The sequence below is a fragment of the Bactrocera tryoni genome, unplaced genomic scaffold, assembly GCF_016617805.1.
Source record: "Bactrocera tryoni isolate S06 unplaced genomic scaffold, CSIRO_BtryS06_freeze2 scaffold_11, whole genome shotgun sequence".
NCBI classification, from domain to species: domain Eukaryota; kingdom Metazoa; phylum Arthropoda; class Insecta; order Diptera; family Tephritidae; genus Bactrocera; species Bactrocera tryoni.
The window spans coordinates 12706518-12850696 of NW_024395824.1; the positions used below are offsets into that span (position 1 = coordinate 12706518).

At 39.5% G+C, this 144179-nt stretch overlaps 4 protein-coding genes, 1 long non-coding RNA gene and 1 pseudogene across 10 annotated transcripts; 2 read left to right on the plus strand and 4 right to left on the minus strand.

Moving 5' to 3' along the window:
* Window positions 1-3389: 3389 nt before the first annotated feature.
* On the minus strand, window positions 3390-88738 carry LOC120779457 (eukaryotic translation initiation factor 4 gamma 3). 6 transcript variants are annotated; one of them, XM_040111717.1, is made up of 17 exons: window positions 88592-88738; window positions 53593-53776; window positions 53368-53531; window positions 41327-41947; window positions 41170-41272; window positions 40997-41111; window positions 40621-40670; window positions 7441-8859; window positions 6042-7327; window positions 5762-5981; window positions 5538-5698; window positions 4996-5461; window positions 4706-4935; window positions 4500-4646; window positions 4217-4439; window positions 4049-4150; window positions 3390-3992 (listed from the first exon to the last, which is right to left on the minus strand). In XM_040111717.1, the coding sequence occupies exons 3-17, from the start codon at window positions 53446-53448 to the stop codon at window positions 3919-3921; spliced, it is 5298 nt and encodes a 1765-aa protein (XP_039967651.1). In that variant the 5' UTR covers window positions 53449-53531; window positions 53593-53776; window positions 88592-88738; the 3' UTR covers window positions 3390-3918. The 6 variants fall into 6 exon arrangements, with proteins under 6 accessions (XP_039967651.1, XP_039967654.1, XP_039967649.1 ...); XM_040111720.1 differs by lacking the exon at window positions 88592-88738 and adding an exon at window positions 56804-56905 and having other exon boundaries at window positions 53368-53528; XM_040111715.1 differs by lacking the exon at window positions 88592-88738 and adding an exon at window positions 56804-56905.
* Window positions 64697-96435, minus strand: LOC120779784 (the record flags this gene model as incomplete). The annotated part of the gene is made up of 4 exons (XM_040112159.1): window positions 96432-96435; window positions 93178-93825; window positions 90546-90711; window positions 64697-64766 (listed from the first exon to the last, which is right to left on the minus strand). Coding segments are annotated over exons 1-4 (888 nt in total), but the record flags the coding sequence as incomplete, so codon positions are not given.
* An 8654-nt stretch (window positions 96436-105089) lies between these two features.
* On the plus strand, window positions 105090-110841 carry LOC120779461. Its single transcript, XR_005705662.1, has 3 exons — window positions 105090-105130; window positions 105206-105314; window positions 110508-110841. It is a non-coding gene; the product is annotated as an uncharacterized LOC120779461 (long non-coding RNA).
* Window positions 110842-115789: 4948 nt separating this feature from the next.
* LOC120779460 lies at window positions 115790-116766 on the plus strand. Its single transcript, XM_040111723.1, has 4 exons — window positions 115790-115912; window positions 115971-116168; window positions 116255-116386; window positions 116447-116766. Exons 1-4 carry the CDS (start codon window positions 115898-115900, stop codon window positions 116570-116572), a joined length of 471 nt encoding a protein of 156 aa, XP_039967657.1. The 5' UTR covers window positions 115790-115897; the 3' UTR covers window positions 116573-116766.
* A 99-nt stretch (window positions 116767-116865) lies between these two features.
* Window positions 116866-120721, minus strand: LOC120779458 (annotated as a pseudogene).
* Window positions 118282-118986, minus strand: LOC120779459. The gene is made up of 2 exons (XM_040111722.1): window positions 118744-118986; window positions 118282-118686 (listed from the first exon to the last, which is right to left on the minus strand). Exons 1-2 carry the CDS (start codon window positions 118967-118969, stop codon window positions 118337-118339), a joined length of 576 nt encoding a protein of 191 aa, XP_039967656.1. The 5' UTR covers window positions 118970-118986; the 3' UTR covers window positions 118282-118336.
* Window positions 120722-144179: the final 23458 nt, after the last annotated feature.

Below are 144179 nucleotides of genomic sequence, written 5' to 3' on the forward strand. Positions count from 1 at the left end.
GGGAGCCACTGAACCTTTTCCATTGACTACCGGTAGATGGATTTCCGCACGCCTGTCCACCACACTACTTCACCATAGAGCGGAATTGGTCTAACAATAGCTGTGTAGCACCAGTGTATGAGAGAGGGAGAGAGTCCCAGGTTGTACCGAGTATCTGCCTACACGCATGTAGAGCACTGCTCGCTTTCTTCACTCTTTCCTCCACGTTGTGCTTCCACAGATGTTTGCTGTCCGAGACTACCCCAAGGTACTTGTCGCGATTCTTGAGAGAGAATTGTGTCCCATTTATCGAAGGGAACATCCATAGGGGAATTTCGTGTTTTCTTGTGAACACAAGCATATCCGTTTTCTCTGGGTTCAACCCCAGACCCGCTGCCCAGTTCTGAACTGTGCTGAGAGTGGTGGTCATAATACTGCTTATGTCTGTAGACACCTACCCGTTATTAAGATGCATATGCCACTATCCTAGGGGCTTTGCCTTCAAAATTCCTTAGCAGTTTATTCACCATTAATGCCAATAGAAGTGGAGATAGCACTTTGCCTTTGGGAGTACCTCTACAGACTTTCTTAATCATTTTAGCGTAGTTTCATTTTACTCTTATCTGTCTAGAGGTCAAAAGGCTTTTGATCCAGCATTGTACAGCGGGATCAACACCTAGTGACTGGATGCTATTCAGAATAGATTCCGTAAAGACGTTATTGAATGCTCCGGACATGTCCAGGAATGCTGCAAGAGCATTCTCGTTATATTCCAGAGCCTTTTCGATAATAAATACCAGTATATGGAATGCAGTCTCTACTGATCTCTCCCCTTCGTATATGCGAGCTACGCAATTGGACAAGCATCAGTTCTCAGAAGTAAGGAAGTTAAGTTTATAGGCCTAAGCTCTTTTGAGTAGGTTGGGTTGTTTCTACCTGCTTTCGGTATGAAAACTACCCTAGCCTCTTTCCATAAGTATGGTTCATACCTGTACTGCATGCATCCCCTAAAGATCGCTTTTAGCCAATGTACGGATAAACAGAGGGCATTCTGTAGCATTGCTGGAAACTGCACACTGACTAGGTCTTCCAATGAGTCCTGGCAGTTGTTCGTCCACTCTCTGTTACTCTTAGATGTACCCATGATCAGAGAACGACGGAATGTTTAGCACTCTCTAGTTTTCTACCAATGCACCCCTAGCTGTGTATAGGGTTATGTCTAGAACGTATCTGGCCTATGTAAGTACTTCCTCACCTCGATTAGCTACCCCTAGCCTACTTTGTAAAATATAATTGAGTAGTGACACACGTCGTTGATTGATGTTGGCACTACCCCAAACCATATTATGGGCATTAGCATCAGCGCACACCACCAAAGCCTGCTTCCTACTGCTGGATGTAGTCGCCAGCCTTTGGAGATCTGCCGTTGGCACTTCGCAATAGTGTGGCATATAGCAGGATGCAAGGAGTGAAGACTCATCCTTGACATCCTTCACTACCACAACCGTCAGATCACCTGTGGAAAGACTTAAATCAATATGGGAAAATAGGCTATAATGTTGTGTAGTTTTGTGACTTCAGCCGTACTTCCTGGACTAAAGCCCTCTCGTAGCCGCCCTTCTTTAAATTGATAAGAAACTCGGCAAAAGCGATCTTACTTTTGTGGAGGTTCACTTGGAGTACCCTTAACTCTTGGTTCTGGACCATTAGACCGACGATCAACTGGGTTCTTTATCTACCTCCTGTAGGACAGGTGAAATAGCCATGATCCCTTCTATGCGTATTTTTGTTGCAGTCCGCAGGGTGGTTGAGGCGAAGGAACAGGCTTTCAACGCCCCATGGCATTTTTCCAAACCTAGCGTACAGAATATCCTCTGCCGCCTTATTGGTCTGGAGGATTCATTTTCGTTGATAGATTTTGCCACGCTTAACACCCTTCAGTCGATAGTTGGCACGTCCGAATTCGGTTATTGCAGTAGCCGCAGAGCATGTTTCGAGTCAACCACCCGTGGAATGGTTACCTTCTCATTCTGACCGCTTCCCACACCCATGTTAGCGTCGGGTTGTCGTTACATTTTAGAATTTTTACTCCGTTAAGCTCCATCAAATAACGGCATGGGTGCGCTCGGGAATAGGGCTTCCAATAGCTTCATTTTCACTATTTTCCACCGTTCCTGTGACATTTGCCCCAGCGGCTTACTGCGGTCTATGAGCACGACGGTCAAATGCCATTTTGCTATCTCATTGGCTGCAACCGATGCATTGGACGTTGTTGGTTTATCCGCGTGCTTGATGTCTAGCTTCCCGGCTACGTCTTTGCACTTCCGTTTTTTAAAGGGCGCCTTCCGTCGATCGCTACCTCTTTGCGCTTATCATTCGCTGGATCCGTGGCATTGCACCAGTTTCTTGTGGTGAAGCGTGCTCGGCCCACTTCAACCACTCCTTGCTTGACTTCTTCCGGGGACCCCTATTGTTGTCAGAGTTGGAACCCTCGGTCGCCTACACAAGAGAGCAAACTCTTTTGGTGCGTTAGTGCTTACAGCGCTTTCTTGGTCAGAACCTTCATGGACTGTGGCACTTGTGCGCTGTAAAGCTTTTTTGGCAGTAGTACACAACCATCGCAATCTGCTCCCGTTGCAGTGAAGGCTCCTAAAGTCGCTGTGCCCGCTGGTGGTAGCAGCCTTGTCTCTCACCGAAGTTTGGACTGTTATCCCAGCCCGCTTCGTTCCCTCCTTGTCCTCCAGATTGAAAAATCGGGGGTCTCTACCCCTAACGTTGTATACCTACCGCCAGGTACCTCATTAGCAATGGCCGTTATATTACCCAGTCACCTAATTCTGAGGATGCATGTACAGCAGTCAACATGAAGGGATGATTGGGAAAATAAATCAGCGTTCGCTAAGATTTGCCTGCCTGCAATGTAATGACTGCCAGGAGTCGGTTTGTAGTTCCTCAGTGGCCAAATTTGTATACGTATCTTCTTAAGGTAGGGGTAAAGTGTGAATGACATTTTAGCTAGCAGTTAGTTTTGGTTGATACATATTTACGCAACAACTGTGACAGTGATGCTTTTTCGAACTGATTTCATCATGCATACATAGATTGCATTACCGAAAACGCCGCCAATCGCCGCTTGGTTGGTAAAGTTCGGATTGGTTGTCATCGGAGTCAACTTCAAGCCTAGGAAACATAAATAAGTGGGAGTTTAACCTGTTTTAGTACTTAGATCGAAGTTTTACATTGCGATTTCCCAGGTAGACGCTTTTACCTTACCGGAATTTAATTGTTTGGATCTGTACGTTTCAAGTATTATTTTAGAAAAGGTTGTCTTCAGTTATATACGAAACAAAAAACAATTCAAATTCATTTTTTCATAAAGTTTATGATTTATATATTTATTTAAAAACTTGTTTACATTACGCTTAGTTATTATATTTTACATCAATAATCTCTCAGAGATGTATCTTGAACGCCAGTATAAGATTTAAAGATGTTTTAGTCCTTAGCATGATTTGTTTGAAATATACGCTTGACAATTATCAAGAATATCATTTTCTTACAATTTAGTATATTATTGGTTCCTTAATTTGTATTGTTTTAAATATGCTTAAGATGTTCGCCAAATTATGTTCTCGAAAATAAAGAATTCAAAATAATTGTATAAGATTAGCTTATAACACTATTTCCATATTCATTTCTTTTTATTTTTTAATAGGTAAGACGTTAATTTATTTTCACCCAAACTTTTCAATTTTTTTTTTTTAACGGTGCAAAATATATGCATATCATTTATGGTTTGTTTAGACTATTTCACGCATTTACATATAGTAGTATGTTGTAATGGTTTTACAGTAGATAAATGCGTCCCAATTGTATACACATTAAACATACAACAGGTCTTTATCGAAAGGCTTCGGTACATGCGAATTTGTTGATTCGTTAATTATTTTCGTCGCTGGTCTCACTGCTAAGTATATGAGTAAAAAATGGATTAAGTCCTTTAACAGCAACACCTAAAGAATTAAAAATTAACTTGCTGGCTTATAAAAATACTTCTAAAGGACTATACCTTTGCCAGCTGATTGATCTTTCGAGTCTCGCCATTTAATAAATGAATCTTGAGGTATTACATCAGCATCGTATAGTTCCCCAAAAAGGTCACTGAGCAAACCTACAAAAACATAATATTATGTGGTGAAGAATTGAAAAAACGTTGCTGAAAACAGGCGTCTCCTACCTCTGGGATGTTCCAACCGTGCTACTAATAGCTGCATGGCGTACAAGCATTCCAATTCAAATTCTTCTTTTGAGTCAATATAGCGTTGTAAAACAGGAATGCAAACCTTTTGGAAGCAGTTCACTTCTAACTTGTAACTATTTTCCCGGTATGAAATCGCGAAATCACATAACTTAGTTGCTAAACTTCTGATAAACTGTTTACCAATATCAAAAATGTTTCCCTAAAAAATATGTATTGTTTATGATTTTTTATGAATCAAGCGCTTAACAACATTACTTACGTTAATGTAATCTATTATGCAATCTGCCGGGGCTTCCTCTTTTAGTAAATGTTCGACGCTCTCTGCAACTGCTGCTATATGGTCGTCTTTAGACCCGTTTATTACTATTGTAGGTTGTAGTTTATCGTTCTCAATGTATTCGAATTTCTGTATTAAATATGAACCAAGTTGTTGAATTATAAAATGGTAAAAATGAAAGTACCCACATTTGTTTGTATAAAACTGTGGACGTCACTCTCAGGCATGAAATCTGTCCATTTGCTATTTGACTTCTTCCACATTGTTCGCGTAAAGCTAGGACCGATTTGACTCAAGCAGTATGCTAGATATGTTTGTAAAAACTTTTTTCCAAGGCGTGAGTCGTCACTTGAGACTTCCTTTAATTGTTTGCTCCACAAATCAGATATTGACATAAGCTTTCTGCTGATTAATGGCCCTATAAAATGAAAAACATCTTTGTTAAATATGTAGGCGGTGTTAACTTATGCGTGATTACCTGTGAATTGAATGATATACTCCCAGAGGTTAGGAATATCAACCGATAAGTCACTAGCTATTTCGCAGAAGTGCTTGTAAGCTAATTTAAAATGTTTAACAGATATAAAATTACTGTGAATTAAATATACAACAACATTGCCCAAATATCGTCTTTGCAGTTTCCCTATATGTCGCAAATGTAAATAATCTGTCATAATGTAAGATATAAGAGCACAGCGTTGATTCTCTTTTACTCGCAGAATGCAGGATTCTACAGAGTTTTTTAGTGTCTTGCTACTCGATCCTATATCTACCATATCTGAAACAACCGATTTAATGACTAGAATATCTTCGTCGTTGAGCTTTTCAAACACAGCCACCGGTGGCTCAATTAGTTTCCCACTACTACTATCCGTTTGTAGATTTGAATGGGAATACGAATCAATTCCGCGTTGAGGATATAAAGATGACCCCGCACCTGTTAACTAAAACAAAAAATAGAGATATTAATACGTATACAAATATACCACGATTTTGAGAATTTCTGTTTATCGGTTATACCTTGGTTGTCCTGTTGGATGACATTTGCTGTTGCAAGTATTTGTTGTGGCTTGATGTCTTCGGTACTGATGACGTAATCAAGGCTGAACGTGTTTGTTGAGCACCTCGTGATGATGAATTCTCTCGCGACGTTTGAGAGGAACCAGATCGTGGTAGCATTCCTACACACAAAAGATATACATACTTTATATATATATATATATTCCTTATAATTCAGATAATACCATAACGGTCACGTTCTATAGATCCTTTGTTATATGAACCTTTATTACGAGGTCCACTTCGATCTCTATCATTACTTCTATTAGTATCATTAAGTGTAGATAAGGCTGCAAAAGAATTCGTAGGTGTCGATGATGCTGTTGAAGATTGCCTTGAGCCATTTGACCAAACAAACAAACCCACACCGCCCATTTTTTTGTTATCAAAATTATTGGCGGTGGACTGCAAGCAACATTATTAAATATAAATTTCACTAAAGTTTCATAGAAGAAGCATACTAACCAAACCCTCCAGTTTCAAAGGATCCAAAACACGACTACCTCCTTTGCTGGTTTGAACGTGCCATGTACTGTCATCGCCATTAGAATTAAAATGCAGGCCGCTCGCACTATTATTGCCACTGTTCCCTCCAATTGGCTGCTGACGTCTCATGCTACTTGTATCTCCTCGTTGACTATGACTGCCTCCGTACCCTGACCGTGCATCGTTGAATCTACCCCCACCTCCGCGTTCATCTCGTTTGCCACCAGAACCTAACGAAGATCCACTAGAACCGCCGCTTCCCCCTCCTGACATCGTTCCAGCATAGTTTAGATATTGTGAAGATAATTGCTCCGTTTTCATTTCTTTCTCTACCTGTCCCATTGTTTTAGGAGCTTCGTTTCTTTTAGATTGCCATTTATCTCGACGCAAATCAATTACATCTTGCAACATAAAACGTACACGGGAGCTAACTTTTGCCCCTTCTTTGTCAGTTTTCGATGCTATCGCTTGCATGCGGTTCATGGTCTTTTCTAACGAATAACAACGCGTTGATTCTTTTGTGTTTATTGGTGTTTGCTCGAATTTTTCTCCAACCGTGGTTAAAAGCTTACACAAACATTCAAGCTGATCTTCCGAATTCGGATTTAACAGAGCGTCAATGCAAGAATTGATAATCTTTCCAGTAAGCATAGAGATTTTAAAAAGTTCTCCGATAAAACGTACTGTGCCACCTGAGCGGCGGCGAATTTTTCGTTCCTCTTCTTCTAGCTGCGCCTCCAATTCTGCTTTTTCAATTAAATCCGTGCATTCTGCTATTTTTTCAATAATCGGCTGCAATTTTTTCTCTTTTGCTATACTTTTCGTAACATTATATGTAAATTCGCGTTCAGTTTTGTCAAGTAATGCTGCGCGGAATTGGGCAAGGTTAGTCTTCGTACCACTTTCCATTCGTTCGTCTCGTCTCTTTACCTCCGAAATCAAACGATGACATAAACGAGCATACGAGACTGAAAAGTTTGGTTCATCTATCGCTTTTTCAAAAACAAGAACCATTACATCTTCCATTTTGTCAGGAGTATCGATTTTCAGTTTAATTATTTCTTCAACTAAAGCATCAAATTTCTCAGGTGTAAGCTTATTTAATATTCCACGGATGCGACGTATGAGTTCTTCTTTTTCGCGTTTTGATTTAGCTTCTGGATCACCCACGACATCACATTTAACCAATATTCGAGGACGCCAGGCATTGTCAGTTTCATTTAATTTAACGTCCTGGTTGAGCGAAAGGTTCACAAGTATCATTCCTATTAATAGAAATTAGAGTTATGTATATTATGTAATACTTCCATAATATTAATACAAAATATTACTATTATCAGTACAAATATTTCAAAATTGTTGTAAAAATTGTCATTACCATTATTGGCTTTTAAGCTCCCACGTCCATGCACTCCTGACATAGATGCTTGCTTATTTCCATAGCCATCGGCTCCGGATACATTTCCAGTAACACCTCGATTAGTGCTTATGGAACTGCCCATACAATGAACACGTTGTTTTGATTGGCGAATAAAAGATGGCATCAAATTAGGCGTAGGTAATATAGATACATTCTTAACTTCAGGTTGACGACGAGATGCTATTGCCTCACGTAATTTTAGAAGTTGTACTTTGTCGTATTGCTTTTTCCCTGATGGATTGTTGGGTGACCACTGACCCTCATTATAGCTAATCAGAAATTCCTGTATTACAGACTGACCAGCAACACTAGAAGCGTTGTTATTTTCTGAACAGGTAATATCACTAGTAGACTCCTCCTCGTTTGCATTCATATTTTTTCCGATGCTAACGTTACAATTTTTAAAGTCATTGGTAGAATGCTGTATTTCCGCTGTTTCGGATGTAAACTTTTGAACATGTGTTGTTAACTCCCCAACCCCACTAGATACGGAATTTTCAATAAGTTGTTGATGATCAGTCTCGTCACACTCATTTGTCCTCTCAAAATGTCTTGATCTTGAACTCTGAGGCTGTACAATTTGAGTTTGAACTCTGTCTTGGTTTTCTTCATGTTCATTGAACGGTGATGTATTCACTTTGGTGTTGTAGTCCACTTTAGAGGTGTCTTCCCAATCACTAGTATTCTGCACTTCACAAGATGATCTCGATGATGATTTCGTCTCAATTTCAACATGATCACTTTCGGAAGATTGTTCCGTGCCACTATCAATATTAGAAATACTTTTATTTCCTTTTATTACATCCTGTGTAAGTTGCATATTTCGCCCTAGTATATCGGTCCCCTGGAGGTGTGTATCATCGATATTCGTTGTAATTTCAGGTAAGCAGCTATCGGCGGAGTTCAAAACGCTTAAAGTTGTTGCAGATTTTTCTAAGTCCCCATCCTTATTAGATTCAAAAGTTTGAAGTTGTTGTTGCAATTCTAAAGACACTGAATCTCTATTAGTACCCAAAGCTACTGCAGAACTTGGAACACTATTTGATGTGTCAACTGTAGTACTCAATGTTTGGCTGGAAATATGTTGCGGTTGTGAATGATTTCCATCTGCAACAATCCTTTCGATACTACCTCTATGAATTACGTCCGCAATAACATTTACATCTGCTGATATTTCCTTCTCTTGATTTACTTTTGTTACCGACAAAGGAGGATGTGACTGTTGTTGATCGGTTTGTAAAAAGCACAGTTGCTGTCGAACACAGTCGGATTTTGCAGAGACAACTTCTTCTATGTGTGATGCTGTATGGGGCTGCTGATAATGTACTTGTTGTTGCAATGATCTACTTGTTGGTAATGTATCACTCGATTCGTTTTCTGAAACATAAAAAACACGATATTTTTATTTTGTGTTATGGGATTTAACGAGACGATTTGAACTCAGGATGATTCTCTGTCTTTCGTGCAAGAAATAACTTGAGTAAAAATATTAAACAATTAAAATACGTATTATTAAACCACAAATTACGAGATGAAACTGTGACTTAAAAAGTGTGCCAAACCCACCCTATTATATGATGTAATGGGATATAGTCATGCTTCTGAGTTAGGAATTACAGTCGAAGGGCTATACCTACTTCCAACTCTTGCGTCTCGCCGCGCACACTGGAAGCGTGAGAAACCCTTGTGTAAGATGCGGTAGCCAACCCGTGTGGAGCCGGTGGTCATGGATAAAAGAGAGTAAGTTTCAGCGTAGCAACACCGACATGTTCGACTTAAGGGTATTGCTAAAATCTAATTGCAACTTCTGTTCACCAGAGGTAGGGCTGCGAGTAAGCGTCGGTCTTAAAACAAGCGGCTCGCTAAATTGGGAAGATGCCGCTGCCCACATGCTGGATGTCCTCGTAAAAGTAAATACTGACATCACTGACGTCGCAGAAATGCAATGAACGGAGCAAGGACGGAGACGACTAAGTCCTCGTTACATTTAATACACCGGTCATAAAAAGAAAGGAGCGCAAATCTGGTGTGGGTGCATCCGGTGGATGAGCACCTAGCCACAATCCGCATGAAAGCAAAATTCTTCTTGCAGGTGTAACACATGCAATGGATGGAGCCATCTTAAGACCTACTCAGGCTTTAAGACACATAAGGAGTGGACCACGAGTTACGTGGCCCATATTGCCCACGCAATACTGCGACACTAGCCGCTACGGCTGTGCAATCTGCACGCAGTTCGCGCGCTGCGCCGCCACTCCCCCCGAGTGGCCAACAGAGGACCTCCACGGTCCCCAGGAGCTCAAACAGGCAACATAGCTCCCACTCTGACTTGTCCCCCCAAGCTTCATCCCGCTCCAATCCTCGTGCGACAGTCTGTTTTGTGTGTCAGACCGTCATACGTCGGAACGTCACATCAGTCAAGTGTAATTCCTACACTGGCTGGTGTCACTTCCCGGCTTGTTCCGGCCTGCGCACCACACCACACCATTACCATTGCTAGCGGTGGTCTGATAAATAGCATAAACTGCGACCTATGTTAACTCTCGCATCAGACCCTCTGCCCATAATTATTTCGATCGAGAAACCTCCCGATTTCGTTTCTGTGGACAACCATACCTTTATTAACTTCAATAAAGCTAACTGGGTCGGCTTCACAGAATTTACTGAAAGCACCTTTAACGCTGTACCCATTCTTACGGACGTATGCGTTGGCGAACGTCGATTCCGCAAGGTGATCGCAGCAGCTACCGCTCGCTTCATCCCGGCTGGAAGAATAGCGGAAATCTGCCCCAAAGGAGCCGTTTTAGCTAATGAGCGCGACACCTTACGCCATGCCGATCCCGGGGATCCTTGAATAAGGGATCTCAATTTGAAGATTCGGCGTATGGTAAATCAACATAAGCGGACGAAATGGACAGAGCACCTGAAGTCCTGCAACTCTTCACCGGTGAGAGTAAGCTTTGGGCTACTGTCAAAGCTTCGTCTCATCCGAAGGACACGACGACCGAGTTGAGGTACAATTCAATGGACATGCCAATTCGGACCCGAAGCAGTGCGCGAGCCATTTTAGACAGCAGTTTACACTGCACCCTTCGGTAGACAAAGCCAAGAGATGTGTTAACCGACGGCTGCGCAAAATGCCAAACGACTGCGCGCCACTTACTTTCACCGATGAGGAGGTTCAGGGTGTCATCAACAAAGCTACATCTTCCAAATCCATTGGCCCTGATGGAATCAACATGCTAATGCTAAAGCATCTAGGCTCGACGGGAGTAGGCTATCTCACCAAGGTCCTCAATCTGTCGCTGACCACTCTTCAAATACCCGATGTGTGGAAAGTCGGAAGAGTGATTCCCCTACTGAAACCTGGGAAACCCGCCAGCAAAAGGGAATCTTATCGTCCGATAACTCTCCTCTCCCCAGTAGTGAAGACACTTGAGGCCTTGCTGCTCCCGACCTTCACTCACCACCTGAGCCTAGCCAGCCACCAGCATGGATTCCTAAAAGTGCACACCACCACCACAGCACTTAGCGTCATAAACTCTCAGATAGTTCGTGGCCTCCACCAGAAACCATCCTGCGAGAGAACGATCCTCGAAGCGTTGGACTTGTCAAAAGCTTTTGACACAGTCAACCACACAACGCTATTGTAGGACATACAGAAAACCACGCTTCATCCAGGGTTAAAGAGGTGGACCATGAACTACCCGAACGGTCGTCAATCATCCCTACTATTTCGAGGTGAAACATCTAAACTGAGAAGAATTAAACAGGGGGTTCAGCAGGGTGGTGTCCTCTCCCCGCTACTGTTTAATTTTTACATCTCGAAACTCCCGCAGCCATCAGATGGAATTTCCATAACCTCGTACGCAGATGATTGCACGATATTGACGTCGGGCAATGGAATCGATGGCATGTGTTCGAAAGTAAACAGCTACCTCTCCGACCTTTCTCATTTCCTCATTGAACGGAACCTCACACTTTCGCCCACCAAAACCACAGCGACCATTTTTACGAACTGGACGAAGGAGTATAGACTTGAACTTAATATTGCAGTAGATGGCTTGAAAATTCCGACTGTAAATAACCCTAAGATTTTAGGTGTAACCTTCGATAGTCGATGCTCCTTCAGTCCCCATACGACCGCGATTATTGCCAAGGTACAGAACCGCAACAAAATCCTCAAGTCGCTAGCCGGCAGCACATGGGGAAAAGACAAAGAAACGTTGTTGGCAATATACAAGGCAATCGGCCGGCCGGTCCTCAACTACGCAACACCTATATGGTCGCCTGGTTGCAGTGGTACGCAGATGAGGAAACTGCAGACCTGCCAGAACACTGCACTCCGGACCACGACGGGATGCCTCCTGATGTCTCCTATCGAACACCTACACAGTGAGAGTAAAACCCAAAGTGATAATCTAGTGGCTGATGTTCAGAGCATTCTGAAGTTATGGAGGGAACACTTATCCAGTCTGCTGAACGGCAGTGAAAGTGTAACATGTGGATATAGCGAACCCGATTCCCAATTGATGACGATAGAATAATAGATGTTCCATTGCCCGACTATGATGAGGTTCGAATAGCAATTATCCGCCTGAATAACTACAAAGCGGCAGATGCCGATGGATTACCGGCCGAGCTATTCAAATACGGCGGCAAAGAACTGGCAAGATGCATGCATCAACCTCGGCCAGATGATTGCAACCTAACTGCCTCTAACGCCACAAAGCTAATACGGCTGTGTAAGCTGACATTGACCAACACCAAAAGCTCAGTCAGGATCAGGAAGTACCTCTGGACCGTATGATACCAAGCGAGGTTTCAGACAAAGAAACTCCTTATCGTGTGATCAATCTATTGCTAGAGAAAATAATACAAGGTGCACAGAAAAATAGAGAAGATACAATCTTCTGTATGATATTGAAATCATTGGCCTTAAGATCCACGCTGTTAGTTCTGCTTTCTCCAGATTGGATAATAATGCGAAGCGTATGTATCTGGTTGTGAACAAGGACAAGACGAAATACCTCGGGTCATCAAACAAACAGTCATCGCATTGGCTCACACGTTACTGTTGCTAGTTATAAAGTAGACAATTTCGCCTAGCTTGGAACCAGCATCATCAACAACAATAATACCAGTCTTGAAATCCAACGCAAAATCCTTCTTGCCAACAGGGGGTATTTTGGACTGAGTAAGCAATTGAAAAGTAAAGTCCTCTCTCAACGAACAACGTTCAAACATATGATGAGTCAGCCTTAGCACTCTTCGAGAGAAATGTGTTACGGAAGATTTATGGTACTTGCGCATTGGCAACGGCGAATGTAATTTGCTAAAGATCTATTAAAGGGGTATTCTACTCTAGAATTTTGAAAAAATCAATTTATATTTTTATTTTTATATATATTTAAAGTTTAGACCCTTACGAACATATCCTCCAAAGGATTTTTAAAAATTAAAATAATTTTAAGAGCTACAGTTACTTTAGTGACGCAGTACCTAGCCCGGTTCGGCCGTGTCGAATTTTTTAAACGCGTTTTTCTCGAGACTACTTTTTTCCACACAGGTACCGGCATTATCTCAAGTTCTATACAACCGATTTACTTGAAATTTGGTGTGAACCCTCTTTATATAATCCTTTATCGTTCCTATAAGCATCGTGTCAAAATTTTTGTTTTTGATATTTTAAAAAAATTCAGGAATTTCAAAAAAAAAAAGCGTAAAAAATGATTATTTTCAGGCAGTCGCCATTTAAAAAAAAAAAATCGTGTTCCCTGAGGTAGGGACTATAACAGCATCCTTACTGATTAAGAATTTCTTTTGGTCTCAGACCACCAGGAGAGTCAGGATCAATGTCACCAGGATGCGACATTTTTTTACACCTGTCTCTCCCACTTTAAAAATTACTTGAAATTCATGCTTCTAGAGTAGAATACCCCCTTAATATTTACAGATTTCATCTATTTCAATTAAACATAAACAAAATATTATATCGCAGCTTGTATCAAGTAAACTAAAAAACTAGTTCCACAAAAAAATAAAAGTATTTTATGCAATACGAGACCGCTCTATACTTTTAATATATGTGACCTGGTCTACGGAAAGGGGGCTTAGGTGTCAAAATTAATGAGATAACGAGAAACTGACGAAACGAGTTGTTTATTTTTAACAGCGGTTTCCCAGAAAACTAGTTTTCGCACGTTAGCTCCCTTTTCGTAGACCAGGTCACATATAATGGTTCCAAAGTTTCACAGAATATTAAAATAATTAAAGTTTCGTTGAAAATCGATTTTTTTAATACAGCATCATATCTCCGAGGCTATGAGATCCCGGCAACGTTTTATTGGTATACCTTTCCAAGCCTCTTTCCCTACTTGCCATAAATCTCTCGAATTGGTTGGTTTCTCTTCAGCTACTTTCTTTACATCTGTCCACAAGTTTTCAATAGAGTTGAGGTCAGGAGACTGAGCAGGTTACCACATAACCTCAACTCCGTTGGCTCTAAACCATTTTTTCGCGCACTTGCTAGTATGTTTAGGGTCATTATCCTGTTGATATACCCTTATCAATGGCATATTTCCTGAGGCATGTGTCAACATTACCTCATCTAATATTTTGACATATGCACTTTGGTCCATGATGCCTTCAATTAAGTGAATTGGACCAACACCACAATGTGAAAAACGGCCGCATACCATGATATGGCATCGTTATGGTTTTTGTGGTAAGCCGGGGATTATATTCTGAGTTATGGGGACGTCGGACAAAGTTCCTAGAGCCCGTACTACCAAATAACTAAAATTTGGATTTGTCTAACCTCAATATGTTTCACCATTCAGACGCGGGTCAGAAGCCATGCTCTTTTGCAAATTGTATGCGGGAAATGTCTAACACTCCTATTATTTTGTGGAAAGCAATAAGAAATGTGTCCGAGAACTAGCAAAGCAGAAGTAGAATAGCAATACTCACAATAAAGATTTGTTTTGTATTTTAAGGCTAGTATCCCGTTATGTGTATCGCTATTGTTTTGCGTCATTTACATGTGATTAAAAAAAGTTATGCAGCCAAACATATTTTTCATATAGGCACTCCCTATTATTTTGTGGACAACTGTACATAGATTTCAATGTCTACGGTTGCTCTTGTACAGAAAATATCAGTCAATCTGTGAGTTATATTATTGAATTTCAAAGCGAATCTTTAAATGTCAGTACCGACCAAGGACGAATTTGTGAACGTTCTTGCATTTCGATCAGAAAAAGAATTTCAGTTGAACAGGTTTTGGTGTGGGATTCAAAATTTGTCCGACAAACATGTGTCTATTATAGAAGTGTGTGTGTCAGTGTGTGTTGTAGGAAGTTTCAGAAATCGAGGTGGCGAAAGCTAAGGAACAAAACAAAAAATTTTTTTCGTGATACCTCACACACGGCACACAGAATGTTTTGATAAGTAACGTTTCGTATAGGAAAAATAAGAGATAAATGGGTAAAAAAAAGGAAGTGCATAAAGCTAAAAAGACTGTAAAGTAAACGACTTAAATAAATATTGAGTGTATCGGCCATTAAGACTGAAGCATTCACGTAGACGTGTCATTTAAGAATTTGGATTTTAGAACTTGGTGCAACGACACAACAAACAAACACAACCAGGAAAATATATGCAATGGCTGTAAAATATGTCAGACCAAAACCCATGTTTAATTTCGTGCAATGACAAATAAAAAAAATTCCAATCCTGTGCCAGCTGTCATTTTACACAAAGACATATTTCACAGTTAAATTGTCGAGGAAGGCAAATTTTTAAAAGCTTTTATAACTTCTAGAAGATCGCAGAAGATGTGCCAATAGTCATGCTAAATAGTGGCTCACAATAATTTGACCGAATATTGGTAGTCGAAAAGATCTTTTCTTTTATGTTTTCAATAGATGTCGTTGCAGTCGTATATCTCCAGTGCTACCAATCACATTGTATCATACCATATAGTGTTGGAAAGGTAAGATTTTAAGCTTCATTTAACAAAAACCAAAGCAAAATAATTAAATTCGGAGAAGGTGAAAAAAAGTTACAGTTAAAAATGAGTGAAAATAATGAAGAAATTCGTTATATTTTGAAAATTTGTATAAAAAAAAGGGAAGAATGAAACTTAAACCACCAATGAAATTTGTGAAGTTTACGGTTGCGATTCTTTGCTAAAACGAAATGAAACCGAACCATTTCTGAAGCGAATGGTAACAGGAGACGAAAAGGGGATCAAATACGACAATAATGTGTGAAAAAGATCATGGTCCAAGCGTGATAAAACTCAATGCAATGCCAGGATTTAGGCCTCGAAAGGTTATGCTGAGTGTTTGGTGGGTTTAGAAAGGAATCATCCACTATGAGCTGTTCCAGCCTGGTCGAACGATTGATTTTACATTTTACTGTCAACAACTGGTGAGATTGAAGCAAGCAATCGAAAAAAAGAAAATGGCCAGAACTGATCAATAGGGCTTCATCTTCCATCAGGACAACACTAGACCACACGTCTTTGATGACTCGGCAAAAACTGCGAGAGCTTGGCTGGCAAGTTTTGATGCATCCACCACATAGCCCTGAACTTGCACCATTGAACTACCATTTCTTTCCGTTAATGCAGAACTCCCATAATCCTTTAATGGAGTAAAGTTGTCTTCAAGAGAAGTCTGTGAAAGTTACTTGTCCCAGGTTTTCGCCAAGAAACCAGAAAAGTTTTACACAGATGGAGTAGTGTCGCTAGCGGAAAATGGCAAAAAGTGGTCGGCTAAAATGGTACATATTTGGTTCGATAAAGTTAATTATAAATATAAAAATATTAAGTTGAAGTTTGATTAGAAATACGAAAAGACTTTTTCCACTACTCTACATATCACTATCTGCAATGGGATTAAAGGAGGGCTACTAATTTCCAAACATTTTGGACAAAAAATTCGCTGTAAGTAGATTGCACTACACAAACTTTCGATTAACGGCATTTTCCTAGTGTGACAAGCTGTTCACTAGTGTGAGTGTAAAATTTCATACCGATATCTCAATTATTACTCCAGTCATCTCCTGAACGCAATAACGGATGAACAGCCGACATCTGGAATCTAATTTGTCTCATCGTCCCGATCATTTTGTTTTACATAGCTCTGTACCCATCTCGATTAGTTTAAGGTGTTACAAGCAAACATTAAAAGAACAAACGTAGTATGCTATGTAATTATAAATTAATATAATTTAAAAAGGCTAAAATACACCTTAAGGTATTTCCCTTGTTTTGATCCCTGCAAATTGCAATAGTATGAACTGTTTGAATGGACCCAACTTGGCCTGGCCCTTCCTTACTTGTTTGAAACTATGTTCATTTTTAATTTTTTTATTTTGATGTGCTTTGAAAAGCATGTTTTTAAGTTATTAAGTTTTATAAAGAAAATACATACATACATACATACAAATATTAAGGTGGAGCTAATTAAAGCATAAAATACTCCATATTAATTCATGTCATCATTGTATTAAAATATCAATGAATCACGATTTAGCGTCTTATTAACTCAATTAGAGTCCAATAGTTCATAGGAATGACGCAATGTTGGCAAGAAAAGAATTCCACTTAATTACTTTACAATAAACAAAATAAAGTACACCAGTAAATTAAATCGTAATGTTTTATCTGCAGTATTAATAAATTTGAGCAACGGTGCATTTTAGAGGGTAGTCAGAATCTTAAAAAAAAAATTTTTTTTTCTTTCTTCATATTTTAGAAACATTCTCAAAATTTAAATCGGACAAATTCTTCGATCGATCTGGATCTGAATTGATCGAAGAATTTTTTAATCCAATTTTTTTTTTTATTATTTAATTTTTTTTATATATTTACTATATTTTTCACACTTCGATGAAGCTCTAGATTATATATTAATAAAACCGTTTTTGTCGGATTTATCTGTAAGGATTAGTGATGGTCACCGTAGAAAACTTGGGTTGGAATTGAATCCACACAAACAGAAACACCATTACTGTTAAAATTATTCATTCAAGTCGAAACCTTACTTAATGATGCTATGTTTTTACCTTTATATAATAATGTCTGACTACAGCAAACTACCATATTGATAAACTTGATAAATTTCATGCACGCAGCTATGCAACCAGATTCAAAGCTACTGAGCAAAACGATTGTAAATTAATGTCATTGAGTTCTGTATATTTCTGAATTTAGTGTTTCTTGCACAATTGCTCAAATTTTTCAAAAAATTTAGTGAACAGCTGGTTTTATCGGAAAACCAAAAAAAAGTTATAGAAAATAAAATTTCTGAAAAAAAGAACGCTCATGCCGTAAAAGGGCTTTGTTTCAGAGATATAAGCTATTTAATAAATAAAAGGAAAAACATAGGTTTTAATGATAGTTTTATATCCAAAACTTGACTCAACGACTTTGTATTAAATTTTTATTTATGTAAACCTAACACAGAATTGTATAAAATAATGCCCCTATTGCGGTTTTCAACCCGACTTGGTCGAATTGAAGTTAAGGCAACCCAACTTCAGATCAACCAAACTCTTTTTCGGTATGGCGAACTTCAACTAAGTTCAGTCGAAGTATGATTGGCGTTGCCAACCTAAGAAAGGGAAATTTGACAGATAGTGAAACAGCTAAAATTTTGTAAACGACATATTTAAACAATTGAATTCAGTTGTCGCTCGCGAAAAAGTGAGTAAGCATATATAATAAACAATAAATAAAAAATGGATATAAGTTTTGATTTATATTACAATGACGAAAATACTGGGGGCAAAATTGATGTGCTACGTATACGAAAAAGCCTTCGTGATCACTCAAATCCATTGGAGCTTCCAAATGCAAAGTAAGCCATAGTTTTTTCAGAATTGAGTTGCTTTTTAATAATATTTGTTGCAGATTCATAAGTTATTTGCGATTAAATAACGTCTGCGAGGAACGGCCATACCTCCTATATTAAAATTATGCGCAACTCTGTGTTTCCTTGCTGACGGTGGTTATCAAAAATGCAGTGGAAATGATTTTAAGATTGGGTTGGCGCAACCTACGATATCTTTAGTAATTAAAGAGGTTATAAATATAATTGAACAACGTACATATTTGTGCCCAATGGATTAAAATTCAAATGACTGAGGAGGAGCAAAACGCTTCAAAAGTTTCATTTTATTCAAAAAGTGCTTTCCCGGGAGTAGTTGGTTGCATCGACGAGACTCATGTTCGCATAATTTCACCAAGAAAAGAAGTGTAACATCTTTATCTTAACAGAAAGGGCTACTACAGTTTAAACGTGATTGTATGTATAAAATCTGATTTACATTAGAAACAAAATGGTATAATTTCTTAAAATTTTTAGCTTTGTGATTATAAAATGTCTATTCGGTATGTGGATGCTAGGTATGCAGGCGCAAATCATGACTCTTTTGTTTTCAATGTTAGCGATTTGAAAGTGCATTTACAGAACAAAATACAGAATAATACTTGGATCTTGGGTAAGACTTTATCGTATTCATTGCTAAATAAGTGGAGTAATGTAATTTCTGAGGCGACGCTGGCTATCCTCTGCACAAATTTTTAATGACGCCTTATCGCTTGGCGGAAGCTTCTTCACCCCAAGCACGCTACAATACAGTACACTCAAAGGCCCGGAATATTGTAGAGCGGACAATTGGTGTACTCAAGAGTAGATTTCGATGTCTTTTATCTGTACGAGGTTTACATTACACTCCCGAAGTGCAGTCTACGCAAATTTTGAATGCTTGTTACGCATTGCACAATATTTGCCAACACTTTCAAGTGGAATCTCCGAAGAAATACCATCTACTTCAAATACTACAATGACCAATGATGTTTTTGGACATAGAAAGAGAAGTTAAAGAGGATACGGCCTGAATAATTCGCAATAATATTATGACTTCCCTCTAAATAATTAAAATATTAAATTTCATTTATTATTTCTAATGTGCTATTTATTCAGGCATATATTTAAATTTTATTTAAATAAATTCATTAAATAACAATATCACTTCTAATTTTTAATGTAAACTTAAACTATGGTACAAAAATATAAAATATCACTTCATCTCCAGAATAATTAAAAATAAAATAAAAAAAAAATATTACTTTGTGTCTTAAATAACCAAAAAAAATTAAAATCTTTGCGAAGATTTTAATTTACCAATTTTGAGGCGCTGCACCTCAATTTGAATTTATTGTTTCCAAATTGTGGCTTTCCTCTTCCTACTTCTGGAAGCTTCTCCATTAACTCCACCAATTTTTCGAATTGCTTTTTTGGTTGCAACTTTATTTTTTCTAAAAATTTATAAAAATATTAATTAAAATTAATTTTAACATTAATTAAAATAGTTATTTTACCTGTCCTCCATTTTTCTTTTTAATATTTTTTTGTATTTGCACGAATGGTGAACTTCAACTGCTATTAAGCAGTTGAAGTTTATTTATATACTAGTCAAACCCACTTGTACAGAGTTGAAAACCGCAATACCAAAAAAAGTTGAAGTTCGATCATACTTCAACCGCAATTTTTTTGACGGATTGAGTTGAAGTTGGCAATACCGAATTTTTAAACTTCGACTGAAATGCATTTGGGTTGAAAACCGCAATAGGGGCATAAGGTTGTAAAAACTTGAATTAGGCACTATACAAACGAAATAAGGCAACACGAGATATTCAACATGCATGTTGTGTAGAAAAATATTGAAAACCATCCATGCAAATGTTGCTAACGAATTTATTATTACTCAATACCCACTTATTTTTTTAACATTGTTTTTAACTGTTTTTTATCATATAATTTCCCCAATCACCTTTTTCTTACACAAATATGAATGAGTGGACTAAAACCATCAAGATAGTTTCTACCACCGACATTTACGTATTTAAATGAGATGTGTGCGCACGTGGACAGTCAAAGCGTAGCTACATTATTTAGAAAAAATCATGAAATTTTGTCAGTATACATAAACATATTTGTATGCATATTCATATCTTTGTTACAACAAAATAAAATTTGTAGTTGTCATGTATGAATTTTGTGTCATCATGACACAATGAAGTTGTAGTGAATAAATACACAATGCAATATTACCGGCGTTAATATCCATATACACATACATCTATCCAATTATACGCAAGGAGATAAAAAGTGATGATATAATAGTTTACTTAGCCCATTAATACCGTTTTCACTATTAGTGCTCATCGCTTCTGCTAACAACTTCTCCAATTTATAAAATTATATTGCAGAAGGTATTTATCGCTAAAATACATATTGACTTGTATCACAATTATATATGTATGTAAACACCACATTCATTTATTTCCACAAAATAGTTCTAATTGTATCTATATGTACATCATTACCAATTTGCAAAAGAATGTCAAAAACACTATATTATTGAAACATTTTTGGGACAGCAACTAGGAGACACTAACTAAGCGCAACAGTAAAGCATTTGTTGAAGCAGAACAAGAAATTTTAATGCTGCATACAGCACAAAAAAAAATGTAGGATCACTCTCAATTATGCACTCAACTGTTCACTACACAGAGCAGAATACAGCATAGTCGATTAAAAGTTCGTGATACGACAAATTTTTTAATCATCGTTCAAAGTAGCATACGTATGTATTTGTGTATATATGGTTGCACACCTATACAAGTAGTTAGATATTTTGTAAGATAAAGAAAATTCTAAATCACCAACGTGACAACTAAATTATAAAACTTATGAAGAAAAAATTTCAAATTTTAAGCATTACTAAATCAAATATGAAAAATTAAATATTTTTTCGTTTCAGTATTTGCTTTAAAATTCTCTGGATATTTTTATTATGGCAATTATTCCGATTTCGAATATATTTCAGGAAATCATCTGCAAACCAGGTTTACATAAGACATTTTAGATACTATCAGCATCAAAAGAAAGCATACACCTAATACATTTCACCCTCAATTTCAGTATAAAAACATATTTTTCTTACAAAAAATTAACAGCATTCCAAAAAAATTCCATAAAAACAAAAACAACGTGAACAAAACCAAATATACTCAGAATTTCAGACGTAAAAGCCAAGTCTACTTCACTTGAGGTAAGAAAACTAGTGGTATATTTTAAGAAAGGGGGAAATCTTTACGGGTAATTGCTTCGATAATTGGAAAAGGTACAGTGAGAAAAAGAAATTATTGATAAGTGAAAAACGGTAGGTGCATTAGAAGATCGACCACGTTACCAAAACGGCTCAGTAATAAAGAATTACGATCAGTTTGATCCTACTGTTACTACCGTAAAAAAAAGGATTCATAACATCCGGACTTAACGTTAGAGCCAGAACGATCAGGTAAGCATTGCATGCAAATGGTCTTTGGTTATGTATTTTATTCTGATGAAAACAACTTCGAAGTTTTCTTAAAGAAAATTAAAGTTTAGAGAAACAAAAAAACATTTATGTGAAACCCAGTCTCATAAAGTTATAAGTTAAAACGATCCGAAAACATAGCGTTCAGAGTTGTATTTGCGTAAACTTATTTTAGTATGCAATCCAACAACAAATTTTTTAAACTAGTATAAAAATTTATGATTTTATGATTTTACGATGCTTTATGACACGTTGTGAGTATCCCAATTATATCCGCTGTAAAGCATGGTTGAAGTTCGGTGATGGTTTGGGGGGTGCGAGGCGACAAGTGGAGGGGGCAGGATGCTGTTTATTGATAGCACAATGAACAAAACTGATTATCTTAACATTTTTAAAGAAGCATACGGCAAGAATAGTAAAGGAATGATTGCTTTACCGTACTCCTAAACCACAATGACCTTAACCCTATAGAGCATCAGTGGAAACATTTGGACTGTTAAATAAGGAAAAGGGGTATTAAACCAGTTCTCTGAAGAACATTTTACAAGAGGAATATTTCAAAATTTCCCCGGAAGTAGTGTCAAATTTAGTAGGATCAATGCCAAGGAGGTTGGAAGCAGTTATAAGTAAAAAAAAAGGAAAACAATCAAAGGATTAGCTTAACATTTTTTTTTTAATTTTTCTTATATTGTACACTAGGGTGATTCAAAAAAAAATTTTTTTTTCGTTTGGTACTCGGAAAAAAAGGTTCCTAGACACCTCTAAGAAAGCCTCTCCAAGCATGAGTTCTTAATTGTAACGGGAAGGTCCTCCTACATATAGTTTTCTATTTTTTCTTATTATCAGATAGAAAAATGTATATCTCGCTTCAAACTACTTGAATAACTATCTTGTTCTTTAGATTTTGTAGGAAATTGAATGCTCTACAAAAAAGATCTGTGCTGATTTTTTCGTAAACCCAACCGTTTAAAGGATATTAACAGTTAAAGTTTAATTATTTTTGGGAAAATTTTTTATTTCTTATGAATTTTATAACTCAATGAAAAAAATTATTATTATTATTATTATTGTTTTGTAGGAAGTTTAGTGCTCTATAAAAATGGTCTTCTATGATTTTTCGATTAAGTTAAGCGTTTACGAGATATTCATCGTCAAACATCAATGCATATTAAGGTGGACAAAAAAATTTTTTTTCGTTTGATACTCTAAAAAAATAGGTTCCTAGACACCTCTAAGAAAGCCTCTTCAAAAACTTATGAGTTTCATCATTCATAACGATTTTTTTCATTGAGTTATAAAATTCATAAGAAATAAAAATTTTCCCAAAAATAATCAAACTTCAACCGTTAATATCTTTTAAACGGTTGTGTTTACGAAAAAATCGTGGAGACCTTTTTTGTAGAGCATTCAATTTTCTACAAAATCTAAGGAACAAGATATTTTTTCTAGTAGTTGGAAGCGAGATATAAATTTCTCTATCTGATAATAAGAAAAAATAGAAAACTGTATGAAAGTGTTCCATTGAGACAAGGCCACATCGATAGTGCCTTGCCAGATGCTCTGGCAGCTTGGTAGGAAGATTCTTATAGTCTGCACCAAGTGATTAAAACTTGTCTGTAGCGAATGACTTTACTGAAGAAAAAATTTATTCCAGAGAAGCGAGTATCTAATTTTTTGCCCAATAGTGACAAAGGGTTCTATAAGAGTGTCATTATAAAAGTACCTTAAAAACAAGAAAAAACGTTAATTTCGGTTGCACCGAAGCTAAATACCCTTCACAGGTGCATTTCTGTTAGTAACTATGTGTTCAGTTTGTATGGCAGCTATATGCTATAGTTAACCAATCTGAACAATTTTTTCGGAGATTACATTGTTGCTTTAGAAAATAATATACATATACCAAATTTCGTGAATATATCTTGTCAAATGTGAAAGTTGTGCATACAAGAACTTGATTCCGATCGTTCAGTTTGTATGGCAGCTATATGCTACAGTTAACCGATCTGAACAATTTCTTCGGAGATTATATTGTTGCCTTAGAAAATAACATATACCAAATTTCGTTAATAATGGGTTGTCAAAAAAGTCTTGCGGTATTCTTATTGAATTTTTTTTTTATTGAAATGAATTTTTGATGACTCATGCCCAGCTCTTGACCGATGCTACGGCTGCTACTATGCCGGTCTCTTTCGACCAATTCAGCGATTTTATCGCAATTTTCGACGACAGGCCTTCCGGAGCGTGGCGCATCTTCGACCACCTCTACACCAGAACGAAAACGTTGAAACCATCGTTGTGCGGTGGAAATAGAAACTGTATCGGGTCATAAACTGCACAAATTTTATTGGCGGCTAGAGATGCATTTTTGCCTTTATCGTAGTAGTACTGTAAAATATGCCGTATTTTCTCTTTATTTTGCTCCATGTTTGCGACGCCATAACTCACGAACGACTTAAAAGAAACGACAATCAATCAAACACGTGTTAGCGCGTGAAATGTTTCGAAAAAAGGATAGCATGACCCGATGCGACGAATAAAACTAGAAGTACGCGCTTTCAGCGCCAACTAGCGAAAATACCGCAAGACTTTTTTGACAACCCATTATATCTTATCAAATGTGAAAGTTGTGCATACAAGAACTTGATTCCGATCGTTCAGTTTGTATGGCAGCTATATGCTATAGTTAACCGATCTGAACAATTTCTTCGGAGATTACATTGTTGTCTTAGAAAATAATATATACCAAATTTCGTGAATATATCTTGTCAAATGTGAAAGTTTTCCATACAAGTGGTTCGCGTGGTTTTTGTATCAGTTTGTTGAAATATTGCATTCTTTTGAGGTGGTCATTCAAATAGCACAATTTTTGAAAGTGAAAATCAAACGTGACTTTTTATAACAAATTAAGGCTGTCTACAACAAAGTGAGTTAATTCAAGTGAAAATGGGCCGTGGTAAGCACTGTACTCCGGAAAAACGACGTGTTATGCAGAATATGGAGAAATCCGGGAAAACTGTTGCCGAAATTGCTGTTTAATTGAATTGTTCCCGGAAAATGGTTTATAATGACCTTGAACTCATTAAAGCTAATGAAATCTATTTGACCAAAAACAAAAAAAAAACTCCAACCACCGCGAAAGACAACAATTACTGAAGATAGAGCCATAGTCCGGAAAAGCAAGGCCTAACCGTTTGAAGTCTTCAAGACAAATAATGCAGGAAATCAATGAAGAATTAAATATATCGCGGAAGACTGTTGGAAGACGTTTAAATGATGCACAACTTTTTGGGCGCCTGAGTCGTAAAAAACCACTCCTGTCAAAACGGCACATCCGAAATCGGCTATGTTTTTTGGAAAAATGTACTATGGACGGATGAAACTAAAATTAATAGAATGGGCCCTAATGGAAAAAGTACTGTTAATCGTCCTAAAGGTCAATCGTTGAATCCCAGGTACACAAAAAAGACGATAAAACACGCAGGCGGAAATATTATGGTATGGGATGCCTTTTCCTGGCATGGCGTGGTCCCAATTATTCGCATTAACGGAAAAATGGATCGGTATCAATATTTAGACAAATTAGGGAACGAAATGAAACCATTTGTTTTTAATTGCATGCCCCTTCGCTGGACTTTAATGCAGGATAACGACCCTAAGCATACAGCGAAGGTCACAAAGGATTGGCTAATGAAAGAAAAAATAAATGTTTCGGATTGGCCAGCGCAAAGCCCTGACCTTAATCCAATAGAAAACCTGTGGAACGATGTTAAAATTAAAATTGCGCCTAAAAATTTCTCAAATTTTGAGCATTTATGGGAAGGTATTAAGGAAGCTTGGTACTCCATCCCAAAGGAGAGGTGCGAGAAGCTTGTAGAAAGTATGGTACGCAGATGTAATGTCAAGTTTTTCAATTAATATTAATTATTCGTGAGTTGCTATTTGTTATTTTTTACTTAAATGGATAATAAACAAGTAACGATATTTTTAGCCCTTTTTAGCCTTTTAAAGAACTTTGTCAATTGTATAAGCTCTTTTTGCTTCTTATGATTATGTGTGCCAATTGCGGTTGACTGTCCATGCATGCTCTAACTTGAGTAAAAATTTACATATCTCGATGAAACTTGGTATGTGGGTTGCTTAGTACAAAAATCGAGTTCGTAGATGGGCGTAATCGGACCACTGCCACGCGCACAAATCGCTAAATTAAAATATAAAGCTGTAATTTGGTACAGAGGATCGCAGTTACAAAGGGCACTTGTGGACAAAAGTTTTTGGAAAAGTGGGAATATCTGCTAAACCACTAAAGCTACAACAACCAAATTTGCTGAGTACAAATCTTATAAGATCTTCTACTGTTAAAATGGATTAAATTGGAGGATAACCCCGCTCACTTCCATATAACGGTACTGTTAAAAACTACTAAAAGCACGATAAATCAATAACTAAATACGCCAGAGACATCAATTTTACCACCACGATGGGTTGAGAAAACTTTATGTTACCCTGTAAAAATTGGACGATAGGCGTGGCGCCGCCCAATTTCAGGTGAAATCCCATTTACCGGGACCCAACCCACCCATTTCGCCAAAATTTAGTATATGACATTCTTCTTACATTTGTATGCCACATTGTTAAAATGGACGAAATCGAACAACAAACACGCCTACTTCCCATATAGCACAATGTTAAATTCCACTTGATTCGTTCAGTTTCCAGTACACAAATCAAAAAGCAATATATACAACGGGATAAAACTTTGCATGAATAATGTTTTTAGTGTGTGCCACCTTACGACCAAAAATTGTTTAAATCCAATAAAAACTGTTGATCGTTGTATAGTTGACTTGATGAAAATGGCGGTCAATGTGTGATATATATACTGGAATTAAGGGACAATCCTTCTCTGATAATGGTATGTCTGTATGTCAAAAATGGGTTGGATCGGACCATATAATTAATATAAAGATTTTCGAACTTTGAGGTGACTTTGTACCGCACATATGTGAGACAGGAAGTCGGAATCACTGCACTTGTTTTTTCGCCTTGGGAATCACGTGTAACTCGATATAGAGTTTTTTCTTTTCAAATAATCTAATTTAATAATAATAATATTTCAAATTTAATACGAGCCTGTTTTTTTATTAACGGTGAATTTTTGTGCCAAAAATGGATAAAATGTGGTGAAAACTTCCCATAGCCCCCATATACCTAATATCATAATCAGATCATCCGGTTGACTTACTCCTTAAACTCAGAATGGTAAAATTATGTTCGATAAAAATCATATACAAGCTCACACGTAAAACAACGGAACATGATGATAGAGCCATCATCAGAAAAAGGTAGGCTGATCCTTTCGTATCTTCTCGAGAAATCACGGCTGAAATAAATTAGGAATTTATGTTTGGCGTATCAAGTAGACTTATACGAAGGACTTTTAGTGACGTTCAATTGTTTGGACGAATAAGTGAAAAAAAACATTGCACAGCTGATCTTTGTCAATGAACATTGAGTAAACGTTGTAGAATTTTGGAAAAAGTACTTTGAAGCGTTAAAACAAAGGTGAATCGTATTGGATCCGATGACAAACCAGTTGTCCATCGTCCCCGGTGTAGGCCATATAACTCCAGAAACACCACAAAAACCGTTAACACGTTCGCGGCGTACGCAAAAAATTTTAGGTAGCTGCAAAAATATATAGGCAATTATTTTTTAAACTAGTTGTAATATCTGAAATCTAATTAGACATATATTATAAGAGTTTGTAAATACACGGAGAAAAGATAAAATAATATGAAAGTATCTAGTGAACCAATTGTTCATTATTTTGAAATGTGTATTAATTACAAAAACTTAAGATTGTATAAAACTAAATGAATAAAAATTGGCTTTAAAATTTGAATGCTATAGCATTCACGTCATTTTGCATCAGTATGAAAATGAATGCTATAGCATTCACGTCCGTTCTGGGTACGCCGTTGGACCAGAGATGGAGGCTGAGGAACTTTGGACTGGGATCGAAGGTGCATGGTACGCAAATCCACAAAGTAGGTGCCAGAAATTAGTGGAGAGTTTGTCCCGACAATGTCAACACTTTTGAAAATAAACTAAAGCAATAAGATTTAAAACATTTCTTATAAATATACAAAAAAAATAGTGTGCTACTGCTATGTTGAAACCGATTGAGTTTTTTTAAATAAAAATTGAAAAAATGTTTTTAAATTTTTGTACACAACTTACTAATTCCACAATTTATACTATGCTATTAAAAAAGGATTTTTATTACATTACATGCTCAAAGTGTGCTATTTATCTGTCCATGACTCTATATATTTAGGTCACATACCATCACCACCTTAATGAAACTCAGAATCATCCTTACAATATTGCCAAACATACGTAAAATCGGCTCAATAATTCCCATATGCCAAAGATAAAAGCTTCAAACTTCCGGTTGGTCTTATACTATATATATCAGTCCATATATAAGATATAGCAAAATTAACTGAACGAGTATTGTTGGTCATTTTAATTTAATTTACTTCTAAAATTGTTTGAAAATATGTTCGCGAGTATACCAACACCTCTTTTCGATCCCAATATGCTTTGTATAGTGATTTCTGACGGTTTGGAGTACACAAATGTGTGATTTTAAATTAAATTAACGCTTTAGCATTGGATATAGACCTTATTTTAAATCCCATTATCTTGATATAATTCATCCCGATCTTCTGGTTGAGGTTTTTCCACATCAGCTCTTCTTCTTCTTTACTGGCGTAGACACCGCTTACGCGTTTATAGCCGAGTTAACAACAGAACGGCAGTCCTTTCTCCTTGTTTGCTATGTGGCGCCAATTAAAGTTTTCAAGCGAGCCAGGTCATTCTCCGTCTGGTCTTTCCAACGGAGTGGAGGTCTTCCTCTTCCTTGGGATTGGATTTCGCGGCTGACATTATTGTTGATGTTGATGCTGGTTTGGCGCATGGTGAATATCTGGTCGGTTGTTGATTTTCCAGGTCTAAAGCCACATTGATAAGCTCCAATCAGTTTCATGACGGTGGGCTGTAGTCTTTCACACAATACGCTCGAAAGAACCTTATTTGCGATGTTGAGGAGACTTATCCCACGGTAGTTGGCGCTGATTGTGGGGTCTACTACCTTTTTGTGGATTGGGCAAAGCACACTTAAATTCCAATCGTTGGATATGCTTTCGTCCGACCACATCCTTCAAAGAAGCATGCTTCTTATCAGTTCTTTGTCGCCGTGTTTGAATACCTCGGCCAGCAATCCATAAGCCTCCGCCGCTTTGTTGTTCTTTAGGCGGGCAATAGCTATTCGGACTTCTTCATGGTCGGGCAATGGAACGTCTGCTCCGTCGTCATCGATTGAGGAATCGAATTCACCTTCCCCTGGCGTTATACTTTCACTGACATTCAGCAGGCTGGACAAGTGTTTTCGCCATAATTTAAGTAGGGGTTCTACAAGAGTATCCTTTGGTCGAGAAGCCTTTTATTAGTCGCCGCATCTTTTCGTAGAATTTACATTACCCCTGTGGGCAAGCTTGCTAAGCTCTTCATACTCACGCATTTCGGCCTATCTCTGTTTTTGTCTGCAACTGCGTCTCGCTTCCCTCTTCAACTCTCGGTATTTATCCCATCCCGAACGTGGACGAATGCAACGTTGCGAGGAAGGCAGTCTGCTTTCTCTCCACTGCAACATGGCCCTCCTCATCGTACCAGCTTATCTTTTGCGTTTTCCTAAAACCAATACTTTCGATTGCAGCTGTAGGTAAGCATCTTGAAAAGCCGTCCCACAGTTCCCTTATACCGAGTTGTTGACGAATGCTCTCAGAAAGCAGGAATACAAGTCCAGTAGAAAATCGGTCGCCTGTCTGTTTTGATTGTAGCTTCTCGATGTCGAACCCTGTTGACGTACATTTTTGGCTGCACTGAGGGGGGTGCATATCTTGGCTGCAACAAGATAATGGTCCGAGTCGAGGTTAGGACCTCGGAGCGCACGCACATTAAAACACTGGAGACGGGTCTTCCGTAAATCAACCCATTTGGGGATGTTTCTTCATGAAGGCTTCATTTACCGACCATTGTGCCACAGATACCTTCCTTGGCCACCCTGGCGTGGCGGGGACAGCACTCGTATGTGCGTTCCAAGCGCGCATAGACGGCGTCTTTGGTCACATCGTTTTATTGAACAGTTCGCTTTGTTGCGGATTGTGGCTAGACGTTCATTCCTCGGGGTGAATGACAGTACTCAACGACGGAGTCTTTCTCCCACCACGAATCCCACACCGAATTTGCGCTCTTTTATATGGCCACAGGGGGCCTATTCTGTAACTCGATTCGAAAAACAATTTACTCGAATTCGGATTTTTCATATTCTGTAATTCGATTTTCGGATTTTCAAGCCAATTTTCGAATAAAATATTCGTTAGCTTTTGAGTTGTAGAAAGCAAAAACGAAAATTGTACGTATTTACTCTGGCACAGGGTGGTACAACTGTCGTATAATTATAAAGTAGATCCGAATTTCGAATAGAATACATTTTCGAATCGAGATACAGAATAGGGCCCCTGTAGTAAATGCCACATAGCATTCTAACGTTTCTCGGACGGCGGTGATGTCAGCGTTCAAGGTTCCAGGTGCATGCCCTTAAATCGTTTAAATCGTTATTCGTAACGCGTTTGCCATGGTCGTTTCTCAACCGAGGCTGTTAGTAATTTTTCATTGCGGGCATTTTTTACGTGGCTGGTCCCAAACCCTGCGTGAAAAGGATGTTTCGCCTTCTCACTTTAGCTCGCCTTCAAACGAATTTTCTTTTGCTACCTAGAGATACTTGGTCTAGGACCGGAAGTTGTGAGCTGCTTGAGTCATATGTACAAGAATCGTTTTTGGCCCCTCCCAAGTGAATGGCAATCAGAGAACTTTTCTCACTTGCGTGAACTTCTACACATGACACCATCCGCATCAACTCAGTATATTAAATTTAGCCACTATTCTTCTGTTCAATATGCTATGAACCATATAAAATATACTAGGGAGATCGGCCGCGAGTTGCTGTGGTATACATTTTTATATACTATTATTCATATAAAAAACTATTTAATACAGTGAAAATTTTATTTACGAATAAAGGCGAAAACGTTTTTGACAGTAAAAGAATCCAAGGGATTGTACTTTAGGTTTAATTTTGAATATGTTCATACAAATAAATTTCATTGCAAAAAATAACGAATTGAACGCTGCTTTCTCAATGTCTGGTTAGCAGCCTTTCTGCCCAGTTAATAAGAGCTGTCCGCTTAATAAATTGTACTTAATAAACATTAACAATGTGCATGGTTAATAGAGATGTCCGCTTAATAGAGCGTCAATTTAATAGAGCTTTCGCTGTATTTTTAATTTATGAATTGTTTTTACTATCCTATCTTCTAAGTTGGTTTGGACTGGACACAGTGCGCTAAATTTTTAGTCTTATTCGATTTCAACCGCAAGTCGCAAAAGTGGATAAGTCTTCTAAAAAATCCTTAGAATAACAGTAACAATATGTTATGAATATAAATACAATGAGCGGTCTCTAAAAGAATTTTGGTGCCGTTAGCGGAAAACATGATTTTCTATGGCTGTAAGCAATCGCAAACCAGCGACCATGTCAGGAAGGTAGTTTCCAAGCACCCTAAAACTGATTTCAGTATTTTTGCCCCTTTCTTTCGATTTTAAAATAAAACTCCGTCCTGAATGGGTTAAAGCCCTCGAGTACCAAGAGGTGTTACCTTCGGAATAGCACATACATGTTCGCGTTATATCGTGTCAGACAGCATCTCATTGAGATTTTTGTCAGTGTTGCTACTCACCGAGCTAAACTATGAGATCGGTGTATAAAATCAAAAATTAAATTCAAAGCCGGTAAGGCAGAATTGGCTTAAGAGATGTTATCTAATACGTTGTAATCGTATTTATCTAAATACATATACATATATATTTCTTTATATATAAAAAGTAAGTGCCACGTTGTTTGTCCGAGATAAACTCCTAAACTTGTGAACCGATTTTATTTTTAACTAGAGGACCCGTCCACGCTTTACTGTGGCTGATACATAGATGGTACCACTAATACCATGTATATGATTAGTCAGCCCCTATCTTTAACAGATACGTATACAAATTTGGCAACTAAGGAACTATTAGTTAATAAGATATAGCATTTTAGGTAAAGCAACTTGTGTTAGTTTACAAAAAAGTGGATAAAAAAGTTGATAAATAATTGCTTTTTGGTGGAAAATACTGTTGAATTTGAGCTCTGCACCAAAAGTAATCAACCGTTGAAAAGATATTTGATAAGTTGGAAAGAGGTGAAATAAGCACCGAGGACAATGAAGGCAGTGGACGTCCTAAAAATTCGAAAGCTCTGAGAAAGTGGGTGTCGCGCAAGTTCATCACAAAGATTTGATTTGAAGAGTGTTATGTGCTCTTTAATGGTAATAAAACCGAATTTTTGTGTCGGTGTAACAAAGGAAAATGGTTCCACCATTTTACACTGAGTTCAATAAACAGCCTAGTGGACTGCCCATTATGAACAATCCTCAAGCATGCAAAGACCAAAAAGTCTGCTGACAAGGCTATTGAATCAGTTTGAGATCAGGGTTGCAGGTAGTATAATGTTCATCGAATGATTACTGAGCCAGATATTATCCATTGTTTGGTTGGTTGCAGTTCAATTCTACCATTCCCAATCAGGGGTGTTGTGGAATCCAAAACAGAATTGCTATAAGTAGTCAGAATTGCAAATCAATTTTTATTTTCATTGGTGTCACGGAATCTGTTTGGATTTTTGTCTTTTCGAACATACGCAAAACCAATATTCGAATACGCGGTTTAATAATGTGACCAAACTTGCAAATGAATACATTTGGAAAACATCCTATTTAAATTTTTAATGAGTTCCGATTTAAAGGAAGAATTTAGGAGATAACATTTATCGAATGAATAACGACGCATTTCTTTAAGGGGGGAGCCTGCTTTAGAAGCTTCAGAAAATCGATTTTGGTAAGATCTCTTAAAAATTATCTAATATGTCCCCAAAGTTATAGATGGAAATTCGAATTGTCGAAGCTAGAAGAGAAATAGTGACTGAGCGCCTAGCAGATATATGAGCGTTTGTGTAGAAAGCAAAAACTTTGACTTTGATTTTTACGATTTTTCTTAATTGGCGGGCAAAATAGAAAAAAAACTTGACGTCGTATGGAATTAGGGCCAAGTTTATTATCTTTGGCATAAAATTATCTTCTATTTAAACTAAAAAAAAGTTATGTTTGAACATATGTTTTAACATAATGTACAATTTTTTGGTCAAACCCTACTTTTTTTCACCACAAAACCCTCAAAAAAAAATCGATTTTTAGAGCCTATAAAGCAGGCTCCCCCCTGACATATCCGCATTTTTTTCTAAAAGTCAATAATTAACACATTTCGTGTTTTATTCTTATGTTTTCTCCTATAGAAATAAAGATAAATTAATTTGTTACAATAAAATAACTTTATTTCTTAACTTACATTTCAAATCTGTCAGCGACTATCTTCTTGCTTTGTTGCAGTTTCCGACAACTATCAGATTCCACAACACCTCTGTATATTTAGAAATTGTATTATTTTTGAGGATCAGTTTGAATTGTGCGCATATACTTCATCGTTTCCGTTTAAATATTGCACTGCTTTGTCCAATGCTTCGAAAATATTTGTGAATATATCAAATTATAATATACCTTCTTATCAACACTGCAGTTATTCCGCTATTTTTTATGTTAGATGGTAGGCACCTTGTCGCGGTGCAGGGGCTTAGGCGCAAGGCATACCCGGCGCCCCCCAATCCTGCGCGGTTGGTGCTGTTAAGCACGGACCACGCGGGATGTCGGATGCCGCATGCGTGCGCTAACCAAGAGCTACCACCTCCTTATCCAGGGTGTTATGCGACTCCCGTGCCCATTGGAACTTTGCAGCCAGGAGGTTAATGTGGCTGTATTCTAATGGAGCCTTCCCAACACCGGGCCGGATTGGGAAGTAACGGTGGCCTTACCGCGTCAAGGGGCTCTGGCGTGGCGGACCTTTCAGTTCCCCATAAAGAACACAGACCCGACAGCTCACCCTGTTTGAGCCAAGGGTCGAAAGAACAGGATGGATACCAACAACAACAAAACAAACATAAACAATGGACTTGATGACGGACAAGGGCGACGACAAAGGACAACGATAGCGGATAATAAGAAGGAGATCGAGGCAGTGGAAGGTAAGGGGGGTCGAGGGGCTAGGCGGAAGTTTAGCTTTCTCGACGCTCTTACGCCAGAGGAGCGTTCGCTATTCGAGGAGCACGCCAGGGAAGATGAGGACGACGTGCCCTCTTGCAGCGGAGCGCACCTGGTGGCAACGCCTGGTGCCGCTGCAGCGGAGACTAAGGACACCAAGTCCCCCACCGGCAGGTGTAGTGGGTCTGCCTCGAGCGAGTCGCATCAGGCAGAGCCTGACGCCGCAAGAGGGAGAAGGAGGAGAAGGCGCAGAAGAGGTGGGCAACGCCCCCTCCCAGAAGCCGGCAAACCCGGCGGGTGCGACGACCCTCACAGAAAAGGTATGAGTGGTTCTACCATGAAGTGGTACCTACGGCACCTCCGTGACGGGAAAACCCCTGAGGCAGCGTAGGCTCTAGCGAGGAGCAAGGGCCAAGGAAACGACGCGTCTCCGGCAATGGGCAACAACAGCAGCGTGCCAGTTCGCGCGCAAGGCAGCGGTATCAGCCATGGCCAGGTCAGCACAGCTCGGACCGTAAAGCGGGGCGGCAGCAGGGCACTGCCCGCGGGCACGCACGCCTAAGCCGGAAAAAGGAAGAGCGGCCAAATCACGCCGCAGGAGCCCCCCCGATCCAAAAGGGTGCGAGGCATGGATACAAAGGCAGCCGGGGGCCAACCATCTGGACCGGCTTCTCACCGGGTGGAGGAAGGGCGGCGCGGATATGCGGATGCTGTCAGAGGCGTCCGCATGGCTGTCCTGCCTGTCGAATACCCGGCGGAGTCGCTGAAACCGGATGAGCTCACCGTGCTTCAGGACATCCTGATAGACGAGGCGTCCGAAGGAGAGGACTACACGGCGTCCTTCCTGGGCATCGACTTCAGAGGAGGTATGATGCAGGTAGACTGCCTGGACGAGTCGTCCGCCGACTGGCTGAGGGAACACGCTCCAAAGCTGGGAGGCTGGACGGGCCCTGTCCTCTGCATGAAGAGGGTGGAAGATGTGCCTCCTCCCTCGGAGCGGGGACAGGACATACGAGCACGCCCTGAACCTGGTGAGGAACCAGAACCGGGGACTCAGTATCTCGTCCTGGTGTGTTGCAGGCAGCAAAAAGGAGAAGCTAGGTGACATTAAGGGATGGAGGTTACACCTGTACATCAACGATGAGTCATATAAGTATGTCCGGGCCGCGAACTTCCGCCTGTTCTACAGGTATGGCACGGTCGTCATGCGGCCCTACAAGCCTGTTTACACTGCGGGCAAGGAAGCTAAAACGCCTGCGACTCTACAGGACAAGGGCGTCGACAACCCGGCAGTGCCGGAGTCCGCCCCGGAGGAAACAAAAATGGAGGTGGACGAGTTGTCGGAGCAGCCCTGCGGGAGCAAGTCCGGACAGGCAGGGCCAGCAACGACCACTGACGTCCCAGCAGATGGCCGGAACACGGAGCTACCCTCAACGCAGGAGCTCCTAGACGGACTAGGAGGCCCAATGGAAAGCAGTGCGGGTGTCGGTTAGAGGATCTCTCTCTCCTCGAGCCCATTCTATGATGGCCGACGTCATGGAAATTGTCCAAGTGAACCTGCATCATGCGGCGGCAGCCTCAGCTGTCATTACAAGCAGGTTCACTGCGGAGAAACTGGGCGCACTGCTGATCCAAGAGCCTTGGGTCTATAAGGGAGGGATAAAGGGCCTCAAGACGGAGGCAAATAAGGTAATCTGGGACCTCTCTAGCGAGAGGCCTAGGACGTGTATAGTTGGCAGAAGCAATATTGATTTTTTTTGCATTTCAGAGTTTCTGACACAGGTTTTGGTGGCGGTACAGGCCAGGGATACTGAGGGCAAAGACCTCGTCCTGGCCTCAGCATACTTTCCGGGAGAAATAGCAACGGCACCCCCGGAGGCGGTGGAAAGGCTGGTAGAGCACTGCAAACGGCATAAGCTCCCCCTCATCATCGGCTGCGATGCAAACGCTCACCACACAGAATGGGCTAGCACCGACTGCAACGCGAGAGGTGAGTCCCATTAGAATATGTTGTAGGCAGTAATCTAGCGATTGAAAACGTAAGGTGTGAACCCACTTTCGTAACTATTAACAGGAGGGAAGTACTGGACCTCACCTTGAGTAATGAGCCTGCAAATGGATTGGTCTCGCAATGGAGAGTCTCCACGGAGCCCTTCTTGTCAGACCACAGGATTTTAAGGTTCACGCTAAAGGCAGAGGTCAGGAAACTCCCCCCCAGACGTAACCCTCGGAAGGCGAACTGGGATGCCTTCAGGGTTATATTAGGTGAGGAATTGGGCAGGGGGGAGCAGACCGATAACAGCGTGTCAGGCCCAGGCTTGCAGGTTAGGCTATCTAAGCTAAACGAGTCTATCATTAACGCTTATCATGGCAGCTGCCCCCTACAGGTGACCACAGACAGGCGAAACAGTCCCTGGTGGTCCAGGAAACTATCAGACCTCCGGAAAAAAGTACGCAGACTATTCAACAAAGCGAAGCGTATGGGGGTTTGGGAGGAATATAGGAGCTATCTCACTTTATACAATAAGGAGATCAGGTCTGCAAAGCAGGCTAGCTTCAGGAGATTCTGCGAGAACGTTACCTCAACGCCAGAGGCGGCCCGGCTGCATAAAGCTCTGGCTAGAGGCACCAACGACGCAGTAGTAGCAATCAAAAGAGGAGATGGGACATTCACGATCAGCGCAGAGGACAGAGCGACGGAGCTTCTGCGGGCGCACTTCCCGGAGACGGTTCGGGAAGACCAGTGTCTACCTGTGATCGAACACAGGCCATCCCGCGAGGATTGGAGTACCGCCAAACGGCTTTTTACGGCGGACTCGATCCGGTGGGCAATGGCCTCGTTTGAGAGATTCAAGTCTCCGGGAGTGGATGGTATTTTTCCAGCGCTGTTACAACAGGGGGAGCAGTATTTACTGCCTCACCTGATTCGGCTGCTGAGGGAAAGACTCGCATTGGCGTACATCCCTGAAGTATGGAGGACATCGAAGGTGATCTTCATACCCAAGGTGGGTAGGAAAGACTACTCATTGGCGAAATCCTTCAGGCCAATCAGTCTAACGTCTTTCCTACTAAAAACCATGGAGAAGATCGTGGACCATGAAATAAGGTCGACAGTGCTGAAGAGAGCACCCCTGCATGCGGCTCAGCACGCCTACAGAGCTGGTAGATCCACTAACACTGCTCTGTACCAGATAACCTCTGAAATAGAGAGTTCACTGGAGCATGGAGGTGATGCTTTGCGCGTTCTTGGACATCGAAGGTGCCTTTGACAACACGTCTCATTAAAGTGTAGCCAAGGCACTGGAGAAAAGGAATGTGGCAGCACCGGTGCGCAGATGGATTGAATCTGTATTGCGTACCAGAGTTGCTGAGACCACAGTAGGTGACAAAAGGATTCGTCTTGGCACAACAAGAGGCTGCCCACAGGGAGGTGTGTTATCACCCCTGCTATGGAGTCTAGTTGTAGACGACCTGTTAGTACTGCTAACGAACAATGGGATCCGCTGCCAAGGGTATGCGGACGACATTGTAATTATAGCAAGAGGCGAAGACACTCTCTGTGACCTAATACAAAGAAGTCTAAGCCTGGCGAAGATGTGGTGTAAAGAGGTTGAATTAAACATCAATCCCTCCAAGACGACCGTAGTCCCGTTTACGAGAGCAGGTCCTTACCCGGTCTCAGGAATCTTAGACTTGGGGGCAGAGAGATAGGAATGACCGGAAGTGTCAAATACCTAGGCTTAATGCTAGACTCTACGTTGCGGTGGAATCAGCATGTAAACCTGACCCTGGTCAAGGCAACAAAAGCTTTATTGGTGTGCAACCGGCTGGCGGGCAAGTCCTGGGGCTGTAAGCCAAGGATCCTCAGATGGTTGTACACCATGATAGTGCGACCAATAATCACATACGGGGCGGTGGCTTGGGCCTCAATAGCGTCGCAGACTTCGGTTAAGACTAAGCTATCGAAGCTGCAGCGGCTAGCCTGTGTCTGCATGACGGGTGCAATGCGCACCTGTCCAACGGTAGCACTGGAGGTTCTGACGGAGCTTACTCCGCTTCATTTGGTTATCGGTCAGGTGGCCAAGCACACAATTCTGCAAATAACGGCAGAGGGGTGGGGCAAAGGTAGGGTAATCTCGTCCCAGAGGATGGAAAAGATAAGTGGCGATGTACCATCAGCCCTCCTCCCGAGGGACAGCACTACCAAAACAGTTAACTTCAAGAAGTTTAAGGTCACCCTCGGCAGCAAAGGCGAGTGGAATGATTCCAATCTCGAACTGATGCTGAGGAATAGTACGCTAAGGTGGTACACCGACGGATCGAAAATGTCGGAGGGAATCGGTGCGGGGATCGTGGGCCCACGCACTAAGCTCTCCATACCCATGGGAGAGTTCCCAAGCATTTTCCAGGCAGAAGTTTTTGCCATAAGTCGGTGTATAGAAATAAACCTCCATCGCAACTATCGCAATGAGAGAATAGCCATTCTCAGCGATAGCCAAGCGGCGCTAAAAGCGATCGCTTCTTACGAAATCAAAGTGCAGAGAGAGGCTGAACAGCCTTGCAGAACGTAACCAGGTACACCTAATCAAACGCGTGGTATGAGACATGCCAAGTTGCTAATGGGAGGATACAATCTAAGCAGGTTCAAGGTTATAATAAACCTCCCCAGGAACAAGCTCAGGCTACTGGTCGCATGGTATACCGGCCACTGCAAGTTGAATAGGCACCTGTACAACATGGGACTATCCTCTTGCATTAACTGCCGGTTCTGCGACTTGGAGCCTGAAACCCCGGAACACCTGCTGATTGACTGCACAGCAGTCTGTAGACGCAGGACTAAGGCCCTCGAATCAATACTTCCGGATAGGGATCGCATAGCCTCACTAGCACCCGGTAGAATATTGGACTTCATCAATGTGCTGGGGCTAGGTGAGTCTATGTAAGGTAGGAGAGGGCACAATGGACCAAAGATCGCGGTGCATTCCTCATATTAATCAATCAATGTTAGATGTAGGGTTTGGTATGTAATGAATGCATTTGTGTCCTCCGCCCATAATCTAGCAAAGTAGCCCCACTACCTTGATGACGAAAATTTCAATGCCATTTTTTTTTTTTAATATTTAAAATATCTGATCAGTATTACCAATTTACTAAGTATGCATACATACGAAAATTAGTATCCCCGCATTGGCTTTGTTTTATTTTTTTATTATTATTATTATTTTTTTTTTTTTTGAATTAATAAAATATTTAAATGATTCTTACATGTGTTCAGCTTAGGATGTGAAATATAATTTTAATATTTATGAATTGTATTGACTTTTACATAAAGAAATAAAAAATATCCTATGTCCGTCCCCTGGTTCTTAGCTACCTCCCCATTAATGTTCAGCCAAATCTTTTCAGCCGTTCTTGAGTTATAATCATTTTAACAAAGGGCTGGGTAAGCGTTTTAACTAGTTGAACCTTTGATATAATTAAATTAATTTTACATTAATATTAGCTGTAAGAAATATAATATCTTCTAAAATTTCAAATCCCAAATCTGCTGCCAACATCAACATAGGTTGTATCAAATTGTAATAGATTTAAAATAATTCTATTAATCTTCACCTCGACTTAAAAAAAAAGTAAGAAAAAAATATATAGTATGTGAGATAGGGATTGGGATACATTTATTACTTTAAAGGGCTATACCAGTGTGAGACTTTCCAAAAATTTTTTTTTTTGCTTTTTCGTTAGCTTATATGTAGTATATTCAAAAATATCCTGTTAAATCGACAAGGTCTTATCTTGAATAGTTTTTGAATAGCAGCTTTCTAAACAGCGACCGCTCAGAGGTGCAAACATATTTACCCGTAAATGGCACTTTAAACGCGTATTTCTCGAAACATTTTTCAAAATTTGCTGACATCATAACTCAACGAGAAATTGACCGATCGACTTCAAATTAAAATGGGTATAGTTGAATACATTTGCTATACAATGGACTACGAACTTTTTGATTGGTTGAAAATTGTCAATTTGGCATTAAAGAAACGACTATTTTTTTCGTAAAAAAAACGATTTTTTTTTTCAAAACTACGCCATTTTCTTAATTTTTGATATTTTTTAAGGATCGTAGTTCATTGTATAGAAAATATTTTTAAGTGTAATAAACATTTTGAATTTTTTTGTTTCAGCTACTCATTCGACCGGAATCATGCCAGCAGTTGAGGCACTTTTTTGTCGGCACTTCCGCAGACAGCACATAACTCCGTTATTTTTCAATATTTTTAATATAGCTAAAAATATACTTTATTACGTCCATAGAACGTCGAAACTTTCAATCTAGTACTTTCTTTTAAAAAAATTCAAGAAAATCGCCTTATTTTTCATGCGTCACACTGGTATAGCCCCTTAACTCAAACAAATTTTTTCATTTACTCACCTGCAGTGTGCACGGAATTTCCATCCTTTGGATTTATGATAGGAAGAATTCTGAAAAAAAAAAATCATTTGTAAAATAATTTTTAAGATTGGTGTGTAAAAGAAATCCTTGTGTATCCCAAAAAAAAATTTAACCAATTTTAAATTTCTGGTTCAGGCTTAGTTAGCTTTTTCGAAAAGTCGATTTTTTTTTCAATGTACATACATATGTATATTCTCAAAAAATTCCAAGTTTGTCCGTCTTGCATTTCAGTAATTTAAAACACACAAAGTTTTATTTTAATGAAAATATATCTTCGAATTCCACATGAGTTTTTCTCGAAAGTGTTATTTCAGAGTTGGTATGCATAATTTTCATGTACTTGATAATAACTCACTTTTTACTTCGGGGCTTTTGCACCGAAGTCAGGATTTCTACGGAAGGGCCATCAGATATAGCAGACACAATTGGAGTCTGACTAAGAGATCCGTCCCGAGATATGTGTGACATGTCTGAAAAATTATACAGAGTACTGTTAGCTAAGTTCGTCTATGGTCTTAAAATACTTACCCATCATCTCATATGGTATACTACGCAGTTGTTCAGCCATAACAATCGGTTGTTGGACATATATGTTTTGTTCGGTATACTCAATATCTGCACTGGACGATGTCTGTGAAAAACATTTAAATGCAAACATGATTCAAAAAAAAGGAATAGACTCTACCTTTGATCCATCATAATCTTCAAAGATATCCTTATTGGTGTTGGGGTCAATTATTTTGATAGCATGGAGACGTCTACGAGTGGACTTTTGGCCAGCTTGTGTGGGTAATGTCGTTTGTACAACACCAACAATTGACTGAACGGCCACCTGCTGTCCGTTAGTGTTCGGAGCTACGCCTAATACCGTTGGATTAGTTCCAGTTGGGACTGCACTTGCAGATAGCACTGTTCCGGGCGCCAATGGCATTTGTGTTTGTGTTGCGCCTGGTGGTCCCGGCATCGGACCATTCGGACCTGTCATAGTGTTGCTAACACCAGTTGTAACACCAACGGCACCACGCTGTGTAGGAACAGGATAGTACGAGGGATATGGGTATGGATAATTTGGTTGTAATGGTTGTGGGTATTGTGCGTACGATGGCGCAGGAAATGCCTGACGCTGATATTGCGGGAATGGCTGTACAACAACGCTTTGATGCATAGTTTGTGGATACATAGCTGGAATCGGAACATGGCGAGTACCATTGCGAGGTGCTGGACTTGCGGAAGGTCCTCGATATAAACTACCTGCTGAATTTGTATGTACTTGGCTGGAGCTGTTGGTAACAGTCGGTTGAACAAACTATACAAATAAATTCGTTGTATTCGTAAGTAAGAATCAATATAAACATCAACTGAGTATCAATACATAGTATAAAAGAAAATTGATTTTTCTGTCCCTATGTATACTTAAATCTTTAAAACTACGCAACGGATTTTGATGCGGTTTTTTTAATAGGTAGAATGATTGAAGAGGACTAAATAGTGGAGAAACACTGTTATTTTAGAGCTTTCTTATGTGATGTAAATAATTACGTTTTTCCCGCTTCCATCGCAAACGCAGACTGAACCCTACAAAATTTATCAAAATAATGTACAAAGTATTGTATACATTGAAAAGGTCTACAGAAAATTCGGCGATGGTATAATATGTCTATCTCTTATGATTATCCCACAATAGCATTTTTTGTCATTTACTTTTCACGACAAATAATGACTAATTCTCAAAGCGATTTTAATCAATACAGTATTAATCCTTATCCAATTAAATACCTTAAATACATTATAGATTTAATAAATGTAGATCTTTATGACCCTTTACAGCATATGATTTAAGTGCATATATTCGAAGATATTACAGATTTAAAAATTGCGGGACGTAGCGTTTGCGGCGGTACTGGCTGGCCAATTTTCATCATGTGCAGTCCACTAGAATGACCATCGATTGAACTCCATTGTGAAATGTTTCTATTGTTTCACACCGACGCAAAAATTCGTTTTAATTACGATTGAAGAGCACTCAAACATTCTTGAGAATCAGCAATTAGTTGTTATTGTTGGATTATGAACTTACGAGGCACCCACTTTCCACAGGGCTTTCGCCTCTTTAGGGCGTCATTGTTCTCGGTGCTCATTTCGTGTCTTTCCAATTTAGCAAAAATCTTTCCAAATGTGGAATTTCGTAATGCAAAGCCAAAATTCAACACTATTTTTCCCCAAGAATATTAACACACGAAATGGTTTTGCTTTCTTTTTTTTAAACTAACACAAGTTGCTTCACAAAAATGCTATATCTCATTAACTAATAGTCATAATCTAACTAATAGAAATCATACAGATGGTAGTAGTAGTATTATCTATGTGTCAGCCACAGTAAAGCGTGGGCGGGTCCTTTAGTAAATTTAAATACATAATATAAACACAACAAAGATTATATTTGGGTAACTGCAGTTCATTTTTTGAAATTAAGATGATTATACTTTTAATTATATGTATTAATACTAGCCCAACCCATCTTATTTTTATAGAAACGATTCTTTTACATATGGCTCTGGCAGCTCACGACTTCCGGTCTTTAACCAAGTATCCTCTGGGTAGCCTAAGAACATCCGTTTGAAGGCGAGCTGAAGTGAGAAGGCGAATGTCCCCTACATAGGGTTGTGCGCTGGGTTTGGGACCCGCCACGTAAAAAAATAACCCCCAATGAAAAGATACAAGCCTCGGATGAGTGACCCCCATTTTGATAATAAGGGAACTCTGAGACGGCATTACAAACTTCTTTCGTACAGCTGCAACCGAAACCATTGGTTTTCGGAAAATGCAAGAGAACAGCTGATAGGACGAGAAGCGCCGTGTCGCAGCGGAGAGAAAACAAACTTCCTACCTCGCAACGTTACAATCAACCACAACAAGAGCGGGATAGGATAGATACCGAGAGTTGAAGAGAGAAGCGAGACGCATGTGCAGACAGAAAAAGAGAGAGACCGAAATGCGTGAGTATGAAGGGCTTAGCAAGCTGGCCCACAGGGGTAATGTTAAATTCTATGAAAAGATGCGGCGACTAATAAAAGGTTACTCAACCAAAGTATACTCTTGTAGAACCCCCAAAGGTGATCTAGATCATCACCGATGCCCAGAACATACTTAAAATATGGAGGGAACACTTCTCCATCCTGCTGAATGCCAGTGAACGTACAACGCCAGGAGAAGGCGAACCCGACCGTGAAGAAGTTCGAATAGCAATTACCCGCCTGAAGAACAACAAAGCGGCCGGGGCCTATGGAGCATACGAAATGATTGGTATTTAAGAGTGCTATGCCCAATGCATAAAAACACCATGCGCCAAATCTTGGAAAAGATCCGTGAAAGGAGAATCGACACACACCACCTCTTCGTCGATTTCAAAGCTGCTTCGACAGCACGAAAAGGAGCTGCCCTTATGCCGCGATGTCTGAATTTGGTATCGCCGCAAAACTAATACGGCTGTGTAAACTGACGATGAGTAACACCAACAGCTCCGTCAGGATCGGGAAGGACCTCTCCGAGCCCTTCGATACCAAACGAGGTTTCAGACAAGCCGACTCCCTATCGTGCGACTCCTTCAACCTGCTTTTGGAGAAAATAGTTCGAGCTGCAGAACTAAATAGAGAAGGTACCATCTTCTATAAGAGTGTACAGCTTCTGGCGTATGCCGATGATATTGATATCATCGGCCTCAACACCCGCGCCGTTAGTTCTGCTTTCTCCAGACTGGACAAGGAAGCACAGAAAATGGGTCTGGCAGTGTACGAGGGCAAAAAAAAATATCTCGTCATCAAACAAACAGTCGTCGAACTCGCAACTTGTCTCCCACGTCTAGCTTGGAACCACCATCAACACCAACAACAAAGTCAACTTCGAAATCCAACGCAGAATAACTCTTACCAACAGATGCTACATCGGAGTGAGTAGGCAATTGAGGAGTAAAGTCCTCTCTCGACGAACAAAAACCAAACTCTATAAGTCACTCATAATTCCCGTCCTGCTATATGGTGCAGAGGCTTGGACGATGACAACAACTGATGAGTCGAGGTTGCGAGTTTTCGAGAGAAAAATTCTACCAAAGATTTATGGTCCTTTGCGCGTTGACCACGGCGAATATCGCATTCGATGGAACGATTAGCTGCACGAGATATACGACGACATTGACATAGTTCAGCGAATTAAAAGACAGCGGCCACGCTGGCTAGGTCATGTTGTCCGTCTGGACGAAAACACTCCAGCTCTGAAAGTATTCGACGCTGTACCCGCCGGGGGAAGCAGAGCAAGAGGAAGACTTCCACTCCGTTGGAAGGACCAGGTGGAGAAGGACCTGGCTACGCTTGGAATATCGAAGTTAACTCGGCTATAATCGCGTAAGCAGTGTCTACGCCAATTAACAAGAAGATAACATAAAAGCATTGAAAATATTGGACACTAATTTACAATAAATTTAATAAACCGCCTATATATAAACGGAAAATAACATTACAAAAATAATACCTTGAAGGTATGAAATATATCGTCCAAAAAGTGTCGAAATTGGAACATAACATTTGAAGTCCGCTGTTACCGAATTGTAGACCTGTTGTTGTTGTTGTTTTAACGGCTCCTCAATCCCCGTTAGGATGGTAAGAGTTATCTATGTTGTCATCTACCGAGAGGCCCAGAAAACGTGATGTTTCGACGGGGTCGGACCAAAGGGAAAGGAGTGTTAGATGGGTAAGGTTGGCAGGGCATGCAAAGAGGTGGTCAGTGTCATGCGGACGAGTCTCCGTCCTGCATGCAGAACATACATTGGATATGTCGGGGTCTATTCTGGATAAGTAAGAGTTTAACCTGCTATCCAGAACGAAGCTGCGCTAGGGTCACTAGCGTTTCTCGCGGGAACTCGAGCTCTTCGTCTGCGATGGTTGGTGGTTTCACTGCAAGAGCGCCATTCAGGGGAAGGGAGTCGGTGAAGGTGTTGATGGCTCCACTGTGAACGGCGGTCAGTACCTGTCGGAAGTTAGTTGCGTCCGAAGTCCGGTCGGCGTACTGTACGACGTCGTACAATTCCCACGACAGCCGGTTCTACGCACCGGAATTGACTCGGATTTCATCCGACCAAGGGCTGTTTTTTCGGCGATCTAACCCCGTTTGGATCGGTGAGTATTAATTTGTGTTTGTCGTCATTAGAGCAATGCCTTGCAGCAGGGTTGCTCCGTATCCTCCTGACTCGCGCTGGCATTGAGTCCAACCCGGGCCCGGAGGAATTTTTCTGCTGCGTATGCGCAAAACGGCTCCATCCAAACTCCACCTCGGTCAGGTGTAACACATGCAATGGATGGAGCCATCTTAAGACCTGCTCAGGCCTTAAGACCCATAGGAGTGGACCACGCGTTACGTGGCCCCATGTTGCCTGCGCAATATTGCGACACAAGCCTCTACGACTGTGCAATCCGCACACAGTTCGCGCGCCGCGCCGCCACCCAATCCAAGTGGCCAACAAAGGACCTCCACGGTCCCTAGGAGCTCAATCAGGCAACATAACTCCCCCTTCTGACTTGTCCCCCCCCCAACCTTCATCCCGCTCCAATCCTCGTGCGAGAACCAACCAGCAGCTCTTGGTCCCTCGCACAGTCTGTTCCGTGTGTCAGGCCGTCATACGCCGGAATGTGACATCCGTCAAGTGCAATTCTTGTACTGGCTGGTGTCATTTTTCGACGACGTGTTCCGGCCCTGCGCACCACGTGAAGTGGAGTGACTCATACGTTGCCCCATGCTGCGGGAGTCTGCCCCGCAGCTCACAACAGTGGCGTCGCCAACCAACACCCCAGGGCGACAACCGCCCTGCGGGTACTACAGCTGCAACAACTTCCACCCACGTCACTCCCTCACCCCAGGATCACTCACGGACACCCGCGACAAACCCGGCTACTTCAATTCAACTGCAACGGACTCCAGAGCAAGATCGAGGAGATAGTTGCACTAATGAATCGGGAACGCCTATCGATAGCTGCGGTCCAAGAAACCAAGTTAAACAGCCGCTCAGATCTTCTGAGTTGTGCAGGTTTCAACGTTATACGTAAAGATCGCGAGCGAGATAATGGTGGTGGCCTAGCTTTCATATTGCACAACACCGTGCAGTATCGTCTAATCGATGTAGACATCGACCCCAGGGGATACTACCCTAGAATGTCAGGGTATAGCTATCCGGTCAGGCGATGTCGAGCTCGAAATATTTAATATATACATCCCTCCAGTTACATGTTGCCCAACAGGATATCACCCGAATATAAGTGCGCTACTTCGTGGTGAAAACCGTTTGGTACTAGGCGACTTTAACGCGCACCACGATCTTTGGCATTCCTGCCTGTCAAATGATCGTAGGGGGATGGAGCTGGCGGAACAGATTGACGATTCGACATTCTGCACAATGAATGACGAAGCCCCCACCAGAGTTATGGGCACTTGTAATAGCTCGCCGGACATTACCATTGCTAGCGGTGGTCTGATAAACAGCATAACCTGGCGACCTATGCTAACTCTCGCATCAGACCATCTGCCCATAATTATTTCGATCGAGAAGCCTCTGATTTTGTTTCTGTGGACAACCGCACCTACTTTAACTTTAACAAAGCTAATTGGGTCGGCTTCACAGAATTTACTGAAACACCTTCAACGCTCTACCCATTCCTACGGACGTATGCGTTGGCGAACGTCAATTCCGCAAGGTGATCGCAGCAGCTACCGCTCGCTTCATACCGGCTGGAAGAATAGCGGAAATCCGCCCAAATTTCCCAGCCGAAGCAGCCGTTTTTAGCTAATGAGCGCGACACCTTACGCCATGCCGATCCGGGGATCCCCGAATACGGGATCTCAATTTGGAGATTCGGCGTATGGTAAATCAACATAAGCGGACGAAATGGTTAGAACACCTGAAGTCCTGCAACCTCTCCACCGGAGTGAGTAAGCTTTGGGCTACTGTCAAAGCTCTGTCTAACCCGAAGAGACATGACGACCGAGTTGAAGTTCAATTCAATGGTCATGCCTCTTCGGACCCGAAGAAGTGCGCGAGCTATTTTAGCCGGCAGTTCACACTGCACCCTTCGGTAGACAAAGCTAAACGATGTGTTAACCGACGGCTGCGCAAAATGCCAAACGACGGCGCGCCACTTACTTTCACCGGTGAGGAGGTTCAGGGTGTCATCAAAAAAGCAAAATCCTCCAAATCCATTGGCCCTGATGGAATCAACATTCTAATGCTAAAGCATCTAGGCTCGACGGGAGTAGAATATCTCACCAAGGTACTTAATCTGTCGCTGACCACTCTTCAAATACCCGATGTGTGGAAAGTCGGAAGAGTGGTCCCACTAATGAAACCTTGGAAACACGCCAACAAAGGGGAATCTTATCGACCGATAACTCTCCTCTACCCAGTAGTGAAGACACTTGAGGTCTTGTTACTCCCGACCGTCACTCACCACCTGAGCCTAGCCAGCCACCAGCATGGATTCCGAAAAGTGCATAGCACCACCACAGCACTTAGCGTCATAAACGCCCAGATAGTTCGTGGCCTCAACCAGAAACCACCCTGCGAAAGAACGATCCTCGTAATACCAACAATAGATAAAATTGGGTCAATACCAACCGTAGTTTCCATTTACTGAATATAAAAATTTCAAGCTTCCCGCACCATCAGCTAATCCAAGATGTTATGCGACTGCCGTGCTCATTGGATGATTTGCAACCAGGAAGTTAGTTCGGTTGTAATCGAATGGAGCCTTCCCAACACCGGGCTGAATTGAAAAGTAACGATGGCCTTACCATCTCGTTCCTTTATACCAGGGTATACCCCACAGCTCATCGTGTTGAACCAAGTTGCGACCCAATGATGACAGTAAACAAATAAAACCACCAAAAGAGTAAGCCAAGACACAAGGAACGACAAAGAACGGAAAAACGGCTAAATTACGTCACAGAAGCCTACCAGGAAGGACTACACCGATATGCGGATGCTCTCAAAAGGCATCCGAATAGCTGTGCTGCCTCTTAATTACCCGGCGTAGACATTGGGGCCGGAGGAGCTTATTGTGCTCCAAGATCTTCTTATGGAAGAGTTGTTTAGAGGATCTGAGGATTTCATTTCCGTGGAAAAATCAAGTTCAGAGCCCCGTACTATCTCGCCGCTGTGATTTTCGACTTTGTCGCAATGGCTACTTTTGTAGTGTTCAATTCTGAGGAATATGTGTCTAAAGTCAAAGCGATGCCATAAAATGCCTCTGAGCTATAGAAATTTAATAATAAAAACTCACGATTGTCGTCTATTTTCAATGGAAAATTTTTGCATGCCATGCTCCAGTCCTTAATGTTAATATTAAGGGCTCAAATTTTCAGGGAATTTTGTTTTAGGGGATTTCCAAGGAAATTTCATTGAAAAAAATTAATAGTTCAAAAAAACAAAAAAACCTCCTATAACAAGGATATAAGGTCTGCAAAACAGGCAAGCTTTAGATAGTTCTGTGAAAACGACCTCTCTACACAAGAAGCAGCTAGAGTGCACAAGGCAAGACTGAGACTGTATTGGGATTAAAAGAAGCGGCGGGACGTATTCGACCAGACGGAAGAAAAAGCTACGGTACATCAGCGGGAGCGCTTCCCAGGAACAATTCGAGATGCCAACCTACCTGTAACACAAGCCATCTCGCGTAGCTCGGGTAGTCCCAAGGCAACTGTTTACTGCAAACTCAATCAAGTGAGCTATGGCTTCGGTACAGAAATTCAAATCTCAGGAGGTGGACGGAAGTTCTACTACCGCACCTTGTTCGGGTGATGAGGGATAGCCTCACACTGGCGTACATAACTGAAATATGGAGAACCGCGATATGATCTTTATACTCAAGGTAGGAAGGAAGAACTATTCTCTGGCAAAATTCTTCATTCTTCTTCTTACTTTCTGCATGTGAACCAGCATTCTTACAGAGCAGGCCTTCGGTTGTTCAATTCCCAAGACAGCCGGTTCTACGCACCGGAATTGTTTTGGATTTTATCCGGCAAAGGGCTGTTTTTTCGGCGATCTAACCCCGTTTGGATCGGTAAGTATTAATGTAAGTTTGTCGTCATTAGAACAATGCCTTGCAGCAGTGATGCTCCGTATCTTCCTGACTCGTGCTGGCATCGAGTCCAACCCGGGCCCGAAGGAATTTTTCTGCGGCGTTTGCGCTAAAACAGACACTACCTACACGCCACTGCCTCACCCACGGACACCCGCGATAAACCCGCATTCTTCAATTCAACTGCAACCGACTCCAGAGCAAGATCTAGGAGATAGGTTGCACTTACGAACCGGGAACGCGTACGATAGCTGCGGTCCAAGAAACCAAGCTAAACAGCCGCTCAAACCGCCGAGTTCTACCGGTTTAAACGTAACCAACGCGCACCAGGATCTTTGGCATTCCTGACAGTGAAACAATCGTAGGAAATGGAACTGGCAGAACAGATTGACGATTCGACATTCAGCACAATGAATGACCAAAACTCACCAAAGTTATGGGCACCTGTAACAGCTCGCCCCAAATTTCATTACACGCACAATAAGATAAGTGTTCCATGTCGTATATAAAAAATATTGCCATATCTACACATTTATCAAACGAATAAAACTTAATAAAAAATAGGATTATACCCAAAATACATAAATCATTACCTCTTTTCCGAAGTCCGCCAACGCAAAAAGGAGTTTTACTAAAAACAAAAAAAAAACGAATTTGACACACTCCGGTGTTGAATCGGCCAGGATTATTTGTTTGAAGCGCGGCCGAAGGCCGCCAACGCAAAAAGGTGTTTTACTCGAAAAACACTTGACACACCCCGGTGTAGGATCGTTGGATTTCAGTATATTTTTAAGATAGTATTTGTTTCCTTCGTTTGAGTTTTTTATTTAATTTTATTGTTTCCAATCGTTTGGCTATGGTAACACTTATTATTTGACAACACGAAACACTTATGTTATTGTGCATGTAGCGAAATTTGTGTTAAAAATAAATACTTATTTTAAGCAAATATCTAAATAATTAATATAAAATAAATATGTAGAAACATTGTAGTAAAGTATAAGTGTATAAAAAGTACATAATATGAAAGAAAAAGTTGCTATAAATTAAGAAATTGCAAAATAAAATTTTCGAAATTTTAAATGCCAATATCTCGAAAACTATAAGTTTGCGGCGGCTATAATTATATATATTCTTAATCTGGAGCATAAGCTCTATTCGACCATACAGCTTTTAATCATGAAAGCGTAGGATATATACTAAAGGCCCCCCTTTATTTCTGCGCACAACATAGAGAACAACTTTGTATCACTAGCGATCAGCTTATATCTGATTTGTTTATGAACGTTCGTATCAGCAGAAAATACCCGAAGTGATGCAAACTCATGCTTCAATGATTGAAATGATCGACAGAGTTTGGTTTGTATATCATCCCCTAAACACTGATTAAGTAGTGCACTTTTGTTCTATTTCAAATATATTATATATGTTTGTATATACATGTATGTATGTATATATGTACATATACAGCAAATGTATGTATGTAGGTTCTCGATTGAATTTCCATTGTTTACGCTTCGAAAATTTGTACAATGCGCACACTTTCAAAGCTGATACATTTTTTGCCACACTTGATTCAAATCAGTCCGGCAGAAAATTGTTGTTGTTTGTTCATTTCAATTCCAACAATCGTCGCAACGCTATGAACTGACATGATAAGATTGCAACCGAAGCCAGTCATACCGCTGACACGATCGTGATTGCCGAAGAACAGATTGTTCGTGTTGCATCAGGTCACTTCACGCTGGCGGCTATACGAATTGATTAATAATGTTGTCTATGTTGAACTGAACTGATTTGATTGTATTTTTGGCACGACTGTTTGTTCTGATTTTATCATACTCGTTGCAGCTCTCTGCTACGGACACATCTGTTGGCGAACGTCGATTCCGCAAGGTGATCGAAGCAGCTACCGCTCTCGCTTCATTCCGGCTGGAAGCATAGCGGTACTCTGCCCCAATGTCGGAGCCGAAGCAGCTGTTTCAGCTAATGAGCGCTACGCCTTACGCATTGCCGATCCCGGGGATCCCCGAATAAGGGATCACAATTTAGAGATTTGGCGATTGGTAAGCCAGCATAAGCGGACGAAATGGATATAGCACCTTAAGTCCTGCAACTTCTCCAACGGTGTGAGTAAGCTCTAGGCTTTTGTCAAGGCTTTGTCTAACCCGAAGAGACATGATGACCGTGTTAAAGTTCAATGCAATGGTCATGCCTGATCAGACCCGAAGAAGTGCACGAGCTATTTTAGCCGGCAATTTACGCTTCACCCATCGGTAGAAAACACCATGCGATATGTTAACCGACGGCTGCAAAAAATACCAATCGACTGCGCGCCACTTACTTTCACCGATGCCAATATCTCCAGAATGTCAACAAACCGAAATCTTCAGACGCTACTAAATTCCGAGAGGTACTGACCGCCATTCACAGTGGACCTATCAACACATTCACCGACTCTCTAGCAGTGAATGGCTTTCTTGTAGTCAAATCATCAGCCATTGCAGACGAGGAGCTCGAGTTGCCACGAGAAACGCGAGTGACCTTTGCGCAGTTTCGTTCTGGATAGTGTAGCAAGGTAAAGTCCTATTTGTCCAGAATAGACCCCGACATATCCAATATACATATATCCTGCATGCAATGAGTCTCTGCATGACACGGCCACCTCTTTGCATGCCCCGCCAACCCTACTCATTTAACACCCCTTTCCCTTTGGTCCGACCCCGCGGATACAGCACGTTTCCTGAGCCTCCCGCTAGATGACGTCGACGACAACCCACATAACCCTTATCATCCTAACGTGGACATCAGTCCGCTTCCGTTATAACAGCAACAGCAGGCATATCAACCAATACTGAATTGTGTCGGCCATGGCGCTGGAGAAAGAGAATGTGGCAGCACCGGTTTGCACACTAGAATAGCTGAACCCACAATAGGAGATACCAGGTCTAGAGACTAAAGGAGGCTGCCGACAGCTTGGTAGCCAAACACACACAGTACAAGGATAAGGCATAGGTAAGGTATCATCTGTGCAGAAGTCCATATCTTCCTCTAACTCCAATTCACCCATCATATTAATTTCCGAAAGAGGAGTCGGAATCATTTGTACTGTTTTGAGATAAAAATTCTAAATTGAGAAGAGTTAACATTGCGGTTCCCCAGGGTGGTGTCCTCTATCCGTTGTTGTTTAATTTCTACATTTCGAAACTATCTCAGCGACCAGAGCGAATTTCTACATCCTCCTACGCTAATGATTGTACACTCTCCGCCACTGAATTCACAGCAACCACATGCACAAACTGGAAGAAGAAGTACAGACTTTACCCTAATATTACAGTCGATGGCGTTAAATTTCCAACAAAGAAACGTTGTAGGCAACATACAATGAAATCGGCGGGATCTTCAAACTAAACTTCTCTCCAAGCCGCTTCTACTGTAGTATTTTCGTAAAACCATTCCTGCAGTCGCCTGCTTGAAGCGAAAATGCCTCGTGCTAATTATTCAAAGTTTTGAACTAAGCTAAGATAAAATAAGCTAACGTAATAATTACGATGCATAATTTATTCTGCTAACATGTATGCATACTTAACAGTTTGATTTTGAAACTTACCATGTTTTGTGAGGGTTGTGACTGCATGGCTCTTACAATGTGTGGCTGAACTGTTGATCCGAACAAAGCCGTTGTTTGCATAACGTGGACTAATAAACAGATTTAGTGGCGTCCCACTTTAAGGGGTTACAGATTATTTCAGTGTGGTGCAGCTACATAACCTTCTATTAATGATGTAAAGATTTATAAATTATAAATATAAAAATGTCTATACAATTTTCTCACCTAAATTACAAATCGATGATCGTTTAATAACTTCTTTAGAAACAGGCTAGTTTTTGGTGCACACAATTCCCAACCGTTACCTCGAGGTTTTTCGTTTATTTCGACTGGAAAAAGGTCTTGTAGTTTATATGGTAATATATTTCGTGCTGTACAGAACTGCTTTCGTTAATTTATGATGTATTACCTAGAATTATTAAGCAATAAGGACAAGATTCCGATTACTTTGGCGCCAAAGTCTTAAAAAAATATATCCCAAGAATAAAGTCTATGGCAAAACAAACATGGTCGGATTAGCTAGTATATGTATTTAAGGGAGGGAATTAGGTTTTTAAGAAAAAATTACTTCTCTTGCGAATTTATTTCTTAAATATAGATTGAGTTATTTTAGTTGGACCTTTTGTACATTATTGAGCATACCTTTGACAATCTAGAATAATTTTTGACACAATTCCGATTTCTTTGGCGCCGCGATTTGAAGGTACCGTTGGAAAGAAGAAGTCCTCCTGATTAAAAAATATATAAGGTTATAGGTACCGCAAACGCTTAGTTTAGGAGATATTCGACCTTAAAGTTCAAAAATTCGCAAAATTCGAACATTTCAAGAAGCTATTTCACCACGTTAATCACATTTTTCTCTTCAAATTAATTAAATTACACTATAATCTTTTAAATAAATCCACATTTTACACTTTTAGCAGGTTTTTTATATAAACAATCTTTATTTCAAAAATTACATTTTACACTCTTTTGAACCTCATTTGTTTACCAAAAATTACGAAGAAATGGAGCGCTGCCATGTGATGACAAGGCAATTCGCTAAAATTCCTCTTTTTCGCAAAAATTCCTCTATTCATGCATATGGATATTTTCTTTTTTAAATTTATTAAGCAAATAAGTAATATTATATACATGTATTAGTAATATTATATAATAATACTATATACATTTGTATAAGTAATATTATATAATAATATTACGTAATAAAGTGTAAGGTGTACAGTACAGTACAGTACGAAAACTCAAATTTTGTTCCAATATGAGTGCATGATAACCGTAAAATATAACCACTTTATATCCAAAACTCATATTTTAAATATAATAATATATATATCGTCACCTAATATACAAACCAATGTATCATAAAAAATAAATTGAAATCGCTGACAGATATAATAACCAAAATGTATCAATTTTATAACGAAAACTTAAATTTTGTTTGCATATTGGATATAAAGTGGTTATATTTTTCGGTTATCATGCACTCATATTGAAACAAAATTTGAGTTTTGGATATAAAGTAGTTATATATTTTGGTTATTATATCTGTCAGCGATTTCCATTCATTTTTTATGATACATTGGTTTGTATTTTAGGTGACGATATATATATTATTATATTTTAAATATGAGTTTCGGATATAAAGTGGTTATATTTTTTGGTTATTATATCTGTCAGCAAAAAGTTAATATGTTTTTTATTTTTAACGCAGAAAGAAGTACTACGCGAAAGTACTACAGTCACCCCGGGTATTCGCTCGGCCAGGGTTATTTTTTTAGTGCGCGGCCGAAGGCTGCCAACGCAGAAAGGAGTACTACGCGAAAGCACTTCAGTCACATAAATTACGTTTTACACATATACATAGGTAGAAAGTATTTTTTTATGTTTAATATAGAAAAAAGAATCACGCGATAAAACAAACAAAGAAAAATTGTTAAAAATCCTACATATATACTGTTTAAGATGTGGCAAGGCTCGTTTTCCTCATAATTGTAAACAATCTGACCTTTTCAACGATGAGTGTGCTAAGTGATTTACAAAATTTAGCTTAAAAATTGAAAAATTAATGTGAAATGTGAGCTTATTTCAAAGCTTAGAGTGTGTATTTAAATATACAAAGTAAAAAATGTGAAAAAATTTTGTGAAACATAGAGAAATATTATGTTTTCTTAGTGCAAATTTTTGAACTTTTAATCGTGAATATTTTAAAAAATATTAGTAATTTTTACATTATTCTTGGATATTCCTCCTCTGGAGGAGCTCCCCTATCCGTAGATACCCCATTTATACGGAAATTCGTTTTTTTTACCCCTCCGCCAAAGTAATCGGAATCGTGCCTAATTTTTTCATGTAAAGTTTGAAATGAAACGATCAAGTAGTTTTGAAATGACAGTGAACACGGACTTTACAAAAGAAGTTTGGAGAAAAAATTCTAAAATTTATAAACTAAAAAAATGAGGAAAAAAAACCCTAGCAAAATGGTCAATAATGTACAAAAGGTCCGAGTAAAATTACTCAATCCATATTTACGAAATAAATCCGCAATAATAGTCTTTTTTTATTATGAAAACCTTTCTTAACTCCGAAACCGGGGAATGATATTCTAAATCCCAGCCTTTCTACATAATATGGAGAACTTCTTCTAACATTACATACCCATTTTAACCTCGAACTCGGCAAATTCTATCCCTGAGCCATTATAATGTATCAACTTTTTATTGTTATTCTCTACTCTACAGAAGCATTTTGATTTTGTAGTAAATAACTAACAACCGTCAACACAACAAAATTACTACCTCTAGTCACGTGTACAAAATTGCATGGCCGGACACTTGCATTTAATGTAGAAACACTTTTATACCTTATATTAGCAAGTATGTATATTTTCGGTACAGTAGAGTTAACGTCATTTTGAGCTTGGAATTTGCGGTTTATTTGAAATTTCTTTTCTCAATACGCATTGAATAAATCTTATAAGAATTGACTTTTGTATATGTGCCCAAAATAAAAAGAATAACCTTTATATGTACGCCTTGTTGAAATATTGAAATCGAACACAATGATTAAATTTTACACATGTTACACAAGCATTTTAGCAGTAAATCATTTATTTGTGAAGTTTATTATCACATGGGTGTAAACGTAGGTAGAAGATCTGCGATATACTTATGTATATACCCAGAGCTTTCATTATTAGCCAACAGATCAACTAGTCACTACATCAACTTTGTTCGCTTTCATGCAAATACACGTGGCAAAATAGCAGGTAACAGCAGTTTAATAACATATTTCATGTTTTTCATGTTTCGTGGAATATTTCACAATTTTAAGGAATTTCGCAAAAACTTCAAAACACATTTTCTTAACACTGATAGAAATATTCCTTACCTCATTATTTTGAATAACGAGCAACCTATTTTTAAGAATAATTTACCTCTAACAAGTGCGAAATTACACACATTGAACATTACTAAGCCTTAATTAGTAGCATCAATAAAGCCAACCCTCGCCACACATTTAGCATCAACGCGCAACGTCGCACACTTACTATTTTTTTGTCAATAGTCACATTTTCACCAATGGCGTTGCCACAGATTATTTTACGCAATATATATTCACATGGAACGACAACTTTATTGCCAATAGGCCATTAGAGACTGCACATCGCTTACCAGGTATCTCGAAAGACAATAAACGTCGTCTAGACAATTGAATTTATTGCCAATGGAGACTTAGGTATATCTGCATTAGTTTTCTATTTTTGTTTTGTGATTAAAGATTGAATAGTAACTTGCCATATATTGAGACTTTCCTTTAAAATGTCTCAAAAAGTGCCTAGAGACTGCTTACAGAGTTGCGCTATAAATTTTATTGAATACTACTACTGCAAGCATTTAACCGTTTCATATATCCATATTTAAAACCAGGGGGAAACTTTAGTATACCATCCCACGATTTCAGGGCTAAAAGTGGTATGGTTGGATAGTGCTGATCCTCCAGATTAAGAATATATATAATTATTGCCGCCGCAAACTTATAGTTTTCGAGATATTTGCATTTAAAGTTGAAAATTATTTTAATTTAATTTTGCAATTTCTCGACTAATGGTTAAGATAAGATAAGAGTATTATTGAGGTTCTGCACCGCGACCTTGGGTCTATTGTGCCCTCTCCTGTATCACATGACCTCCCAAAGCCCCAGCAGTCTGAAAAATTCCAGTAGTTTGCCGGGCACTAGTGAGGTGATGTGATCCCTGCTGATAAAGATGGAATCCAGGGCCTTAAGCCTTTTTCCACAGATTGCTGTGCAATCTAGGATAAGGTGTGCTGGTGTTTCCTGTTCCAGGTCGCAGAACCGGCAGTTAGCACAGGAGACCAAGCCCATGTTGGACAGGTGCTTCCTGAGCTTGCAGTGCCCTGTGTAGACTGCGACGAGGATTCGGAATTTCTCACGGGGGAGGTTAACTAATTCCTTAAACCTGGAGAGGTTATATCCTCCTAGGAGCAGCTTGGCGAGGCGCATACTTGCTGCCTGCCGCCAGTGCCGCTCTCTCTCCTCCGTGCGGAGCAGCTCCTTAAGAATGTGGGGTCCTGCTGCTACGAACGGCTCTGGTCCCCAAATCTTGGACGCTGCCGCCGTGCGGGCCAGCTCGTCAGCCTTCTCGTTCCCTTCTACTTCCTTATGCCCTGGTACCCAAATTAGGTGCGCCCGGTTGCACAGGGACAGGCGGTTTAGCCTTCCTATGCATTCTTCTACTAAAAGCGATTTGGTCTCGTACGATGAGATCGCTTTTAGTGCCGCTTGACTATCGCTGAGAATAGACTTATGGTTAGTTTTTCTTCCGTATTATGCACTTTTTATACACTTACAATTCACTACAATATTTCTAAATATTTGTTTTTTATTAATATTTTAGATATTTGCTTAAAATAAGCATTTTATATTTTACATAAATATTACTACACGCACAATAACAATAAGTGTTCCGTGTTGTCAAATAATAAGTGTTACCATATCACAAATGATTGAAAACAATAAAAATAAATAAAAAAAAAACTCAAATGCATGAAAAAAATTATCCTGGGCGACCAACACCTGGTTGTGTCAGGTTTTTACGATTTAAACTCCTTTTTGCGTTGGCGGCCTTCGGCCGCGCTTCAAAAAATTAACCCTGGCTGATCCAACACCGGGGTGTGCCAACACCAGGGTGTGTCAGAGTTTTCTTCGAGTAAAACTAATTTTTGCGTTGGCGGCCTTCGGCCGCGCTTCAAAAAAATAACCCTGGCCGATCCAACACCGGGGTGTGTCAGGTTTTTTTTCGAGTAAAACTCCTTTTTGCATTGGCGGCCTTTGGCCGCGCTTCAAAAAAATAACCCTGGCCGATCCAACACCGGGGTGTGCCAACACCAGGGTGTGTCAGGTTTTTTTTCGAGTGAAACTTCCTTTTTTGATTATTACTCATGATATAGCAAGAAAAAGGATAATGATTTATGTATTTGGCGTATAAACCTCTTTTTTATTCGTTTGATAAATGTGTAGACATGGCAATACTTATTATTTGACAACACGGAACACTTATTGTTATTGTGCAAGAATAATAGAATACAAGATTACGACACTAGTTTACAGTTAGTTTTTTTCGGTTTAGCTCTTGACAACTCTTACAAAAACAAATGCATTGTGCAACAATTTCGTGACGTCACACTTATGCGTTGAGACGAACAAGCATAGAAATGCATACAAATTGTAAACAGAAAAGTAAACACTTTTTGAAATTCCCAAAATAATATTAATTCATTCGTCTTTGCAGGAAAAATTTCAGTGGAATGTTTAGAATATCGATGCGAGAAAATATGTATATAATTAGTTTTAGGCACATCCACAATAAATAGAGTAGCATGTGTGGAAATTGTTCAAATGAAGAAAACCAGTGTAAGTGTACTGTTGTATTTATTTAAATTTCTAAGCATAATTATATTAATTTTTTAAAATGAAATGTGCAGTGGCTTGTTGTAATAATTATTATGCAATTAAAGGATCGAAAACGAGTTTTTTCAGTTTTCCGGGCGATTTAAAAGTTCCCAAAAAATGGGTGTTATTTTGCAAAAGAAATTATATATTTAATACTAAATTAATAATTTCACAATTCTTTTATCATAATTTCATACATCTGATACATCTGAACTTATAATATATGTATATATTTATATACAACACAAGAAACGTCTTCTCCATTTGAATCACAACTTAATAGACAATTTTATTATCAATAGGCCGATATATTTCTCTTTTAGAAATGATTCAAATCTTTTCACTCAACAATATTCAATCGCTTCACTAAAACTTTTCATTAAAATCGAAAGAATTAACAATATTTTGCGAATTTACAAAAGTGTTTACTTTTCTGTTTACAATTTGCAAGCCATTTGACAGTTTTTCACTCTTCTTCTTCTCAACACGTAACTATGACGTTTCATAATGGCGGTCGTCGTAATCTTGTATTCTATCATTCTTGTTATTGTGCGTGTAATAATATTTATGTTAAATATAAAATGCTTATTTTAAGCAAACATCTAAAATATTAATAAAAAATAAATATGTAAAAATATTGTAGTGAATTGTAAGTGTATAAAAAGTGCATAATACGGAAGAAAAACTAACCATAAGTCGAGAAATTGCAAAATTAAATTTGCAAAATTTTCAACTTTAAATGCAAATATCTCGAAAACTATAAGTTTGCGGCGGCAATAATTATATATATTCTTAATCTGGAGCATCAGCACTATCCAACCATACCACTTTTAACCCTGAAATCGTGGGATGGTATACTAAAGCCGACCAAAAACCAGGAATAAAGGCATGTTCAACTTATTCCAGTGTGAGAGCGCTTCAAAACTTTCGTTTTTTATAACATTTTCCATTATAGCCAGATTGAACCAAATAATAATTTTTGGGCATTTATCAACCCAATACCCAACATTTAGTACGAATAAAAATTACTATATAGTGGTTATTTATTATATGGAGAAACTATTTGAATCCTTTTAAAGTATATTAGAACAACTGACTTGATCTTTCAATACCCAATAAAAGAATTTAAGCTTGTTTGCTGTCAATCATTAAATGTTTTTAATCATTTTCTGTTGAAAATAATACTATGAAGCCTCAAATTACAAAACGTTTCATCAAATACCTTTAAATTTTACAAATTTATTTAATTTTCATTGTTTTACATTTTTTATAAGTGGTCTTCAACGATGCAACAAATCCCTCCGTTTACATATTTTTTTTGGTAAGATTTCAATCTGGCCATAGCTCATTTCCAATAAATGTCAAAACCTACTGAACTCGATTAGCTGTCAGGCTGGAGTTGGACATCTCTTTATCTCTGTTTAAAACGCTAATGCCCGACGTTATGTTTTGTTGCGTAAACGACAATTTACCAAAGTGATATTCAAAACAAAAATTATGACAACTTATGAGAAAAGAGTAATTAACAAAAATTAATAATTATTAAGGGATTGTATCTTATAGAACATGAAATTTAATTTTTTCTAAATTTTCTGCGGAATGAGGTAGAGGAGGAAGTACCGGATATTACCGTGAGTACCGTTCTTAAGAAAGTCGGGTTTGAGTAAACGGAATGTACCTCGAGTTTTATCCAGCCACGGACTGTCAACTCGTCACCAGTCGGAATTACTTTTTGCTGCTACAGCAACTACAACCTTTCGATTGAGCTGATTTCGCAATGGAGGGCATCCAAAGAGCCCTCTATGTCAGATCTTAAGGTTCGCATTGGAAGTTGAGGTCAAGAAACCCCTTTCAGTACATATCGCCAAAATTACCAACAGTAATTCTCTCAGAAAGATGGATAGAAGCCGTTCTTCGTACAATAATAATGATGTCCCTGTAATTGAGAGAAAGATAGGAATTGGTACCACAGGGGGTTGCCTACAAGGAGGAATACTGACCCCATTGTCGATGAATTTGGTAGCAAACAATGGAATACCGTGTCAAAGAAATGTTGATGATTTGGGCCTCCGATGAACTCCACTCTTCGGCGGATCATTAGTTGAATGTATACAAGGATTACATATGAAGCGGTGACATTGGGAGTAAGAGCGTTAATGATATCACTGAAGCTTCAACTAACTATCCAAGCTTCAGAGGCTGGTGTGTGGAAGTGCATCTGGAGCAATGCGTACGTGCGCGACAGCAGTGCTAGAAGACATAATAGAACTCACACCAGTCCACAGTGTGATCAATCAACATGCAAGACATATGTACCAAACAGTCAGAAGTTTCTGCAAAAAGCCGGTATGCAAACATCAACCTCCAACGCAACTATAGGAATGAGCATATTCATATATTTAGCGACAGTCAAAGCAATCTTTTCCCACGAGTAAAAAATTGCTAATGGTTAAGGGAACATACTATTTAGTTGTAACACAGTCTAAATCATTCAGATACCGGAACACAAAAATATAGCTGGGGAATGAAGTGACAGCAAAACTACCAAACCGCTGGTACAAAAACGATTATATTGATTTAAAGATCAACAGCGTAATTTTGCTGATAAACAAAAGCCAGGAACTAACAACTATTACTTTTAAAAATATTCATTACGTCGCACATAGGAGCATTTGGTCTCAAAAACCGGACAAAATTATTTAAAGTGATTTTATGAATGAAAATTAATAAAAATGCATGATTGAATATAGTAATACAATATATTAAAATAAAACAAGTAAGGAAGGGCTAATTTGAGTAGGAGGTAGTGCCGACCAGATTTAATTTATTTTTGGTCATCCCATTTTTTTTTAATAGTTCGTTTTCAGTTTTGATATTTTATATTGTGAAAAATTGTAATTGTAAACTTAGATGTGTACAAAACTATATATGCGTATTGAGCAATGGCAACAGTGTTCAAATGAAAACAAAGATGGCTGATTTCTACGGGCTCAACGTTTGACACATTTTGCTCGCAACGGACGGCGGACTTGCGCACAGCAAGTCGCTGATCCTGCTATAACAATATTTTCGTATCGTTTTCCAAGAGTGTGTAAGTATAATCAAGATTGCTTGCACCCATTGCTACCATTAATAAGTTTGATGTTAGCAACAAAATTGTGTCTCAGTGAACATCTCACATATATATTCCCTATTATATATATTGATATCACCCGTAAACCGCATGGTTTCGTTCGCGGGAGGTTCACTACCTCCAGTCTTTGTAAACTACATAGCGAAAGATCTAAATTACGGCCCTGCTGTTCATACCGTCTACACGGACGATAGCATGGACCATAGTACCCTTCTAAATAAACTAAGCAGATACGGCATTGTCGGTAACGCCATGAGATGGACATACTCGTACCTAATTGGAAGACAATTTAAAGTTAAAGTTGAGGGATATCTACCTACCAAGCATGATATGACCTCAGGAGTCTCCCAAATATCACACCTGGGTCCAACTCTCTTTAATATTTTTTTAAACGACAACTTTTAGATGATTTGAAGATCTTCAGTACGATAACTAGTGAACAAGACCACTTTGTTCTTCAGAGTGATATTGACAAAGTATCGAGCTGATGCAACCAAAAACAAACCATATTGGAACATCAAAAACTGTGTAGCCGTATCAAACTCACGGTCACAGTTTCGAACGCCAGCTAACTATAACTTAAACAACGGACAATAAGCGAAGTCGAGGTTGTAAAAGACCTTCAAACAGACAAACAGATCTTCAAAAAGCATATTGATAAGATTACTCTACAGGCTTTCAAGGTTTTAGGTTTTTAACCAGAACTAGCAAAGATTGCACGATTGCAATTCCCACGACAGCCGGTTCTACGCACCGGAATGGACTCAGATTTCATCCGACCAAGGGCTGTTTTTTCGGCGACCTAACCCCGTTTGGATCGGTGAGTGTTAATTTGTATTTGTCGTCATTGGAGCAATGCCTTGCAGCACGGTTGCTCCGGTGCTCCAAACTCCACCTCGGTCAGGTGTAATACATGCAATGGATGGAGCCATCTTAAGACCTGCTCAGGCCTTAAGACAGTTGTTGTTGTTGTTGTTGTTTTAACGGAGATTCAATCCCCGTTGGGATGGTAAATATCATTTGAGTTGTCGTCGAGGTCATCTAACGGTAGGCCCAAGAAACGTGCTGTTTCGACGGGGTCGGACCAAAGGGAGGAGGGTGTTAGATGGGTAGGGTTTGTGGGGCATGCAAAGAGGTGGTCAGTGTCATGCGGAGACTCGTTGCATGCAGGACATACATCGAGTATGTCAGGGTCTATTCTGGATAAGTAGGAGTTTAACCTGCTACAGTATCCAGAACGAAGTTGCGCAAGGGTCACACGCGTTTCTCGCGGCAGCTGGAGCTCTTCGTCTGCGATGAGTGGTGGTTTAACTCCAAGAACGCCATTCACGGGAAGGGAGTCGGTGAAGGTGTTGATGGCTCCACTGGGAATGGCGGTCAGTACCTGTCGAAAGTTAGTTGCGTCCGAAATCCGGTCGGCGTACTGTACGACGTCGTCGACGTAATCCAGGAATGACCTCTTGATGCTCCTAGGAGGCGGTTCCGCTCCAAGCAGATGGCTGCAGGGGTGATTTCTGCGAAAGCATCCCAGCAGGAACTGCCTGGAGAGGAGTTCGTTATGCTCCTTAACCGGGAGCATGCGCGTCTCACTATGGAGGTGTTCAATCGGAGACATCAAGAGACATCCTGTAGTGGTCCGGAGTGCAGTATTTTGGGAGGTCTGAAGTTTCCTCATCTGCGTGCCACTGCATCCAGGCGACCATATGGGCGCTGCGTAATTGAGGACCGGCCGGCCGATTGCCTTGTATGTTGCCAACAACGTTTCTTTGTCTTTTCCCCATGTGCTGCCGGCTAGCGACTTGAGGATTTTGTTGCGGCTCTGTACTTTGGCGATAATCGCGGTCGAATGCGGAGAGAAGGAGCATAGACTGTCGAAAAGTTACACCTAAAATCTTAGGATTATTGACAGTCGGAATTTTGACGCCGTCGACTGCAATGTTAAGCTCAAGTCTATACTCCTTCGTCCAGTTGGTAAAAATGGTCGCTGTGGATTTGGTGGGGAGAGTGTTAGATTTCGTGCAGTGAGGAAACGAGAAAGATCGGAGAGGCAGCTGTTTACCTTCGAACACATGCCATCGATTCCATTGCCCGACGCCAATATCGTGCAGTCATCAGCGTACGAGGTTATGGAAACTCCTCTGGTGGCTGTGGGAGTTTCGAGATGTAGAAATTAAACAGTAGTGGGGAGAGGACACCACCCTGCGGAACCCCCTGTTTAATTCTTCTCAGTTTAGATGTTTTACCTCGAAATAGTACGGATGACTGGCGACCGCTCAGGTAGTTCATGGTCCACCTCTTTAACCCTGGAGGGAGCGTAGTTGTTTCAATGTCCTGCAGTAGCGTTGTGTGATTGACCGTGTCAAAAGCTTTTGACAGGTCCAACGCTACGAGGATCGTTCTTTCGCAGAGTGGTTTCTGGTTGAGTCCACGAACTATCTGGGCGTTTATGACGCTAAGTGCTGTGGTGGTGCTGTGTACTTTTCGGAATCCATGCTGGTGGCTGGCTAGGCTCAGGTGGTGAGTGAGAGGTCGGGAGTAGCAAGGCCTCAAGTCATCTTCACTACTGGGGAGAGGAGAGTTGTCAGGCGATAAGATTCCCCTTTGTTGGCGGGTTTCCCAGGTTTCAGTAGTGAGACCACTCTTCCGACTTTCCACACATCGGGTATTTGAAGAAGTGGTCAGCGACAGATTAAGTACCTTGGTGAGATATTCTACCCCTCCACGTCGAGCCTAGATGCTTTAGCATTAGCATGTTGATTCCATCAGGGCCAATGGATTTGGAGGATTTTGCTTTTTGATGACACCCTGAACCTCCTCACCGGTGAAAGTAAGTGGCGCGCCAAATCGTTTTGGCATTTTGCGCAGCCGTCGGTTAACACATCGTTTAGCTTTGTCTACCGAAGGGTGCAGTGTGAACTGCTGCCGGCTAAACAAACTCGCGCACTTCTTCGGGTCGAAGAAGAGCGCATGACCATTGAATTGAACTTCAACTCGGTCGTCATGTCTCTTCGGGTTGAACGAGAGCTTTGACAGTAGCCCAAAACTTACTCACTCCAGTGGAGAGGTTGCAGGACTTCAGGTGTTCTAACCATTTCGTCGCTTATGTTGATTTACCATACGCCGAATCTCCAAGTGAGATCCCGTATTCGGGGATCCCCGGGATCGGCATGGCGTAAGGTGTCGCGCTCATTAGCTAAAACGGCTGCTTCGGCTGGGAAATTTGGGCGGATTTCCGCTATTCTTCCAGCCGGTGAAGCGAGCGGTAGCTGCTGCGATCACCTTGCCGGAATTGACGTTCGCCAACGCCATACGTCCGTAGGAATGGGTAGAGCGTTGAAGGTGCTCTCAGTAAATTCTGTGAAGCCGACCCAATTAGCTTTGTTTAAGTTAAAGTAGGTGCGGTTGTCCACAGAAACAAATCAGGAAGACTTCTCGATCGAAATAATTATGGGCAGATGGTCTGATGCGAGAGTTAGCATACGTCATGCCAGGTTATGCTGTTTATCAGACCACCGCTAGCAATGGTAATGTCCGGCGAGCTATTACAAGTGCCCACTTAACTCTGGTGGGGACTTCGTCATTCATTGTGCAGAATGTCGAATCGTCAATCTGTTCCGCCAGCTCCATCCCCCTACGATCATTTGACAGTACCAAACGGTTTTCACCACGAAGTAGCGCACTTATATTCGGGTGATATCCTGTTGGGCAACATGTAACTGGAGGGATGTATATCTTAAATATTTCGAGCTCGACATCGCCTGACCGGATAGCTATACCCTGACATTCTAGGGTATTATCCCTGGGGTCGATGTCTACATCGATTAGAACGATACTGCACGGTGTTGTGCAATAATGAAAGCTAGGCCACCACCATTATCTCGCTCGCGATCTTTACGTATAACGTTGAAACCTGCACAACTCAGAAGATCTGAGCGGCTGTTTAACTTGGTTTCTTGGACCGCAGCTATCGATAGACGTTCCCAAATCATAAGTGCAACTATCTCCAAGATCTTACTCTGGAGTCCGTTGCAGTTAAATTGAAGTAGCCGGGTTTGTCGCGGGTGTCCGTGGGTGATCCTGGGGGTGAGGGGTGACGTGTGGGTGGAATTTGTTGCAGCTGTGAGAAGTACCACGCCAGAGGGGTTGTGTCGCTGGGGTGTTGGTTAGCGAAACGCCACTGTTGGCGAGGATTGCGAGGCAGACTCCTGCAGCATGGGGCAACGTGTGAGTCACTCCACTCACGTGTGGTGCGCAGGCCGGAACACGTCGAAAAATGACACCAGCCAGTACAAGAATTGCACTTGACGGATGTCACATTCCGGCGTATGACGGCCTGACACACGGAACAGACTGTGCGAGGGACCAAGAGCTGCTGGTTGGTTCTCGCACGAGGATTGGAGCGGGATGAAGGTTGGGGGGGGGGACAAGTCAGAAGGGGAGTTATGTTGCCTGATTGAGCTCCTAGGGACCGTGGAGGTCCTTTGTTGGCCACTTGGGTTGGGTGGCGGCGCGGCGCGCGAACTGTGTGCGGATTGCACAGCCGTAGAGGCTTGTGTCGCAATATTGCGCAGGCAACATGGGGCCACGTAACGCGTGGTCCACTCCCTATGGGTCTTAAGGCCTGAGCAGGTCTTAAGATGGCTCCATCCATTGCATGTGTTACACCTGACCGAGGTGGAGTTTGGATGGAACCGTTTTGCGCATACGCAGCAGAAAAATTCCTCCGGGCCCGGGTTGGACTCAATGCCAGCGCGAGTCAGGAGGATAAGGAGCAACCCTGCTGCAAGGCATTGCTCTAATGACGACAAACACAAATTAATACTCACCGATCCAAACGGGGTTAGATCGCCGAAAAAACAGCCCTTGGTCGGATGAAATCCGAGTCAATTCCGGTGCGTAGAACCGGCTGTCGTGGGAATTAAGCCTTAAGACTCACAGGGAGTGGTTCACGAGTTACGTGGCCCTATGTTGCCTACGCAATACTGCCGACACTGGACCAACAAAAGACCCCCACGGTCCCCAGGAGCTCAAGCAGGCAACATAGCTCCCACTCTGACTTGTCCACAACACATCAGTGGCGTCGCCAACCAACACCCGATAGCTGTTGGTACGCAGATGAGGAAACTGCAGACCTGCCAGAATACTGCACTCCGGACCACGACGGGATGCCTCTTGAAGTCTCCTAACAAACATCTACACAGAGAGACGCTTATGCTCCCGGTTAAGGAGCATAATGAACTCCTCTCCAAGCAGTTCCTGCTGGGATGTTTTCGCAGAAAACCAATGTATGTCGTGCATGCAACGAGTCTCCGCATGACTCTAACCACCTCTTTGCATGCCCTACCAACCCCACTCATCTAACACCCCTTTCCCTTTGGTCCGACCCCGTCGAAACAGCACGTTTCCTCCCGTTAGATGACGTCGATGACAACATAGATAACCCTTACCAACCTAACGGGGACTGATAAACCGTTCAAACAACAACTACCTGCCGGCCGATTGTCTTGTATGTTGCCAACAACGTTACTTTGTCTTTTCCCCATGTGCTGCCGGCTAGCGACTTAATGATTTTGTTGCCATTGACCGCAATATTAAGATCAAGCCTCTACTCCTTCGTCCAGTTCGTAAATATGGTCGCTGTGGATTTGAAGGGGGAAAGTGTGAGGCTCCGTGTAGTGAGGAAACGAGAAAGGTTGGAGAGGTAGTTGCTTACACTCGAACACATGCCAAAGATCGTGGTGCGCGTTAAAGTCGCCTAGTACCAAACGGTTTTCACCAAGAAGTAGCGCGCCTATATTCGGGTGATATCCTGTAGGGCAACATGTAACTGGGGGAATGTATTTATTAAATATTTCGAGCTCAACAACGCCTGACCGGATAGCTATACCCTGGCATTCTAGAGTAGTATCCCTGCGGTCGATGTCCTCATTGATTAGACAATACTGCACGGTGTTGTGCAATATGAAGGCTAGGGTCCGCTCGCGATCTTTACGAATTACGTTGAAACCTGCATAACTCAGAAGATCCGAGCGGCTGTTTAGCTTGGTTTCTTGGACCGCAGCTATCGATACGCGCAACTATCACCTCGATCTTGCTTTGGAGTCCGTTGCAGTTGAATTGAAGTACTCGGGTTTGTCGCGGGTGTCCGTGTGTGATCCTGGGGGTGAGGGAGTGACGTGTAGGTGGTGTTTGTTGCAGCTGCAGAACCCGCAGAAGCGGTTGTCGCACTAGGATGTTGGTTGGCGACGCCACTGTTGTGTGTTGCGGGGGCAGATTCCTGCAGCATGGGGAAACGTACGATTCACTCCACTCTCGTGTGGTGCGCAGGCCAGAACACGTCGGGAAATGACACCAGCCAGTGCAGGAATTGCACTTAACTGATGTCACGTTCCGACGTATGACGGTCTGACACAAGTGGAGGTCCTCTGTTGGCCACTGGAGGTGAGCGGCGGCGCAACGCGCGAACTATATGCAGATTGCACAGCCGTAGAAGCTGGTGTCGCGATAGTGCGTAGGCAACATGGGGCCACGTAACTCGTGGTCCACTCCCTGTGAGTCTTAAGACCTGAGCAGGTCTTAAGATGGCTCCATCCATTGCATGAATTACACCTGACCGAGGTGGAGTTTGGATGGAGCCTTTTTGCGCATACGCAGCAGTAAAATTCCCCCGGGCCCGGGTTGGACTCGATGCCAGCACGAGGAAGCCAGGTCCTTCTCCACTTGGTCCTTCCAACGGAGTGGAAGTCTTCCTCTTCCTCTGCTTCCCTCAGCGGGTACTGCGTCGAATACTTTCAGAGCTGGAGTGTTTTGTCCATCCGGACAACATGACCTAGCCTGCGTAGGACTGTCTTTTAATTTGCTGAACTATGTCGATGTCGTCGTATATCTCGTGCAGCTCATCGTCCCATCGAATGCGATATTCGCCGTGGCCAACGCGCAAAGGATCATAAATCTTTCGCAGAACTTTTCTCTCGAAAAATCGCAACGTCGACTCATCAGTTGTTGACATCGTCCAAGCCTCTGCACCATATAGCAGGACGGGAATTATGAGTGACTTATAGAGTTTGGTTTTTGTTCGTCGAGAGAGGACTTTGCTTCTCAATTGCCTACTCAGTCCGAAGTAGCACCTGTTGGCAAGAGTTATTCTGCGTTGGATTTCGAAGCTGACATTGTTGGTGGTGTTAATGCTGGTTCCTAAATAGACGAAATTATCTACAACTTCAAAGTTATGACTGTCAACATTGACGTGAGAGCCAAGTCGCGAGTGCGACGACTGTTTGTTTGATGACGAGATATTTCGTTTTGCCCTCGTTCACTGCCAGACCCATTTTCTGTGCTTCCTTGTCCAGCCTGGAAAAAGCAGAACTAACGGCGCGGGTGTTGAGGCCGATGATATCAATATCATCGGCATACGCCAGAAGCTGTACACTCTTATAGAAGATGGTACCTTCTCTATTTAGTTCTGCAGCTCGAACTATTTTCTCCAAAAGCAAGTTGAAGGAGTCGCACGATAGGGAGTCGCCTTGTCTGAAACCTCGTTTGGTATCGAACGGCTCGGAGAGGTCCTTCCCGATCTTGACGGATCTGTTGGTGTTACTCAACGTCAGTTTACACAGCCGTATTAGTTTTGCGGCGATACCAAATTCAGGCATCGCGGCATAAAGGCAGCTCCTTTTCGTGCTGTCGAAAGCAGCTTTGAAATCGACGAAGAGGTGGTGTGTGTCGATTCTTCTTTCACGGGTCTTTTCCAAGATTTGGCGCATGGTGAATATCTGGTCGGTTGTTGATTTACCAGGCCTAAAGCCACACTGATAAGGTCCAACCTTATAAGCGATGTTGAGAAGGCGAATCCCACGGTAGTTGGCGCAGATTGTGGGGTCTCCTTTTGTATGGATTGGGCATAGCACACTTAAATTCCAATCGTTGGGCATGCTTTTGTCCGACCATATTTTACAAAGAAGATGATGCATGCTCCTTATCAGTTCTTCGCCGCCGTGTTTGAATAGCTCGGCCGGCAATCCGTCGGCCCATGCCGCTTTGTTGTTCTTCAGGCGGGCAATTGCTATTCGAACCTCTTCATGGTCGGGTAATGGAACGTCAGCTCCATCGACATCGATTGGGGAATCGGGTTCACCTTCTCCTGGTATTGTGCGTTCACTGCCAATCAGCAGGCTGGAGAAGTATTCTCTCCATAATCTAAGTATGCAGCCTGTTTTCTCTTCGCTGCGACACGGCACTCCTCGTCGTACCAGCTGTTCTTTTGCACTTTCCGAAAATCAATGGTTTCGGTTGCAGCTGTACGTAAGGAGTTTGAAATGCCGTCCCACAGTTCCCTTATACCGAGTTGTTGACGAGTGCTCTCAGAGAGCAGGAGTGCAAGCCGAGTAGAAAATCGTTCGGCTGTCTGTTGTGATTGCAGCTTCTCGACGTCGAACCTTCCTTGTTTGTTGGCGTGCGTGTTTTGCTGCACAGAGGCTGGTGCGAATCTTAGCTGCAACAAAATAGTGATCCGAGTCGATGTTAGGACCTCGCAGCGCACGCACATCTAAAACACTGGAGACGTGTCTTCCGTCTATCACAACATGATCGATCTGGTTGGTAGTTTTTCGATCCGGAGACAGCCAGGTAGCTTGATGACTCTTCTTATGCTGGACTCTAGTACTACATATAACCATATTTCGGGCCCCGGCGAAGTCGATCAGCCTCAACCCATTTGGGGATGTTTCCTGGTGGAGGCTGAGTTTACCGACCGTTGTGCCAAAAATACCGTCTTTGCCCACCCTGGTGTTAAAGTCGCCAAGCACGATTTTGACATCGTGGCGAGGGCAGCCCTCATAAGTGCGCTCCAAGCACTCATAAAAGGCATCTTTAGTCACATCGTCCTTCTCTTCCGTCGGGGCGTGGGCGCAAATCAGCGATATGTTGAAGAACCTCGCTTTGATGCGGATTGTGGCTAGACGTTCATTCTCCGGAGTGAATGATAGTACTCGGCGACGGAGTCTCTCTCCCACCACGAATCCCACACCAAACTTGCGCTCCTTTATATGGCCACTGTAGTAAATGCCACAAGGACCTACTAGTCACTGTCCTTGTCCCGTCCATCGCATTTCTTGGACGGCGGTGATGTCAGCCTTCACTCTAACTAGGACATCAACCAGCTGGGCAGCGGCAGGGGGCCGGACATTCCAGGTGCATGCCCCAATATCCTAGTCCTTATTTCGCTTGCCATGCTCGTTATCAAAAAGGGTCTTTCTCATCCGAGGCTGATTGCTAATTTTCATTGGAGTGTTTTTTTACGTGCCGGGTCCCAAACCCAGAGCACAACCCTATCCAGGGGATGTTTCGCTTTCTCACTTTAGCTCGCCTTCAAACGGATGTTCTTAGGCTACCTAGAGGGTACTTGGTCAAAGACCGGAAGTCGTGAGCTGTATATACGTAAAAGAATCGTTTCTGGCCACTCCCAATTGAATGGCGATTAGAGAACTTTCCTCACTTGCGTGAACTTCTACACATGACTCCATCCTCCAGCCCTTGGTCGGATCAAATCCGAGTCAATTGCGCTACATAGAACCAGCTGTCGTGGGAATTGAATCGGCCGGCCGGTCCTCAACTACGCAACACCAATATGGTCGCCTGGATGCAGTGGTACGCAGATGAGGAAAGTCCAGACCTGCGAAAATACTGCACTCCAGACCACGACGAAATGCCTTTTGATGTCTCCTATCGAACACCTTCACAGTGAGACGCTTATGCTCCCAGTTAAGAAGCATAATGAACTCCTCTCCAAGCAGTTCCTGCTGGGATGTTTTCGTTGAAATCACCCTTGCAGACATCTGCTTGGAGCGGAACTGCCTCCTTGGAGCATCAAAAGGTCTTTCCTTGACTACGTCGACGACGTTGTACAGTACGCCGACCGGACTTCGGACGAAACTGACTTTCGACAGGTACTGACCGCCATTCACAGTGGAGCCATTAACACCTTCACCGACTCCCTTCACGTGAATTGCGTTTGAGTTGCCGCGAGAAACGCGAGTGACCCTAGCGCAACTTCGTTCTGGATATTGTAGCAGGTTAAACTCCTACTTATCCAGAATAGACCGTGACATACCCAATGTATGTCCTGTATGCAACGAGTCTCCGCATGACACTAACCACCTCTTTGCATGCCCTACCAACCCCACTCATCTAACACCCTTTTCCCTTTGGTCCGACCCCGTCGAAACAGCACGTTTCGTTGGCCTCCCGTTAGATGACATCGACGACAACACAGATAACCCTTACCATCTTAACGGGGATTGATAACCGTTAAAACAACAACAACATTGCACAAATCCCAATTCATTACTACGTCTTTTTACATCTCTGGATCAGCCAGTTTTAGAACACAGCACAGTAATATGGTTTCCTTTCACAGACACTTCAATAAAACGTATCGAAACAAGGAAGCGTTAAGTTCGGGTGCAACCGAACATTTTATACTATTGGAACTTGCAAGAATCAAAGCCAGGGAAATACCTGAAGATGTAAAATATCAAACAGAGGTTCGGAATCTAAGCAATTTCATGTATACATATGCCCTACATAACTCATGGTTAATGTATGAGTGAGCCTATATTCGGCATAAGATTTTTTAGAAAAACGAAACCATTAGATTAGTATATAGGAGTTGGGGTAGAATCGACCCGATTTTAGCTTTTAACTATTATTATGCCACATACTAAAAAAATTTTCTCAGCGTTTTACTAAGGTACCTCACATTTAACCAGGAATCATGACAGAGAAATAGTACGCTTTGATAATGTAATAAAAAGACGTATATTTTCGATATAAACAGAAAACAAATTTTATTTTTTCATTAGCATCACATAAAGTGAGAAATAAGTGAGTTATTTACAAAAAATTAAAAAGCTTTATTCACTAGTTTTAAAAACAAAAAAATGATTAAGCTTCCCATTACGTGTTTTATCTGGAGATAGAAATAGCAGAGTAGGCCGGTTCTGCGAAAATTGAATACATTTAACAGAAATCTAATAAGTATTATAGCTTTTAAGCACTCACAACGTTAGTATTTTTTTGTGTGCACACAATTTTTCAAAATTTATGGTCATCGTCGGGGCAAGCTCTTCACTATTATCTGACATCTGTATCTTACGTCGTTCCAAAATGTTCAATCGAGTTTGCATCGGGACTTTGGGCTGGCCAGCTCAGGACGTCAATGCTTTCTGTAGTGAGTCAGTTCTTTACACTTTAAGCTGCGTGCTTTAAATCCAATTCACTAGCATCGATTCCAAATCGAATGGTTTCATGGTATTTTTAAGAATGTTTAGGTATGAAAATTGGTCCATTCTGCCATCTATGCTTATCAATGATCCAACGCTGTACCAGGAAAACGCTCCACAGACCATTACGCTACCTCCGCCGTGCTTAACAGTTTTTGTAGTCTATCTGGAGTTATACGCCTGACACCTTGGACGATGGAGAAATGGTTTTCCATCCGATCCTATACGGTTCGCTTTAGTTTCTTCGCTCTACAAAATCCTTTTCCAAAATTTTACGTCCTTTTCTAAATGTCTTTAGCAAAGTCCAGCCATGCTCTTATGTTTTTTTGGACAGGTGTTGTTTTTTCGACTCATTCGTCCAAACATCTGACATAATCCGGCATAATCTGATGATGACTATCAACAAGTACCGTTGTTTTCCCCCCAGGAGCTTTGCGGATTTTTTCATTTTTGAGCAAATTTGGCTCACTTTTAATAAAATTGATGGCGTTGTATACCATCTTCCTCGAACAACACATAATTTTAGCAATCTGAGTTGAATTTTTGCCTTTTTTGTGAAGATCAAATATTATTTATTGTTTTTCCAATGCACAGTTTTGCCCATTTTGAAAATGTTTTCATTTTTTTATAGTTATAGTTAAAACAGCGTGTTTTTTGCACGACTGCTACAAATAACTATAAGTCTGCTATTTCATTCTCCAATCAAATTTCGTTATTCGCCGAGTGAAATGAAACACAATAAAAAAGTAAGCAATCATAACTCCTATATTGGCCGATATATCCAGTATAAAGTCACCTGGAAAATCGAAAATCTTTATATTAGGTATATGGGGACTCAGAGAAAGTATTGATCCGATTCAACCCATTTTTGATACATAGAGATACTTGTGTCAGGAAAAGATTCTCTCTGAATTTCAACTGCATATCTCCCGCATCAACTATAGATACTGGGGTCTACGTATTCGGTACCTAGGGGCCTGAACAGTTTTGCTTGAATTTGGGCAAATCTTGGTGATAAAATGGCATACTTTAATGAAATTATTTTACTTCCTGATTTGTGTACTGGAAGGTGAAAAAATTAAATGAAATTTAAAATTGAGTTATATAAGAAGTAGGCTGTAGTGCTATTTTGTCCATTTTCGCACTGTGATATAGAAAAATGAGGAGCATGCCACGTAATAAGTTTAGTCGAAAACGGTCGGTATGATCTCGAGATATGTGATTTTGCCATTAAGTGGGCGGTGCCACGCCCATCGCTCAATTTTCACACCGGCTCCCACTTAGCCTTCTCATACCCTCTCGAAAGTAAAATTTACTGTCTCTGGTAAAATTAGTTATTGATTTATTGCGCTTTTAGTAGATCTGAACAGTACCGTTATATGGGAAGTGAGCGGGGTCATCTTCCGATTTCATCCATTTTCACACAGTCGGTAGGAGTTCTTATAATATTTGCGCTCAGCGAATCCGGTTGTTGTAGCTAAAGTAGTTCTTTTCACATGGTATTCTGAAAAATTTGTTGAATGTATGTTTGTATATTTGAATACATTTTTTAATCCTGAAGACCTCCTCTATCTATCCGTACCATCAAATCACCAAAAGAATCGTAATAGTGCCGAAATGATTTGTAGTCCTATATTTTTAACTTTTATATCCATTAACACTTCCAATAATTTGTTTCTAACTATTTATTTTATATTAAGTAAATAGTGTAAAAATAACTATTATTCTGTATTAAACTTTATTTGAAATCCATTTATTCATACAATAAGAAAATGATTGCAAACAAGCAAAAAATTAGTGTTACCATATTTTGTAATGGAATAAAAATAAGAAAAATAAGATAACAGAAAAATTCATTGTCGTTTAATGATTAATGTAAAGTGTTTCAGAATTTTGATTATCTAGATAATCAAAAAGGAGTTCAACGTGTTGGTCCGACCAGGGTTATTTTTGTGAAGCGCGGTCGAAGGCCGTTAACGCAAAAATGAGTTCAACGCGAAAGAACTGATCACGCCCGGTGTTGGTCCGACCAGGGTTATATTATTGGAGCTCGGCTGAAGTCCGACAATACAGAAAAGTATTTTATACTAATGTGTTATTTATTTCCTGTCATTGGGGTATTAGGCACGATTCCGATTACTTTGGCGGTCGGGTAGCGAATTTCGGTATAATTAGGGTATGTACGGATAGGGGAGCTCACGGTTTCAACGATTTTTCTTTGTTTGTATTTTCGCGTGATTAATTTTTTTTTCTATTAATTATAATAAAAAATGGAGGATGGGGTCATGTGTAGAAGTTTACGCAAGTGAGGAAAGTTCTCTGATCGCCATACACTTGGGAAGTGGCCAGAAACGATTCTTTTACATATGGCTCAAACAGCTCACGACTTCCGAACTTTGACCAAGTATCCTCTGGGTAGCCTAAGAACATCTGTTCGAAGGCGAGCTAAAGTGAGAAGGCGAAACATCCCCTACATAGGGTTGTGTGCTAGGTTTGGGACCTGCCACGTAAAAAAAAAAAACACCCAATGAAAAGAAGCAACCAACCTCGGATGAGTGACCCCACTTTTGATGACGACTATGGCAAACGAGATAAGGACTACGAATTGAGGGCATGCACCTGGAATGTCCGGTCCATTAATTGGGAAGGTGCCGCTGCCCAGCTGGTCTATGCCCTTGTTAGAGTGAAGGCTGACATCACCGCCGTCCAAGAAACGAGGACGGGACAAGGACTGAGACGAGTAGGTCCTTGCGGAATTTACTTCAGTGGCCATATAAAGAAGCGTAAATTCGGTGTGGGATTCGTGGTGGGAGAGAGACTCCGTCCCCGAGCACTGGAATTCACCGCGGAGGATGAACGTCTAATTACAACCCGCATTAAAACGAAGTTCCTCAACATATCGCTGATTTGCGCCCACGCCCCGAAGGAAGAGAAGGACGATGTGACCAAAGATGCCTTCAATGCACGCTTGGAGCGCACCTATGAGCGCTGCCCCCCCACGATGTCAAAATCGTGCTGGGCGACTTAAACGCCAGGGTGAGCAAAGAAGGTATCTTTGGCACGACGGTCGGTAAATTCATCTTCCACGAGGAAATATCCCCAAATGGGTTGAGGCTGATCGACTTCACCAGGGCCCGAAATATGGTTATCTGTAGTACTAGATTCCAGCATAAGAAGATTCATCAAGCCACCTGGCTGTCTCCGGATCGAAAAAACTACCAACCAGATCGATCATGTTGTGATAGACGGAAGACACGTCTCCAGTGTTTTAGATGTGCGTGCGCTCCGAAGTCCTAACATCGACTCGGACCACTATCTTGTTGCAGCCAAGATTCGTATCCGCCTCTGTGCAGCAAAACACTCACGCCAACAAACACAAGGAAGGTTCGAGGTCGAGAAGCTGTAATCACAACAGACAGCGGAACGATTTTCTACCCGGCTTGCACTCCTGCTCTCAGAGAGCATTCGTTAACAACTCGGTATAACTTCTTATGTACAGCTGGAACCGAAACCATTGGTTTTCGGAAAGTGCATAAGAACAGCTGGTACGTCGAGGAGTGCCGTGTCGCAGCGGAGAGAAAACAGGCTGCCTACCTCGCGGGATGGGATAGATACCGAGAGTTGAAGAGGGAAGCGAGACGCATTTGCAGACAGAAAAAGAAAGAGGCCGAAATACGTAAGTACGAAGAGCTTGATAAGCTGGCCGACAGGGGTAATGCTCGAAAATTCTACGAAAAAATGCGGCGGCTAGTGACCGATGCACAGAGCATACTTAAATTATGGAGAGAACACTTCTCCAGCCTGCTGAATGGCAGTGAACGCACAACGCCAGGAGAAGGTGAACCCGATTCCCCAATCGATGTCGATGGAGCTGACGGTCCATTGCCCGACCATGAAGAAGTTCGAATAGCAAATACCCAACTGATTGGACCTTATAACCGATCGGATATTCACCATGTGCCAAATTTCGGAAAAGACCCGTGAAAGAAGAATCGACACACACAACCTCTTCGTCGATTTCAAAGCTGCTTCGACAGCACGAAAAGGAGCTGCCCTTATGCCGCGATGTCTGAATTTGGTATCGCCGCAAAACTAATACGGCTGTGTAAACTGACGATGAGTAACACCAACAGCTCCGTCAGGATCGGGAAGGACCTCTCCGAGCCGTTCGATACCAAACGAGGTTTCAGACAAGGCGACTCCCTATCGTGCGACTTCTTCAACCTGTTGCTGGAGAAAATAATTCGAGCTGCAGAACTTAATCGAATAGGTACAATCTTTTATAAGAGTGTACAGCCGCTGGCGTAAGCCGATGATATTGATATCATCGGCCTCAACATCCGCACCGTTAGTTCTGCTTTCTCCAGACTGGACAAGGAAGCCAAGGAATTGGGTTTGGCAGTGAACGAGGGCAAGACGAAATATCTCCTATCATCAAACAAACAGTCGTCGCACTCGCGACTTGGCACTCACGTCAATGTTGACAGTCATAAGTTGTAGATAATTTCGTCTATTTAGGAACCAGCATTAACACCACCAACAATGTCAGCTTCGAAATCCAACGCAGAATAACTCTTGCCAACAGGTGCTACTTCGGACTGAGTAGGCAATTGAGAAGCAAAGTCCTCTCTCGACGAACAAAAACCAAACTCTATAAGTCACTCATAATTCCCGTCCTGCTGTATGGTGCAGAGGCTTGGACGATGACAACAACTGATGAGTTGTCGTTGCGAGTTTTCGAGAGAAAGGTTCTGTGAAAGATCTATGGTCCTTTGCGCATTGGCCACGGCGAAAATAGCATTCGATGGAATGATGAGCTGTATAAGATATACATATGTATGACGACATTGACATAGTTCAGCGAATTAAAAGACAGCGGCTAAGCTGGCTATGTCATATTGTCCGAATGGACGAAAACACTTCAGCTCTGAAAGTATTTGACGCCGCACCCGCCGGGGGAAGCAGAGGAAGAGGAAGACCTCCACTCAGTTGGAAGGACCAGGTGGAGAAGGATCTGGCTAGGCTTGGAATATCTAATTGGCGCAACGTAGCGAAAAGAAGAAACGACTGGCGCGCTTTTGTTAACTCGGCTATAATCGCGGAGGTGGTGTCTACGCCAATTAAGAAGAAAAAAAAATAAAATATACTTTCCAACATTTTTCAAGCTATAATTGAGTTGTGAACACTTTTTCCATATTCACATGTACATACATATATGATTAAAATGTGATTTATATTAAATAAACACAAATAAGTAAAACTCTATGATAATATTATTAAATTTATATCATATCGGGGTGACTGTAATACTTTTGCGTAGTACTCCTTTAAAAACCTATTATTATTTTATTACGTAATATTATTATTTAATATTTCTTGGTTGTTTATTATATTTAAATAAGAAAACATTATATTATATTATCAAATATTGAAATTATGTTTCAAATATTTATTAGAACTATTTTTGCTAACTAAAGAAAAAGGAATTATAACGAAAAAGAGAAATTTCAACGAATTGCTCAGGTTTATTTATTATCATATGGCATAAACATTATATATTTTTTAATCAGGAGGACTTTGGGTAAATTTTAGAATAGCATCTCCGGATTTCGGTATTAAAATCGGTATGTACGGATAGAGGAGGTCCTCCAGATTAAGAAAATATATACATAAACTTGCCGCTGACTTATGGGTTTTGAGATATTTGCATTCAAAATTCAAAAATTCACTATTTAAAATGCCTGTTTCTCCCATTTATAAATTTAACTTTTATATCCACTAATACTTCACTAATTTGTTTCTAACCATTTATTTTATATTAAATAATGCAAAAATTACTTTTATTCAACATTTAACTTTTGTTCAATTATTTTTGTTCACACAATAACAAAAGGGTTGCATTGTAACTAATAATCAGTGCTACCTTACGTTGATATTTTACGGAAGAACCAAAAGAAATAAAGAAAACAAATAATACCCCAATGACAGGAAATATATAACACAGTAGTTTTCCGCATATATTTCTTTTCTGCATTGGCGGCCTTCGGCCACGCTTCAAAAAAATAACCCTCGGTCGGACCAACACCTGGGCTTGTTCAGTTCTTTTGCGTTGAACTCCTTTTTGCATTGGCGGCCTTTGGCCGCGCTTCAAAAAAAAAAAAATAACCCTGAAAGGTTTTGCATTACCCATCACACGATAATGAATTTAGTTATGACGTCATAATCTTTCTTTTTCTTATTTTTATTCCATTACAACATATGGCAACACAAATTATTTGATTGTTTACAACCATTTTCTTATTTTATGAATAAATAAATTTCAAATAGTTGATTTTTGAACTTTAAATGCAAATATATCAAAAACTATAAGTCAGCGGTAACTATATACATATATATTTTTGATCCGGAGGACCTCCCCTATCCGTAAATACCCATTTTAACCCCGAAATCGGGGGAGGCCATTCTAAATCGCAGCGGTTTCTTGGCGTGTGAATACTCCTACATCTAAAAAAAAGGGGGGAAACATTTAGGCTAAAATGCGTTTGGCGGATAGAGGATAGGCTACATTTTAGAATAGCGTCTCCCTATTTCGGGGTTAAAATGGGTATGTAAAATAAACGTTGTCCTCTTGATTAAGAAATATACATCTAGATTTATGGTTTTTGGATCTATGCACTTAAGGTTCAAAAATGCAACTTAAAAATAAGCGTTTCTCCGATTTGCACAATTACGATTCTTGGCATGGACGGAAAGAGCAGAACCTCAAGATTAAAATATGTACACTGATATACCTTCCGCAGACTTATAGTTTTCGAGATATTTGTATTTAAAGTTCCACAATTTTATATGCAATTCACTCTCACAGTTGGTTTGATTACAAGACGTGACAATAGCAGTGTTGCCACCTATTATGTTTTGAAAATTTTGGAGAGAACGAAGCAATTTAATTGCAACCCTGCGAAGAATCCATAGTACTGTAACTTAAGTTAAGCTGTCATGTAATATCTGTATATAATATGACTCACTTCCGTTAAACTGATTGAAATAAACGCATGTAAAACAATAGGTTATGGGCCCAGCCCATAGATTTTTAAATTAAAGTTATATTTTATTGGCTGCATTGACTAAAAAGTTTCATACATCATCAACTGAGTTATATATGGTGATAGTAATATAAATGGCGAGCTCAACTGTTAGGATTGATCCGCTAAACGCAAATAACTACGATACATGGAAGTTGCACATGCGTGCAATTCTTGTGAAAGCTGACTTATGGAGCTGCGCATCTGGAGCTATACCTTGTCCAAACGACAATAACGCAGTGAAGTGGATACATTACGATCAGAAGGCCTGTGCGGATATAATGCTTTCAATTGCACCATCAGAATTGGGTCTGATAACTGAATGCGTAACTTCACACGAAATGGGGAAAAAGTTAAAGTCTACGTCCAGTCAAAGGGTTCTGCGCGAAAAGCCACCCTACTGAAACGTATTGCACTCGCCCGCATGAAGGAGGGAAATAAATGTTACTGTTGGGGATGATTTAATAACTATATTGCTTCTTTATAGTTTACCAGAATCGTTTAAGACGTTCCGATGTGCGCTAGAAACTCGAGATGAACTCCCCAAGCCAGATATTTTAAGAGTTAAAATACTGGAAGAAGAACAATCTAGGCAAGCAAAAGAAGCAGCAGCAGAGCATAACGTGTTAGTTGCTCAACGAAGAACAAACATCAGATACACAAATGATGTATCACAACAAAACAACACTAAAAATCACAACAAAAAGTTAACAAAAGAAAAGCAAGATAAACGAACTTGCTACAAGTGCGGCGAAGTTGGTCACATATCGCCAAATTGTCCATCAAAACAAAAGGTAAAAAACTACAACACAACTACAGTAACGAAAAAGGAGAACTTCGAAAAATCCATGTTATTCGAATCAGCATGTACAATAACAAACGCCGGCGAATATTGGTGCTTAGACAGCGGCTGTTCATCACATATGAGTGCGAAAAAGAGCGAATTCAACAACTTTAGAGAGATGAGCAAGACTCTCAGCTTATCAAACAACAACACGGCTAAAATCACGGGTATAGGTAACGTTAAAGTTATTATCAACGAAAATAACAGCGAAGAGCGAATTAATTTCGAAAATGTATTGTACGTTAAAGATTTAAGAACGAATTTGCTCTCCGTTTCGAAAATAACGAATAAGGGATATGAAGTAATTTTTCGGTGAAATGAAGCTGTCATTTCAAAGAATGGGGAGACTATTCTGACAGCGATAAGAATCGGTGATTTGCAATGTGTTAAAGGCTTTGAACAATCTGCGAGGTTTTCGCAAATGAAGCATAAATACATGGCACGTACGAATGGGCCATCTAAACGAAAAAGATTTAAAACGCGCAATTGGTATGGTACACGGTATAAATTTTCATACAAATGAAAAACTGCAAACTTGCGACATCTCTTTAAGCGAAAAGCAAACACGAGAAAGATTTTCAAAGCAGAGGGACCAACGTACAACCGAGTTACTAGAGATTGTACACAGCGACGTTTGCGGTCCAACGAAGGTTTGCTCACATTCAGGTGCAAAGTACTTGGTGACATTCACTGACGATTTTTCGAGATATTCCGAGGTTTATTTCATGAAAAATAAGTCAGAAGTTTTAGAAAAATTTAAAATATTTAAAAACAAGGCGGAAACGTATACAGGGAAGAAAGTTAAAACACTACAGACAGACAATGGGTTGGAGTATATGAGTAGCGAATTTCAAAACTATTTAAATGAATGTAGAATTAAGCGGCGTTTGACCGCTCCTTATACACCACAGCAAAATGGCATAGCTGAAAGAAAAAATAGAACTCTTCTAGAAATGTCTAGATGCATGTTAACACAAGCAAGATTAAAAACGATATTTTGGGCAGAGGCTGTAAACACAGCGAACTATATTCGAAGTAGGTGTCCTACAAAAGTCCTAGAAGATGAAGTGCCTATCAAGTAGTGGTCAGGTAAAACTCCCACAGTCATTCACTTCAGACCATTTGGTTTAAAATTTTACGTTTTAATAAAAGATAAGTCCAATGGCATATTTGATTCCAGGTCTGAAGAATGTATACTAGTAGGTTATTCCAATGAAGCTAAAACTTATCGATTGTGGTCTCCTCAAAAGAAGAGGATTGTGATGTGAAATTTTTAGATGAAACATTTGGTAGAAATGATAATAAATACTCTGAAGACGGATCTGTGGAGATAGATTTCGATATACGAAAAGACGAAAGTATAGTTGAATCTGAGGCGTCTTCAAGCGAAAATGAAAATGAAAACATAAATACTGAATCAATCGTTCCGAAAAGGGGCAAAGGTAGACCAAAGTTAATTCGAAGTGGAACCCGTGGGCGACCCAAAAAGTCATTTCAAGAAGTCTCAACGAAGAGAACTGATAATGAATCTGAATCTAGTGTAGATTTCGAAGAATGCGAATATGCAAATATATCACTAGTAAATGATCCAACTACTTTTCAAGAAGCTATAAACAGTGAAGAATGTAATATGTGGCTGCGTGCCGTTGAAAACGAATAAATGGGTCAAATTTCAAACAAAACATGGGACATAGTAGATCGACCCGTAGGACGAAAAGTTATTGGGAATCGTTTTGTGTTTCGTACAAAAGAAGGTAATGTTAAAAATGCACGCCTGGTAGCAAAAGGGTGCTCGCAACGTCCAGGGGATGATTTCAATATCCCTTATTCCCCAGTTACGAGATTGACATCGATCAGAATGATGGCTGGATTTGCAACCCAAAAGAATCTTCAAATACATCAAATGGATGTTATGACCGCTTATTTGAACGGTGACCTAGATGAAGCAGTATATATGGAAATACCTGAATACTTAGATGTAATCCTTAAAAAGGTAGTAACAGGATATCCGACAAACATAAAAAAGGCTAAAGCTGAAGAAATGCGACGTATTGCAGAAAATTGGCAGAAGTCAATATCGAAAAGCAAAGATCCGGTATGTAGACTACACAAATCTTTATATGGGCTACGACAGTCTGGTTTTCAATGGTATCAAAAATTAACGAATAAACTAAGACAAATAGGATTTAATGCATCTAAATGCGATCCATGTTTATTTATATTGAAACAAAAATCAAGGAAAAAGTAGACGATTTACTCATTGCTACGAATGATCATGAGTTAAAAGCAGTCAAGAAATCTCTTTCGGAAAGTTTTGAAATGAAAGATTTAGGACCAGTTAAAATATGTCTGGGTATTGAATTTAAACAAGATTTGAAGAATCATACATTATTTTTAAATCAACGAGATTACGCTATTATTATTTTAAAGCGTTTTAAAATGGAAGACTGTAAACCAGTCAAGACACCCCTCGATTACAATTGCAAACTTGAAAAACCAGTTAAGTCAGACAACAAAGAAATACAGAATATTCCATATCAAAGTTTAATTGGCGCTCTATTGTATTTGGCTGTAACAACACGACCTGATTTAGCATTCGCAGTTAATTTTCTAAGCCAATTCAATTCTAATTATAGTTTCGAGCATTGGAAAGCGGCCAAAAAAGTACTGAGATATTTAAAAGGAACTTTAAATTATGGCTTGCTTTATGAGCAGACAGATGAAGAATTGTATCCAGTCGTCGATGCTGATTGGGGTGGTAATTTAACCAATAGACGTTCATATTCCGGTTACGATTTTAAAGCAGAAGACAGTATCACTTTCAAGTACCGAATCCGAATACATGGTTTTGAGTGAAGCTACAAAAGAGGCTATGTACTTACGAGAAATGGTGAATGAGATCGGGCTTATGCGCGAAAGTATAACTATTTACAACGACAGGCAAAGTGCACAGAAGTTGGTTCAGAGTATATCATTTCATTCACGTACTAAGCACATAGATGTACGTCATCACTTCATACGCGAGAAGCATCAAAGCGGCGATATCAACTTGAATTATATGCCAACAGAAGATATGCCAGCTGATGTCCTTACCAAAGGATTGCCTATGGAAAAACACTACAAATGCATCGAAAATATGGGCATGACGAATAAATGTTCATAAATTATAATGCAATCAAAATACTTCTAGGGGAGGTGTTGGAGAAAACGAAGCAATTTAATTGCAACCCTGCGAAGAATCTATAGCACTGTAACTTAAGTTAAGCTGTCATGTAATATCTGTATATAATATGACTCACTTCCGTTAAACTGATTGAAATAAACGCATGTAAAACAATAGAAAAAATAATAGAAACATTTTTTGTTTAACATATATAGGGACAATCAAACAAAAGGATATTGATATTGATATCATCGGCCTCAACACCCGCGCCGTTAGTTCTGCTTTTTCCAGGCTGGACAAGGAAGCACAGAAAATGGGTCTGGCAGTGAACGAGGGCAAAACGAAATATCTCGTCATCAAACAAACAGTCGTCGCACTCGCGACTTGGCTCTCACGTCACTGTTGACAGTCATAACTTTGAAGTTGTAGATAATTTCGTCTATTTAGGAACCAGCATTAACACCACCAACAATGTCAGCCCGGAAATCCAACGCAGGATTGCTCTTACCAACAGGTGCTACTTCGGACTGAGTAGGCAATTGAAAAGTAAAGTCCTCTCTCGACGAACAAAAGCTAAACTCTATAAGTCGCTCATAATTCCCGTCTTGCTGTATGGTGCAGAGGCTTGGGCGATGACAATAACCGATGAGTCGACGTTACGAGTTTTCGAGAGAAAAATTCTGCGAAAGATTTATGGTCCTTTGCGCATTGGCCACGGCGAATATCGCATTCGATGGAACGATGAGCTGTACGAGATATACGACGACATTGACATAGTTCAGCGAATTAAAAGACAGCGGCTACGCTGGCTAGGTCATGTTGTCCGGATGGATGAAAACACTCCAGCTCTGCAAGTATTCGACGCAGTACCCGCCGGGGGAAGCAGAGGAAAACCTCCACTCCGTTGGAAGGACCAAGTGGAGAAGGACCTGACTTCGCTTGGAATATCCAATTGGCGCTACCTAGCGAAAAGAAGAAACGACTGGCGCGCTGTTGTTAACTCGGTTATAATCGCGTAAGCGGTGTCCACGCCAATTAAGAAGAAGTTTAGTATCGCGCCGGTTAAGTATCGTTTATGGAGAAAAACACCCCCCTAATGGAAAGAGGAAGGATCGAACTTTTTAAAAAACCCTCCTCTCGACCCCCTAGAGCCCCTATAGACCTGTAGGGAGCCCTTTGAAAATGACCAAAAATCATATCATTCCATTTTTTTCTTACAAACTGAAGCCAACATTTTCGTTTGGACAAGATATCAAAATAAAGAAAACCAAAATGTTTCAGTGCAATGTATATACATATTTAATTGCATCTATTAATGCTATAAAGGGATCTTTTTCTTGTTTTTGAATAGATCGGCGCCACATATATTCGACGATGACGTCGGCGAAGTTGGCGGTGTGATTATAGTTATCTTTGGAAAAGAAACGTTTCACTACGCGCCATTGCGACTCAATCCGCTGCATATGAGAACCAAAAATTTGGTAATGCGTCATATGCCCGCCAGCAGTCCGTCCGAACTATGCTTCCTTCAGCCATGTGCTTCTGGATCAAAGGAATTAAAATGTCCGCCGATTTAGCATCGCGCCGGTTAATTTTGGTTCACTGTACCTAAACGAGAGAACCAAATTTAAAATTTTAAACACGCATGTATGCTTAAATTATCGAACTTTACTGTAAAACATATTTTATAAAAATCGGTTCACAAATTTTTCCACAAATTCACTTTGAAAAATGCTATTTGTTGGAAAAATCTAAATATATGCTAGTGTATTTTCATCTGTTGTGCATTGTACCAAACCAATTATGGATACTTTTTCACGCACATATATTACTTATGAATTATAAAAACCACTAGTAATGTTTTTAATTACTTTGGATGGTTAATTTCTTTGTAAATCTTTTAATAAAATACACCTGGGGAAACTTTAGTATACCATCCCACGATTTCAGGGTTAAAAGTGGTATGGTTGGATAGTGCTGATGCTCCAGATTAAAAATATATATAATTATTGCCGCCGCAAACTTATAATTTTCGAGATATTTGCATTTAAAGTTGAAAATTTTGCAAATTTAATTTTGCAATTTCTCGACTTATGGTTGGTTTTTCTTCCGTATTATGTCAAATAATAAGTGTTACCATATCACAAATGATTGAAGACAATAAAAATAAAAAAAAAAACTCAAATGCAAGAAAAAAATTATCCTGGGCGACCAACACCTTGGTGTGTCAGGTTTTTACGATTGAAACTCCTTTTTGCGTTGGCGTCCTTTGGCCGCGCTTCAATAAAATAACCCTGGCCGATCCAACACCGGGGTGTATCAAGTTTTTTTTTAAGTAAATTTCCTTTTCGCATTGGGGGCCTTTGGCCGCGCTTCAAAAAAATAACCCTGGCCGATCCAACACCGGGGTGTATCAAGTTTTTTTTAAGTAAAACTCCTTTTTGCGTTGGCGGCCTTTGGCCGCGCTTCAAAAAAATAACCCTAGCCGATCCAACACCGGGGTGTATCAAGTTTTTTTTTAAGTAAAACTCCTTGTCGCGTTGGACGGCCTTCGGCCGCGCTTCAAAAAAATAACCCTGGCCGATCCAACACCGAGATGTATCAGGTTTTTTTTAAGTAAAACTCCTTGTCTCGTTGGACGGCCTTCGGCCGCGCTTCAAAAAAATAACCCTGGCCGATCCAACACCGGGGTGTATCAAGTTTTTTTTTAAGTAAATTTCCTTTTCGCATTGGGGGCCTTTGGCCGCGCTTCAAAAAAATAACCCTGGCCGATCCAACACCGGGTGTGCCAACACCAGGGTGTGTCAAATTTTTTTTCGAGTAAAACTTTCTTTTACCCTGGCCGATCCAACACCAGGGTGTGTCATGGTTTTTTTTCGAGTAAAACTCCTTTTTGCGTTGGCGGCCTTTGGCCGCGCTTCAAAAAAAATAACCATGGCAACCCTTTTCTTATTGTGCAAATGCAGAGAATTGTAACTAAAATAAAATAATTAAAATAAAGCTTTATTTACAACAAATATTAAAAAAATTAATATGCAGAAACGTTAGAGTGAAGTGCTAGTACGTGAAAAGTGCATAATATAAGTGAAAAAGTTACTCACAATATACAAATTTTTTCAACTTTAAATGCAAATATCTTTAAAACTATAAGTCAGCGGCAACTATATATTTATATATTTTCGTGATCTGGAGAACGTCACCTTTCCAGTGATACCCATTTTATTCCCGAAATCCGGGGATGCTATTCTAAATCCCAGCCATTATTTTTTTAGGAACGCGGACCACACGGTTTAAGTTTCGCCCCGCGCTTAAAAAAAAAATTACCATGGCAACCCTTTTCTTATTGTGCAAATGCAGAGAATTGTAACTAAAATAAAATAATTAAAATAAAGCTTTATTTACAACAAATATTAAAAAAATTAATATGCAGAAACGTTAGAGTGAAGTGCTAGTACGTGAAAAGTGCATAATATAAGTGAAAAAGTTACTCACAATATACAAATTATCAATGTAAAAGCTGTCAATTTTTCAACTTTAAATGCAAATATCTTTAAAACTATAAGTCAGCGGCAACTTTATATACATACATATATATATTTTCGTGATCTGGAGAACGTCACCTTTCCAGTGATACCCATTTTATCCCCGAAATCCGGGGATGCTATTCTAAATTTCACCCAATTAAAATTTTTGTTAAACATTGTTTACCTAATTATATCAGAAAACACTTACATACACTTAAGTACTCACAGAAAATATGCATATCTAAATAGCAATAGCAAAACTGATTTCTAATTTTTATGTACAAAGCACTTATATTGTTAATAATGTCAGTAACAAGGTCTTTTTTAGAATAATCTGTAATAAAAATCACTTTTAGTTTTAGATACGTGAATAATAGGAATATTAACAACTGACGCAAAAGACTTTACGGGACATCTCGGCAGGCAAAAATTTATTGTATACTAACTGTATTACGAGGCATCTCGACAGGATAACATTTATGTTATACTAACTGTATTGCCGTGCCTATTACTTATGGAAAGCAATATATGGAATACTAATTAGTATACCATATAATGAAAGCAGTAAGCTGTTACTTCAACAGTTTGACAGCGCAGCTTTCATTTCTATGAAAATTTCGAAGAGGCAGCATATCCCATTTACACATATGCCGACGGCATTTTCATTTCGGTAATATTAAATTTAGTAGAGCGAGTATTAAGACGGTTGCGTTATATTATAAAAACAAAGAATCTTCTCAAAAAAACATTTTTCCAAAAAAAAATATTTAGTTTAATATTCTTAATTTACAGAAAAATTATGCAAAATGGGTTGGCAATGATCGAAGTCTTAAATTTAATAAACTCATACAAGCATAAATCATAATATCATTGCTCATATTAAATTAATTATTTTAATTGGTATATACATTTTTCGCCACAAATATTATATATTTGTCCAAAAATAGGAATTCATATTTTTCCCAGAAATGCATTTAAAAAAAAAGGATCTTTCTCATTTTCTTATTTTTCCCAGAAATACATTTGTAATAAAATGATCTTTCTTCTTTTTTATTTTCCACATAAAACATTTCAACATTCCAACATTTAAACATTTCAAGATCTTGTTGTTGTTTTAATGGAGTTACTAATCCTCGTTAAGATGGTAAGGGTCATTTGTGTTGTCGTCGACGTCATCTAACGGGAGGCCCAAGAAACGAGATGTTTCGGCGGGGTCGGACCAGAGGGAGGAGAATGTTAGATGAGTAGGGTTCGTAGGGCATGCAAAGAGTGGGTCAGTATCATGCGGAGCCTCGTTGAACGCAGGACATACATTGGGTATGGATAAGTAGGAGTTTAACCTGCTACAATATCCAGAACGAAGTTGCACTAGGGTCACTCGCGTTTCTCGGTCAGTACCTGTCGAAAGCTAGTTGCGTCCGAAATCCGGTCGGCTTACTGTACGACGTCGTCGACGTAGTCAAGGAAAGACCTTTTGATGCTCCTGGGAGGCGGTTCCGCTCCAAGCAGATGGCTGCAGGGGTGATTTCTACAAAAGCATCCCAGCAGGAACTGCTTGGAAAGGAGTTAATTATGCTCCTTAACAGGGAGCATAAGCGTCTCGCTGTGGAGGTGTTCCATGGGAGACATCAAAAGGTATCCCGTCGTGGTCCGGAGTGCAGTGTTCTGGCAGGTCTGCAGTTTCCTCACCTGCGTGCCTTTGCATCCACCATATGGGTGCTGCGTAATTAAGGACCGGCCGACCGATTGCCTTGTATGTTGCCAACAACGTTTCTTTGTCTTTTCCCCATGTGCTGCCGGCTAGCGACTTGAGGATTTTGTTGCGGTTCTGTACCTTAGCGATAATCGCGGTCGTATGGGGAGAGAAGGAGCCTAGACTGTCGAAAGTTACACCTAAAATCTTAGGATTATTGACAGTCGGAATTTTGACGCCGTCGACTGCAATATTAAGCTCAAGTCTATACTCCTTCGTCCAGTTTGTAAATATGGTCGCTGTGGATTTGGTGGGGGAAAGTGTGAGGTTCCGTGCAGTGAGGAAACGAGAAAGGTCGGAGAGGTAGCTGTTTACCTTCGAACACATGCTATCGATTCCATTGCCCGACGCCAATATCGTGCAGTCATCAGCGTACGACGGATGACTGACGGATGACTGACGACCGTTCAGATAGTTCATGGTTCACCTCTTTAGCCCTGGAGGGAGCGTAGTTTTTTCGATGTCCTGCAGTAGCGTTGTGTGGTTGACTGTGTCAAAAGCTTTTGACAGGTCCAACGCTACGAGGATCGTTCTTTCGCAGCGTGGTTTCTGGTTGAGGCCACGAACTATCCGGGCGTTTATGACGCTAAGTGCTGTGGTGGTGTTGTGCACTTTTCGGAATCCATGGTGGTGGCTGGCTAGGCTCAGGTGGTGAGTGAAGGTCGGGAGTAGCAAGGCCTCAAGTGTCTTCACTACTGGGGAGAGGAGAGTTATCGGTCAATAAGATCCCCCTTTGTTGGCGGGTTTCCCAGGTTTCAGTAGTGGGACCACTCTTGCGACTTTCCACACATCGGGTATTTGAAGAGTGGTCAGCGACAGATTGAGGACAGTGTCGCAGTGTCGACACCAATTAACAAGAAGATAACATAAAAGCATTGAAAATATTGGACACTAATTTACAATAAATTTAATAAACCGCCTATATATAAACGGAAAATAACATTACAAAAATAATACCTTGAAGGTATGAAATATATCGTCCAAAAAGTGTCGAAATTGGAACATAACATTTAAAGTCCGCTGTTACCGAATTGTAGACCTGTTGTTGTTGTTGTTTTAACGGCTCCTCAATCCCCGTTAGGATGGTAAGAGTTATCTATGTTGTCATCTACCGAGAGGCCCAGAAAACGTGATGTTTCGACGGGGTCGGACCAAAGGGAAAGGAGTGTTAGATGGGTAAGGTTGGCAGGGCATGCAAAGAGGTGGTCAGTGTCATGCGGACGAGTCTCCGTCCTGCATGCAGAACATACATTGGATATGTCGGGGTCTATTCTGGATAAGTAAGAGTTTAACCTGCTATCCAGAACGAAGCTGCGCTAGGGTCACTAGCGTTTCTCGCAGGAACTCGAGCTCTTCGCCTGCGATGGTTGGTGGTTTCACTGCAAGAGCGCCATTCAGGGGGAGGGAGTCGGTGAAGGTGTTGATGGCTCCACTGTGAACGGCGGTCAGTACCTGTCGGAAGTTAGTTGCGTCCGAAGTCCGGTCGGCGTACTGTACGACGTCGTCGACGTAGTCAAGGAAAGACCTTTTGATGCTCCTGGAAGGCGGTTCCGCTCCAAGCAGATGGCTGCAGGGGTGATTTCTACGAAAGCATCCCAGCAGGAACTGCTTGGAAAGGAGTTCATTCTGCTCCTTAACTGGGAGCATAAGCGTCTCGTTGTGGAGGTGTTCAATGGGAGACATCAAAAAGCATCCCGTCGTGGTCCGGAGTGCAGTGTTCTGGCAGGTCTGCAGTTTCGTCATCTGCGTGCCACTGCATCCAGGCGACCATATAGGTGCTGCGTAATTAAGGACCGGCCGGTCTAGCGACTTGAGGATTTTTTTTGTGGCTCTGTACCTTGGCAATAATCGTGGTGGTATACGGACTGAAGGAGCATCGACTAGCGAAGGTTACACCTAAAATCTTAGAGTTATTTACAGTCGGAATTTTCACGCCATCGAATGCAATATTAAGTTCAAGTCAATACTCCTTCGTCCAGTTCGTAAAAATGGTCGCTGTGGATTTGGTGGGCGAAAGTGTGAGGTTCCGTTCAGTGAGGAAACGAGAAAGGTCGGAGAGGTAGCTGTTTACTTTCGAACACATGCCATCGATTCCATTGCCCGACGTCCATATCGTGTAATCATCTGCGTACGAGGTTATGGAAACCCTCTCTGGTGGCTGTGAGAGTTTCGAGATGTAGAAGTTAAACAGTAACGGGGAGAGGACACCACCCTGCGGAACCCCCTGTTTAATTCTTCTCAGTTTAGATGTTTCACCTCGAAATAGTACAAATGATTGACGACCTCTTCAGTACTGGAGGAAGCGTAGTTGGCTCGATGTCCTGCAGTAGTGTTGCGTGGTTGACAGTGTCAAAAGCTTTTGACGAGTCCAACGCTACGAGGATCTTTCTGTTGTTGTTGTTTTAACGGAAATTCAATCCCCGATGGGATGGTAAATGTCATTTGTGTTGTCGTCGATCTAACCCCGTTTGGATCGGTAAGTGTTAAACGAGGATCTCTCTCTCACAGGGTGGTTTTTGGTTGAGGCCACCAACTATCTGAGCGTTTATGACGCTAAGTGCTGTGGTGGTGCTGTTTCACTTTTCGGAAACCATGCTGGTGGCTGACTAGGCTCAGGTGGTGATTGAAAGTCGGGAGTAACAAGGCCTCAAGTGTCTTCACTACTGGGGAGAGGAGAGTTATAGGCCGATAAGATTCCCCTTTATTGGCGGATTTCGCAGGTTTCAGTAGTGGGACGACTCTTCCGACTTTCCACACATCGGGTATTTGAAGAGTGCTCAGCGACAGGTTGAGGACCTTGGTGAGATATTTTACTCCCGTCGAGCCTAGATGCTTTAACATTAGCATGTTGATTCCATCAGTGCCAATGGATTTGGAGGATTTCGCCTTGTTCATGACACCCTGAACATCCTCATCGGTGAAAGTAAGTGGCGCGCCTTCGCTTGGCATTTAGCGCAGCCGTTGGTTAACACATCATTTAGCTTTGTCTACCGAAGGGAGCAGTGTGAACTGTCGGCTAAAGTAGCTCGAGCACTTTTTCGGGTCCGAAGAGGCTTGACCATTGAATTGAATTTCAACTCGGTAGTCATGTCTCTTAGGGTTCGACAAAGCTTTGACAGTAGCCCAAAGCTTACTCACACCGGAGGAGAGGTTGCAGGACTTCAGCTGTTCTATCCATTTCGTCCGCTTATAATGGTTTACCATACGCCGAATCTCCAAATTGAGATCCCTTATTTGGAGATCCCCGGGATCGGCATGGCGTAAAGTGTCGCGCTCGTTAGCTAAAACGGCTGCTTCGGCTGGGAAATTTGGGCGGATTTCCGCTATTCTTCCAGCCGGGATGAAGCAAGCGGTAGCTGCTTCGATCACCTTGCGGAATTGACGTTCGCCAACGCATACGTCCGCAGGAATAGATAGAGCGTTGAAGGTGCTCTCTGTAAATTCTGTGAAGCCGACCCAATTAGCTTTGTTAAAGTTAATGAAGGTGCGGTTTTCCACAGAAACAAAATCAGGAGGCTTCTCGATCGAGATAATTATGGACAGATGATCTGATGCGAGAGTTAGCATAGGTCGCCAGGTTATGCTGTTTATCGGACCACCGCTATCAATGGTAATATCCGGCGAGATATTACAGGTGCCCATAACTCTGGTGGGGGCTTCGTCATTCATTGTGCAGAATGTCGAATCGTCAATCAGTTCCGCCAGCTCTACCCCCAACGATCATTTGACAAGCAGGAATGCCAAAGGTCGTGATGCGCGTTAAAGTCGCATAGTACCAAACGGTTTTCACCAAGAAGTAGCGCACCTATGTTCGGGTGATATCTTGTAGGGCAACATGTAACTGGTGGGATGTATAAAATATTTCGAGCTCGACATCGCCTGACCGGATAGCTATACCCTGACATTCTAGGGTAGTATCCGTGGGGTCGATGTCTTTATCGATTAGAAGATACTGCACGGTGTTGTGCAATATGAAGGCTAGGCCGCCACCATTATCTCGCTCGCGATCTTTACGTATCACGTTGAAACCGGCACAGCTCAGAAGATCTGAGCGGCTGTTTAGCTTGGTGTCTAGGACCGCAGCTATCGATACACGTTCCCGATTCATAAGTGCAACAATCTCCTCGATCTTGCTCTGGAGTCCGTCAAGGGGGGAGCTATGTTGCCGGATTGAGCTCCTAGGGAACGTGGAGGTCCTCTGTCGGTCACTCGGATTGAGTGGCGGCGCGGCGCGCAAACTATGTGCAGATTGCACAGCCGTGGAGGCTTGTGTCGCAGTATTGCGCAGGCAACATGGGGCCAAGTAACGCGTGGTCCATTGCATGTATTGCATCTGACCGAGGTGGAGTTTGGATGGAGCCGTTTCGCGCATACGCAGCAGAAAAATTCCTCCGGGCCCGGGTTGGACTCAATGCCAGCACGAGTCAGGAGGATACGGAGCAACACTGCTGCAAGGCATTGCTCCAATGACGACAAACACAAATTAGCACTCACCGATCCAAGCGGGGTTGGATTGCCGAAAAAACAGCCCTTGGTCGGATAAAATCCGAGTCAATTCCGGTGCGCAGAACCAGCTGTCGTGGGAATTGAACAATTCAAGAGCTCAAAACATGCGCTACAGCAGCTCGAACCTACCTACCCGACGGCATTTCGCAAATGATAAAATGAATTTTTCAAGAGCTCAAAACATGCGCTACATCAGCTCGAACCTACCTTCCCGACGCTTTTTTGCAAATGATTAACCAGGGAAAAAAACTATTTCCTGATAATTCCGAAATGATTTTACGTCTGTCGCAATTTAAACTTCGCCATTATCTCAAAAATTCGCCAAGTATACGGTTGAATATGTTTTTAATGATTCTTAATTAACTGTTCGTTCCCAAATTATTAAAAGGCTTTCCCGAAATTTCCCAAATTAATTCCCGATTGTTCCATACATTAATTTATGGAAATGATCAATTTATTCGCCAAGTATACGACGGTTCATCATAGATAACGCAACATATCCCATTGACACATATACCGACGGCATCTTCATTTCGGTAATACTAAATTTAGTATATCGAGTATTAAAACGGTTGTGTTATATTATAAAAATAAAGTACATTTTCAAAATAATTAATACATTTTTCCAAAAAATTAGCATTCAGCTTAATATTGTTAATTTGCAAAAAATTATACAAAATGGATTAAAGAATGAGCGAAGTCTTGAATTTAATAAACGTATACAAGCATAAATCAAAATATCATTGCTTATATTAAATTTGTTATACAAAATGGATTAAAGAATGAGCGAAGTCTTGAATTTAATAAACGTATACAAGCATAAATCAAAATATCATTGCTTATATTAAATTTGTTATAAAATTATTAAAATTATATATAAAATCGTTTTTTACGAGAAAAACATTTGTAAAAAAAAGCATATTTCTCCTTTTTTATTTTCCATATAAATTTTTTTCATCTATATACATATATAAAACTTTAAACAGTTCAAGAGCTTAAAATATGCGGTACATCAGCTTGAATCTACTTACCCGACGCCTTTTCGCAAATGATTATGTTATGATAATAAATGCCCACATACAGATTTGGCAATGGCAATAGCAATAGATATGACAGTTAGATGCCATAAATTTTTCGAGATGCCCCGTTACTATGAACAGAGAACGTGTATTATAGAGAAGTTTCATGGTGTGCCGATTGTTGAAACGTTCCTCTTTTTGTAGGGGCACTTGTTTCTGTTCGAGGATTTCACCACAAAAATATTATAAGCGGAATTCACCAATACTTAACATGAGGGGGTCGAAAATAGCAGAATTGAGCATTTTCAGTGTTAATTGAGAAAAGTAATGCTAATTTCAATGTACGCTTGCAGATTCGCATATTTACAATGCGCGAACGGCGATGAATATGATTTACATTTATTATGATATCAAAGCACATAAGTATATATGCATGTGCAATTTGACCCGTTTAATGATGAATTCCATTAAACCTATTGAAATGTTAAATAAAGTCATATTTGTGTTATTACCTAAGTATTTAATTAATATAGGATTGATAAGATTTATATTTATACATATGTATAAGTATTTATTAGCTTTGGGCATTAGAGGTTCTGATAACATTTTAAAAGACCATGCCGTCGCACAGATTCACATAAGCATGTAAAAAGATTTTAAAAAACCATACGCAAAATGCTCACATTCACATGTATGTATGTAATTTTGTGTGCACAAAAAACAAATTTGAAATAATCATTCGCATAATGTTTGTATGTAAGTTTGTCTTTGTATATAAATATATTCACCCATTGTTTCATACAAAATCTCCGTTGTCACCAATGGCCAAACTTCAAGTTTTGTCAAAAAGTCAATGAGTCGAAAGACTGACGCGACGACAAACCGTCACAGCATTGTGCTGTTGGTAGAAAATCCGAGCTGTGCCGAAGAAAAACAAACGGCCGCCAATTGTCACCGCTTCCCTTGCCGTTTTACAGCTCCGCCTACAAATCAGCGTACAAGTAAATAATATTTATTATGTATGTTTGTGCGTAAAAATATTTCAGAATTACAAAATACTTTTTACATTCCTTGAGAAATACAGTCGATCCCGGTTATGTGCCATTATCAAAGATACAGATATTTCACAAGTTTGTCCGTAGTACGACCTTTTTAATAATACACATTCTCTGCAGGAATAAAGGGATGTTAAACTTATTCCAGTGTGAGAGCGCCTCAAAATTAGCGTTTTTTAAAACATTTTCCATTATGGCCAGATTGAACAAAATTACAATTTTTGGGCATTTATCAACTCAATACCCAACATTTAGTACGAATAAAAATTACTAAATAGTGGTTATTTATTATATGGAGAAACTATTTAAATCTTTTTTTTCTTATAATAGAACTGACTTTTGTCCTTTCAATACCCAATAATAGGATTTAAGCTTGTTAGCTCTCAATCTTTAATTGTTTTTAATAATTTTCCATTGAAAATAAAACTATGATGCTTCAAATTACAAAACGTTTCATCAAATACCTTTAAATTTCACAAATTTATTTAATTTTCATTGTTTTACATTTTTTTAAGTGGTCTTGAACGATGCAAAAAAACCCCTCCGTTTACATATTTTTTTGGTAAGATTTCAATCTGGCCATAGCTCGTTTCCAATTGCTAAACGTCAAAACCGGAGGATGGAGTCATGTGTAGAAGTTCACGCAAGTGAGGAAAGTTCTCTGTTCGCCATTCACTTGGGGGTGGCCAGAAACGATTCTTTTACATATGACTCAAGCAGCTCACTACTTCCGGTCTTTGACCAAGTATCCTCTGGGTAGCCTAAGAACATCCGTTTAAAGGCGAACTAAAGTGAGAAGGCGAAATATCCCCTACATAGGGTTGTGCGCTGGGTTTGGGACCCGCCACGTAAAAAAACACCCCCAATGAACAGTAACAACCAACCTCGGATGAGAGACCCCCCTTTTGATGACGACCACGGCAAACGAAATAAGGACTACGATTTAAGGGCATGCACCTGGAATGTCCGGTCCCTTAATTGGGAAGGTGCCGCTGCCCAACTGGTTGATGTCCTCGTGAAAATAAAGGCTGACATCACCCGATGTACGGGACAAGGACAAAGACGAGTAAGTCCTTGTGGCATTTACTACAGTGGCCATATAAAGAAGCGCAAGTTTGGTGTGGGATTCGTGGTGGGAGAGAGACTCCGTCGCCGAGTACTATTATTCACTCCGGTGAATGAACGTCTAGCCACAATCCGCATCAAAGCGGGGTTCTTCAACATATCGCTGATTTGCGCCCACGCCTCGACGGAAGAGAAGGACGATGTGACCAAAGATGCCTTTCATGAGTGCTTGGAGCGCACTTATGAGAGCTGCCCCCGCCACGATGTCAAAATCGTGCTTGGCGATTTTAACGCCAGGGTGGGCAAAGAAGGTATCTTTGGTACTACGGTCGGTAAATTCAGCCTCCACGATGAAACATTCCCAAATGGGTTGAGGCTGATCGACTTCGCCGGGGCCCGAAATATGGTTATCTGTAGTACTAGATTCCAGCATAAGAAGATTAATCAAGCTACCTGGCTATCTCCGGATCGAAAAACTACCAACCAGATCGATCATGTTGTGATAGACGGAAGACACGTCTCCAGTGTTTTGATGTGCGTACGCTACGAGGTCCTAACATCGACTCGGACCACTATCTTGTTGCAGCTAAGATTCGCACCCGCCTCTGTGCAGCAAAAAACGCACGCCAACAAACACAAGGAAGGTTCGACGTCGAGAAGCTGCAATCACAACAGACAGCCGAACGATTCTCTACTCGGCTTGCACTCCTGCTCTCTGAGAGCACTTGTCAACAACTCGGTATAAGGGAACTGTGGGACGGCATTTCAAACTCCTTACGTACAGCTGCAACCGAAGACATTGGTTTTCGGAAAGTTCAAAAGAACAGCTGGTACGACGAGGAGTGCCGTGTCGCAGCGGAGAGAAAACAGACTGCCTACCTCGCAATGTTACGATCGACCACAACACGTGCGGGATGGGATAGATACCGAGAGTTGAAGAGGGAAGCGAGACGCATTTGTGGACAGAAAAAGAAGGAGGACGAAATGCGTGAGTACGAAGAGCTTGATAAGCTGGCCGACAGAAGGTTTCAAGACCGGAGCATACTCTTGTAGAACCCCCAAAGGTGATCTAGTCACCGATGCCCAGAGCATACTTAAATTATGGAGGGAACACTTCTCCAACCTGCTGAATGGCAGTGAATGCACAACACCAGGAGAAGGCGAACCCGATTCCCCAATCGATGACGATGGAGCAGACGTTCCATTACCCGACCATGAAGAAGTTCGAATAGCAATTGCCCGCCTGAAGAACAACAAAGCGGCAGGGGCCGACGGATTGCCGGCCGAGCTATTCAAACACGGCGGCGAAGAACTGATAAGGTGTATGCATCAGCTTCTTTGTAAAATATGGTCGGACGAAAGCATGCCCAACGATTGGAATTTAAGTGTGCTATGCCCAATCCATAAAAAAGGAGACCCCACAATCTGCGCCAACTACCGTGGGATTAGCCTCCTCAACATCGCTTATAAGGTTCTATTGAGCGTATTGTGTGAAAGATTAAAGCCCACCGTCAACAAGCTGATTGGACCATGTCAGTGTGGCTTTAGACCTGGAAAATCAACAACCGACCAGATATTCACCATGCGCCAAATCTTGGAAAAGACCCGTGAAAGAAGAATCGACACACACCACCTCTTCGTCGATTTCAAAGCTGCTTTCGACAGCACGAAAAGGAGCTGCTTTTATGCCGCGATGTCTGAATTTGGTATCCCCGCAAAACTAATACGGCTGTGTAAACTGACGTTGAGTAACACGAAAAGCTCCGTCAGAATCGGGAAGGACCTCTCCGAGCCGTTCGATACCAAACGAGGTTTCAGACAAGGTGATTCCCTATAGTGCGATTTCTTCAACCTCCTTCTGGAGAAAATAGTTCGAGCTGCAGAACTAAATAGAGAAGGTACCATCTTTTATAAGAGTGTACAGCTGCTGGCGTATGCCGATGATATTGATATCATCGGCCTCAACACCCGCGCCGTTAGTTCTGCTTTCTTCAGACTGGACAAGGAAGCAAAAGAAATGGGTCTGGCAGTGAACGAGGGCAAGACGAAATATCTCCTGGCATCAAACAAACAGTCGTCGCACTCGCGACTTGGCACTCACGTCACTGTTGACAGTCATAACTTTGAAGTTGTAGATAATTTCGTCTATCTTGGAACCAGCGTAAACACCACCAACAATGGCAGCCTAGAAATCCAACGCAGGATAACTCTTGCCAACAGGTGCTACTTCGGACTGAGTAGGCAATTGAGAAGCAAAGTCCTCTCTCGACAAACAAAAACCAAACTCTATAAGTCACTCATAATTCCCGTCCTGCTATATGGTGCAGAGGCTTGGACGATGTAAACTACTGATGAGTCGACGTTGCGAGTTTTTGAGAGAAAAGTTCTGCGAAAGATTTATGGTCCTTTGCGCGTTGGCCACGGTGAATATCGCATTCGATGGAACGATGAGCTGTATGAGATATATGACGACATTGATATAGTTCAGCGAATTAAAATACAGCGGCTACGCTGGCTAGGTCATGTTGTCCGAATGGATGAAAACACTCCAGCTCTGCAGGTATTCGACGCAGTGCCCGCCGGGGGAAGCAGAGGAAGAGGAAGACTTCCACCCCGTTGGAAGGACCAGGTGGAGAAAGACCTGGCTAAGCTTGGAATATTCAATTGGCGCCACGGAGCGAAAAGAAGAAACGACTGGCGCACCTCGGCTATAATCGCGTAAGCGGTGTCTATGCCAATTAAGAAGAAGAAGAAACGTCAAAACCTCCTGAACTCGATCAACTGTCAAAGTTTAGGTGGTTTTGACGTTTAACGGAGTTAAACATCTCTTTATCTCTGTTCTCTGCCTCAGTATATACAGTAAAAAACCTAAACCTTTGTTTACTTACATATACTCAACTCATATACACAACTCGTAGGGTGTTGTGTAACACTTTATTTTGCTACTTTCACGGTAATCACGGTGTTGTGTTAGCATTTAATAGCCCTGATAGACGACAGCGCTAATATGCATTAGCGGGCTCAATTTACATTTACTTGCGCATTGGACCCATGTTAATGCAAGTTTGGGCATGTGCGCATACCGATCCATGTTCGTGAATATGTTTGATTTTTTACGATCGGTGTGCAAACATGTGTGTCGTGTATGGCGCAGTGCGCACACAAAATCTCATTTCTGTCGTGTCGCCGAACAGTGAAGATCGCGGACGAACAATGGCAATTGTTAAGGCCTGCTTTAGAGACTTCAAAAAATCGATTTCTTTGAGGATTTTTTGGAAGGGAAAGAAATAATTGATTCATGCAAAATTTCTAGGCTATATAGTTATCTTTCATAAATTTTTTGGATACGAAATCTTTGATATTCTGCCTTTGGGAAGCAATTGCCTGATGCATCTAACATGTGCATTTTTCTATTCTTCTAGTTAAACTAAGAAAATTCAAAAAAAAGTGTAAAATTTTACAAATTTTTTTAAAATTGAAAAAAAGTGGTTTTGACCAAAAAAATTTTACTTTATGTTGATTAAAAATATGTTCAAACTTGACTTTTTTTTTTTACTTTAAATAGAAGCTAATTTTATGCCAAATATAAAACAGGCTCGACCTTAATAAAGATTTCGTATCAGAATTTATTGATTTTATAAAAAACTTATTGGCTATTTGGCAAACGAAAAGTGATAAGTATAAAAATAAAATTGAGAAAAATAAAAGTGGGAATAACTTATTAACGAAATACAAAGAAATAGATAAAAGTGCTACATTAAAAATAAATTCAAAGAAATATTCCACTTGCCTGTCGCACATGTTCACTGTGTGAAGAACAAACTCAAAATGGATTTGTATGTCGTGTATGGCGAAACGATTTCATACAGATCGTACGCACATGTGTGTCGTGTATGGCCCCTTTTAGAGGATGGATTCCCAGCAATATTGCTATTTAGCAATTGGTTTTTATATACATATATTTTAAGCCTTTCAAAGCTAGCAATGTACTTTTTATTTGGTGGTTTGACACGGCGGTTTTCATTTCCATAAAAAAATTTGAAGAGGCAGCATGTACATGCCAGTATCGGTCACATCATTGCAGCAAAGAAAAAGTAGGCATTGGCACAAGTTTTTTGTTAGGTTGCGTAAACTGCAAATTAGCAATTTAACATTCAAAATATAAATTTTAACAAAATATGGAAAATGTTAATTAAAGTAGATATGGGTAATATTTTACTGGTATTTGTTAGCATACGTAAATATCGTTGCTCATATTAAATTAATTATTTAATTGGTAAATAATAATTAATATGCAACAATAATTTATGTCTTAAAATCTGAAATCTTTTTTTCCAAGATATGCCTTTGTAGAAAAAAGAGAGCATTTCTTCTTTTTAACATTTTCCACAAACATTTTGTCATTCTCATAAAAATTTAGAACAGTTCTAAAGCTAAAAAAACCGAGATTCAAGCAGGGATAAAAGGATTTATTAAGGTGTGAGAGCGCATCAAATTTAGAGTTTTTATAACATTTTCCAGTAAGGCCAGATTGGACAAAATAATAACTTTTGAGCATTTAAATTAAAATAAAAGATTAAAAATTACTATGTAGAGGTCGTTTAATGTGTGGAGAAACTGTCAATAAATGTTTTTAACCAGTTTCCATTGAAAAATATTGCCATAATCTGGCCATCGCTCGTTTCCAATTGACTAACGTCAAAACCTCTTGAACTCGATAATCTGTCAAAGTTCAGGAGCTTTTGCGGTTAAGCAATAGCTCTCTCACTTCAAATTGGGAGCTGAGTTGGGCAATTCTTTACCTTTACGTTAAACACTCTGTTACTTTTGTTCATTGTAGTAACATACAAGTAACAAAAGAATCATATGGTCGTCAACAGCTGAGATCAGAAGATTGTAATAGTTGATTTTTCGGTACAGAGATTTATATAAAAGGTCATAGAAATAGTAAAGAGGTTGCAATATAGGCATGTTACCAATATGTTTTGGGTGTTCAGTTCTCGAGGAGACCTATTTTCACCAATATAATATATATAATTCTAAACAAAAGTATTTGTAATAATTTAAACAAAAATAGATATATTCTTCAAATGTTTTTAATAAAATAGGAAATAATAAAATCGAAATATATTTGAAAATTGCACAAAAACATACTTAAAGTAATAAATTGTATAGCATAACTCGGCAGCACACTCTTAGCCTTTTTTAAGCCATTAAGCCGTTTTCTTCTTCTTCTTGATTGGCGTAGACACCGCTTACGCGATTATAGGCGAGTTAACAACAGCGCCAGTCGTTTCTTCTTTTCGCTACGTGGCGGCAATTGGATCATCCAAACGAAGCCAGGTCCTTCTCCACTTGGCCCTTCCAACGGAGTGGAGGTCTTCCTCTTCCTCTGCTTCCCCCGGCGGATACTGCGTCGAATACTTTCAGAGCTGGAGTGTTTTCGTCCATCCGGGCAACATGACCATTTGGCCGTTTTAGTATTAGAATATTTACGAAACCCTAATGAAATGCCTGGTCTTTCGCACTGGGTCTCTCTCATTATATGGCATTCTTAATATAATTTCTGTCATTCTATAAGCTTTCGCCTGCGTATGTTTGGGCGAAAGTGATAGGATTTTTTACTTGTAGGTTTCTACAATGCTTTTGTTAAGAGAGTGGGAAATAAGTAACACATCAATGGTTTTATCACTCTAACCAATTGCAAATATGTCAGTCTTGTTCTTAGTTACCCTTATTTGTGTATATTTCTTCTTATTTCTGTGTTGACAGTATGGCATACATTTGTTATACTACATATAAGTACTTGAAAACTTACATTCCACTCATTATAATCGGTGCCTGCTCTAGTTTAATCGATGTTTTTGGAAGGCATATTTTGCCGGCCCTAAAGTGTCAGTTGATATTTGTTTACATTCCATATACATATACAGCTGTCACTTGATATTCTCATATTAGGGGTATTCTCTAGCTCTTGCAAAACCTTGTCCGGTGCAGAAATTGCAGAATTTTCCTCTTGGTGCAACGTCACAACAACAAACACACGCAGAAAATGTTTATTTTCGTGCCGTCATATATCACTAGATTCTGCAATGGGTGCTCTCTTAGCCTTGTATATTTGTGTTTTCGTCCATGTAAAATCTGTCAAACGAAAACACAGTTTTTGCTGAAAACTACTTGAAAACTTACATTCCACTCATTATAATCGGTGCCTGCTCTAGTTGAATCGATGTTTTTGGAAGGCATATTTTGCCGGCCCTAAAGTGTCAGTTGATATTTGTTTACATTCCATATACAAATACAGCTGTCACTTGATATTCTCATAATAGGGGTATTCTCTAGCTCTTGCAAAACCTTGTCCGGTGCAGAAATTGCAGAATTTTCCTCTTGGTGCAACGGCACAACAACAAACACACGCAGAAAATGTTTATTTTCGTGCCGTCATATATCACTAGATTCTGCAATGGGTGCTCTCTTAGCCTTGTATATTTGTGTTTTCGTCCATGTAAAATCTGTCAAACGAAAACACAGTTTTTGCTGAAAACTACTAGAAAACTTACATTCTACTCATTATAATCGGTGCCTGCTCTAGTTTAATCGATGTTTTTGGAAGGCATATTTTGCCGGCCTTAAAGTGTCAGTTGATGTTTGTTTACATTCCATATACAAATATAGCTGTCACTTAATATTCTCATATTAGGGGTATTCTCTAGCTCTTGCAAAACCTTGTCCGGTGCAGAAATTGCAGAATTTTGTTTGCTAACAGAGACATTCTTGCAGGGATTCCTACCTTGTTTGCTATATTTTAGTTGACAGAATGACATACAGTGATTACTAAATCTGTTTAATGTGGCCATACACGACACACATGTGCGTTCGATCTGTATAAAATCGTTTCGCCATACACGACATACAAATCCATATTGCGTTCGTTCTTGAAACAGTGAATATGTGAGACAAGCAAACGGAAAATTGTTCGCCCGCGATCTTCCTATTCGGCGACACGAGAGTAACGAGATTTTGTGTGCACACAGCGCCATACACGACATACATGTGTGCACACCGATCGTAAAAAATCAAACATCCATCCACACCATCGAACATGGATTAGTATGCGCACAAGCCCATACATGAGTAATAGCCCTGACAGACGACAGCGCTAATATTCATTAGCGGGCTTAATTTACATTTACTTGCGCATTTGACCCATGTTAATGCAAGTTTGTAATGCACAAGAATTTCACGCATTTAGCTGAATTTACTAAATTTGAGTTGGCAACACTGCTCAAAAATCGGCCATTTTTTTGCTTTTTTTTGACAGATATCGTTTGAAGTCTGCCGGCTCCTTTGCGTATACAGCATCAGAGGTAAGCAGTTTTATATTGCTAATTAAATTATGTGCAGCTATGTGTATTAACAAAAACAAATTTGAATATTTTTAGATGGCAGAAAATATACAACTGTAAGAACACCGTGGTAACATGCACCAAGTTTTAAGATGATCTGATGCAAATACGGCTTTGTATTGACGTTCTGTTCGTTCGGCATGAGGTAAGTCTTCAATTACATAACGATAATTTGGCAGGACTTTGGTGATAATGAACGGTCCTCTGAATCGTGGTTCTAATTTACGTGATGTACCGGAACTTATTGGTTCGTTTGTAGTCAATACGAGATCACCTTCGCTGTACGTCTTCGGTTGATTCTAGTTGTTGTAGGTCGGTGTCGTTTATCAGGTCATCATCATCGTCTTGAAGTGCCTGCATAAGTTGATTCTGCAGGATGTCTCGTGGCACGTACCCATAAAGTAGCCGGAATGGTGTACAACCTGTGGTTTTATTCGGGATGGTATTAATGCTCCATTGTATTTGACGTAATTTGTCGTCCTGTCGTCTTACGTCATCAGTAGAAGGTAATAATAGGACGACGCGGTTAGCTCGTTCAGCGTGTCCGTTAGCGCGTAGCGTTGAGAATATATTTGACGATGTTTTCATTGCAAAACTTTTGGAACGCTTTTGAAGTGAAGGCCGTTCCTCCTTCCGACCGATACGTTCAGGCATTCTCAGATAGCTCGTGATCTCTAGCAATACCGCGATTACATGGTTTGTTGCGGTACTCTTGACTGCTCGTAGGATTGTGAGTTTGGTAAATGAATCTACAATTACCAATACATGCTCGTTGCGTTTTGAACTTTTTGGGAACGGACCCAAATGATCAATGTGTACTGTCGTAAACGGTATTGGTTTAACGTTGTCGTAGTGATAACGACCCTCACGTCGTCCACCAGGAGTTTTATTTAAAGCACAACCCACACATGAGTTGATATAGCTCTTTACGTAATTGCGCATTCCAGGAAACCAGAAGAGATTGAGAATTCGTTTTATTGTTTTGTCAACGCCCATATGACCGGCCTTATCGTGGCATTCGTGGAGTATTCGGAACATTAACTGCTTCGGAACAACCCATAGTAGTCTGTTGTCGTATTTTCGATATAAGCGTTCCAGTTCAACAACGTAGTCGGGATATTCGGGTTTCACCTCATTCTGTATTTCCATAACGCTGTTTCTTATTGTCTCGTCTTGTAGCTGAACACTAAACAACCAATCTGCATTGTCGATAATTATCTTGGAGATTTTGAGATCAGCGGTATATACTTCGTGTGCCTCTTCGTCCGTGCACCTTACGAATGCATCGACATGGGCCATACGAGCTCCTGGTCGATGTTGAATTTCAATGTCGAATTCTTGGATTGTCAACCACCATGCGTGGTATGAGCTCTCGTTTCTCCATCGTTGTTCGTAAAGCGTTGCAATCGGTGATAACTTTGATCTTCTTTCCGTATACGTAGTATTTGAATCTTTCCAATTATTCCACAATCGCTAATGCTTCGAGTTCAAAGCTATGGAAACGTTTTTCGTTGTCTGTAGTTGAGCGACTAAAGTATGAGATCGGGTATAGTTTTCCATTCTCACCTTGCTACAGAACGCTTGCAAGGCCGATAGAGCTTTCGTCTGTATGTAGTTCGTGTTCGGCTTCGATGCGGTAGTTGACCATGGTTGGTTTCGATGATAATGCGGTTTTGAGTTCGTTGAATGTTGACTCTTGCTGTTGTCCTCATGCGAATGCGGTGTCTTTGCGTAGCAATTTGCGTAATGGCTCAGAAATAATGGAATAACCAGCGACGAATTTTCGGAAGTAGCCACTGAGACGTAAGAAATTGGATACTTCAGTGGCATTTCTCGGCTGTGGAAAGTTTACGATAGCGTTGGTTTTGACGTTGCCCGGACTGATGCCTTCAGGAGTTAGCTGATGTCCAAAAAACGTTATTGTTTGCGTGAACAACTCACATTTGTTCAATGTGAGTCCATAGGTGCGTAGTACTTGGAGAATACGATAAAGCTTTGTATACATTTCGTCGAAAGAATTGCTGCCAATTAGGATGTCATACATATAATGCAGCATGTCGCCCGTCTCCCCTCGTATTTGGATTTCTGCCATGAGTCTATTAAACGCAGCTGGTGCATTCTTTATACCAAACGGCATGCGTTTGAACTCATATAGGCCGTCCGTTGTGATAAAAGCAGTGTATTTCGGACTATCGGGTGCCATTTCGATCTGATAGTAGCCACTATTCAAATCGAGTGACGAAAAGTATCGGAAACGTTTTGGTTCATGTAACCGTTCTTCAATATTCGGGACTGGAAAATTTTCTTTCTTTGTCATCTTATTAATTCGTCGGTAATCGATACATAACCGATCACTTCCATTCTGCTTCTTGACTAAGACCACGGGACTTGCGTATTCGGATATCGATTTCGTGATATCACGCTCAAGTAATTCTTCAATCAACTTGTTGACGATATCACGCTTCGGTTTTGGGATGCTTTGGCGCTTGAAATATGGTGCGATTGCTCTCAAGTTCGATGCTAGCTCGAACTGCATCAGTTTTGCCAATATCTTTCAGCCCACTGGAGAAAACATCGGCATAGCTTGCCAGAAGACTTTGCATCTTATTTCGTTCTGCTTCATTGCTGAAATTGGACATTAGTTTGGAAGTTTCCGAATATTGTGCGACCATTTTCAACTTTCAGTGTAATGTTTGCATTGATGATAACATCTTGACCTATTAAAACGTCTTGTTCTAGTAACTCGTCATCAGCGATATAGGCTTGCGTCCCGATGTTGATTCCGTCGATGGTAATGTCTATGGAATAGCCTCCGTGAACCTACGCACCCTCCGCAAATGCCTTTTACTTGTAAGCAGCATTTGACGGCTTTATCGTCGATGCGTTTGGCTACTGACCTACGAATGATGCTGCATTGGCTGCCGGTGTCGATGATATACCTGAAATAATCCTCGATGGCGTCTCTCATCTGTTTCATTGTTGTAAACTTCATTGCTGAAATGCTTTGTTGGAGTTCTCTATGCTTTAATCCAGCTCTTGCATAGCGTATAATGGCTGCCTCACTCAGTTTGTAACGTATACCCAGTGCCGCCACTCGAAAACAATATTCTTTTATGATTTATTTTGGCTTCCACGTTGCATTGGCCATCACGAAATGAGTTTCCGCCTCGTCTCGGTCTGAACCAAATTCGTGTCGTAGCGCATTAGCAAAATTTTTCCAAGTTGTGTAATGTGGGTGATGCATCCAACCACATACGTGCAACTCCTCTTAGTCGTGTATAAATAGCCAAACAATAAAAATTTCTCGTCCCATCTATATGCTTCAACTACTCGATCGACTCTGTCAGTAAATTGCTCTACCGTAAGGCTTGCGTTATTCGTTGGCAGGGTATTTGCAATTTCTTTTACTGACGTGTGTCGCATATTCCCGTTCGCAGAAATTATTCCGTTGCTTTGAATGCATGTTGTAACGTTGTTGTTAGTTGCTACCGTGCTGTCGTCGTTCGTTGAAATAGCGTCAGTGGCGTGACTTTGAACGCCTGCGCCGCCGTTGACTGCGACTGCACAATCGTTGCAAGCTGCGTTTTGTACCGTTTGTACCTCTTGTGTGCTGGCTATACCAGTGCCGTTATTTTGTGCTTGTAGTAGCGGTACCATTATTTCGCGTAACTGCTTCATCTCCTGCTGCAGTTGTGCCACCGTTGATATCTCGGATGACTCCTCCGTAAAGTTGATTTCTTGGATGTCCACCTCGTCGGACTCCTCATATGCGCTATGACGTTGCAACAACTGATCTCGCGTGCCAGTCGTCGCTAATTGCCTTTCCCGTAGCAACCTCTTTAGTTGTTCCACCTTCAAATCACTAATTTTCGCCATCGTATCGTTTTTATGTATCGTTTATATATGTATATCTGCAGGTGCCTGTAGCCCTTCACCAACGCACATGTACGTACATATATAGGTAGGCGTGTAGGTTTATCATCCCACTTCTGAACTGTGAGAACACCGTACTCGCGTATACTCGTTATAGTTGACAATCAAACAATTAAAATATAGAACTTTATTAAAATATATGAAAATATGACAGTTTATGCATTTTTTATAAAACGTTCTCAAACACTGCGTACTGGCTTTTCTACGTTGTTCACTCGCTGACGGTTGCTTTCGCTTACACAACTCATAGTTTGCTATCCATTTTTCCAATATTCTTAACTTTTTCGCACAGTTTTTTCACATTACAATCAATTATTGCTTTTAATTTCGCTCTATTATCTTTTAACGTAGTTAATAATAAACGAATTTTTTCGTTAAATTTATATTGATTTTCCAAAAATACCAAAATTTCTATTAATAATTTATTTTGCTCGTTTTTATTTAACTTTTTTTTTTAATAAATAAACAAATTTTACTATCAGCTGCCTAAATGTATAAGTCTGCCGCCTGTCACCATAAAATTTCAATGCGCATTAGCGTTGCTTATAGCCCTGACAGACGACAGCGCTAATATTCATTAGCGGGCTTAATTTATATTTACTTGCGCATTTGACCCATGTTAATGCACGTTTGTAATGCACAAGAATTCCGTGCATTTAGCTGAATTTACTAAATTTGAGTAGGCAACATTGCTCAAAAATGGCTAGTTTCTGCTATTGTTTGACAGATGTCGCTTGAAATCTGCCGCCTTGTTTGTGTTTACAGCTTCAGAGGTAAACACTTTTTATATTGCTAATTAAATTATGTGCAAGTATATTAACAAAAACAAATTTTTATATTTTTAGATAACAGAAAATAAACAACGCACAGTTTGCTATCCATTTTTCCAATATTCTTAACTTTTCGCACACTTTTTCCGCATAACAATCAATTATTGCTATTAATTTCACTCTATTATCTTTTAACGTAGTTAATAATAAACGATTTTTTTCGTTAAACTTATATCGATTTTCCAAAAATACCAAAATTTATATTAATAATTTATTTTATTCATTTGTTTTTCACTTTTTTTTTTAATAAATAAACAAATTTCACTCTCAGCTGTCTAAATGCGCAAGTCTGCCGTCTGTCACCATAAAATTTCAATGCGCATTAGCGTTGCTTAAAGCGAATTAATTTTGCTCGTCTGTCAGGGCTATTAGAATGGGAGAAAGCACAAGTAAGAGAGAGAAAAACTATCGACTATCAAGCCTATCGAAAAATTACTATGTTAAAAGAGAAAAGGCGAAACACAATTTTTCAAGAAGATGAATTAAAACAGAAGCAGCGAAAAACGAATTATTTGATAAATGTTTTAAGTCTTTTAAATTTACCCATATTTTAACTAAAACATTTTTTATTGCAGATTAACTAGCCGAGAAGGACTCGTAAATGAGTACATTAATTTCTTCGGAGATTGCTCCGTTACATGCGAATATAATCCGTGCTAAGTTTGATTTTGATCGGTCATTGTTTCGTGATTAATTTCGGGGAATGTTTACTTTAGTATCCCATTTTGAAGAGGTTTTGCGCAAAGGGAGAGGGCGCTGGGGGCTTGCTACTCCCCTCATTTGAAAGGTAATGAATGGAGCTTTTGAATAATAGCACCCTTCCTCCCCTAGGACCACGGGGGCTCTAGGGCAGCCTCCTGAAAATGGTGTAAAATCGTAGTTTTTCCATACAATTTTCACTAATTATTATAAAATGTATGTATTTTTACGCATAGAGTGACTCTATATTTAGTATTTTTATTATTTGAATGAATTAAAGTGGAAATCCATTTTATTTAAATAATAAAAACACTGAAAATTAAAAATTGTATATGTATCGGTAATACCAAGATAACCCAACCAGCCATTTATACAAGACCCCGAAAAGTGGGCAATATATTTCGTCCATATAACGAAAATTTTGAATAAACCTCTTCAAACCTCTTTGCGCAAAACCTCTTCAAAATAGGATACTAAAGTAAACATTCCCCAGTGCAACAAAAACTTCAAAAGAAGAGAGCCATTGTTTGAGCAAACATGAAAATGTGCGTTTTTGCTTACTTATATCTAAATAACAAATTAACATTTAACAATTTACATTTGAACCAAAGTTTAATTCATTGGCTATCCGTGCTATATAAATTTAAAAAAATTCGTGCACGCATTTAAGAGGAATAAGCAGTGAAAATGAGATACTAAAATAAACCCAACCCTTAATTTGTTTTCCGGTTTATAAATAGTAATTTTGTTTGGCATTCTTCGTTTACTAAATACTTCTATTATTGGTATCGCACAACAAAATTTTTTCAAGACTACGCTCGCTCTTAGAGGATCACTTTTTAATGGAGAATGGTGTGGCGAAGAAATTCCTGCTTACGCCAACGAACCTATTGAATAATCGAGAAAAAATGATTGAAGTAAGTTTACTAAAAACGGCTGTACTTAATAAAATCATGAAATTACTTTTTACATTTGCAGCTACTTGGTGGTTATACCTACATACATATAATCAAACCGCTGCCTTTGATACTGTGCGTGATGAGAGAAACTTTGCTATTTCTCCTATGACATCGAGATGGAACAGTTGGTAGATTTGAAAACAACGTAGAAGGACAAGGCATCGCTGGGTTAGTGTTTAAGAACATACAAACGGCCTATATCGATATACGACCGGAACTGTGCAAGCATATCGTGCCATCTTGTGATCTTTCTGCATTCATAAATTTGATGCCCAGGAGTCTTGCAGTATACACAATTTTTTTGTGAAGCTGTATAAAATGTATGTATTCGCTGTGGCTGCATTTGATTATTCCATTTAGCTGGTTTTCTGTCTCGTTTTGTCTAGAGCTTGATATTGATGCTCGAGAAAACGGAAGATATCATTTTTTTATGTTTTGCTCGTATAAACGTAGACTTTCTTTGTCTAGTTTTCACTTGCGCTTTCTCCATTTGCTGTCGGTTGATCAAGTAGTCTGTCTACTTGTGCTGAAAATTGTAGCCTTCTATTCTTATATCTTTCCTTGAGAATTTGCCAAGCGGCTTTACAATTCGTTTCTGTTACTGGTAGATGTTGAATTAATCTGCTAGCTTCTCCACCTAACGATGTTTTCAATCGGAACACCTTTTCAACTTCGGTAAAGTACGTCGAATCATGCACTAAACTTTTTAAAAGATCGCGGAATGACGACCATTATGTCATTTCAAAATAAAACATCGGAATTTCAATGCCCTGCAGTTTTATATTCGAACACATTGTTTGTGTTGTATTATATTTGTTTAATTTCTCCGTTATTCTTGCGGTGATAATTTTATATTCTTCCTCTATTTGTTCCTCATTACAGTCTTCAAATTATATTTCAAGCTTGATTTTGAATTCTCTCATTTGCTGGAGAGAATCGAATGCATTTTCTTGAATTTCATCAATTGTATTTTTTAGCTTTTTTGTTCGACGTTGATATTTTCTTTCAATGCTAGAAGTAGGGTTAGATGTATCGACCTGATTAGCTTGTGGCATAGATCCTATTTGCCACTTGCTGCTTACTGCTGAAAGACCTTCGGCAGTACTTTGAATTTTTAAATTCTGAATAGAATTTTCCATTGTTTGCATTACATGCTCGTAGTAATTCTTCGCAATGTATTCTTCTGCTTCGTGACTTTTCTTAGCCATAATTTTGTTATGAATTTCAAATTTTCTAAAAGTTTGCTTTATTACAGTTGATTTTTGTTGATATTACGATTTTACGAAAAGCTATACATATATACTATATATACATATATGAAATAAATATATGTATATATATACATATATGTATATGTACTTTTAAAAATGCGGATAGTCTTTGCTATTCCGGCGTACATTTACCTTTATTTTGCTAAGTAATGCTCTTTTTCTTTTTAGAGTCTTATAAGACTTGCACTTAAGCTATTTATTTTAAGCTCTGATTCGCCAATACATTTCTTAATTCTAATCTCTTAACTAGGTATATACTAAATATGTATATATATAAATGTGTATGCTTAGTGTACATATGTGTAAATATGTATTTTATTTTTATTGCATGCTTCATATGCCAACGCATTGATATTTTACAATTCTTTACGCACACTTGATATTTTCTTATCGGTTGCTGCTTGGGTGTATTAATATTTGGAATATTTATGTTTTGTAAAATTTATGTATATTCTAATTTATGAGTTTTTCTTCGATAGGCAATGATTTTTTTCATTTTTATGAGCAAACTTCATATTACAATTCTGCTGCTTACCATTCTACTTGACATTTAGTGGACTGTATATACTTTTTGCCTTACTTATTGTTTACAAGAGTATTAATGTCTTTGTGTCAAAAATATAATGTGCTATATATAATTCAATTTATGAACAAGCAGAAAGAGTAATTGCAAATCAGTTTAAATTTGCAGCAAAAAGCAGAGATTTTTAAAAAAATCGATCAAGGCATTAATGGAAAATGATTGGCGTTAGATTCCAATGTATTTAAAGCGACCATCTCAAAAAAAAAAAAAAACAAAAAAACGTTATGAAATTTTGGAGCAATGGCAAACACATATGGAATTGCAACCAAGGAAACTTTACGTAAATCGGAATATCCCGTTCTTGATAAAGACCGCGCAATTGTGCAATGAGTGGTTTAATTTTAAAGGCAAGCTCGAATTCGCCAAATTGAATCCTGGAAAACAATTTCATGTAAGTGATGGACGGCTAGCAAATTTCAATAAAGGACACGGTATTCGCCACTTAAAAATTTCTGGGGAAATCCTCTCAAGCAACAAGTCAGAAATAACACCGTTTATCCATAATGTGCGGCAAAAGTCAATGAAATGAAAATTTCCGATAAAACATTAGTCGCGGCAAATGAAAAGACGGCATAAGTTAAAAACATTGATAATTGGTAAATCCGCAAACCCCCGTTGTTTCAAAGTGTTTGAAAACCTATTGGAATATGGTAACTCGCAAAAGTCTTGGATGAATTCAGAGCTATTCTTCCGCTAGTTCCATTATTCGTTTATTAAGCTGGTAAATTTATATTTTCAATCCCTTCAAATTTTTAGTTGTGCCAACATATTTTTCAGGTTTGTCAATTTTCTGTTGAAAATAATTTACCACCAAGGGCATTATTGCTGATTGACAACTGTACTGCACATTAACTTATAGACAAGTTATAGTCAGATGATAGAAGCATGCTTTTACCATCTAACGTGACAGCTTCTTTCCAGCTCATGGAAGTCTGCTCAAGTTATGATACCGGGCTAAACTGTCATGAACATTGTAGCACAAGAAAACGGTCCGGTTGAGAATATTTTGAAAGCACATTCAATTCGTGATGCCACCTTGCTGCTTAAATTAGCATGGCATGAATTGCCAAGAACTGTTCTTATAAAAGTTTGGAAAAATATAAAACAGTGAGACGATTTTTGGGCATTTAAATTAAAACACCCAACGTTTAGTATGAATAAGAATTACTATATAGCGGTTGTTTATTATATGGAGAAACTATTTAAATCTTTTTATAGTATTTTAAAACAACTGACTTTTGACCTTTCAATACCCAATTAAAGGATTTAAGCTTGTCAGCTCTCAATCATTAAAAGTTGTTAATCATTTTCCATTGAAAATAAAGCTATAATGCTTCAAACTACAAAAACAAAATTCATCAAATACCCTTAAATTTCACAAATTTATTTAATTTTCATTGTTTTACATTTTTTATAAGTGGTCTTGAACGATGCAACAAATCTCTCCGTCTACATATTTTTTGATAAGATTTCAATCGCTCGTTTCCAATTGCTGAACGTCAAAATCTCCTGAACTCGATCAACTGTCAACGTTCTGGAGGTTTTGACGTTTAGCAATTCCTCTCTCACTTCCAATGAGAGATGAGTTGGGGACCTATTTATCTCTGAACGATCGGTGCGCATTTTTGCAAATCTCTCACGTCACAGAGATTATAATTTTATAAAAAAAATTTAAGTGAAAACAAAAGCCCAAGGTTAAGTACAGTGAAAAAAAAATTTTACAAAAAGGAAATACATATATGTATAAGTATATATACACAAAGAACAACAACACAAAGTAAAAATTAAAAGTGCAGTCAACTAAAGCAGTGAAGTGTATTCAAATTGAAAAATGAATTTATAAAATAAAAAAACCTGAATACATCAAAAGTGGAAGAAAGCCATACAAAGTATTCAGAGCAGTGAAGTGCATAAAAATTTGCACAAGAAATTGAGAAAAATTAATACAAAAACAACAAAGCAATTCTAACTCTACTAATAAAATAAAACGGGCGCGAAACTTAATAAATATAAAACGACTTAGTATATACTAAATACAAATTAAACAAAAGTAAAAAGAACCATCAACACCAGAAATCGGAACGCCGGCCTAGGAAGGAATTACCACCCAGAGAAGCAAACAAAGGAAACACACTAATTTTCACTAAATTTTTATATATACATATATATTCAACTAAATAAATTATTATTAATTGCCTTTTAAACTTACCTCGCGTATACAAATACACACAACTCACAAAAAAAAACAATTCAAGTATTTATTTTCAAATTATTTTGGCAATACCGCTTCAGTAATGCGTTTCTGTAACTTTTCGTTATGCATAAACGAACGATATATCGAATTTACTAGTATAACGAAGTATAGTGTTTCTGTAAGTCTGGTGAAAAGCATTTTCGTTATTTCTTTCGTTATCATATCATTAAAAAAAATTGCAGTGATATTTTGCGCCAAAATGAAGATGAGCGAGGTAAGCTGGAAAAATTTTGATGTTTTGTTTATGTTTATATTGCTTAGATTATTTACAGAAAAAAGTAAGAAGTGGAAAAGTTACCAAACAACAAAAACAAAAATTTCTAGATTTATTGAAAAAACATAGAAATGTTGGTACCGGACAATTTGGTGGCCCAAACAGTGACAAAGCTGCTAATGCTGTATGGGCAACTCTCACAGCGGAATTAAATGCATGCGGAGGAGCATGTAAAACCGTTGAGCAGTGGAAAAAGGTTCGTTCAGTATATTATATATAAACATATGCATGTATGTACAATTGTGCGTAAAGAAGCAGCAGGCCGCAATTATTCGTTTCCAGAACGCTACTGGAAATCGTCCTGCCTCTGAAGGTCCAGCGCCGCTAGATGGTATGGACCTGCAAGTGCTAGACTTTTTCCCAACTGCACTTGTTGATGGCGATGGCGTTACTAAGGAGTCGGGGTTTCAAGAGGTAATATCTTCGTATAACAAAAAAAATTATTGAGTTTTAATCACAAAGTTTCATATTTAGATGAATCATGGAATCAAAAAACCTCAAATGCTGCACTGCCATCAACCAAACCCAATACAGTGCCATCGCCCACACCAGACAGAATGTGACAGACTGCCACTTTCTTCAGTGCATTTGAACAAGTGAAAACCACTCTTGCTGAGCAGGAACGCAAACGACAGGAGCAATTTGACCAGTTGCTGTCCGTGGCGAAGGACATTCGTGCCTCCGTGCAATCCATGGCCGCTTCGCTTAAACAATTATGCGAAAAATAATAAACAAAGCTTTTTTTATATTATATTTTATTTTTTTTTATTATTATTATTTAAAATGAGTTGTTGTTTTTTTGTTGAAATGAAATCCTTTTATATTAATTAATTTGTAATTTTTTTATAATTAAAATAATTAGTTAGTTAAAATAATTTCGTACTATATTAACCCGACATCTTCTGCCTTGATTTAGCACACAACAATTTTCACGATCCTCTTCCAAATTGTCAACTTCCATAGTGAAATTTGACGATACTTTTATGTCTGGAATTGGTAAAATTCTTTTTAATTTGATATTGTGCAAGGTTAAACACGCATTTATTATTGATCCAGCATATGCTGGTTTAAACAATACATCCCGTTCATGTGATAAGCACCCAAATACCTTTTTCAAAACTCCATTAAGCCTTTCAACACAATTCCGAGCCCGAATGTGGCAATCTTTGTAATTATTTTGCCCAATCGTCTGTGGATTTCGAAATGGTGTCATCAACCGTTGTTGCTGTGGATAGCCTGAATCACCAATAAGCGAACTTGAATCTACATCACTGGCGTTTTGCCTTTCCAAAAATTTTTTACATTGGCTGTTCTCCCAAATAATAGCATCATGGGTACTACCACCATAACGCGTGTTCCCAGACACTATGTTTAAATTGTAGTCACAAATAAGTTGCACATTTTTGGAAAAGTAGCCCAGTAAAGTAAAGTAGTAAGTTTAGGTAGCAGCATTCAACATCAGCGGCCGGCTTTCTAATTTTACCATGGCTGCAATCAATAGCACCAATGCACCCAGGAAAACCCGTAGATGAAAAAAATCTGTAAAAATATGAACACATATATGTACATACACAATATTTATTTACCTACACATATAGTGCTTTTCTTACGTTTGATTTATTTTGTTTTGTTCCTCTAAAGATGTTGGAAATTTAATATATTTACACATTAATTTCCTTCAATGATGTTTGTGACTTCTTTTACTGCACGACACACAACGGTCTTGCTTAATGAGCACACAAAATCTTGGCCAAGGTCTCTCAAATATGATCCTGTCGCATAGTAATGAAGTGCTGCAGTCATTCTGGGGAAACTTTAGCATACGATCCCACGATTTCAGGGTTAAAAGTGGTATGGTTGGATAGGGCTGATGCTCCAGATTAAGAAAATATATAATTGTTGCCGCCGCAATCTTATAGTTTCCGAGATATTTGCATTTAAAGTTGAAAATTTTGCAAATTTTATCTTGCAATTTCTCGATTGCTAGTAATTATTTAATTCATATTATGCCTTTTTTATGCACTTACACTTCACTACATTGTTTCTACATATTTTTTTTCCAGTAATTATTTAGTTATTTTCTTAAAATAAGCATTTTCTATTTTACACAATATTTATTCCATGCACAAAAACAAAAGTATTCCTTGTTGACAAATAATAAGTGTTGCCATAATTACACATTTATCAAACGAATAAAAATGAATATAAAAATTCAAACCAAGAGACAAATACCATCTGAAATAAATTTTCCATTGTAATAAAAAAAGTTTTAAGGCTTATATGTATATTTAATTGCATCTAATAATTTTACAAAAGGATCGTGATGATTATTTGCAATATTTTTTCTCGAAGTATATTCATTAATTAAATTAGAAAAATCTTCGCTATCATTGTAATTGTCCTTAATAAAAAAAAACGTTTAATTACTCGCCACTGGGACTCGATGCGTTGAGTATGCGTCCCGTCCTCCTCGGCAACGAACGGATTATCGGGGTCGCTGTGATTAACGCGTCGGTGCTCATACCCGTGACTGGCTAGATAGTCGTATGCCCTCCAGCAATCAGTACATATAATACTGCCTTTTGCCACGTGCTTCTCTATCAAAGGTATGAGCACCTCAGCAGACCTGACATTGCCGGGACATACCTCCAGCCTAAGGTCGTCACTCCCATCATCAACCATCCCAAGAACCCAGAGGCCCTCGACTCTCCGCCCTAAAATAAGAAAAGATATATTAATTACATAAAAAAAAATTATATTTTTATTATTACCTTTGTTGTATTTTCTCTTCCCAAATTTGCTTTCGTCTATTTGAACAGTTTTACCAGGGCCACCAATTTTACCTACCGCTACCTGATGGTCAACCTGGTATAATACTACAGCTTCGCGGCAGTAATTATACCAGTCACATATTGTAGCGCTAGATAAAACTGGTTCCCTGATAAAACTGTTTTCCCTCACTTCCGCATGTGACCAATGAGATGCATACGCATACATTAGATAAAATACCTGCGGAAGTGGAATTTTGACGTTTTCGAACCAGGTATCGCTCGACTTTGCCAACGCACTTCGGTTCCGACAACCCCCTTTCCGGCATCGGAACACCCCAACACTGCTACTTTTTTTTAACGACAGCGTCATTGGCATTTTATGCGTACGGCAAATTTTAGCTTTTAAAATCAAACCTTGTTCTTCGGCAAAGGAAATACATTTCTCTTTTGTGTCAAATGTTTGGAATATTTTTACAATATTCCACATTGACTTCACTTCCGCCGCTTTAAGCACATTGGTTCGCTTTATGCCACCTCGGCTCGTTGACGCTCCGACACAATCTATTTAAATACCTTAAGTTATATTTTTTTCAGTTTAAAACTTATATTACTTACCTGATGAATTTGCACGCACTCGCTTTATGCCACCTCGGCTCGTTGACGCTCCGACACAATCTATTTAAATACCTTAAGTTATATTTTTTTCAGTTTAAAACTTATGTTACTTACCTGATGAATTTGCACTAATTTTTTAAAATTCAACTTTTAATAATTATATATGTATTTATATATATTTTAAATTTTATGCTCTTTGAATTTGTATCCTGAATATATGGCTGCAACCAATCGCGGAATTCTAATGAAATAAATATGAAACTTATTTCAAAACGGGAAAAAAGGAACGGTACCTTGTTTAGTTGTAACAATACCGTTATAGAAAATGTAGTTTAAAAATGGGAAACGCGGAATTGATAACTGTGAAGATAATGACAAAACGGACAACAAAAAGAACGGTATCTTGTTTAGTTGTAACAATATCCGTTATAGAAAATGTAGTATAAAGAGGGAGATATACCCTATTTAACATAACTTTTAGATTACCTTTGTGCATTAGCAGCCTTCGGCCACGCTTAAAAAACCCTGGCCAATCCAACACCAGGGTAAACATTAGTCCATTCGCGACCCACTTCTTTCTGCATTGGCGGTCTTCGGCCGCGCTTCAAAAAAATAACCCTGGCCGATCCAACACCGGGGTGTATCAGGTTTTTTTTAAGTAAAACTCCTATTCGCGTTGGCGGCCTTCGGCCGTAGAAACAATGTATTGAGGTGTAAGTGCATAAAAAGTGCATAATATGACAAAAAATAATTACTAGCAATCGAGAAATTGCAAGATAAAATTTGCAAAATTTTCAACTTTAAATGCAAATATCTCGAAAACTATAAGTTTGCGGCGGCAACAATTATATATTTTCTTAATTTGGAGCATCAGCCCTATCCAACCATACCACTTTTAACCCTGAAATCGTGGGATCGTATACTAAAGCAGACCCGTCATTCTTAATGATTTTGGGACAAACGTACGCCTTTCGCCACTTTTCATATGAGGCTGACTTAGCTCTTGTAACAAGGCTATTGCGAGATCTTTTTTAAAACTTAAAAGCTCTTCTAAGCGAGCTTCCGGCAAATGAAATGGGTCAGTTGTATCCCTCAGATGTCGCCGATGAACGCGTAACATATTCCGTTGGTCCTCCAATAAGGCAAATAATGCAGCAGCTATCATAATTTGATTCACTAAGAAATTATAACATTGATAATAAATTTATACATTCAAAATATATATATAGTATATAAAATATTATTTGTACCTACGAATAAAAAAATAAGAGTAAACAAAACTTGTTTGCAGTAAACAAAACAAATACATATATTCGTGTACATTGACAGATGTTTATGCATTCATTTTAGTATTAGCTCATTTTCGATAACATCGATAACGACTCACCACAACCATAACGAAAGGTGATTTTTCTGAGTTACAGAAACACTTCAAAACAATTGTTCGTTATAGACCTTTCGTTACGCAAAAGTGATATTTCTTTTGATATCATGACGAAAAGTTACAGAAACGCACTACAGATTATTAATTGCGAAAAGAAGAAACGTCTGGCGCGAGTTAATGACCTCGTCACAAGGCGCGTAAACAAAGTTTCCACTAAACATCATCAATAACAAGCAAACATGCATTATCAAGAAATATATACTCAACATGTAAACAACAAACATCTGTCAATGGAATAATCCACTGCGATAAGTACCGCCGCATCTCCACAATAACAAACAAGTGATAACAAGATAAAAGACACCGAATTTCAACAAACAAATGATATTCAAATATTATTGAACAAGCTTACTTATTTAGTATCAGCAAATCCGAAATACTACTAAATATAAACCAACTACCAGCCAGCCAAAAGTGGTGAAAAAACTAGAGAAACACTAAATTTTCAAACCCTCAAAACAAGTGGTGAGTTCGCCATAGACCCCGTGCAGATTCTAACCACTTTTCCCCTCAAACGTACTTACGTGTCCATGTGATCATGGATATTTGTGGCGCTCATTCAGTAATGCCATATAAATTATATATGTAAAAATATAGCTGAACTGCTCTAATAACCCTAATCGTCAGCTATTGCAGGGTTGCATTTTTTGATTCCTAATTTAAATATTCTTAAAATTTCGAATAAAACTTTTTAATTTTGAAATTATTAATTTTCATATTTTTTATACATATTTTATATAAAATTTTTTATTTTTAAATATATTAAGGCTAACATTGTGTAAATAAAAATATATTTAATATAAAAAAATAAACATCTGAAAAAAGATTTAACTAAAATAAAGATTATTTATACCTGAAAATACCATAGTTACAAATAATGTCTGAAAATAAAAGATTTATGTCTTTAATAAAGAAATGTCACCTTAGCCCTGAATAAATAACGAGTTTTATTTAAAAAAGGAAATAAATTCAATAATTGCATTAAAGTATAAATAACTATTTAAATAGGATTTTTGTTATTTTGTATACCATCTGAAAACTAACAATAAATTATTACTTATCTTATAATATGATTACAATAAAAACAATTATATTAAATAAAAGAACATGAAGTTATTAAGATGCTAAGCGATTTTTTTAGTATTTTTAAACACTATTTTTCTAAATAAAAAATTTAAATATGCACCACAATGAAATAAATCAATACATAGTATAAAAGAAAGTCGATTTTTCTGTTCCTATGTCCCTTTCTTCGCTTAAATCTTTAAAACTGCGCAACGGACTTTGATGCGGTTTTTTTTTAATAGATATAGTGATTGAAGAGGAAGGTTTATATGTATAAAAACATCCACTAAATAGTGGATAAATACTGTTATTTTTTAGTTTGCTATTGGGATGTCGTAAATAATTAAATTTTTTCCGCTTACGTCGCAAACACACTAAATAAGTATTGTACACATTGGAGGATGGAGCCATGTGTAGAAGTTCACGCAAGTGAGGAAAGTTCGCAGATCGCCATTCACTTGGGAGTGGCCAAAAACGATTCTTTTACATATGGCACAAGCAGCTCACGACTTCCGGTCTTTGACCAAGCATCCTGGGGGTGGCCTAAGAACATCCGTTTGAAGACGAGCTAAAGTAAGAAGGTGAAACATCCCCTACTTAGGATTTTGCGCTGGGTTTGGGACCCGCCACGTAAAAAGCACCCCCAATGAAAAATAACAACCAGCCTCGGATGAGAGATGACAACAATGCAAACATAATAAGGACTACGATTTGAGGGCATGCGCCTGGAATGTTCGGTCCCTTAACTGGGAAGTTGCCGCTGCCCAGCTGGTTGATGTCCTCATTAGAGTGAAGGCTGACATCACCGCCGCCCAAGACATGCGGTGGACAGAACAAGGACTGAGACGAGTAGGTCCTTGTGGCATTTACTACAGTGGCCATATAAAGGAGCGCAAATTTGGTGTGGGATTCGTGGTGGGGGAGAGACTCCGTCGCCGAGTACTGTCCTTCACCCCGGTGGATGAACGTCTAGCTACAATCCGCATCAAAACGAAGTTCTTCAACATATCGCTGATTTGCGCCCACGCCCCGACGGAAGAGAAGGACGACGTCATCAAAGATGCCTTCTATGAGCCTTGGAAAGCACTTGTGAGAGCCTCCCCGCCACGATATCAAAATCGTGCTTGGCGACTTTAACGCCAGGGTGGACAAAGAAGGTATCTTTGTCACTACGGTTGGTAAATTCAGCCTCCACGATGAAACATCCTCAACTGATGCGAGGCTGACCGACTTCGCCGAGTCCGAAATATGGTTATCTGTAGTACTAGATTTCAGCATAAGAAAATCCATCAAGCCACCTGGCTGCCTCCGGATCGAAAAGTCACCAACCAGATCGATCATTTTGTGATAGACGGAAAACACTTTTTCAGTGTTTTAGATCTGCGTGCGCTCCGTGGTCCTAACATCGACTCGGACCACTATCTCGTTGCTGCCAAGATATGCACTCTACAATCAAAACAGACAATCGACTTGCATTCCTGATTTCTGAGAGCACTCGTCAACTACTCGGTATAAGGGAACTGTGAGACGGTTTGCACACTCTTTACGTACAGCTGCAACCGAAACCATTGGTTTTCGGAAAATGCAAAAGAGCAGCTGGTACGACGAGTGCCGTGTCGCAGCGGAGAGAAAACAGGCTGCCTACCTCGCAACGTTGCAATCGTCCACGTGAGGGATGGGATAAATACCGAGAGTTGAAGAGGGAACCGAGACGCAGTTGCAGACAAAAACAGAGATAGGCCGAAATGCGTGAGTATGACGGGCTTGACAAGCTGATCGACAGGGGTAATGTTAAATTCTTTGAAAAGATGCGGCGACTAATAAAGGTTTCCCGACCAAAGCATACTCTTGTAGAATCCCCAATGGTGATCTAGTGATCGATGCCGAAAGAATACTAAAATTATGGAGGGAATACTTCTTCAGCCAGCTGAATGGCAGTGAAAGTACAACGCCAGGAGAAGGCGAACTCGATTCCCCAATAGGTGACGATGGAGCAGACGTTCCATTGCCCGACCATGAAGAAGTTCGAATAGCAATTACCCGCCTGAAGAACAACAAATCGGTGGGGGTCGATGGATTGCCGGCCGAGCTATTCAAACACGGCGGCGAAGAACTGATAAGGTGCATCAGCTTCTTTGTAAAATATGGTCGGACAAAAGTATGCCCCACGATTGGAATTTAAGTGTGCTCTGCCCAATTCACAAAGAGGAAGACCTCACAATCTACTCCAACTACCGTGGGATAGGCCTCCTCAACATCGCGTATAAGGTTCTATCGAGAGTATTGTGTGAAAGATTAAAGCCCACCATCAACAAACTGATTGGCTATATCAGTGTGGCTTTAGACCTAGAAAATCAACAACTGAACATACGAGGTTTCAGACAAGGCGACTCCCTATCGTGCGACTTCTTCAACCTGCTTCTGGGGAAAATAATTCGAGCTGCAGAACTAAATATAGAAGGTACCATCTTCTATAAGAGTGTACAGCTGCTGGCGTATGCCTATGATATTGATGACATCGGCCTCAACACCTGCGTCATTAGTTCGGCTTTCTCCAGACTGAACAAGGAAGCAAAGCAAACGGGTCTGGCAGTGAACGAGGGCAAGACGAAATATCTCCTGTCATCAAACAAACAGTCGTCGCACTCGCGACACGGCTTTCCCGTCACTGTTGTCAGTCATAACTTTGAAGTTGTAGACAATTTCGTCTATTTAGGAGCCAGTATGAACACTAACAACAATGTCAGCCTGGAAATCCAACGCAGAATAACTCTTACCAACAGGTGCTACTTTGAAATGAGTAGGCAATTGAGAAGTAAAGTCCTCTCTTGACGAACAAAAACCAAGCTCTATAAGACACTCATAATTCCCATTCTGCTATATGGTGCAGAGGCTTGGACGATGACAACAATTGATGAGTCGACGTTGCGAGTTTTCGAGAGAAAATTTTCCGATGCCCATCATAGATGATGTGCTAGAGAGATTACAGGGAGCCCGGGTATTTACAACACTCGACTTGGAAAATGGATGCTTCCACGTTCCAGTAGAGGAGAGTTCCAAAAAACTACCGTTTTTGTGACTCATAGTGGTCAATATAAATTTCTTTACGTTTCTTTTGGAATAGCGTTTTTGCTTTTGCCTGTTGTGGCTTTGCTCAACGCTCTTTCGGACTTCCTTTTCGAAGTCGATGCGTCCATGCAGTTTGAAAATTTCTGAAACAAATAAAACATAATAACAGAAAACTTGGTAAATAAAGTTAACAATAGTATGAATTACCAAATAGAGCCACGCTAACTATTTTTAATTCTGAAAGCGATTTCTTCCCGCACCTCCCATCCCAATTGAACAAACTGAGGACTTCGTCGCCAAAAACTCGCTTCATAACTTCGCCAATATCCCCAGATGTGCCCTTTAAAGTGAAAAGATATGTTATCTGCAAAGACATTTGTGATTTTGTTAATTCATAAACATGTGTACTCTAAGAAAAAAAAACAAAAACAATACTCACAACTGCATCTTCATAATTTTTTTCTAATATCTTCTCCTCCAAATCAAAGACAGCATCCAAGGTCTGCATTGGCATAACAACTGCCAGTTCGGTGTGAAAGTCTTCGCAACTTTCTCCCGAGATGCGGCACACTGTCTGCTGCACCTTTTTTACTAGGACTTTCGTCTCTCGCACGATTTTGTGGTGGGCCATGACATCAGTTTTATTAATTATCTGAAATATGTACATATGTAGATAGTAATAATTGATATACACCTGTGTGCACAAAAATAGCAGCTAAATTCAAAATTGAATTTTACTGCTATTTTTGCACACACAGAAGTATGAAAATTTGCATTAAAAAATATATAAAATGTATACTTCTGTAAGGAAGTGACCTAAATATAATGATCACTTACGTTTTCTTCCAATTTGTCCAGGCGACTTTCCAAGTTCAATTGCTTTGACTGGCATTCTGAGCCGGAAAATGAGAAAGAATCTTCAGGAGTAGAATGTAGCGCAGCCGCGGCAGCTTCGCCATCTTTCCCATCAGCACGCGCAAATTCCGATAAACTTTCGTATCGCACTGAACTTCTTTCACACTCCTTTTTAACTTTGCACATTTCATTATAAAAATATATCAAACTTTTGAAAATTGTGTTTCTTCAAATACACAATTTTCACACAAAGTACTTTTCAAACATTTTCCTTGAAGTTGAAAAATTGTATTTTGAAATAACGGCAGAGTATTTTGAAAATCTTAAACTTTGTAAAGCGAGATTACAAGAAGGAGAGCCTGAAATTGCGTACAGTTCTCTTCAGCGTGATATGCTGTCAGAAGATTTTAATATGGAAGAAGAAATTTTTTGCCGTTTTGACTCGGATTTAAAATGTACAAAAGTTCTAATCTTTTATCTATCTTGCATATATCTGTCTTCTGCTGAGGAAGAAACAGCAGAGGTGATAGAGAAAAACAAAAAGGAAAATAAAGTAGAAGAAGAATCCTTTTTTCATGAATCTTCAATAACTGAGGAAAAGCCAACTGAAATGGTACCTTGTCATCTTTCTCGTCCGGCAGGTTCATATTTTGGAGAAATTTGGGAAAGTGAAGTCCAGATTAAATCGTTTGAAGGTGAGGACGAAGCTTAAGATGTCGACCACATTTTGGAAGATAATGCTGAATCATATAAGAAGGAAGAGTAAGTTCAGTTGATATACAAACCATCACAATTGCCGAAAAAGCGCAAAGGTGTTTTAGTTGAGCCAAATTCTAATCTTACCAAAAAAGGAAAACATTCTACAAACTATGAAAAAGAACCAAAAAGTATAGCTCGCGAAGCTGCTAAAATGCAGAACCAAATGAAGGAAAAACAATATCGCGTCTGACCTGCAAAGAAGATGTAATTAGCTCTTCCCAAGTCATTAATTCACAAATTGATAAAATATATCCGAACGTTTTCATTGCTCCATAGGATTTTATAACGATTACCTTGGAGTTAAAAGCACAAGGCGAAAATACTGATAATTCAACACTGGACTCTAATCTACCTGACGAGGAGCCAAATGAAGACGTGGAAATTAAAGCCGCTGATGATGTAGGCATGACAATAGAAGGTGCAGAACTGAACCCAAAAGCCAAGAAAAGGATGGGATGTCCGCCGACAAAACAAGTACAACAATCACCGAAGGACGGAATCAGTACAGCAGCGTATACAAAGATATAAAAAAAAGAAAGGTAAAATCAAAGGTACACCGTCGTCGGACGTAAAAGTGGAAAAGCCGACAGGACACGAATTTGAAGAAATAGTTACATGCAAACTATCACTGATACAACACAGGAAGGCGTATAGTCATCATGAACGTCACTTAGATGTCGACCAAGACAGGATCGCACGCTGTTGTCATCTTTCCAGCAGTCACTTTTGCTCGCCCAGGAGAATGTTCAAAATTGAACATGTTCGTTATCTTAAATAAGATAAGTTAAGAAATTTGTAATTTAAACAAATGAACCTGCTTACTCATAAGCTAAGCCGAAATACTATTGAAAATAAATATCTATTTTTAAATATATTGAAATATACATACATATGTATGTACATAAACATACTCATGCATTTACATGCAATGCGCATCCAATAATAATAAAAATATATGGGTAAACAAAAGTCATAAATTTTCAAATTAGATAACATTGAACACACATGTATATAATTGGATAGTTAAAAACAACCCCATGTGGTGTGAAATACATACAAACATACGCACATACACATATATTTAGAAATTTAATATAGTTTTCTAAAATAGTAAATAAGTAATGAAAATATCAAAATAAAATTCGGATGGATATATTCTCACTCAACCAAAGATCTTTATGTTTCCTCCACCAGTGGTAAAAACTTAAAGATTCTTTTTTGAGGTCAATGTTTGATGATACAAATCAAATAATGCCGAAAAATTATCGAGATGCCCGAATTTTTGAACGCAATCAGTTAAATGTAAAAGACCATGAATATTAAAACTAATTAAATGTTCTCTATAAAAATTACCAAATAACTTAACGAATTCTTTCAATAATTCATTGGTAACAGTGTATTCTACTCTACAAGATTTTTCGCAACTAAGAAGGCGAATACCGGATAGTAGCAAAAGAAAATGATAATACAAATCGTCCGGTATGCAAATATACCCGAATATATGTAAGAAAAATCGACGGTATTCAGTAGACTTCCAGTTACTTATTTCGTCCAGATCTCTACTGCGTCTGGAAAATTCAGAGGGAACGTAGTTGCTATTATATATATAACATTTTTTCATTCATTTTTGTTACGTTCCCTCTTAACAAGCAACTGAAGAAGTTTCTAACGATTTAATGGAAATTGGGAAACCATGTCAATACTTGCAGATTCTAGCAAATTTTCCCGCTGCTTAAATTCGTCTAAATTATAACTTATTTATATCTATTACTAAATGAACTATCAGTGCTAAGTTCTAGTACGGTTTGTGAGCAACACACCCTCCTTTCTTTATAATTCCCTGCCTGAACGCATTTAGGGCAGCTATTCATCCCGTCGTGTGACTTTACACTAGTAACAAATGCGCGAACTGGTGCGTTACAAACAAAAATCCTAACACTAAACTCTTTCAAATTCTGCCTAGATCCTACTTTAACTCCATTATCTTGCAAGAACTTTATTTCTTCACAAAATTCCCTGATAAAGTCATTTACATTTGCTGGATTACTCATTCCTGAGAAGCAAGTGACATCGGCTAGAGAGATATAGAAATTTAATAAATGTATTTACAAATAATTTCAAAATGTTCCTTACCTTTTTTCACTATAGATATTGATATTAAATGCTACAATGGAATAAAATTATTAATTTAAAATATATTTAGAATATGCAAATTTCTGCACTTACCTTTCTTGGCGCTAGAATTGCAAATGGCTCTCGCACTCATTCAATAAGAAGAAGAAATGAGATGACTACATTATCTACATTTTGTTCTATTTGGGAAATTCGAAATGCATTAACCCTAACATGGTTATTTCGACTATGGTTTAGCAAATTTCTAAGGATTTTAGACGACTTTTCTCCAATCACATTAAGGTGTTAGTAATAGAAAATAGGTGTAATTGTGTTGAAACTTATTCAAAAAGTGGTTAGGGCTGGCTGGCAGTGTATGTTCAAATATATTAAACATACATACATATGTACATAAACAGACACATGCATTTACATGCAATGCGCATCCAATAATAATAAAAATACATGGGTAAACACAAGTCATAAATTTACAGATCAGATAACATTAAACACACACACACGCACATATGTATTAAATTGTATAGTTAATAAAAACAACCCCACGTGGTGTGCAAAACTTTTACATACAAACATCAACTCTCGCAAATGGTGATGGAGAACGCGTACGAGTTAATCATCATAAGCGAGCAATATAAAAAGAAAGAGGGATACCTGGCTAGAAGATAGCAGCTCGACCACCGCTATATATGTAGTTACCACCAGGGAGTAACGCCATCATTCTAAACAAAGGCAACGGCAACGGTTTTGTCTGGACCAAATGCGACCTTTTTACAATAATTAGTTGCTACTTGACGCCAAGCGATAGCATACCGGAATTCCAGGAAAAGCTCGACAATATTGAGGACACAGCCAGATCTATAGAAGGTCAAATAAAACTAACGCATGACAGACTCAATAAAGAAATGGAAGACCTGGAGGATTACACTGGCAGCGGTCACCAGTACATTTCCTTCATGATCGAAACTGGAATAAACGCTAACCAGTACAGGAAAAACACGAAAGTGGAACATTTCGAAGCTAAATACTTCTAAATTGATCTCTGCCATAGACGACCAAAACCCATCTAGCAGCTCTCCCAAAAATGCAAGAAAAATTGTCGAGCACACAATGCTTAATATAACAAGAGGCTGTCAAATATCAATGCCCAATGCTTCCCACAGCAAACATAAGGCAGCAGTTTACTGGTGGGCTGAAAATATCGCCCAACTCAGACGCACATGCCTCCGCCTTCGCAGATATTACGCGAGGTCCAACTACGCGAGGATATAAACAGAAACCCCTGGGGAGCAAAGCCACCTGACCTAGCCGCAGCCAAAAGGGATCATACAGTGAACGCACTATTCCGCACACACGCAAAAAGGGCTGGTGATCCAGAACTCACTTTATGATCTGCGCAAATCCCCCAGTTTGCCCTTGAAGAGCTGCAACTTGCCACAGGCAAGCTCAAGGTCAACAAATCACCCTGCCTGGACGGGATCCCAGCAGAAGTTCTCAAAATAATCGCAGAGCAGCCGTACTGTACTGAACATGAACAACGCCTGCGTTGATACCGGAATATTCCCTGAACCCTGGAAAAAGCAACGGCTGGTGCTAATCAGTAAGGGAAAAGGAGACCCCAATTCGCCATCAGCATACCGTCCAATATGCGTGTTTGACACAGTGGGAAAGCTATACGAAAGCCTACTTAAACCCAGATTCGAAGCGGCTATCAACGAAGCTGGAGGACTGTCCACTAGGCAACATGGCTTTAGACCCGGCGGATCGACTATAGGAGCTATAAAATGCGTCATTGAAAGCGTAGAAGCAGCACAGCGTAGATGGCCTAAATATAAAAGAATAGTGTTGCTGGAGACACTAGGTGTCCGAAACGCCTTCAATAGCGCTAGATAGGTCGGCATTAGGGTGGGTCGATTCCGGACTTTTTTCGATTCGGGATTTCTAATAGTGCGGAAAAGTAGCCTTAGTACTTCCTGATTCCAATGCACCTTTTTGTTTTGAGATCGGATTGCATCTTCAACCCCAACTCCGGCCTTGAAATTTCGGAAATTCGCCTAAAATCGTGAAATTGTCTACCTAGCGCCTGAAATATGCATCTCATGGCAAAATGTATAAAACAAAGTTATTTGTCACGTCATTTGCTACCGAAATGGTATATGTGTTCATGGCCGCAGGACGAACCGTTCCCGAGATACGAGCGAAAATGCGGCGTGCCACAGCGCAAGGTGAAAATTGTTGTAGCTCTCAGCTAACTTGTATTGGTCACCCAGAACCCACCGCGTGGAGGTGGCTGCTCTTCGGGTTCCTCCCAAGCCCAACCCAACCAACCAACCATATGTCAGGCTTGTTTTAGTCTGAATCTGTGTCAAATTTATTGATAAAATCAGATTTTGTACTAAACTTTGGCACTTGTTGCCTAGATTTCAGTGTAGAGCGTATAAAACGATCACGAGATTGGGGGCCAATAACTTTAGAAGGTGCCTCTGTCACCAGTTTGACGGTTCTCTCGACTGCCACGGTGTGAGAGGGGAATTCACTAAATTTCCATACCTCTGCAGTTTCTCCCGACAGCCCTTTTATGAGTTCTTCGTTAGAAACTGAACAAAGAACTGGTGGAACAGTCAAGGTAATAGTCTTCCAGTTAATCATATCGCAATAATTATTAGCTTTGAAATTCTGCTTTGGCACTTTATAACATTTAACCCTTCCATTTACAGTGTCAGACTCTGCTTCTCTGGCTGCCAGAAGACGGCCAAGGGCCAACTTTCTGACTTCTATCCGTTCGTCAGTCATCATATTAAGGAGAATATTTTCTGGAAGAGCAAAGAAAGCATTCTGTTGAATGGATGAATCGACAACCTTGCGCAGTTTAGCAGGTAAGTATCTCGACCTTTGAATTGCAGCATAGAGATGATGAGAACCGCAAAGGTGAGTAAACTGTAAGTATGCACTTGACCAAAATCTTTATTTCCTTTGTTGGTTTGTCAGTAGAAATGTATAATCTCAGAATTCTATTTGCACAGGTGAGCTAGCGAGATTTGCACATGTTACCTGGATGCATCGACGCTAAATCTGAGGAACATTGACCGGAAATAACAGCTTCTGATATTTTATAGAGATAAGCTTGGTCTGTGCTAAGTTGGGTCGGATTAATTTTTTTTTTTTTTTGTTTCAAAATTATTTTATTTATTGGATCTGTTTTTTCTTAAAGCCTAACAATAAGTTATAAAATCTTAAATCTAATTAAAAACTAGACAGGCTCAAGCAAGTGATTGAGCTGTTTTGGTGATACGTTGCTCCTTAGTACGCAAGCATATCTCTTCTTTTAAGTCGTGTTTGATCGCAGGAATGTACCAAAGCATTAGCCAGAGGGTTTGGGTGATCTTGGAGTTTAGATATATATTTAATTCTGTTGTCTTCTACTTCTTTCTTTACCATAGGGATACCAAGGTTTTTATGGATATTTTCGTTACGCATGTACCATGGTGAACACGTGATTGTTCTAAGCATTTTTGATTGAAACCTTTGTAATATATCAATATTGGTTGCACAGGTCGTACCCCACAGTTGAATGCCATACATCCAAATCGGCTTTATGATCGCATTATACAAAAGCACTTTGTTGTTCAGGCTAAGTTTTGAGTTTTTATTTAAAAGCCAATTTAAATTTGCAGCTCTAATCTTCCATACATGTTATTTTACTAGAGATGTGTTTTCTTCCACGTGAGCCTTCTATTCAGGTGAAGGTACCAAGATATGTTACTTCGTTCGCTTGGGTACTAATGATATTGTTTATTTTTACTGCCGGGCACATCTTTGGTCTTAGCGAAAATGTAATATGCTTACACTTCTGTTCATTCACGTTTATACGCCAGTTCGCTAGCCACTCTTCGACAGAACTTAAATGCTTCGCTAATATTCGTGATGCTAAAATGTGGCATTTGTTACGGCTCACTATAGCTATGTAATCCGCAATAGTTGAAGTTAATACATTGTTAGCTGTTGGAAGATCTGCTGTATACTTATATGACGTATAGTGTTGGGCCTAAAACACTGCCCTGGGGTACACCAGCCCTTATCTGTCGTTCATCAAATATGAAATCTCCCACTTTTACCATAAATCGTCTATTTTTTAAATAAGACTCCAATGTTTTATACAGTTCTAAAGGTAGAATTTTTTAATCTTGTATAAAAGACCTTCGTGCCACACCTTATCAAACGCCTGAGCTACATCTAAAAATATTGCTGAACAGTACTCCCTGTGCTCAAACGCTTTCCTTACCTCGTTAGTAATTCTATTTACTTGCTCTATTGTGCCATGTTTCGCACGAAAACCGAATTGATGCTTTGCTATTGTATTATTTTCATGAAGGAAAGGAGTTATCTTTGATAGTAATACTTTTTCAAATACTTTTGAAAGACAGGGTAGAAGACTGATTGGTCTGTATGAAGACGGCTGTGTTAAGTCTTTTCCAGGTTTATCTATCAAGATAATCTGCGACTTTTTCCATGAAATTGGATAGTATCCGAAACTAAGAATTGCATTGAAGAGCAAAGACAGCACCTCTACAGCAATAATAGGTAACTCAATTAGCATTTTTGGGGAAATATTATCATATCCCGGCGCCTTCTTTGGATTAAGTTCTTTGATGATACCAATAATTTCAGAAGGTGAGGTCTTAAGGGACTCGAGCGACTCTTTAGCTGTGTTGGGTAAGATTGAAAGCTTAAAATTATTCTTTAGCAAATTGGGTTGAAATACCTTTTCAAGGTGATTTGCAAAACAATTAGCCTTTTCCTCGTCACTTCGAGCCCAATTTCCACCCAAGTCTCGTATTGGCATGTTGGAGTCAGTTGGTGGCCTCATGGACTTTTGGGCTTTCCAAAGGGAATTTTGCTTGTTTGAATTTGGACACAGCTTCTTTATATACATTTCGGTGTTCAATTCTTCCTCACGTTTGAGCGATTTTTTTAATTTACGTACCGCAGCTTTCAATTGAAGCTGAATGGAGGGGGAGCGATTTATCTGCCATTCACGTCTTGCACGTCTTTTTTCATTTACAAGCATCTCTATTTCTTTATTAGAGATTTTTCTGAGACCAAGCGGATTATAGCTTTTGCTTGGTGTTGCTAAGACAGCTGCGCTGGTTATTATATCATTGACTTCTCTTATGCTTTTGTCAATGTCTCTTCCTGTATTTATTTTGTACTTAATATTAATGTGGCTACTGACGTATTTTTTATATTTTAGCCAATTCGTTTTATAAGAAGTTAGACCCACCTTTGGATTAACGAATATGTGTAGTTCTCATATTTTTATTAGTACAGGAGAGTGATCAGAAGATAGATCAGTACATGTATCAGCTGTTATAAGCGATTTATCTATATTTTTGATTACAGCGAAATCAATTAAATCTGGTATTTTTTTACGATCACTAGGCCAATACGTCGGCTTACCAGGAGATATTATTTCAAGGTTATTGTGCCTATTTATAACAGTTTGATACAGCTGTCGTCCTTTCGGATTAATAAGACGTGAGCCCCAGTACGTGTGTTTTGCGTTGTAATCTCCACCTGCTAGAAATCTTTGACCTAGTGTTCCAAAAAAGTCTTTAAATTCGATTTCTGTAATTTTAAAACGAGGTGGACAGTATATAGCCGTAAGGTTTAGGTCACAACCCCGATTTTTTAGTGATATTGTTGTAGCTTGTAACTGTGGTGTAGCATGAGATTCTAGAGCATAATGGCTTAAACGATTTCTAATCAACACCGCCGTACCACCATGTGCTTTTCCATCCGGATGATTTGTAACATATAGTTTAAACCCGTTATATTGAAATTATTTTTATTTGTTAGATGAGTTTCTGAAATAAGCGTTACTTCTATATTCTTTTCAGACAGAAATTTGATAATCTCTAATTTATGTTGGTTAACACCGTTAGCATTCCATATACAGATATTTAGTAAGCTCATTTTTTACTTAATAAATTTTGCAGCATTTGATTTTGTGATTTAATTAAATCTTGGATCATGTTTTGCATAGTAGACATAAATTGTGTCATACACTGTGTAAGATTTATGATCATAGTTTCAATACCTCCATTTGGAGGATTTTGCGGCAGTTGCATTTGCACAGTGTTGCCTTTCACCACATTTGCATAGCTCCCTATTATTCCCATATTATTATTGTTAGAAGTAATAGGATTTGTACTTTTTTCTGAGGTTGCTTTAACTTCATTACGGGCTGTTTGTAACATTTGGTTACGACGTGCTTGAATGCCCTGTGACAACTTTGATTTCAAATCTTTATATACAGGGCAACCTCTGTAGTTAGCAGTATGATTTCCTCCTCAATTGCTGCATTTTTTATTAAATTCTTCTTTCTTAAGGGTGCATTTGGAAGTGGGATGTAAATCACCACATACCACACAAACACTGCGTAGAGTGCAGTATGATTTAGTATGCCCATATTCTTGGCAGTTAGTACATTGTACCGGACCGTTTCTTTTATGTGGTTCTTCCACAGTTACTCTACGATGACGCAAATATTTCAAATTATATATTGGATGCGTCTCATTTTTTGTAAGTTGATTCGAATTCGGCAACAATTCAATTTTAAACATCGGCTGTGGTACTTTGTTTCTATTAAATATATTTACAACTGTTTTAATTCCAAAACCACATTCTTCCAATGCTTCTTTGACTTCACTAGAGTCTACGGCGGACTCTATACCCTTGATTACAACAACTAGGCCCTTAGAGCTGATACGAATAATAATTTTTGTTTTTATTTGACAAAAATTTAACTATGTCCATAAAACTTTTTTCAGTGTAGGACTGAATTTTTGTTTCATCTATATTGCCTTTTTTCAAAGGCACTATATGGAAATTGTTAGTACCTACAATTTTACTTAATTCAGCAACGAGAGCATTACTGCTACGTTCGCGCAAATATATTGGAGGTGGTTTGGCATTAACGACTGTGGTGGTACCCTTCACATCATCGTCTGATCCATTGCTTAGTAAGGCAAACCTATTGCCATTTAAAACTTCCTGTTTATTCTTTATTGGTGTACCGCCTTGAAATTTCTTGGGATTGACCGCTAACTTTGAAGGATTTAATTTCCTTTTTATGTAGATGTAGCGGTCAATGCCAGTTTGTACAGACTGGCCTTTTTTATTGGTCCATTCTCACCTTGCTTTATGTTGTTTTTCGCTGCCTGCGTATTTGCTGGTACCTGCTGTTTGTTGTTGGTGTGATCACGCTTGCTGCTAGCCGATGTTGACTGCCGTTCTCTTCTGCTTTTGCTTTTTGTAAGCTCTGCTTATGGTGCTGCTCAGTTGGTCGCTGCGATGACCCATCCTTCTCACCGTTGCCTTGTTTGTTGGTAGGAGCTGAACTCGCAGGCTCTACAAAGCTGAAGTAGGCATTCAGAGAATGCCTACGGCCTTGTTGGTGGGGCTGCGCTGCGCTCATACTTTTGTATTTTTTGTTTTATTTCCCACTTATTATTTGTTATTTTATTATGTTTATTGTTTGTAAACAGTTTATGAATTTTTTATGTTGGAAGGAGAGGTGACGTGGCCAAAGTAATGACAACCAGGTTCCGCTATAAGAGAAGTATGTTTTTCTTTGACGGTGTCGCGGTAGTACTTTTCACCTTCCTTGACTTGTGTAAGTGTATTGTCTTTGCGGCCGTCAAAATGCAGCCCATATACAGAGTCAATACTTTCGGTGTTTTTGTGTTTAACTCGAACACTTTTTTTTGCCCGACTAATCTTGCATTTGTCAGTGACAAAGCTAGGCTGATCCTCTGTTATCAAACCTGCTTTTTTGGCATCCAGAAAAGCAGATGAAACAATCAAGGGTGCTACTCTATCACTTACTCCAAATCTTTGGGCAGCTAAGGCAGTGTGTTCTAATACTAGTGTGTTTTGTTTGGTTTTAGAGGATGGAAGAGAAAATTCATCATCAGCATCGTTTTTGGAAGAATCCATGTGCGACGCATCTACATTGTTGTCGTCTGTATGAGAGTCTGGCTTATCTGAATGGTCACGTGTTCTAGCTGATACTTTTCTGGTAAGTGTTGATGTTGAATGACGTTTTGAAAGCTTTTCTTTACGTTCATTTTTCTTTGTAATCTTTTTTGTTTCAGGTAGATCAACACTTCTAATGCGACCAATTCTTCTGGCTCTCTGGTCCAAGAGAAATGGTTGTTCATTGATAGGAACTTTCCTTTCCTTTGGACAAGTGCAAGAAGAAAAATAAATGCATTTACAAGCAGCGATGTCAAATAATTTTCCGGCAGAAGAGACAAAGTCGTCTCTCTTAGAGCTCAAACCTATTGGGTTCCTTAAAAACATTTGTTTAAGAGTCAGAAATTTCTTATGGTATATGGTGAGCATTTGTACAACTCTGGTGTGTGAAACTATCGGAATAGATGACTTTTTGAAAGTATTTTCAACTTTTTTTGCAACTATTTCTGTAACCTCTTTACTCCTAAGTTCATAGTTGTCGCCTCGGAGTCGCCCTATACGAAATCTTTCAAACTGATAACACAAAAGAACATCCTGGTAAGTAGGTAACTGGGACTCAGAGAGATTGTACGGATATATGCCAAACACAGGACATTTCTGTCTAAATTTAAATTTAGATACAGACATTTTGAGTTCTGTGTTCTGTTGAGAGAATATAAGTGATAGCACTCGGCGAAATCAACGACAAGAGTGAAGGAACTCGATGAAAAAATATTTATGTGGAGACCAGTCCGAACGTGTCGTATGGCGCAGGGAAATGAATTTAAGTGATAGCACTCGGTAGCAAATGACGTGACAAATAACTTTTGTTTTATACATTTTGCCATGAGATGCGTATTTCAGGCGCTAGGTAGACAATTTCACGATTTTAGGCGAATTTCCGAAATTTCAAGGCCGGAGTTGGGGTTAAAGATACAATCCGATCTCAAAACAAAAAGTTGCATGGAAATCAGAAAGTACTAAGGCAACTTTTCCGCACTATTAGAAATCCCGAATCGAAAAAAGTCCGGAATCGACCCACCCTAATTACCACCTCCATGGCGTTTTGCCAGGGCATCAAAACGTTGTCGCTGATGCATTGTCCAAATATCCCGATCGTTGTAGCTCAGAAAATGACAGAATACATAAACAGACATAAGGAAATAATAATACAAATACACAGGCCTGCACATAGAAATTGTAAAAATAATGCACAAGAAATACAGACTACCGCCCTCTGCAACAGTATAATTGATTTAAAGGACAAAAAAAAATATAAAAATATCATGTAGCTAACATTTCAAAAATATTACGATCTACTTACAATCTCGAAAAGAACTCGGTAGATCAAATATTAGTCAACAAATCAGAGACATATAAGTCAAAGTTACTTCCTAATATTTTTATGGCTATGGTATTTTGCGGTGGAGTGTCTTTAATGACTTCAAAGGACCCAAGGACTCACAGAGAATCGCTACAATCTTTAAAAACGTATCCTACAAGGACTCCAAGGATCCGAGGATTCATCAGAAAGCAGTTTATAATAAAAAACATGTTTCGAGTATTGTAAGTAGAGTGCTCATTAAAATAAAAACATTATAATTTCTTTTGAATTAAAACTAAGTTTTCAAAATAGACGGAAAAGAGTTTATTTTAGAAAATAAGGAGCTAATCATAAAATTTTGTGAAACAAATTTTCCAGAGTTTAATAAAAAAGAAACAGTGTAGTCTTTTCTCAAAAACATTCTGTTTAGAAACAGAATTAGTGAAGAAAATTGTAATAAATAACTGAAATTATCTAGCCATGTCAACAAAAGAGTGTGATTTTTTTTTTTTATTTTGTTTATACATTGCAACTAGTTGAAATAAAAGAAAGGACTAACAAGCAACTTGAATAGGACTTAAAAATATAATTACAAAATCACAAAACTACTATGAGAGTATTGGCTAATTTGAATGATCGCTGGGTTTGAGGCGTTTGAGTCGTCTTGGTGGTCCATCACTAGAAGTTAACATAACTACTTCTTCGTTACAATGCTGTAGCAATCTTGCACTATGTGCTGTTGCAATTTTTAGTATTTCTGCGTTAACCGAGTTTACGCCTAGATCACGCTCTATATCAGCACATCTACAAAACCAAGGCGCTTTGACAATTAGTCTTAGTACTTTGTTTTGAAATTGTTGGATGACTTTCTTATTGTTTGCGTTAGTACATCCCCAGAGTTGTGCACTATAGCTCCATATCGGTCGGAGTATTTGCTTATAGATAAGTAACTTATTTTCGATGGATAACACGTTACGTTTGTTTTTTACGTGAACTTTCCACCGTAGCTTAGTGTCAAGCGTCATTCCTAAGTATTTGGCGGAATTAAAGTGCGGTATTCGTACACCGTCTATGAAAATTGGTAAGTGCTGTATCTTGTTGTATGTGAAAACAATGTGTACAGACTTAGCTTCATTCAGTTTTATCTGCCATTTATTTGCCCATTCTACGACTTTATTTACAGCTTTTTGGAGATTAGTAGTGGACTCGTGTTCACTTCTACAAACAGCAAGCAACGCGGTATCATCTGCAAATGTGGCTGTTGTATAATTGCAGTCTATTGGCAGGTCGTGCGTGAATAGTATATAAAGAAGAGGGCCTAACACACTACCTTGTGGAACTCCTGCTTTTATTTCCCTAAGAATAGAATATTTGTCTCCTTGTTTAACGCGAAAGTAGCGATCTGATAAGTACGATTTTATGATGTCATAATGCTGTTTCGGTAAAATCAGTTTCAGTTTCGAAAGCAGTCCTTTGTGACAAACTTTATCGAACGCTTTTGCAACATCCAAAAACACTGCAGAACAGAACTTTTTTTCCTCAAAGGCTTTTTCAATAATGTGCGTAATCCTGTGGATTTGATCAATCGTAGAATGGTTGGCTCGAAACCCAAACTGATGCGCTGGAATTATGGTTTTTCGTTCAATGATTTTATTGATACGTTTTATGAGAATTTTCTTAAAAAGCTTCGATATTATCGGTAGAAGTGATATGGGTCTGTAAGAAGATACATCATATCCTGGTTTCCCTGGCTTTGGAATCATGATAATTTTAGCAATTTTCCAATAAGTTGGCACGTATTTAAGATGAAAAGCCGCGTTAATAATGTTGGTAATTTTTACTATGCTTATTTGAGGAAGCTGTTTTAGGACCTCGGCAGTAATCAGGTCATAACCGGGGGATTTTTTGTTTTTCAGATTTTTGATTTCCTCACTTAGCTCACTGCTTGTGCAACTTGAGATTTCTTCGCTTTCTTGACTGGAAGCAGTAGGATAATCTACGTGTGTTTCATATGGGGAGAATATTTTGGCTAAATAATCCGAAAATAATTCTGCTTTTTTTAAATCGTCTCTGGCCCAGCTATCAGCACTTGTTTTAAGGGGACATACTTGAGTTTCTGGTGTTTGTAGTCTTTTACAGCTTTTCCAAAGAGAGTAGTCAGAATTTTTTCCATTGCTTGGGGACCGAAGATATTTTGCGAAACTATCATTTTTAAACTTCTTAATTTTCCGATTAAGATCTTTAGAGACTTTATTTAAAATAGATTTATCAACTGGACAACGAATTTGATGCCACTTACGTCGTAGCTTTCTCTTTAATTTAATTATTTCTCTCATATCATTAGGATATTGAGAGTTTACAGCAATTTTCTTTAATTCCGGTGTACTTTTCCAAGCTGCGTGTTGTATACTTGTTGTAAAGTGTAAAATTTCAGATTCTAACTGGCCAGTATTTAACATAGAGTCATATTTACTTTCGTAACATTCCATGATCATTCTAAAGTATTCCCAATCTGTTCGTTTATTATACAAGGCCGCTGCTTTTTCTTTAAAGATGATTGTTTCGCAATTGCTTAAATAGATTGGAGAATGATCCGAATTAAGGTCATAACCCTGATTGACCGACAAATAGTTCCGGGATATTTTGCCGACAATGAAAAAATCTATCAGGTCTGGAATCTTTTGATTATCTGTTGGCCAATATGATGGTAAGTTCGTCGAGAAAGCGTAACTTCCGGTTGACTGCAGTGCTTTATAGAGTTCTCTCCCCTTTGTAGTCGTAAGCCTTGAACCCCAGTGCGTGTTCTTTGCGTTGAAATCTCCACCCATTATGAATCTATACTGTGTCTGTTTATTAAGTGTTGGTACTCTTCAAATTGGATTAGATGCCTTGGGGGACTGTACACAGAGGTAAGTGAGAGTGGACTCTTAACTCCGTAAATAGTCACTGTTGTAGCTTGAAACTTATCAGTTGAAATTTTTTCTTCCTCAAAATGTTTGATCGTATTTTTGATTAGTATTGCGCTTCCGCCTCGGGCGCAATTGCTAGGATGAATTGTATGGTAAGTTTCATAATTTTTAATTTTAAAATAGGTTTGTGACGTAAAATGTGTCTCCGATATCATACATACGTCAACATTTTCCGAGTTTAGTACAATTTCGATTTCATTTTTATGTTTGATTAACCCATTTGAGTTCCATAGAAGAATTTTTTAATGATTTAGTCATCTTTGGTATTAAAAAGATATTTTTCAAGCTTGCATAAGCGATTTTGTAAGGAAGTGTTGAATTCGTCTTGTTTATTGAGTTTCTGTAAGATCTGTGATAAAATGCTGTTGGATGATACATTATCATTATTATTTGCTTTTAGAACATGAGCAAAAGTGAATTTTTTGGTTGTTTCAGCTGTAACTTTAGGATCTTCTTGTTGTTGATGTTCATTGTTTTTTGTTCTAAAGTCTACAGAACCTTCAACTTTTTGGGTTAGACCATCCCCTTTTTTGTGGCCAATTGTGTTAGCTCGTATTTTCTGTAATTCCTTAGCAACAAGGCACCCTCGATAGTTGGCTGGATGTGCTTCGCCACAGTTACAGCATTTAGGCTGCTGTTTTTCTGGTTTCGAACATTCAGATGTTTTATGCTTACCGGCGCACTGAACGCATCTTGGTTGTTTACCACAATAGTTTTGTGTGTGGCCAAACGACTGGCAATGTTTGCATTGTGGTATCATCTTAGGTAGTTTTACCGGTTCAATAGAAACAATAGAGTTCAATATAGTTTTGGTTTCATAAATCTTTTTTATGTTCTTCATGGGATCGAATGTTACCAAAAACATATAGAGGGGAGTTTTAGTTTTCCATTGAAGACGATTGACAGCACTCAGTGCATTTAATCCTTGCTCTTTTAAGTCGTTAATTATCGATTTCGGATCAAAAGAGTTGTGTAAATTTTTTACAATAACTCTAATTGGCCGCGTTTGCTTATTCTCAAAGCTATACCAAGATATATTTCTACACGAAAGTGCTTTCGATATACATCTATAGTCCTCTACGGAGAAAGTATTTACTTTATATATTCCATTACTTAAAAGCTTAATGGTAAAATTGTTTTTTGCTTCTGATTTTGCAATAGCATATAGTTGTTGATAATTGCTGCCTGTGGCATCTTCAGACACCATAATTGGTGGAGGCCGCGAACTATTTTTTGGGTTAAGCGGTTTTGCTATGGCGTTATCTGCTTTTTCCTGAAGATCAGGAGAACACTCCGCTTTTCGTTTTTTAGCTGGTCTTTTTTTTATAATCCATTCCGTTTCTCTGGCTAGTTCTTCCTCATCCGTTGAGAATTCAACCTTATTTTCCAAATTCTGAATTTTCTTTACATCAGTGGACTTAAGCTTTATATTTTCGGCTTTTAGAGTATTTACTTCCAATGAAAGTGTTTTACACATTTCTTCCATTTCCTACAGCTTTTTTGTTAGTTCTTCAACTGTGACGTCTTTTTTGGCAGTTTTCTTAGTTTGCCCCCTCCTGGAGGTGGTGTCTTGATAATTGGCATAATTGATTTTAAAGTTTGCTTATAATTATATTCATATAACAATTAAAGGTATAAATATAAAATAAACAATACTTGACAACCCTATAACTCAGTTGCCTTGTGAATAATTATTAATCTAAATTTTTAGTATACTTTTAGGCTAAGGTAATATAGGTAATTTTTTGTGGCGCCAAAAAGTCTCCAAACAGCTGATGTTTTCTCCTCTGTGTTCAATAAAGTGTGATATCGGCGAAATTACAAACCTTCCAATCGAAACTAGTCAGTGGTTGTAGGTCGCTGGTTCTGCACTCCAATACACCTGGATACCGCGCTTTGGATTTTCCGGATTGATGGGCAGATTTTGTTAATTTTCTGGCTTTTTCCACCAAAATTATTTAATTTTTTTAGCACGCACAATTATGTACTCACTCTTTTAACAAGCAGAGCTGCCAACAGATAGGATTCGACTATAGGAACGGTTACAAGTCTATTCAATTTTAATTTCCAAGTATGTGAGTGACTCAGAATTAGAAAACCTCTTAGAAAGAATTATTAAACTACAGGTGACCAGTAAAGTGGATTCAAATCAGGTAACCGCAGTGGTTCAAGCAGCCGTCTCAAGCGCTCTTGAACAACAAAGACAGACTTTCGAAGTTAAGCTCCAACGATTAACGGAGCAAATGACTACATTGACCACTGGTCAAACGCCAAAAATATACCGACCGGTAAAAAATATTACCGAACGTAAGGTGTGACGAACCCTTGATCTGGTAAAATCATTACCAGAATTTGAGGGCAAATCAGTACATATGTGTCTTGGCGACAAGCTGCCCATACATCTTACGAAGTTTTCAGAAGTTACGAGGGGAAGTTCTAGACACTACCAAGCAGTTGGTATAATTAGAAATAAAATAAAAGCTTCTGCTGATGCCATTTTGGCATCCATCAACACTGTTTTAAATTTCGACGCAATAATCGCGAGACTAGACTTTACGTACGCAGACAAACGACCGATATATTTAATCGAACAACAATTATCCACCTTACGACAGGGTAACCTATCTGTGCTTCGATATTTCGACGAGGTGGAGCAAATATTAACTCTCCTCACGAATAAGACCATAATGAATCATGAGGGTCAAGTATCAGAATCAATTTGCGAAAATATAGAGCGGACGCTTTAAGAGTTTTTATATCAGGCCTTAAAAGACCTTTATGTGACATACTATTTGCCTCTCGCCCTAAAGACCTACCTAGCGCTCTGGCATTAGCCCAGGAGGGGGAGTCAAATAGGGAAAGGTACTTATTTGCTTCAAATTTCGTAACGTCTATTGGATACCAATATAAACTAGGAATAAACAATAATTCGGAGAAAAAGATGCAACAGCAACAAAAAAATCCGCATTTTGCAAATAAACAGCACAGAACAAATGATACTAGGACTAACAAGCAAGAACAAGTGACCCCCATGGACGTTGACCCATCGGTTTCAAGACTAAGACAAAATGTAAATTGGCGTAGGGAACCATCACAGAGGGCCAACCAATACCAACAACAGAATCAAAGTAATAGTAGACAGGGTTATAGTTCAAATCAACAGCAGGGAAAACGACAGGCAGATTCAGAT

Excerpts from the sequence above, each read along its gene's own strand:
- LOC120779457 (XM_040111717.1), bottom strand. The coding sequence starts at position 53,448 with ATGCAAACAACGGCTTTGTTCGGATCAACAGTTCAGCCACACATTGTA. Across the intron at positions 5,982-6,041 it reads CTTTGAAACTGGAGGGTTTG|TCCACCGCCAATAATTTTGA; the intron begins GTTAGTATGCTT and ends TGTTGCTTGCAG. Across the intron at positions 4,647-4,705 it reads ACAGTTTTATACAAACAAAT|AAATTCGAATACATTGAGAA; the intron begins GTGGGTACTTTC and ends TATTTAATACAG.
- LOC120779460 (XM_040111723.1), top strand. Across the intron at positions 116,169-116,254 it reads CCGTTGAGCAGTGGAAAAAG|AACGCTACTGGAAATCGTCC; the intron begins GTTCGTTCAGTA and ends ATTCGTTTCCAG. Across the intron at positions 116,387-116,446 it reads AGGAGTCGGGGTTTCAAGAG|ATGAATCATGGAATCAAAAA; the intron begins GTAATATCTTCG and ends TTTCATATTTAG.
- LOC120779459 (XM_040111722.1), bottom strand. The coding sequence starts at position 118,969 with ATGTATGCGTATGCATCTCATTGGTCACATGCGGAAGTGAGGGAAAAC. Across the intron at positions 118,687-118,743 it reads GAAGAGAAAATACAACAAAG|GGCGGAGAGTCGAGGGCCTC; the intron begins GTAATAATAAAA and ends TTCTTATTTTAG.